The sequence below is a fragment of the Urocampus carinirostris genome, chromosome 2, assembly GCF_059441175.1.
Source record: "Urocampus carinirostris isolate Australia breed hairy pipefish chromosome 2, RoL_Ucar_1.0, whole genome shotgun sequence".
Lineage (NCBI taxonomy): Eukaryota > Metazoa > Chordata > Actinopteri > Syngnathiformes > Syngnathidae > Urocampus > Urocampus carinirostris.
In genome coordinates this window covers 8,102,435-8,245,692 of record NC_142350.1, presented here as the reverse complement: position 1 = coordinate 8,245,692, position 143,258 = coordinate 8,102,435, and the positions used below count along the sequence as shown (strand labels likewise).

The 143,258-nt window shown below is 39.4% G+C and overlaps 10 protein-coding genes across 13 annotated transcripts; 8 read left to right on the top strand and 2 right to left on the bottom strand.

Moving 5' to 3' along the window:
* The first annotated feature begins 4,230 nt into the window (after nt 1–4,230).
* LOC148370909 (protein MTSS 1-like) lies at nt 4,231–26,291 on the top strand. Of its 4 annotated transcripts, XM_088328724.1 has the most exons (15): nt 4,231–4,598; nt 12,060–12,121; nt 12,228–12,301; nt 17,415–17,499; nt 17,769–17,860; nt 17,930–18,004; nt 18,879–18,890; nt 18,961–19,118; nt 20,388–20,495; nt 21,170–21,267; nt 21,343–21,562; nt 21,631–21,828; nt 22,676–22,807; nt 22,883–23,039; nt 24,139–26,291. In XM_088328724.1, exons 1-15 carry the CDS (start codon nt 4,530–4,532, stop codon nt 24,675–24,677), a joined length of 2,079 nt encoding a protein of 692 aa, XP_088184850.1. In that variant the 5' UTR covers nt 4,231–4,529; the 3' UTR covers nt 24,678–26,291. The 4 variants fall into 4 exon arrangements, with proteins under 4 accessions (XP_088184850.1, XP_088184848.1, XP_088184849.1 ...); XM_088328722.1 differs by lacking the exon at nt 21,631–21,828 and having other exon boundaries at nt 22,868–23,039; XM_088328723.1 differs by lacking the exon at nt 21,631–21,828 and having other exon boundaries at nt 21,340–21,562.
* A 6,171-nt stretch (nt 26,292–32,462) lies between these two features.
* Nucleotides 32,463–46,404, top strand: rnf139 (ring finger protein 139). Its single transcript, XM_088328718.1, has 7 exons — nt 32,463–32,532; nt 35,552–36,050; nt 39,363–40,009; nt 40,563–40,710; nt 40,780–40,886; nt 41,997–42,248; nt 42,486–46,404. Exons 2-7 carry the CDS (start codon nt 35,888–35,890, stop codon nt 43,218–43,220), a joined length of 2,052 nt encoding a protein of 683 aa, XP_088184844.1. The 5' UTR covers nt 32,463–32,532; nt 35,552–35,887; the 3' UTR covers nt 43,221–46,404.
* Nucleotides 46,405–49,631: 3,227 nt separating this feature from the next.
* On the top strand, nt 49,632–52,776 carry LOC148370907 (serine/threonine-protein kinase SBK1-like). The gene is made up of 4 exons (XM_088327786.1): nt 49,632–49,770; nt 49,884–50,086; nt 50,183–50,344; nt 52,201–52,776. The coding sequence occupies exons 1-4, from the start codon at nt 49,650–49,652 to the stop codon at nt 52,774–52,776; spliced, it is 1,062 nt and encodes a 353-aa protein (XP_088183912.1). The 5' UTR covers nt 49,632–49,649.
* A 3,237-nt stretch (nt 52,777–56,013) lies between these two features.
* LOC148370906 (uncharacterized) lies at nt 56,014–65,925 on the top strand. The gene is made up of 11 exons (XM_088328717.1): nt 56,014–56,040; nt 57,078–57,154; nt 57,586–57,682; nt 57,934–58,007; nt 58,063–58,218; nt 58,285–58,413; nt 60,083–60,203; nt 60,270–60,445; nt 61,446–62,853; nt 64,048–64,134; nt 64,206–65,925. Exons 4-11 carry the CDS (start codon nt 57,939–57,941, stop codon nt 64,217–64,219), a joined length of 2,160 nt encoding a protein of 719 aa, XP_088184843.1. The 5' UTR covers nt 56,014–56,040; nt 57,078–57,154; nt 57,586–57,682; nt 57,934–57,938; the 3' UTR covers nt 64,220–65,925.
* A 405-nt stretch (nt 65,926–66,330) lies between these two features.
* Nucleotides 66,331–82,226, top strand: LOC148370905 (germ cell-specific gene 1-like protein). The gene is made up of 8 exons (XM_088328719.1): nt 66,331–66,462; nt 67,632–67,842; nt 69,795–70,192; nt 75,183–75,377; nt 76,994–77,053; nt 77,969–78,127; nt 80,101–80,212; nt 81,402–82,226. Exons 3-8 carry the CDS (start codon nt 69,997–69,999, stop codon nt 81,871–81,873), a joined length of 1,194 nt encoding a protein of 397 aa, XP_088184845.1. The 5' UTR covers nt 66,331–66,462; nt 67,632–67,842; nt 69,795–69,996; the 3' UTR covers nt 81,874–82,226.
* Nucleotides 82,227–84,926: 2,700 nt separating this feature from the next.
* LOC148370903 (recoverin-like) lies at nt 84,927–101,557 on the bottom strand. The gene is made up of 4 exons (XM_088328716.1): nt 101,471–101,557; nt 94,359–94,741; nt 89,351–89,462; nt 84,927–89,221 (listed from the first exon to the last, which is right to left on the bottom strand). The coding sequence occupies exons 2-4, from the start codon at nt 94,737–94,739 to the stop codon at nt 89,136–89,138; spliced, it is 579 nt and encodes a 192-aa protein (XP_088184842.1). The 5' UTR covers nt 94,740–94,741; nt 101,471–101,557; the 3' UTR covers nt 84,927–89,135.
* LOC148370904 (uncharacterized) lies at nt 95,196–97,908 on the top strand. The gene is made up of 3 exons (XM_088326499.1): nt 95,196–95,206; nt 95,574–95,657; nt 95,749–97,908. Exons 1-3 carry the CDS (start codon nt 95,196–95,198, stop codon nt 96,593–96,595), a joined length of 942 nt encoding a protein of 313 aa, XP_088182625.1. The 3' UTR covers nt 96,596–97,908.
* A 4,059-nt stretch (nt 101,558–105,616) lies between the features above and the next one.
* On the top strand, nt 105,617–109,420 carry LOC148370902 (coiled-coil domain-containing protein 106-like). The gene is made up of 7 exons (XM_088327785.1): nt 105,617–105,765; nt 107,070–107,210; nt 107,284–107,475; nt 108,140–108,286; nt 108,344–108,538; nt 108,605–108,765; nt 109,029–109,420. Exons 1-7 carry the CDS (start codon nt 105,729–105,731, stop codon nt 109,182–109,184), a joined length of 1,029 nt encoding a protein of 342 aa, XP_088183911.1. The 5' UTR covers nt 105,617–105,728; the 3' UTR covers nt 109,185–109,420.
* A 4,749-nt stretch (nt 109,421–114,169) lies between these two features.
* On the bottom strand, nt 114,170–122,587 carry LOC148370901 (gamma-enolase). Its single transcript, XM_088328715.1, has 13 exons — nt 122,443–122,587; nt 120,143–120,228; nt 119,981–120,076; nt 119,805–119,863; nt 119,676–119,745; nt 119,479–119,612; nt 116,912–117,003; nt 116,710–116,840; nt 116,445–116,642; nt 116,182–116,383; nt 114,810–114,918; nt 114,687–114,745; nt 114,170–114,622 (listed from the first exon to the last, which is right to left on the bottom strand). The coding sequence occupies exons 2-13, from the start codon at nt 120,225–120,227 to the stop codon at nt 114,553–114,555; spliced, it is 1,305 nt and encodes a 434-aa protein (XP_088184841.1). The 5' UTR covers nt 120,228; nt 122,443–122,587; the 3' UTR covers nt 114,170–114,552.
* A 2,759-nt stretch (nt 122,588–125,346) lies between these two features.
* LOC148370900 (cell division control protein 42 homolog) lies at nt 125,347–133,556 on the top strand. The gene is made up of 6 exons (XM_088328709.1): nt 125,347–125,498; nt 128,113–128,217; nt 130,251–130,323; nt 130,389–130,498; nt 130,570–130,767; nt 132,717–133,556. Exons 2-6 carry the CDS (start codon nt 128,113–128,115, stop codon nt 132,804–132,806), a joined length of 576 nt encoding a protein of 191 aa, XP_088184835.1. The 5' UTR covers nt 125,347–125,498; the 3' UTR covers nt 132,807–133,556.
* The last annotated feature ends 9,702 nt before the right edge of the window (nt 133,557–143,258 follow it).

Sequence of the window (143,258 nt, the reverse complement as noted above, 5' to 3'; positions counted from 1 at the left end):
TTATTTTGACAACAGATGTTTGTTCTTTGGGCTGCATTTATTTAATTTAAACTGCATTTGTGAGGCACATTTTGGCATCGTCTCGTTTATAGCGGTCTATACAAGTATATAATGTGAAAGGCGTGTGATCAAAACAGTATTGGCATGAATGTTACTCGAATCTTACCGAGGCAAGTCAGACTCCGTTTTGTTCAATTGTTCGATATGCTCTTTAAATGTTCGTGCGTAACCGAGTTACCGCCATGATACGCAACGTCTGCTTAGTTTTTTTTATTTGCTTTATCCAGGCTAAAATTATCCCAAACTTTAGACGTTTTTTTTTTGTTTGTTTATGTTCGAGACAGAGACGCTATTGCGCATAAGTGACGCTCAGCAGAGATTGTATTTATTAGGTGATGCCTCACTCTGTTGGAAAAACATGTCTGGTGCCAATAGCGAAAATAGAATTCATTGTCAACTATTTCAAGTATCGATTTTTGTCGAAAACATCTCCTTATTGTTAAAGCCTTAGTTAATATTCCATCGGTCTGGTTTAACATAGAATGCATATATTCATCCCTCCATCCATCCATCCATTCATCCATCCATCCATCCATCCATCCATCAGCTTCCACTTATCGGTGGTCGGGTCGCGGGGGCAGCAACCTCAGCAGGGAAGCCCAGACCTCCCTATCCCCAGCCACTTCAACCAGCTCATGCGACGAGATCCCGAGGTGTTCCCAGGCTAGCCTTGACATTAATAACAGCATATTGAATATTGTTTACACGAGAGATTTAATTGGATTAACATGTCCTATATTATACTTAAAAGATAAAGATAAGATAAACAGAATGAATAGGCATATATTTATTTCTGCAAAGTCACAGAAAACACGGTAGCTCAACATGTACCTCACATGAATCATTTTGTCGAGTTGAATGTGGCCATTTTAGTGCAACTGTAACTTTTTAGTGAACAGATATAAAACTCTTGGTTGACTAAAATGTTATGAATCAATCATAACTTCTGCGCACTTCAAACCCCGCGCGCACCCACCACGAGCTACTACAGTACCTTGATAATATGTCCCCTAGAGAGCGCTGTTGGATAACTATGTTGAGTGTACTTTATTTCAATATCCATTTAATATAAGTATAAATAACATACTCACCAACATAGCTCTTTAAAAACCGATTCAAAAATAAACCTACCCTTTTTTTCAAATTCAAACAATCAAATATCATGACTCGAGACTAGTACTTTAGTCTACGGCTGCTTTAGCTTGAAGCGTGACAAGTCTTTACAGTTTAAGAGCTTTAAACTAAAATGGCCATACAATAATAGATACACACATAAATTCATAAATTAACAATAAATGAATAAATAAAAGAGACCCAAAATGTTTATCAGTATTTTATAAATATGAAAATAAAAGCACGATTGTGCAAGGAATATACTATAAATAAAAATGAAACAAAAACACAATAGTAAAAATGAATAAAACATACAAGAAAAAAAATCGAATATTTTTAATTAAATTTTTAGGAAACATTTTTTTGTTTACAGTAAACTAGCAGCCACTGCACTTTGGTAAGGATGACTGAGGACTGATTCCAGCTATTGGCATCAAGCTGATACCAAGCCAATAAACATAATAATGATAAGAGTTGCAAAACAGCATAACACAAATGGCAAAGCTTTTAAATGACATCTTTAGTAAATATTTATTTCTTTAATTCATCAGTCACTGCATTTTGGTAGGGGTGACTACTCACCAATACTACCGCTTTTTCAAATGTAAACAACAACAAAAATATCTTGACTCAAAATCAGTATATTAGTCTACATCTGCCTTTTCTTGAAGCAGGACTGAGTCTTTGTGCGTAAATAACCACTTCAAATTTAAATAAATTTGGCACTTCCGTTTTTTTTGGGGGGGGGGTATTCTGGAGATGGGTTTTGTTTTGTAGAGTGACTTCATGCTCAATCCATCCATCCTTTACCTGCACTGCTTATCCTCAGTAGGGTCGCGGGGGTGCTGGAGCCCATCCCAGCTATCCTCGGGCAGTGGGCAGGGGACACCCTGAACTGGTTGCCAGCCAGTTGCAGGGCACACAGGGACAGACAATTCGCTCACTCATTTACACCTAGGGACAATTTGGACCAGCCAATTAACCTGACATGCATGTTTTTGGAATGTGGGAGGAAGCACGGAAAGAACATGCAAACTCCACACATGAGGTTTGATCTCATGACCTCAGAACTGTGCCGCACACGCGCTGACCACTGCGCCGCTGTGCTGCCCGACTTTATGCTCATTGCCGCAATTTTTGTTTATTGTAGCTCTAGCCTGACAATGGTGATATTAAGAAAAAATGCCAGTTTCAAACACAGTCTAAACACTAACCCTAACTCCTAAAGTACTGAAAAATGGAAATTTGATCTGAGTGCATCTGAGAAATACCCATACTTGACACACAACACAAAGAAAATGACAGAGGCTGCAATGACGACACATGCCAAAAGATAGCGTCAGCGGGTAGAAAAGTTCCAAATTGTGGACAGTACCTTTAACTCTACAATGCAATAACGTATTTCAACGTTTTAAGAAGCATTGACACTGAGTGCCAAAACTTAAAAATGTGTTTTTTGTTTGCTTTCTTTTTTAAAAAGACTATTCTATTCTTTGGTGCTGCTGATCAGTAAGCATCAAGCCACTTGGAATGGTTTAACTATGATGGATTACCACAAGATGGCTTTGATCAGATGTCTGTTTGTCCACATATCGATGGGCCCACACTTCCTTGTGTCTCTTCCTCTATCCAGTGATTGAAAGTATGTCTCCGGCCCCCGATTGTTTGAAATTGTGTGATCACGACACCAAATACATCGGGCACTGAACAGTTAATGCAAATTTCATGCATCGTTCATGCATAATTTCGATGTTCTTGTAATAAAGTATTATTTTACAAGTACCCTTGTGTTTTTGGAAAGTATTGTTTAGATATTGGAAGTATCACAAATGCAAAAACAAACCATTCCTTTCACTTAGAGCTGTTCTCCTGAGAAGTTTTTTGGGAAATGAGTATTTTCAAGAAACTTAGCAATATTCAACTTTTGTTTACTCAACAATGGTAAAAGCTAGAAACATACTTTTTAATGAACGATGAGGATGGAAGCTTTCTTTTGATATGGCCTTTGCCCATATAACTATAGAATTTTCTGTGGGCCTTCAGAAATTAGTCCAAATGGCAAAAATTGGCTGGCAGTGGCTCTCCCCATTTGAGAGAAACGCCTGACATTAAATGAGTTAATTTAAATACAAATCATATCATAATGTAATAATATAGAAACTGAGAATAAAAAATCATAAAAAGTGAAGGAAACTGTGTTCAAACTGTATGATTGCTTGAAATTTTGCAATAAAAAAATGTAAACTCTCAACCTTCTTTCAACCCAGCGGTGTCAAACATGTGGCCCCTGGGTCGAATCAGGCCCGCAAGACAACACTGAGAGAAGTCAAGTCAAGTCACATTTATTCATATAGCCCTTAGTCACAAAAAGGTCTCAAAGGACTGCACAGGATTAAAATTACACCATTACCTGATCTTAAACCAACATGCGGGCAAGGAAAAACTCAAAACCTCAGCGTGAGGAAAAAAGAAACCTTGAGAAGGGGCCTCACAAGTGATCCCCCTTCCAGGATGACGAGAGAAGCGCAAGAGAAAAAAAAGAGCTGCAGTTTGAAATATGTTCACTTGATGTTGCCAAAGCCAGGCGCAACTCCCAAATACACTAGCTGTATTTTTGGCTCTCTCTTATTCTTTCTTTCTCACACTCCTTTTTTTCCCTCTCTCTCTTTTTTGTCTCTTTATGTCTCTCTCTCTGTATTTCACTTCTCTCACTATTTTTCTCTCTTTTGGTCTTTCTAGCTGTCTCCCTCTTTTTTTGCACTCATTCGCTTCTCTTCTCTCCTTCTATCCATCTCTTTTTGTCCCTCAATTTCTTTCTTTCTTTCTTTCTTTCTTTCTTTCTTTCTTTCTTTCTTTCTTTCTTTCTTTCTTTCTTTTTTTTCTTTCTCTTTAATCTACTGGTCTGGCCCCCGTGAGAGAGTTGTTTCTACCATGCGGTTCGCGAGCAAGAATGAGTTTGACACCCCTAACCCAACCGAAATGTTTGTATATTATACTGGTTTAATTTTGGCCCCTTTGGTAGCAAAAAAAAAACACATTGGAGGGCGTGGTCTACGGTATGCGCGCTCCCGCCTTCCTTGACAAGAGCGTTCCCGCGGCACCATAACCTTGTGGAAAAAGATGACCAACAAGACAGCGGCGGTCTTCTCTGCTCGCCCCCCTCCCAGAGTGACCCCACCCCCGCTGGGCGCACACTAGACGCCGCCCTTTGCTTCCCGCCTCCCGAGCACCTTCAACCGGGGAGACAGAAAACCCGCTTATACCGCCCTCCCCATTTCTCCAATCGACACCTTGATTTTACGCAATTTTGTATTATTTATTATTATTTTTGGTGTGTACTGACTGATTGAAAGGCGATGGAGAGCATAGAGCGAGAATGCAGCGCCCTGGGGGGACTCTTCCAGAACGTCATAGCAGATTTGAAGGTAAACCCTACGTCATATTTTCGAATAATTGCCGTAAGATCGCATTGGAGAGACGTCATAAGGTAGTGGTATTTGCCACACCCTCTCTCTGTTGCGGCTACAAGTGGTTCGAGACAGAATCGGAACCTTATTGGTTCAAGTTTTCAATCCCAAACCTTAAATCAAGTTTTATTTTGCAGCAATAATGAAATCGAATTGGTCTTCATGGACTTAAACGTTTATGTTTTCTCTCTGACATATAGAATTTAATTAATAGATTTTTTTTCTTTTTGTCTAGCTTTTATTTTACTGCCCTGACAGTGACAGGCGACCAGTCCATTGTTTGTCTCTTCGTAGTTTGTAACAAAAGGCAACGGGTCTTTTCTTTTTCTGTGTTTGCCTTAACATTGGCAGGCAACCACTTCATTATTTTGCTTGAAGACAATGATTTGATTTATTGTAGTGGAGATTTGGGTGCACTCTGCTTTTACATTATTATTTAAGAACAAAAAAAAAGCAAAGAGTTATTATAGTATTTTTAAATTGAAATGAAAATACCTACAATAAACATAAAACGAGAGACACATAATGTATAAAAAGAAAGAATAAAATAAATGATAAAATGATTGATTTTCCTTTTGCCTGGCATTTCTTGAAAAACTGATCCAATAACGTCTGCTTTTGCTGACTTTTGATGATCCGTCGGAAATGCCCGAGGCAGACATCATATTGAACGATAGCCCTACTTGTTGAGACTTTTTTCCGGTGATTACTTTCCACAAATTACGAGACTGTGGAATTTTGCTAAAATGTCTTTAATCTAGGATAAATCGCTGCGTCCTCCTCCCCGCCATTTTGCCAGAACTGCTCCTTGTCTCTTAACAATGAACTGTGACGATGACACGAAGAGCATGCTGGGATACACAGAGCCAGATTGTTTACGTTTGGGAAACTCCGGGAGCACCTCATACCAGCGCGTACTGTACTGTATTTTTTACTTTGAACCCTGAAAACGCGTTTTGTAACTAGAAGCAATATTTTCCCGTTCAGGTACTTCATAACCTGAATTTTTCTTATGTAGAGACATTTGTAAGTGGAGGTACCACTGAAGCCTCTGGTCCACAAATAAAGTATTGATAAATAAAATCCATTATTTTGTTACTATGGTTGGGTTGATATCAGCTGTCTGTATCAGTGGTGATACAGTACCTTAAAGGTAGTGTCCACAACTTGAAAATTTTCTACTCTCTGCTGCCATCTCCTGGCTTAAGGTTACAGCCTCAGTCAGATGATTCTTAAAGTACTAATAAACCCTTTTTGGGGGGTTTGGGTTGGCTTTTGAACTGCGTTTAAAACTGTTTTTTTCTAACTTTTACCAGTTATAGGCTACACTAAAAAAAGAAAAACCCGGGAAGAGCATGAAATCACTTTCCACCCAACCCCGCCAGCCCCCTTTCCTGCATCCTAATGCGTGCGAGTCCTGGAACAGCAGTGCTAAAATTAAGATAAAAGCAGATAGGTGCCGGGGGAAAATATTATAAAAGCTATTTGAACTCTTTTGGGCCTTGTTAACTCACACTTAATAGAGAAAATATTCTACTCTCATCTTTTTAAAGACGCCTAAAACGACGCACCCTACCTTTAACAACAAACTGGTGTCAGTAAAGATGCAATATGAGTACAGTATTCGCTTTCCCTTAAATAAGATCATAAAAATTGCTTAAATTATTTTACATTTGTATTGTTCATATGGTTGGACTGATATCAGCTCTCTGTATCAGTGTTGACACAGTACCTTGAAAAAAAAAATAGGTATCAGTACAGATATAATATGATATTTGTTGGGCGTTAGATTAAATAAATAAAAACTACTATTGTTCTTTTATTGTTGACAGTATCAATATTTGTTTATCCTCAAGTAATAATTGCTCTTATAAGTATTTTTTAGTATGGTTGGTTGAGTAGCGATATCAGCTGTCCGTATCAGTGTCGATACAGTACCTTAAAAACAAGCTAGTATCAGTACAGATGTAATATCGATATTTGTTTATCCTTAAATTAATTAATAAAAAATGCTATCGATATTATTTACTATTTTAAAATGGTTTGATGATGACTGATATTAATTCGTTTCGGCTGCTCTTTAGTGGCCATTTAACAATGATAAAAATTAACATTTATTCAAAGTAATATTACGGAAAAAATGCCTTGGATTGGAAGTATTTTTTGAGGAAAGTATCAGCTATCCCCCTGATTAGCCACCGCAGTAACAAGACAACTAGTGATATCAGTACTTGGTATTGGTCTAAAAATTAGGCATTGTAAATTATGATCAGGAAGTGCTATATTTTCTATAATTTCTTTAAGATTATTTATCATTGCGGGCAGAGTTTGGTGCTCACTATCAAAAGAGCTGGTGGTATTGGTACTCAGTATCAGGCTGAAAAAGTGGCTGTATAAATTTCTCATTTGCAATAGGAATATTGTGTTAGCTTGAGGCTGCCATTATCGAGGTTAGGCCTCAAACCTCTGTATCCATCCCGTCACTGCTGTGGAAACACATCAGGAAAATGGCTTCTCTCGTTTTCCTCCTCGTCTACCATCGGTACCCAATTTTTTTTCTCAAACATCTTTTCAACCGAGCCACCGCAAAACTAGAAAACAGAGCAGCCACAGATTCCTCAAGGTCCTTCAGGCTGCTTCTGTTGCCACGGCGACAATTTACATCCTGGCTCGCTGATGGATGCGGCTTGGCCCTCCTCCAATCGAATTCGCAACCAAGACAGGCGTGAATATTAAACACATTCGGGAGGAAAGCGGCCTCAATGGCATAAAAGGTGTAACAACAAATAAGAGGGTAGGGGAGGTAAAAAATGCGAGGCAGGAAAAAATAAGCCCCCCGTGCACTTTTCCTCTTGCCTCTCTGCAGTGTTGCCATGGCTACGACCGGCCATGCATCTCCTCACAGCTGGAGTGGGGGAAGAGTGATGCAGGGAATAAAAAAAATGTGAGGTCGATACCATCTGGAGAGGGGGGACAAAATTATTGAGACAGTAATCAAATTGTTTTAAAGACTTTTAATGATATAATTTTTTATCTTGTTTCAAATTGACGTCAGCAAAAAACAAATTTAACAAAAAATAATTATTCTACATCAGGGGTCTCACACTCAATTTTCCTGGGGGCCGTTTGAAACGTTTGAGTCTGGGTGGGGCTGGGTTGCATTAGATTTTTACAAGAACAACTATGATAAAAACACTTGAATGTTCACAAATATATTTATTTTTGACGCAAAATAAGATAAAAAATATTAAATAACCATATTTTAAAAGATATAGGAAATTATTTAATCAGCATTAAATAAATAAAATGCTAATAATACAGGAGCTATGAACAATTGAAGAAACCACATATATTTGCTGACTAGAAAAGATTCAATCTTTTTATTCAGTTCAATTGCTTGTATTAAAAGTTCTTTAACCTTCTAAACTTGAATGGAAGAGTGAACATTAACTGTTCTGAATATGGCTTCTCTTGCCTACGTCTTGCTGCTAGAAAGACCAAGTCAAGTCATGCTTATTTGTATAGCCCTTAATCACAAAGAGTCTCAAAGGCTGCATGGATTTTTACAAACTGCAGACTACACCATCCCCTGATCCAAAACCTACACGAGGGCTAGGAAAAACATAAAACCTCTAAAGTGAGATAAATGAATAAACCTTGAGAAGGGACCGCACATGAGGTAATCCCCCTTCCAGGATGACCAGACTGCAACGGATGTTGCAATAACAAATAACATACAGATATTGTCAATATGCAATATAGGTCATTCATAAGCTAGAGCAGGGGTCGGGAACCTATGGCTCGCGAGCCATATATGGCTCTTTCTATGAGTATCTGTGGCTCAGAGACCAATTTGATTGCATGCAAAATTTCTCCATCTTGTTCAAAACCGGAGTTGTCAATCCTATTCAGGTACACGTAAAGCCAAACAAAGCTAAATGCCAAGGTAACACTTCGCAGTATATATAGGGCACGTTTTTCACTACAATTTACAGTCAAGGTGTCACACAAAAAAGGGGGGAAAAAAAACTCGTTTTGGCTGTACAACGCTAAAGAATCCTTTATTTAAAAGTTCACTATATAATCTGTGTTCAGTGTTCAGATACTTTATGATGAATCCACAGAACTGTAAATACGCCAAAACACCGGAAGATAACTTATTTATTTGATTGGGTGAGTGGGAGGGATGGGTGGAGCTATGCAAAAAGTACAAGCATTCCCTCCCATCTCTCGCCAAAGGTAAGCACATAAGGCTCCCTATTCTCAGAATGTTGTGACGTTTTTACAAAATAAATGCTTGCATCTGGTTTTGAAACCAATATGTATGAAAAAAGGGTCAAAAGGAGTTTAACCGATCTTGAGTAATTGCAAGAAAGAGACAAGTTTAAAGTGGTCTGTTTGTTGAATTTGGGACAGGGGCTCTGGCATTATTCTCTTTTCATAATTTTTATCATATCATCAAAAATAAATGTGCTGAAGACTAAGCTTTTGTCTGGGGCGCCGGTTTAGCAATTTAGTAAATTTGTCTCATAATATATGGTGTGGCTCTTTCCCAAAATAAAATTAATATTTTTTGCTTTTATGGCTCTTTGAGTCAAAAAGGTTCCCGACCCCTGAGCTAGAGAATAGAAATGTAGAAATTTAAGCCTTGATTTCAACAGTTCCATTGAGGTTGCAGATCGAATCTCAAGGGGAAGAGCATTCCACAGCACCGTGGCCCGAATGAAGAACGCTCTCGAACCTAGGGATCTCTTCTTGGCTCTTGGGATCAGTAGTAGACCAGCATTTTCATAGCGAAGGCTCCGGACCAAAACATAGGCTTAAATTAAATCTCAAAGATATGAGGGAGGAAGTACATGCATGAGTTTGTATAATACGAACAGAACCTTAAATCACATCTAAAGATAATAGGGAGCCAATGCAGGTTAGCTAAAATCGGGGTAATGTGATCAAACTTTCTTGTCTTAGTTAAATGCCTCGCTGCAGCATTTTGTACCAGCTGAAGGCTCTTGATTTTGGAGTTCGAGAGACCGGAAAGTAGTGCATTACAGTAATCGAGACGGGAGGTAACAAACGCATGAATTATGATCTCCGCATCCGACTGAGACAGCATAGGGCAAATTTTAGCAATGTTACGAAGATGGAAAAAAGCTTTCCTAGTAATATTCTTAACATGTGTTTGGAAGGACAGATTGGGGTCAAATGTGACACCTAAATTTTTGATTGAGCGGCTTTGGGTAATATTACGTTTGTCAATTTTCAAAACAAGTCATAGCATTTAGATGGACCAATAATTAAGATTTCAATCTTTTCAGAGTTGAGCTGCAAGAAGTTGAGGTGATATCCATCTTTTAATCTCAGTGAGGCAGGCCTCCAAATTTCCACAGTTTAGTGGGGCAGATTCCTCCATCGGAAGATAGAGTTGGTTATATATACCAATTAGGTCACAAAACAACTGTAAAATGACCAAGAAAAATAAACCTTCAAAACAAAAATCTACCAAAAAATGACCAAAAAGCACACGGAAAATGACCCAAAAAAATGAAAAGTACCAAAAACCCTAAACAATAACAATTTGAAAAATGTCCTGTGAGAAATGAAAAATAACTGCAATTGTACTGAAAAGTATGGAAATTGTACAAAAGCAGGTGACTAGTGTGAAACCGAATAGTATGAAAGCGAACCAAAAGGCATGAAAAATTCCTGAAAAGTATCTAGAGTAGAAATAGTAAAAAGTGCTAAAGAACAAAATACTCAAAAGTATGAAAATAAATGAAAAACTCATCAAAAAAGTCATCCAAAAAACTACGCCAAAAAAATCCCGGACAAAAACATCCGACACCAGCCAAATAACGACCGAAAAATATGACCAAAACCACATAAAAAGTTTCAATTGTTTGATATCTTTGAGGCGAGGGCCACAAGCTATCATCCTGCGGGCTCCAGTTGGCCATTGGGACAGCATTTTTTAGACCTCTGTTATACATGTGAGTACTTGAATATCAAGTCCACTCCAGGCCACTGGAGGCACTGTATGTTTTGGTATAGATTACATGAAGCAGACCACACAAGTCCAAACAACTTTTTGAATTAGAAATCCAGTCGAGAACATGACCTAATTAGAATGTCTTTAAAAAAAAAAAAAACCTACTGTAGCACCGACATGTATCGGCATTTGCAATAATCGCCGATACAAGTATCTGCTAGTAAAGAATTTAGAACTTGAAAATAGAACACAAATGTCGTTTAACCCTTACTTTTTGATAGAAAATATTCAAACGCATTTAAAGATACATAAGGAAACTAATTGTATGTACTACTTGTATCAATTCCTGACATTAATTATCATACATTCAATGACTTCATTATCGATTCACAAAATTCTTGGAATGCTTCCACTGGACCAGTAGGGGGCGTTTTATGTTTTGATCCACATTCTATGAAGCAGTTCACATTTTTTAATTAAATTCCAATCCAGGATATTATTCAAGGAAGAAGTATCAACAAGTGTCAGTATTTGTGACAGTGGTCGATACCCGTAACAGCTAGTATAAAACAGATACTACAAAATAAAAACAGTGCCGGATAAGAAAATTAAAGAAAAATGTACGAACTACATGTAATAGTCTTCGGTATCTTATTAATGGCTATTGAGGAGTTGAGTATCAGTATCAGCCTGGGGGGAAAAAAGGTGGCATCAAACATCCTGAGTAACAGGCATTGGCCGATACCAGTATCAAATAGTATAGAGTTAGGAAAGAGAAACTAGAAACAAATTGCCAATAAAACAATATTTGTTCATACTACTTGCCTCAGTTTCTGGTATCAGTGATGATGATTGCAAAGAATTGAGTTTTAGTATCGGTCCATAAAAAAAAGTTGACATCAGACATTTAGAGTAACATTGGCCGATACCTGCATCAACCCTTATAGAATCACGAAATGGAAAATAAAATAAAATTCCCAAAATATATATAATTGTACATTTATTTTTATCAGTTTCTGGTATCGGTACTAATGACTGCTAAAAGGTTGAGTATTGATCTGGAAAGAAAGGTGGCATCAAACATTACGTAACAGGCATTGGCCGATACCAACATATTGAAACATATTGCCAATCCATTCATGCATTAACAAAGAAAAAAAATGTAGAAAGACAGTAAATGTATATGCTACTAGTATCGGTTTCTGGTATCAATACTCATGACCACTCAAAAGACTTGAGTACTGTATCGGTATCAGCCTGGATAAAAAGGTGGCATTAAACATCCAGAGTAACAAGTATCTGTATCAGGCTGTATTTCAATGACATCTCAAGTAACAGGAATCGGAATCAGGCTGTATTTGAATGTATCGAGTACTCGTGAAGTATGACGATAAATGTTTTGATATTTTTTTCATCACTTGTTTTTTGTACAGGGCAGTTATCCCGTTTGGGACGATTTCATCAGCAAGGCCAGCAAACTGCAGTCGCAACTCAGGTATGGGTCACCATTTCGTTTTCCAAGGGGGCAGAGCAATCGGGTCACATGGCTGGTATTGGAGACAAATGAGGTTTTTTTTTTTTTCATTTTTTGTGTATTTTAGGACAACAGTAGTGGCAGTGGCAACCTTCCTAGATGCCTTCCAAAAGGTGGCTGACATGGCAACAAGCAGCCGAGGTAGGAGGCGGGACTAATCTCTGCTGTATCGAGTACTCACGAAACATGCTGATACCTGTTGCTGATACTGGACCCATGATTTATTTATTCCCCCCAAAAATGTTTTGAAATAAAACTGAAGAAAAAGATTTAAACATATTAGTTTAACAAAAAAGAAACACAAACGTAGAAAATAGTATGGTATGGTACTGGTATCAGTCTTTGGTATCAGTATTGATGACTGCTAAAAATTTGAAAATAGGTATTAGTCTTCAGAAAAGAGGTGCCATCAACCATCTGAGAAACAGCTGTAACAATACGCAACAGTTATTTATATTAGGCTGACACTAGCTTTTTTAAATGAAACAAGTACCTGTGAAGCATGCTGCTACGTGCTGATACCAGAGCTTTGATTTATTTATTCCCCAATAAGTCTTTTTTTATTGCTAAAACCGAAGAAAAATGTTTAAACATGGATATTAATTTATTAAAAATGGAAACAAATCGTATGTACTACTGGTATAGTTTCCTTTTTTTGGTATTGGCATTGACGACTGATAGAAAGTTAAGTATCAGTCTGAGTAAAAATGTGGTATCGAACATCACAAGTAACAGGTGTCCCAATACACTGCAGGTATTCATATAAGGCTGCTGCTGGCGTAATCGAATGAAGCGAGTGCCTGTAAAAGATGTCGATACCTGTTGCTGATACCATAGCTTTGATTTTTTAAATTTCCCCTAAAGTATTTTTTTTCACAAAACAGAATAAAAATATTTAAACAAAAAACTGTGTACTACTGTTATCGGTTTGTGGTATTGGTATTGACTACTACAAAAAATTTGAATATCGGTAAATGTGGAAAAAAACGTGGCATCAAACATCTCTAGTAAGGAGTGTCACAATACACAACAGGTATTTGCATCAGGCTGCTACTCGCGTATTTTATTGTATCGAGTACAGTACTTGTGGAGCATGCTGATACCTGTTGCTGATACCAGAACTTTGGTTTATTTAATTCCCCAAACGTCTTTTTTTTAACTCAACAGAAGAAAAATATTTAAACACTTTTATTAATTCATTAAAAAAACAAAAAACTATCTACTACTGTTATCGGTTTCTGGTATCAGTATTGAGGACTACAAAAAATGGGAGTATTGGTTACTGTGGAAAAAAACGTATAATCCAACATCCAGAGTAAGGGGTGTAACAATAACACACTGGTATCCATATCAGGCTGTGACTAGCATATTTGAATGTATTAAGTAGGTGTGAAGCATGCCGATACGTGTTGCTGATACCAGAGTTTTGATGTATAACCCCCCCCAAAATTTTTTGGGGGTTTCCCAACTAAAACGGATTTCATGCACATCCAGTATGCAAAAAAAAAAATCCAACGATGTCATTGAGGACAATCTCTCAAAAGTCCAAGTGGGTCAAACGTTCCCTGGCGCTATTTTCTGCGTCCCGGTTTGGGTTACGCATCGCTTGAAATACCCGCAAGGACCATCAATCTCTCTGCTCGCCCCTCAATCATGGCCAGCTGCCCTCCGCTCGCCCATATTGAACTGGAAATAAACATCAAAGTGAGTGCGTCCCCCGGAGGCTTGTTAGCTTCTCATTAGCAACTGTCGCTTCGGGTTGGTAGGCCACAAACGCACCCACAAAGTCAAGTATGGCACAAATTACCAACGTCTATTCAAGCCGAAAGCTACTTTTTTTTTACTGATTATGCTACCAGTTTGATATGCATTTCTAAAAAAAACAAGGAGTTGAGTTATTGCTATGTTATTAATGTGTTATTACAGTGTTGCAATTATTACAAGATTGGTTGGAATAGACTAAGTCAACCATGACATGGTGAGCTTTTTGTCGATTGGTTACGGCCAAGAAATCTCGCAAAGAACGCGACTTGTGTTCCTTTTTCATGGCTCTTAATAATCGCAAGCTTCATTTCCATGGTCATCGTGATTTTGCTCCTCCCTTTAGCGTCATGAAAGCTTTTGGACACCTAGCTACTGTAAAGCTGGTGTGGAAAATGTGCAAGTACCAACGCCACATTTTTAAAAAATATCATTACTCACGCTGGGAGAGAATACCAGTATCGGCTGCTCCTTAGTGGCCATTTAACAATGAAAAATTCAAATTCATTCAAAGTAATGTCACGGGGAAAAAAACCTTGGACTGGAAATATTTTTTTAAAGAAAGTATCAGTTATTTTTTATTTGCATTTTCTTACCAATGCTATCAGCATTGATGACTATTGAAGAGTTGAGTATCAGTTGATATTGTTTCACGATCCCGGACAAGTAAACAATGGATACACAAAGTAATGACTGTGAATTTTCAAATATTAAAAGAAATGTTATTTTGGAAGCCATTTTTATCCATTCTGATTGTAAAACGGTCTCACATAAAATCACAAATACCTCAAAATAAATCTAGGTATCTAGGTATTTATACCCAAATTTTGAGTTATCGACCTATTACATTGACACCAGTTATTGATATCATACAATGATTAAATTTGAGATGTTGATGTTGGATGGTGATACCAATGGTAGATATCTACAATTGGTATCATGAGCTAGATTAAATTCATGCCATTGATGTTGAGTGTTGATACCAATCGTGGGTACCTGTGATTGGTATCGATACCCAGATTCAATTCAAGGTTTTGATATTGGTGTTGATATCAATCATCAATAACTACGATTAGTATCAATACCAGATTAAATTCAACCGTTGATGTTGGGTTTGATATCAATCGTCGTCACCAGTGACTGGTATCAATACCCAGACTAAATTTAGAATATTGATGTTGGATAGTGATACTAATCATAGATATCTGTCATTGGTGTCATTAGCTAGATTACATTCAAGCCATTGATGTTGGGTGTTAATACCAATCGTGGATACTTGTGATTGGTATCAATACCCAGATTAAATTTAAAATAGATTACATTCAAGCCATTGATGTTGAGTGTTGATACCAATCATAAATATCAACACCCTATACTAAAACCTGGATCGTCTCTATAAAAAACACATTATTGACCAGGAGTTTAATGATATACAGTATCACAAGTTTTTATAACAAACAGTGTACAAAACTTTAAAAACAAACACGTTGTAAAAAAAAATAGGTTTCGAGACTAAAAAACAATATCGAGCAACCACTCCTACGTCGCATCGATCTGCATTGTTAAACTGGCCAGCAGAAGGTGCCAATTCTCCATTAATACAATCACCTTTTTAACAGATATTGCTATGAATTTGGTAACATTTTGAAAACGGAGCTGATTGGTCGCAGCAGAGAGTATCCGACATCCCCACTACACCGATTTAAAAAATGTCAAGCATGCCAACGCCACTGTTGGGTGTGTGCTATTTATTCTCGCGTGAACTCACTGCTCTCTCGTGCTTGTGTGAAATTTACACACCGAGCCTCGCCGATGACGCAAATATTCTTTCACTATCTTCCACCGTCTATTTTTCAATTTTGCAAGCAAAACAAAAAAATGGGAATGAGTCATATATTCTTTATCATCTACAAAGAGTGATCAAGAACCCACAGTCTGTTATCATTTTACGACTAATAACAGTGTTATAAATGATTAATACATGTTTAAAAACAACCTAATCGTTAATATCAGATATTTTTACGTGACATTTCAAATTTGTACAAAAATAAAACTGACAGGGAGTGAAATAGGAATTTCTGGAGCGTTTGACTGAAAACTAAGAAGACGAGAAGGAGGGAGAAAGAAGGGGGCAGTTAGGGGGCAGGGAAGAGGTGTCAGTGGTGCAATGCAGCAGCATCATGGCCCCACCCTGACACCAAAAATAATCATCAAATAGTATCGTTTTTCCAACGCATTGATGGAATGAGCAACCCCCCAGGTGTAAAAATACTTTTTTCGGACCATCACAAGTACTGTACTCACTAATTTGCACTTTTGATACATAAAATACCCTAAAAATGCTTGATACTAAATATTTTCAGATTGATATCATTCCCGATACTTTTGGAGATATTGAAATGTACCCATAACAATGATATACATCTCATAATATTACGGCCAAAAGATAGGTTGGTTTGTAACAGCTTAATACCGATAGCTGGTATTGGTACTCACTCATCCTTACCAAACTTAATTGGCTGATGATTTGAACCAATATTTTTTTTCCGAAATTGTATTTAAACATCTTAGCAACTGTTATAATGTTTCATTTTGCAATTACAAGTATGTTCATGATAAAAAATGAGGCCTGGTATCAGCTTGATACAGATAGTTATGGTATTGGTACTCGCATGTCCTTACCGAAAATACAGTGGCTAATAAATTAAATGAAAACATATTTATTGAAAATATATTTCAAAATCGTTGCCATTTATATTATGTTGTTTTTTTGCAACTCTGATTATGTTTATAAGCCTGGTATCAGCTTGTTATCAATAGTTGGTATCAGTCCTCAGTCGTCCTTACCAGAATGCAGTGGCTGGTAATTTGCTGTAAACAAAGAAAATGTTCCTGAAAATATAATTTAAAGCTTTGCAATTGTTTGTTTAGTTTGTTTTTAGCAATTATCATTATTATTTAAAAAAAAGGATACATTTATATTTCTTTGTCATTCATACCTCTATTCTTTAAACAGCGCACTTGGTCTCTATTTATTCATTTAATCATTTTTCGTTTATTTGTTTATTTATTAATTATACTCTGGTCTTTTTATTTTAAAAGCTCCGAAACTGTTAGAAAGCTTTTGAAAATATCTAATCATATACTCGGGGTTGGGTAGGGTTACTTTAACTGGATTGCTTTCAATTACTTTTGGATTAGTCCAATACCAAATATGCTAATAAAAGACAAAAGAAACGAAATATGAATGAAATTATGACTTACAACACGTGGTAAGCTTTCTCTCCTGGCTTTGATCTCTTTGATCTCCTGCAAAACTAACTAAGCCTGCACAAAATTTAGTAATTTTATTCAAAAGTAATTGAAAGTAATCCAGTTAAAGTAACCCTACCCAACCCTGCATATACTGTATTTTCTGCGTTTCCGGCGAATTGATTCGCGTTGATGCGACTAACGCACCGTTTAAAACTAGTGTTTTTAATGTGGTTGCCAGGGGCGACGAGGGACATTGGCTCCGCCCTCACCAGGATGTGTATGAGACACCGAAGCATCGAGGCCAAACTCCGGCAATTCTCCACGTATGTATGCGGACAATAATTCAAGTTAAATTAACTTTTGTATTTATTTTTTAATTTTGTTTTCAATGCATTTTTACTATTTTTTTCTTCCAATTCCTTATCCTCACAAGGGTAGCTGGTTTATTTCATTTCACACACTACCCATTTCAAACACACATTACCACTAAAATACAACCCAAAAAAACACAAAAAACAGAAGACAATAGTCAACTTGATCGAGACCGAAATATGTGGGCGTGTTTGTGAGCGTTTTTTTTGTGTTTCTGTAGGTTGTTTGTGGATTGCTTGATCAATCCTCTCCAGGAGCAGATGGAGGAGTGGAAGAGAGTTGCCAACACTTTGGACAAGGACCATGCCAAAGGTTCACAAAACACACGCGTGCACACACAAACACGATAACTTCCTTTTCTTTGCGTGTGTTTTGTAACAGAGTACAAAAAAGCCCGCCAAGAGATCAAGAAACGTTCGTCCGACACACTGAAGCTGCAGAAGAAAGCCAAGAAAGGTCTGACGAATAATATACAGTAGACCCCCGGGATACGGCGACCCTGCCTTATTCACTATACGGTGTTGAATGAACTCAGTTTTTTTCAGCAACTTTTTACGCATTTTACCACCATACGACATCAACTACACATTATTTTGCATGGCTAAAAACGAATCAAACGTTCGCTCGTATCAGTTACGTCATATAAAATGGTAGTCGGTAATTGGTTTGTGTCACGACATCGTGAAAATGCCTCAACTACCTCTTTATTCAGTTCAGAATCTCATGTAAAAAGCAAAAACATGATAACCATACAAATGAATCTTACTACGATGAAGAGATACGAAGAAGGCTAACAAATCACTAACTTCGCTACATCCGACCATGCCTTTATCTATCAGTTCAGAATCTTGTGTGCTTTGTAAAAACCTTTTGAGTTAGTGTCGTGCAAAACTGTGGTTTTATACTGTATTCATAAGCAACGGGTCCTTAGACTTGCAATGATGTGAAAGGGGAAGCAAAAACATGATAACCATGGAGACAAAGCTTGCGATTATTAAGCAATAGGAGGGGATACAAATTGCTACCTAGCTAAGTGGCATGGCAATGATGAGGACTGTTTTTAAAAAAGGAGACTACAAATGGGAATTTTTTTATCTGTGGTAATGGGGTTTCTGAGCTAATTAGCATAGGGTTCTATACCCCGCTGTATGGCAATTTCACTATGCAATCCAAACCTCAGAACGGATTCTTGCTGTATTCCGGGGTCCACTTATCATTTAAATACAACGTCATTATTTCTCAGAAAATTAAAATTATTTTTTGCTACCTTGCCCCCATGCCCTGAACCACGACGCCCCCCCCTCATTACATATTCCGACGTTACCTCCAGCCGATGTTTTTGGTAAGAAAACCCGTCATGTAGTTGCCGATGGCAACCACCCCCTCAGCTGGTAATTCCCATCTGGATCTAGGTCGTGGCGACCTCCAACCACAGTTGGATAACGCCAAACAGGAAGTGAGCGACAAGTACTTCCTGTTGGAGGAGGCGGAAAAGCAGGCGGTACGGAGGGCCCTGGTGGAGGAGAGGAGCCGATTCTGCTGCCTGGTCACCATGTTGAGGCCCGTCGTGGTGAGTGTACTTGTGTAAATATGTATGCAATGGTGTGCAGAGATTGACACTAGATGGGGCTGAAGCACTTGCACCTCTGTGATCACCCCGTATTTAACCATTTACCAGAGTCTATGATTTCTGCCTGGATCTTTTATCATTATAAACAATGGGGAAAAAACTTGGCAGCTGAAATTGGAGTAAAAAAGGTTAAGGTAACAGTACTTCTAATGCTGGTATCAATATGGGTATTAGAAATCAAAGGATGGGTAAATTACTATTTATTGTAATAATAGTAAAAATATTATGTTGAGTCTTTTGATATTTCTTTTAAATTATTAATATTTTTTTTAAAAAGAATGGGGTTTTTTTTACTCCGGGTATTGGTAAATTTTGTGTATTGTTTCAGTCTGACAAAAACATGCTATTGCAGAGCCCTAATTATGTTCTAAAATGTGTTTTTTTAATAAGATTTTAAACTGCAAAAAAATCTGTGTTTACTAAAAATATATAAAAAAAATATTTCTATTTTATTTGTCCTTTATTGTATATGTAGCCAATGTGCAGAAAGGTTTGGATGTTTAGACAGTAATGTATAGGAAAGGGATTTTTTTGTCATTATGGTATCTGTAGTGGTATTGATTATGCCTTGATACTTTGGTATCGGTCTGAGAAAATGTGGTATCAGACTACCTTTACTTTAAAGAGACATCGTTTAATATGTGACTACTAAATGGCACTGTATTGTCTAATTCGAAAGAAAACAAGAGCCAAAGAGCAGAGCAGAGCAGCAAGATGCCACACAAACATGGCGGCAACCTCTAGGTATATATTCCGCCATGTAAACGAAATACAAAATTTTCAACCTATAAAAATATATGAAAATTAAGATTAGTATAAGAAATCATGTATTTATGCCTGTTATTTAAATCAATGTTTTTGTACCTCTAGGAGGCACTAAATATTACACACTATCCCTTTGAGTGCATTTGTTTATAGAATATTTGTGTGATAATCACTGGGATGCCCAAATGTAGTTACCTCAGTGACCAAAAGGTGACATCACACCAGTTTAATTTACTCTTATGGGTAACATATAGTAAAACACAATTAACATTCATATCTGAAATGCAACTCCAACTTAGGTGTTTTCATGAGGTTAACAGAAGACATTGTCTAGTGCAAGATTTGGTTACCTGTAGTTATGCCTAAACTTATAGAAATGTTCAACACAGGAAGTAAGCATCAGGTAGTCAGAAATAATGGTGTTGTGTTGTGTGTATGCATCAGGAGGAGGAGATGTCCATGCTCGGGGAGATCGGTCACCTCCAAACTTTGACGGATGACCTGAAGTTGCTGACTATGGACCCCCATAAGCTGCCCCCCTGCAGCGAACAGGCACTTCTTCTTTTCTTCATTCCTCTGTTATTATCACAGCTACTCTAACACAAACTCGACTACATGTACACACACCTAATGTGGAAACCCTAACCAGATCTACTTGAACAAACATGTAAGGGAGGAGATGCTGGTTATTTCGACACACTAACTAGCTTGCATTGTACAAATCTTGAATGGGAGAAAACTCAGCATATGTTGGAATACCAACTCGTTCTAACTGAACAAAACATGAGAGGGAGAGGACGCAGGGAAAATACTAATGCATGCGTAGAACAACTACATAATGTTCCCACACTAACCAGCTCTAACAGAACAAAACATGAAATGACACAAAACATTCCCAAATTTGGGCAGGAGAACAACAAAAGTGTCATGATGTAGAGACCATGAAATATAATACAGGCACACTAACTAGCTATAACTGAACCAAACCGGAAACGCACAAAACATGAAAGGGACCACACAATAAACATTCCCACACAAGAACAAGATAAACTAATGTGACCATGAAATAAAACACAAGCATATGCTTACTAGCTGTAATTGAGCAAAAATGAAAGAATGGCAACACAGGATATGTTGGAACACCAACTACTATAGTTCTAAACTAACAAAACTTTAAAGGAGAAAGTACATAACATGAATTCCTCTTTCTTCAATCTACTTCCCAGGTGATCGTGGATCTGAAGGCTTCCGACTGCTCCTGGTCTTATCAGACTCCGCCCTCATCTCCTAGCACCACCGTTTCCAGGAAGTCAAGCATGTGCAGGTTTGGGTTCTCCTTCACTGCCCCCTAGAGTTAAAACTTGGCAATTGCAGTTTCCCCCCCTTTTTTTCATAGCAGCAGCTTAAACAGTGTGAACAGCAGCGATTCTCGCTCCAGTGGCTCGCATTGCCACTCACCCACCGCGCACTTTCGCTACCGCACCTCCTCGTCCTCCTCGGCCCTCCCCCAGCAGACGCCGGCCCGCCTCTCCTCCGTCTCCTCCCACGACTCTGGTTTTATCTCGCAGGATGCGTCCCAGTCCAAGTCTCCGTCCCCCATGCCTCCGGACTCCTGTCAGGTCAGATTGCTAAGAAACTTAATCATTACATGGATCAAAACATCATCCTCCATTCTTTTCACCTTCAGTTCACCAATGTTTCGGACCGTCACGCTGCCCCCTGGTGGTATGATCCGGTAAAACAAGACCCCCACCTCAGTTCGTCATTCTCCACCTCCTCATTCTACTCCGTCACATCACCCGTGTCCCCGCCATCCCATTCGGCCGACTTCCCACGGTTGTTCTCCTCCTTCATCTCGCCATCGGTCCGAGTTAAATCCTGGAAGGTCCGGACTCATCCGTTTATCAGTCCGGACTTCGACTCGACCTGGACCCCTTGTCATTTGACCTTGGAAAGTCGAAACATGAAATAAAGTCCTGACTCGCCAGTTTTGGAGTTCAGACTAGGACTTGACCTGGACTCCTTAGAATTCAGACTTGGACTTGACCTGGACCCGTTGTCACTCTGGCAAGTCTAGATTCAAACTTCAGTCCGGACTTTCCATTTTTGTAGTTAGGACTTGTACTTATCCTGGACTCCTTGTTATTTGATTTTCGAAAAGTTTTAGACTTACCCGTTTTGGAGTTTTGACTTTGATTTCACCGGAACTCCTTGTCATTTGACTCGAATATCTCTGACTTGTTGTCACTCTGGCAAGTCTAGATTTGAACTTCAGTCTGGACTTACCATTTTTGTAGTTAGTACTTGAACTTGACCTGGACTCTTTATCATTTGACTCTAATAAGTCTTGAATCGAACTACTATCCAGACTCACTTGTTTTAAGTTCAGACAGACTTGACTCTGAAAAGTCTTGACTTTACTTAAACTCAGGACTCTACCGTTTTGGAGTACGAACTTGGACTTTACCTGGACTCCTTGTCATTTCACACTGACTAGTCAGAATTCAAACAAACGTCCAGACTTACCAGTTTTGGATTTCAAACTTGGACTTGACCTAGACTCCTGGTTATTTGACATTGAAAAGTCTAGACGTGAACTCAAGTCTAGACTCACCAGTTTTGGACTCACACTGACTAAACCCCAAAACTTACTTGGACTTGATGTAACTAGACTCCCTTGTTGTATAGGTTAGCGACATGCTAACATCATTCGTTCCGGTTTCCTTCTACAGGACTGGTCCAAACCTGGTCCGTACGACCAGCCCCTATTCAATGCCCTGAGAAGGGTCAAGGAAAAGAGGGAGACTGTGGATCCTCCAGGCGAGGAAGGGGGCAAAGGAAGCTCCCATGTGACATCATCCAAGGTTTGTAATTTCAAGGACACATTCTGTGAATTCAACAACAATGGAATTCATTCTTTTCAGTCCTGTTGTTCACAGGAGGACAGAGAAGCCCACATGGAGTTGGCCAAGGCTCTGGCCCGCAGTCTCCACTTGGACTTTCACGGCTCCTGCAGGGACTCGCTGCAGGGATCCAGCGGCTATAGCAGTCAAACAAACACACCTTGCTGCTCTGAAGACGCTGGCCCCACTCAAGGTGAGGTTAAGGATACTTTGTCATTGGACCAGAAGTTGCCCGTTTCGAACCGGAAGTGACCTGTTTTCAACAGGAAGTGACGGATAGTGACCTATTTTTATCTGAAGTTGGCTGTTTTCTGTAATGTTTCATACTTCAGTCTTTTTTAGATATTTTTAATATTTTTCAGTACTTTTTTCATTTTTTTAACTATATTTCACTTGTATACGTTTTTATACTTTTTCAAACACTGTAGTACCTTTTTACTATTTTTCACTATTTTTCAGTATTTTTTGTTATACTTTTCTGTACCTCTCAATACCTTTTCCGTACTTTCCAGTACTTATTTTAAACCTTTCAGTACTTATCAGTATTTTTTCCATACTTTTCACTTTTTCATTACTTTTCAATACCTCTAGGGCCTTTTTCCATACTTCACAATATTTTTCACAACTTTTCAGCACTACTTTGTCCATACATTGCACTATTTTTCACTACTTATTAGTTTTTTTACTCTACTTTTTCCATACTTTTCACTAGTTTACTTTTCAGTACTTTGCCATACTTTCAGTTCTTTTCAGTATTTTCTCAATACTTTTCACTACTTTTGAGGACTAATCAGTACTTTTTTCATTCTTTTCTTTTGACTTTGCACTATTTTTCATTACTCTTCAGTTTTTTTCAGTACTTCTTAATACGTTTCATCAGTACTTTTTCCATACGTTTTACTACTTTTCAGTACAAATCAGTACTTTTTTCATACTTTTCACTATTTTTCAGTACTTTTCTATATTTGGAATTTTCAATACTTTACCTTAGTTTTTCAATACTTTTCACTAATTTCAATACTACACAGTGCTTTTAATATTTTGGACCACTTTTCAGAACTTTCCAGTACTTTTTCCATACTTTTTCACTATTGATGATACATTTCAATACTTTTTACTACTTTTTCATGACTGTTTAAGGTTTTTCACTAATTTTCAGTACTTTTCAGGACCTTTTAATAGCTTTTCTATAATTCTACCTATTTTTCAGTACTTTACAGTACGGTACTTTTCAGTATTTTTCCTGTATATTTTCAGTACTTTTTTAACCATCATATGTTTGTCTTCTCCAGACTGTGACTACTTCTCCATGGGAGCAGACAATGAATCGGACCTCCAGAACCCTGACGTGGACAAATCGCCAGGCGTCCCTCGTCCCAGCGATGTCTCCCAGTCCTGCCGCCGGATGTTCCATTCTAAGCGATCTTCGTCATCCTCTGTGTCCCCGAATCTGTCCCCTGTGGTCCCCCAGGGTGTGGCCACCATCCGCCGGACACCGTCCTCTAAGCCGAGTCTTCGCCGCCCGTCTGGAGGACTCTCTTTGGGTCCCATCCCTATCAAGCCGCCAATGGTCCCGGTCAAGACCCCCACTGTGCCAGAGCAGCTCGGAGGGAGAATTCCCGGGACCCCGACAAGCCCCCTCTCACCCGGAACCTTTTCCTCTCACCAGGAATGGGGTCGAGGGTCTGAATCGGAGCGGCGTCCTCTACCAGAGCTCCTGGAGGAGACGGAACACGGGGACGGGGTGGATGACTTTCTGGTGGCTATTCGGCGTGGCGTCAAGCTGAAAAGGACCAGCACCAACGACCGCTCGGCGCCCAGGATCCACTGAACCGGACTTGAAGGAACCACTTGCCCGTTTTTGCGTGTAGTGAAAGAGGAGTTTCGGTTTCCTGAGTTTGGTGACCACCATTCATGGACGTCTGTAAAAATTTGCTGAAATATTCTGGAGAAGCATTTTCAGAAATTACCAAGTACGGGTAGATTGTATTTCTTCAGTATTTTTACTTTTGTCTTCAACAGGGTTCATTCAAGGTCGCAAAGTGTTGAAATTGGAAAACTGTTTACTGCTGATTAATATTTTCATTTAGCTTTATCCGTCAATGGTAGAGAACAATTCATCTATCTATCTATCATCTAGCTAGCTAGCTAGCTATAATGCTATCCGACTATTTGTCTGTCTGTCTCTGTCGGTCTGTCTTTGTGTGCCTCTTTCTCTGTCTTTCTGGTTATTTTTCTCTGTGTATTTCTATCTTTCTCTTTTTGTCTCTTTCTGTCCCTGTCTCTCTTTCTCTGTGTGTGTGTGTGTCTTTCTGTCTGTCTGTCTCTTTCTTTCACTGTCTATGTGTATTTCTGTCTCTCTATTTCACTGCCTATGTGTATCTGTCACTTTCTTTCTCTGTGTCTCTGTCTTTATTACTATATGTCTCTGTGTTACTGTTTTCTTTTTGTATGTTTCTTTTTCACTGATTCTGTCTCCCTCTCTGTCTCTCTCCCTCTGTGCATTTCTGTATCTTTCTTTCTCTGTCCCTCTCCCTTTCTGTGTCTGTCGCTCTTTGCCTATGTGTCTCTTTGTCTCTCATTTTTCCCCCTCTTTCTCTGTCCCATTCTATATCTGTCTGTCTGTCTCTTTGTCTCTCCATTTTTTCCTACTTGACATCTTTATCCATCAAATGAAATTTTGGGATGAGAATTGTTCTTATTTTTTCCATGCTTAACATTTTACGCCATTTTACATCAATGAAAAAACATTTTTAGGATGGCAATGTAGGGTAAATAAATCAGAACATAAAAAAGAAACGTTACTTGCAATCATGAGTATTTCATACTCATAACTTTCTTCTGATATTTTGAGGTCGTCCCGCCCCTTTTGCCATGTCACAAAACACAATATTGTATAGAGGCCCACAAACTATAAATATATATATATATATATATATATATATATATATATATATATATATATATATACATTTTTTTGCACGCCCGCTGCTTCAAGTGCCAAAACCTGCTCCAGTATCGGTTTTATTATGGTTGAAATGGACCATATATAAGAAAACGGGACGCTGGAGTTTGCCTTCGGACTGAGCAGTATTTGTTCGCATGTTGTGGCTTTTTACCTTCTGATTGTTTCTTCATGTTTTTGCTGTGCTATGCTCTTGATACATTATTCAAGTTAGGTTAATAGTTCGCATTTTTTAAGTTTAATTGTGCATTAATGTGTATCAGACTATTTGGCCAGAATGAATGACGTAACAATTTTAAATGCGAGTCACAAGCTAGCTTAGCCGCGCTAACGATACAAACAATCATCGTCGGAACGAATCCGTCGTGTGGCCGATGCGCATAGCAGATGACGCTGAATGTGACCAGCCTCGGAAAGTGTTCGTTGCCGATCATCGTGGCCTTGGAAAGTCCGATACTAAAATAAAAAGTTTAAAAAATGGTCTTGTTTTTTCTTTTTACTCTTAAAGGTACATTGTTTAATACTTGACCACTAGATGGTGAAACAAAACCAGTGCCAAATGAGCACAGCTTAGCAGCAAGATGCCTGACAAACATGGCAGCAATGACTAGGTAGGGATTGCGCTTTATAAAATAAATCAAATTTCTTGACCTGTGAATATTTATGAAACCTAAAATTGGTATCATAGTTCATGTATTTTTTCCTATGAATAATATCAATGTTTTTTTTACTGAAATAGTTCTTTGTACCGCTAGGGGGCTCTAAATATTACAGAGTCCCATAAAGTAGAAATCAGCATCATAGCTTTTTTAAAGTTATCTATACTTGCAATGGGAGCCAACAGCAGTATCAGCTGCTCTCTAGTGGTCTTTAACAAACCGAAACCTTTAGCTAATACTAATATTAAGAAATATGTAATAAAAAGTATTATCCAACCATCCATCCATTAACTGCACCGCTTATCCTCAGTAGGGTCGTGGAGGTGTTGAAGCCCATCGCAGCTAACTTCGTGCAGTGAGCAGGGGACACCATGAACCGGTTGCCAGCCAGTCGCAGGGCACACAGAGACAGACTACTCACTCGCTCATTCACACTTAGGGACAATTTGGAGCGGCCAATAAACCTGACGTGCATGTTTTTGGTTTTGTGGGAGGAAACCAGAATGCCCGGAGGAAACCCACGCAAGCACGGGGAGAAGATGCAAACTCCACATAGTAAGGTTTGATTTCACGACCTCAGAACTGTGCCGCACACGCGCTAACCACTGCGCTGCCATGCTGCCCAATAAAAATACTAATTAACTAATTGTGTATTAATACAAACAAAAATGTATTATCAAGAAAAAAATTAGGAATGGTGAACTAATATTTTGCGTGTTATTTAGTAAATAAATCTAGTTAGTATATTTAGTAAATAAATCTAGTTAGTGTCAGTGCTGATACCAGTTCTGATACGAGCTATTTAACAATCACCAATATAATTGCAAGATGAGAAAACGTATTGTGGGCAATTCGAAGAGATTCATTCAAATAATCAGTCACTTTTAGCAGCGGAAAGTAATTTACGTTTTAATGGAATCAGTATGCAGGGTTTGGTAGGGTTACTTTAACTGTATTACTTTCAATTACTTTTGAAATACTCCAATACCAAATATGCTAATAAAAGACAAAATAAACTAAATATGAATAAAATTACTAAATTTTGTGCAGGCTTGGGGAGCAACGGAATACATGGAACGGCAAAAATGATGTTGGCAAACTTTTTGGATTATTTTCATTTTGTTTCTGTCGCATTTTGTTAGTTTTGCCGGAGATCAAAGAGATCAAAGCCTGGAGAGAAAGCTTACCACGTGTTGTGAGTTATAATTTTATTCATATTTAGTTTCTTTTGTCTTTCATTAGCATATTTGGTATTGGAGTAATCCAAAAGTAATTGAAAGTAATCCAGTTAAAGTAACCCTACCCAACCCTGTCGGTATGCATGGTAGGCAATTTTCCCGCTAATTAATCCACGGGTCTGAGCGGTCACACAAAGTCGGTGAGCAACGCTTGAAACAACAGTGAGCAACCGCAATCCCAAGTGTGGCAAGATAATTAATTATCAAACATGTCCAAAACTTGACATCAAGTTACATTTTGCTGAGTTTCCGGCAATGCAAAATTATTTTTCTCTTTTGAATGAATTGACTCATGTACTATTGCAAAGGTTGTACGGCCTACAAACGTCGTTTCTTCTTACAATTCTTTCACAAGATATCCATTTCTTTTTATTTCCTGATATATTTTGTCGCATAATATTAACATTTTTGGGGGATTATTTTGTTGGTTGTAAGATACAGAACTGTACTTAATCACCAGCAACAAGATTCACTTGATATAATTGGAAATTATTTGTATGCAACACAAACTTTTTCTTCTTTTTTCCATGTTTTGTTTCTACTTTTTTTTTAATTCCTTTTAAAAAAATCTCATTGTGTTTATTTTTTCCGAGCTGTTACTTTTTTCTTTTTGTTCTCTAATTACTTTTTTCCTACCTTTATTTCTTTTTTTTTCTCGCTTTTTTCTAAAATGTTCCTTCTTTTTTCTCTTCCTTTTGTTTCTTTTTTTCTCAGCTTTTCACTACTTTTTCATTTTGGTATTTTTTCTTTTTTGTTCTATTCCCCCCTTCCTTTAAATCATTTTGTGCATAATTTTACATAATATTTGGTCATGTTGGGATTAAAGAAGCAAAAACAACCCGAAGAGCCATTTAGGACCCGAGAGAGCCGGTTCCTTTTAGTGAGCCGAACCGAAGAAGCCGGTTCCCCGACAAACTCTACTAACTTTACTCAACTTCGTTCACCATCGACTCGACTTCAAAATACCGCATTTAGAACACAACGTCAGAGGAACCTTGTATTTTTACCTTCATGCACTGTAACTTTGACTTAAGTCGCTTCTTAATTAGTAATTTTGAGCCCTCATTTTTGTGCGCTGGCTAGATTTTCTTGTGCGCTGAGAATGTGCGAGCAGTGCGCAATTGCGCACGCGCGCAGCTTAGAGGGAACACTGATGGTAGGTATTGATGACTAACCAAAATGTGGTCCAAAGAATATATTTTTATGAATTTATTCATATATGATATAGTTAGTATATTCGTTTATTTTTTCATTTTCTGGTGGAACGACGGCTGGGTGTTTAGCATGCAGCGGAGGTCCAAGGTTCAAATTCAGCTAACGCAGCCTCTCCTGTGCAGAGTTTGCATGTTCTCCCCATTCTTCCGAGCACTCTTTTCCTCCCGCATTCCAAAAACATGCAAGTCAGGTTAATTGGCAGGTCTAAATTGTCCCTTTAGGTGTGATCGAGCGAGTGAGTTGTCTGTCTCGGTGTGTCCTGCGACTTGCTGGCACCCAGTTCGAGGTGTCCTGTGCCCACTGCCCGAAGTCGGCTGGGATGGGTTCTAGAGAGGATAAGCGACGCAGAAAATGGATGGAACTCGTTTTCTCTAAAGAGAAAGAGATTTTGTGATATTATTATCAGTATGCTACGCAGTACTGATGACTAACCAAGATTTGGTCAAAAAAAAAGTATTATGTATTCATATATATATACTGAACTGTCTCAGAAAATTAGAATATTGTGATAAAGTTCTTTATTTTCTGTAATGCAATAAAAAAAACAAAAATGTCATACATTCTGGATTCATTACACATCAACTGAACTATTTCAAGCCTTTTATTATTTGAATATTGCTGAATTTGGCTTACAGCTTAAGAAAACTCAAAAATCCTATCTCAAAATATTGGAATATCATGAAAAAGTATACAAGTAGGCTATTCAACTAATCACCTGAATCATCTAATTAACTCGAAACACCTTGCGAGGGTTTCCTGAGCCTTAAAAACACTCAGCTTGGTTCAGTAAACTAAATTACAAGTATGGGGAAGACTGCTGATCTGTCTGCTGTCCAGAGGACCATCATTGATACCCTCCATCAGGAGGGTAAGACACAAAAAGAAATTTCTCAAAGAGCAGGCTGTTCACAGAGTGCAGTTTCAAAGCATATCCACAAAAAGTCTGTTGGAAGGGAAAAATGTGGCCGGAAACGCTGCACAACCAAGAGAGATGACCGCAGCCTTAACAAAATTGTGAAGAAGAGCCGCTTCCAGAATTTGAGGGAGCTTCAAAGACAGTGGGCTGAAGCTGGAGTCCAGGTATCAAAAGCCACAGTTCACAGACGTGTCCGGGAAATGGGCTACAATAGCCGTATTCCCATGGTCAAGCCACTTCTGAACTCAAGACAACGGAAGAAGCGTCTGACTTGGGCTATGGAGAAGAAGCACTGGACAGTTGCAGAGTGGTCCAAAGTCCTCTTTTCAGACGAAAGCAAGTTTTGCATTTCATTTGGAAGTCAAGGCGCCAGAGTCTGGAGAAAGGCTGGAGAGGAGCAAAATCCAAGTTGCTTGAAATCCAGTGTGAAGTTCCCACAGTCAGCAATGGTTTGGGGAGCCATGTCAGCTGCTGGTGTTGGTCCACTGTGTTTATATATATATATATATATATATATATATATATATATATATATATATATATATATATATTGTGGGTTCAAATCCAGCTCCAGACATCCTGTGCGGAGTTTGTATTTTCTCCCCGTGCTTGCGTGGTTTCCTCCGGGCACTCCGGTTTCCTCCCAAATTCCAAAAACATGCATTTCAGGTGAATTGGCCGGTCCAAATTGTCCCTAGGTGTGAATAAGCGAGTGAGTTGTCAGTCCCCGTGTGCCCTGCGATTGGCTGGCAACCAGTTCAGGGTGTCCCCTGCCCACTGATTGCTGGGATGGGCTCCAGCACCCCCGCGACCCTACTGAGGATAAGCGGTGTAGCAAATGAGATGAGATGAGATATACATTGTATGTGCATTTTTTTTGTAATGCGTACTTTATAAAAATATCAGCCCTTTTTTTTTACATAAAACAGGTTCGTTAGTCATTTTTATTGTCCTGTTGTGGCATTTTGTGCAAAAATGTACATTTTCCAGTGAGATGAGGTGCCCAATTGCAAAATTTGTCGGATTAAATGTAATCTGCAAACCCTTTTCTTTCCTTCTTCAGACTGGTTTGTGTATCAACGTTTGAGTAGGTAGAGGAGCTTTATTTTCACATTTTGGCATTTTTGTGCTAAAAAAGAACATTTCAAGTGATAAGAGGCGCAAACAAAATCCTGATGCTAAAATATGTCATTTTGGTTTCTATTGAGCACCCTTTTTATCTTTTTTTGGAACAACTTTAAAGTAAGTTGAGGAGCTTAATGTTGACTAAAGTGCTTCATTTTCACAAAGAACACATTTGAATGAGAAAAGGTGCATACAAATTTTTTTTTTTTCCTTTTCTTTTTTAACATACCAAAGTTTATTTCCACGTTGTAGCTTTTTATGCTTAAAAAAACAACTTAAAGCGAAAGGAGGAGTTGTGAGTTTAGCATTGGTGGCATTTGGTAAACACTTTTGTGTAAGTGTAAAAGTGGTGTAGTCTTTCGAGTAGGTCCAACAAGAGCAGGTCAAACATACTGCTCGTGGCTCGGCCATAAATATTTGAGCTTGTCAAAAAAAGAAACGAGTCTCTGGATCATTTCTATCAAGTTATGATTTTTTTTTAAATAAATTGCAAACTAAATGCTTTCTCCCGCTGCTAGCGGTCGGTGTTGAGTTTGTATGGCGTGCTGAGTTGGTTCAGGTGTAAAATTCCATTTACTCAACTGTTCAACTAGTTCACGCATCCAATGCCAGACACGAAAAACATTTTTTCCCATTGTTTGTGAACAAAACATGTCTTGCTTAGAAAAAATATCTTGTCATCCATGATTATATTATGTAGGCCAGGCTGCTACTAAAGTAGGCTGAATGTTAAGGCAACATACCGAAAAACAAGGTTAAAAATTTGGAGTTAAGATTCTTTTACTGATCTGCCCTGCCTGAGAACAGAAAGTCTAGATCAGGCCCCAGAGCAAAACTGAGCTGACATTCCTGGTTGTAACGTCTTTTGAGTAGGTCCCCTCTGTCTGTTTTTTCCCCTAAAAGAAGTCCTTCAAGAGAAGTTCAATAAGTGAGAGATAATCCCACCGACTCATTTAGCAGACAAAAAAGAAGAACCCGCAGACCACCACCAGGCCGACTGCCAGAACGACAATGGGTTCATTGATCCCGTTGCAAGCCAGACAGACTCTGGTCCAAACAGGCGAGGGCTCCGCCATCCGGTCCACTTTCTCAGAAATGGCACGCATGCGCGCGCAGATATCCTTGAGGTCCTGGCGCATGCTGTCCAGGTCCATTTGGGTCTGGCGCTTGATCTCCAGCAGCATCTGGTAGAGCGTTATGTTGACCTGCTGCCCGTTCCTGGTGAACTCGAACATCTCGCGGCGGAAAGGCCTCAATCTCAGATGACTTGCAGACTTCCATCTGGAGGAGAAGGTGGGAGGGCTAGGTGTGTTAATGAATGAGGGTGGGGTGAGATAAGGGGAGTGGGCGGGGTAAAAGGGTGAGGAACAACCGGAGAACCAAGCTGTGGAGCTCCTCATCTTAAGAGCGTGACAAAGGAGGCCACGCCTCTCATTTGTCATGGCACCAAATACCAATCAGGGGATGAGAAGCTGTGTGATGTCATATCAAAGGCGGATGGTGAATAACTTCCTGGTTTTCCTCCGTAAACAAATTTGTAAAGGAAGGATGATTATGAATTAAAAAAGGTAGGACAATAACGAAATAAAAATAAAATAAAAATTAGATATTTACATACTGCTGCCGGATCCAGACTTTCTGTCCTCAGATGGCCTGGATCAGTAAAAGAATGTCAACCTCCCGTAGTTATTCAGTATTATGTTTTTTCATTCAGCCTACTTGGATGACAAGGGATCTTTTCTGAGAATAACACATTTATTCACAATGGGAAAAATATATTTTCATGTTTGGAATGTGTTAACTGGTTTATTTTAACAGTTGAGTGAGTGCAGTTTTACAACTGAACCAACTCACCACCAGACTCAAGTGGAAGCCATGTAAAGAAATATAATTATTTTTTCAATTGTCGCACTGATTTGAAATGGATAAAAAAAAAGAGTTACATTACTTCTAAAAATCATAACTTTAAATAGAAATGTTTAAGAGACACGCTTCCTTTTTTGACATAGTTGGGAGTTTATGGCGGGTCGGTTTTAATCCAACAGGCTGGTTCTGGTCCACGAGCCATATGTCTGACATGCCTGATTTTCCGTACATGTGTATAACGCGCATTTTTTTTTAGCTTACAGTCAAACTCAAAGTTTGTTTGCCGGCTATACATTGTTGAAACGGTTGATTTGTATTTTATTTTGTGTTTTTGAAACATTTTCTTAATTTTTGTTTATTATTTTTTACTTTAAAAAAATAGTATTATACGTTTTTTTCTCAGATGTGTACAGGTTTTTCATCTTATTTTTTCAAGATTTCAGGGTTACTCTTTTTGGGAAAAAACAAAAAAAGGTGTTTTATTTTGGCACATTGTTAGCCTATTCGCATAGATGACACCCTCCATAGCTACCAAAAAAACAGTAGTATATTACCGTATTTGCACAATGATTGCTCATTCGAAAAATAATGATCAAAAATAATATTCAAAACTGGAATAATAATAAAATTAACACTACATTATTGAATAGGTTATAATTTAGTTAAATCTGGAAATTTGTTGAAAACTGAGGGTGTCATCTATGCGAATAGGCTAACAATGTCCCAAAATAAAACACGTTTTTTTGTGTTTTTTTCCCCAAAAAAGTAACCCTGAAATCTTCAAAAAATAGGATGAAAAACCTGTACAAATCTCAGAAAAAAACGTATGATACTATTTTTTTAAGTAAAAAATAATAAACAAAAATTGAGAAAATGTTTCAAAAACACAAATTAAAATACAAATCAACCGTTTCAACAATCAACATTTCATTCTGGTCCGATGGATTTTTAGGCCGCGTTTTTTTTTGCATATCTTGCCGCAGATTGGAGAGTTTTTATATAAACAGCAGAGCATGTGTAGGGAGTAGGGAGTGAGACAAGTGAGTGGTTCCCTGGGTTGACTGGTGTGAGACAGGGGTGTGTGATGTCACCATGGCTGTTTAATGTGTACATGGATGGTGTGGTGCGAGAGGTGAATGCAAGAGTATTTGGCAGAGGTGTAGACATGATGGACAACAGTGGAACAGTGTGGCAGGTAAGTCAGTTGTTGTTTGCAGATGACACAACGCTTGTGGCTGATTCTGAGGAAACATTGAGAAGGTTGGTAACAAAGTTTAGAAGAGTATGTGATAGGCGTAAGTTATGTGTTAATGTTGGGAAGAGTAAGGTGATGAAGTGTTCACGTGACGGAGTGGGCATGACGTTAGAAATCAGGTTGCATGGACAGGTGCTGGAAGAAGTTGAAAGTTTTAGGTACTTGGGTTTGTGATGTGGCTGCAGTTGGTGGAATGGAGTGCGAGGTATTGCACAGAGTGAATCAAGGAAGCAAGGTTTTGGGTGCTCTGAGGAGAGTGATGAACAACAAGAGTATGAGTATGTATGTTAAGAGGGGACTGTATGAGAGTGTGATTGTGCCGACTGTGTTGTATGGTGCATAGACTTGGAGCCTGAACGCAGATTTAAGAAGGAAGTTGAATGTTTTTGAGATGAAGTGTTTGAGGACTATGTTAGGAGTGACAAGATTGGATAGACTGAGAAATTAAATTGTGAGAGACAGAACTGGAGTAGTCGTGGAACTGAGCAAGCGTGTTGATAAGAGAGTACTCGGTTGGTTTGGACACATGGAGATGAGATGAGGAGCGAATGTTGAAGAGGATCTACAGAGCAGAAGTCAATGGAAGGCCGCGATTGACGTGGATGGATGGTGTTATGAGTGGGCTGCAGGAAAGTGGTCTAAATATAATGGAAGCTAGAGCTCTTGTTGGTAATAGAAAGGAGTGGAGAGGTGTTGTAAAAGGATAGTGGGATTGTGGACGTGTTCTTAAGGATGGGCTGGGCACCCGTATGATGCGGCAGGGGTAAACCAGTGAAAGCTGTCGGGCCCTGCTGTTGAACAAAAGAGTGTGTCATGTCACCCTGACCCGAGTGACATGGCCGCTTTCTGGTGTCCCATTTCATCTGGAGGGACGAAAGCATGACCAACTTGGGTGCCGAGGTGCCTAACTTGTTTGGGTGTTTGGGCAATTGGGTTGGCCATGGTCCAAAAATTTTTGTGTTTTTTTTTTGCTATTTATTCCCCTTTTATTTTCTTTGTTATTGTATGTGTGTGTCTTGCTGTCGGTCACCCCTCTTGAGGGATATGACCAAGGTAGATATATAGATAGATAGATCTTGCAGCAGATACATGTCATAATCGGCGTCTTAACAATAAAATATAATATATACCATAAATACACTTTCTCACCAAATTCCTGGTAAAAACTAAAAAAAAAGACTTAAGGGAGCTAAATTATTTGGGATGGAGGATTCTGATTATTTTACTAATTTTCTAAATTAAATATATCAACCAATTGAACGCAAAAAATGTGATTTTTTTTTTACTTGTTTTGCAGCAGTTTCTTGTCAGTTTTCTGATTCGACTTTATGCAATTTTCGCTCAAATTATTTTTGATTGTTTTTGTACTAATGGTACAAAAATGTAGTATCGGTGAGTTCTGATTTTCTGCAATATGACCCAAAAACTATTACTCATACTCTTCAATAACATTGTCTTTATTTCAGGTACTCCGACGAAAAAAAAGGCTTAAACTTGATTGCAAACCCCCACAGAAATAATTTCATAGGAATAGGAAGTTGATGCTGTAGTACTGTGCACAGCCGCCAGTAAACAGTAACATCTCCTGGCGGACTACAATAGCGTACCTTTCACCAACGAAGAAGATGCACCAGTAACGTTAAAGCAACCCAACATGGCGACTGTGACCCTTACCCATCAAAACAAGTCCGGTTCGCCCTAAGCAGAAGAACACAGCCTGCCAACGAGCGACTTCCATGCCTCACCACGGCCCACGAACTTTCCGGTCCCGGTTCCGCTGGGGACTGTGATTCGTGTGCCGAATGGCGTCCCCTCAAGTTCGGCTGGGCCAACAGGCCCTGACCGTCCTCGATGTGGCTCTGCGGGTTCCCTGCATCTTCATTATCGACGCTATTTTCAACTCAAATTCCGAACCGGGGCCGAGTTCGCTCGGTACCGTCGGGGGCGGATTGTTTCGAGTCGTGGGTAAGTTAAAGACAAAGTGACACCTGCGTAGGGTGGTGGCTAACTGCTAAGCCAATGTTAGCATCGTCGTCACCTGAGATTCGAGCTGCGAAGTTGACGGCAGAAAAATGTCTTAAAATCTCTCACAATAACTATTAAAAAGGAAACAAAACGTCCTTAAAGTTTCTTTTTTATCCGAGTCAATGTCATATTCGTTATGTATTTACCCAACGATGACAAGTAGAACTAATAATCCATATAAGACACTTGTATACCTGTCAACATCCACGGCTCCATGCCCGTACAAAATGCAACATTAATTGTACACCATATTTTTTTTTCGTAATGATGCATGATGGGAAAAACCCAGGTGGCAGATGCATGCGCACCGTAGCATCAAACCGCTCACTTCGTTTGCAACGAAAAAAAAAACGATACAGAGATAGAGGCTTCCGCGGCGAACTCCTTTGACTTGACTTGCTGTTTCGTGATAGTCGGTGTATACCGGATGGTACCCATCATTGACAAGTTTGCGTTCTTCTGTACAGATTTCCTTGTACGTCGTACTCGTCTTAAAATGCATAAAAACCATAATTTGTATGGCAAAACCGTACAGGTTGACAGGTATGCACTTGACTCTCTCCAGCCGATAAGAAACTATAATAAATAGACAAAATATTTACCAAAAATAGTCAAAAACGTATTTTCTTGTTATGATTCTTGTACTGGATGTAAGTAACAGACTGCTAACTAATACAGCTCTAATATTAAGCATATATGTCAGTTTATAGTATTTGAGGGCAAAATAGCTACCAAAAAATATACAAAACAAAAACGATTTTGGTTCTGATGGCTCCAGTAGTAGGCAATGACAGAGTACCAAGTACTTTATATCAAATATGTATGCCGTATCATCTGTCAATCAGAACTATTTTAAAGCATCCTGGGGCATAAGCAATACAACAAATTGTCAAACACATTCACCAATAATCAGGAAAAATATTCTTAATTCTAGTTCATGTAGGCGGTGTCAATCACAGACCAAAAATTAATACAGCTCCAATATTTAATATATCTTTTGATCTTAAGAATTTGGTAGCAAAATAACTTTAATAAAATGACAATTCTTAACAAAAAAAATAATCAAAAATGCACTATTTGGTTCTGATGGCTTTAGTCGTTTGCAATGAGAGAGACTACTGAATAGTACAGCTCAAATGTTTATCATGTGGGTCATTGAAACCGATTCAAATGATTTAAGAGCCAAAAAACTACAATACATTGACAAAAACATTTCAAATGAATCAAAACATATTTTCTTATTCTTATAACTGTAATAGTTTTAATTAACAGACCACTCATTGACATAGCTTCAATATTAACAAGTCTACAATAAATTGACTAAACTATTTGAAAAAAGTCATCTAAAACATTATTTAATCTAATCCGTGGAGTAAGTAGCAATGAGAGACCACTCACAGGTACAGCGCCAATATTTATCATAGCTTTCAATCTTAAACATTTAGGGGCAAAAACTACAGTAAATGTGAAAATGATTACAAACAAAAAATATCCTACGCTTAAATCTAAGCTTAAAACACACTTCTATTCTAAAGCATATGAATAACCTATATTTTTTGTTGACAATATCTGTGTATTATTTGTTATTGCAACATCCATTGCAGCCTGGTCATCCTGAAAGGAGGGTTACCTCATGTGCGGTCTCGTCTCAAGGTTTCTTCATTTTCCTCATGTTGAGGTTTTTGAGTTTTTCCTTGCCCTCGTGTAGGTTTTAGACCAGGGGATGGTGTAATCATATTAATAATAATAATAGTAATAATAGAGTGTGGTTTGCAATGACCTGTGCAGCCCTTTGAGACCCTTTGTGATTAAGGACTATACAAACAAAATTGACTTGACTTTACGTAAAATGTACTTTTTAGTTCAAAAGGCTTCACTGGTTTGCAATGATAGACTGCTGGATACTACAAGTCCAATATTTATTATATATGTCAATCGAAACAAGCTTGAAGCATTTAGAGGCCCTTAAAATCTACAATCAATTGACTAATGTTTTCACCAAAAATGATAACACATTTTTTGTTTCTGATTACTTTAGTTATTAGTTTGCCATTCTCAACTACTAATCATATTTTTAAATTAGTTTTAAAACGGTTATAAAGTCATTGCTTAATGAAGGGCTGCAACTAATGATTATTTCAATAATCGATTAATTTGGTGATCATTTTTTGCGATTAGTCTATGAATCTGGTAAAGAAACACATTAGTTTCCTCTTCTTTACTCAAATACTGAATTTTGTGGACAAGAAAGAAAATAGTGCACAAAACAGAATTATCTACAATATAGAACCATTATTTAAAGAATGTTATTGTCAAATGACAAACAAAATGCATACAAATGTCTGCTATACACCTGCATCTATATACTTTTTTTTTTAATACAGCTAAAAAGTAAACAGTTAGGTACCAGAGACGAAGGTTACGTTTCCACACTTAAAAACACAAATAAAGAAATCAAAACTAATAAAGTTGAGGCTTACCCAACAACTTAGCTCCCTTCATCCTCATCGGTGACTTCATGTTTTTGGTCTGAGTGCTGCCTTGCCTTCGTGGTGCTCCCGTGCCATATAACCTATTTTGTTTTGTGAAGTGTGGAGTGCTCCCACACTTTTCCAGACTTTGGTTGAACTTTTTTCTCCGTGTCAGTCATGTTTCATAAGATGGATTTACCGTAGCATTTCAAAATAGTGCCTTAGTTTGCAATCCACCTCGCTCTGTAATGGTCGCAGACTACTGCTGCATGTTACGTCACTGGCTCCACGACTTGCTGAGTGACTCATAAATCACGCGACGCAACGAGTAGATGAACTAATTTTTTGCTAAAGCTTTTAATTATCCATTTAAATCCATTTTATCGATTGTTGTTGCTGCTCTACGTCTCACTACTCCCCTAAAAGGTTCGGACCAAAAACATTTGGGTCCAGGGAATTTGTTAAAAAATGGTGTCGTTAAATATAAACTTGTATTGAATAAAATGCTCATTTTATTACAAACAACCCATCATTTTTTTTTCATCCAAGAAAGTTTGATAAAATCAATTTAATGAGTGATTGGTCATTTTTTTTAAACTTAATTTGGTTAAAAAACAAAATTTATTGACCCATGCGCTAGACCAAGTAAATCCGGGCCCACCACCAGGCAAATGAATGCCGTGGGAATCACAGCCGTTTACAACCAATGAAATAATGCTACAGGTGTTGTTGTCACAAGTTTTTTTGAGAGATGTCCTGACAGGTTTCCCCAATTTCCTAGGTGTGCTGGTCTCCAGCGTGGTGCTGCTCCTTTCCCAGAAGGCCTTGTTCAAATTCTATACCCTATTCCTTGCCGTGTTGCTGGGCGCGGCAGCCGTCCTGGTCAACTACCACGCCACCTCTCACATGGACTTCTACAGCGCTTACTACAAAGTGGCGCTCGGCTTCCGTCCTCTGGCCCGAAACGGGGCAACTTTGTGGCTGGGCCTGGCCACCGTGCAGCTGGCCTTCGGCGTGGGCTACGTCTTCCTTTTGGGTTTGCGTTCCCCGTTGGCTGCTCTGGTGCTCTTAGACATCATGGTGCCCGTTTCTGGGCTCATAATCGAACTGCCGCTGGACGTGCGGCGGACGCTTGCCGTGTTCTCCGGCGCTGTCCTGGCACTCAATACAGCCGTCTGCTTAGCAGCACGGCTCAAATGGTTTTACTACTCGTGCCGATACGTCTACCTGCTTGTGCGACACATGTACCGCATGTACGGACTACAGTTGCTCCTGAAGGACACGTGGAAGAGGATCCGCTTCCCGGACGTGCTGAGGGTCTTCTGGTTGACCCGCGTGCTGGCCCAGGCACTTATACTGGTGTACGTTGTGCAGGCGGTGCGAAGGGAGAGCGGCCATGCCACTGGCGGCTGGAGCTCAGATTCGCAGGTAAAATCTGCTCATAAAATCAGTTTTATCAATAAGTCGGAAAATGAATTTTATTTGTGAGAACTCAGGAGGACAGTTGATTTGTGATAACAAATTAAAGTCTGACCTTTGTAACAAAATCTAAGTCAAGAAAGACTGTATAAAGTATTTCATGTTATATTTCTGTCTGCACAGAGGTTACATTAACTGACAATTTTTAATCAGTTTTTTTTTGTGTCGATAGTAAAATTTTAAAACCGCCAGTCAGGCAGAGAACGAGGTAATATTTCATCAACATTTTATCAGCTATTCTGGCCAATTGTATCTCCTCGTAAACAAAGAAAAAAAAAATATTTTTTTATCCATTGTGAAGAAAATAGTTGAATTAGTACTTTCACCTTTCATACGGTATCGATGGGATCTTGGATGTCTATAGCCATCTATGGCGGCCTGGCTAAAATTGATTTTGAATGTGAATGGCAGTTTAGCTAAAATAGATCTTAAAAAGAGTATTTTGACGTCAAAAGCATCGAAAGAGTTGATATTTCAATATTTCCTCGGTGTCACCTATCAGGGTTACCTACTCAGCTGGGACGTGCTGTGGGATGTGACAAGCAACCTTATCATCTCCGGATGCGACTCAACGCTCACTGTCTTGGGCATGAGTGCTGTTATCTCCTCAGTGGCGCACTACCTGGGCCTCAGCATCCTCATCTTCATTGGTGCACACTCCGATTCCTCGCTAGAAAATCCTACCAGGTCATCTAACACAACTGTGGTGTCCCGTTCAGGTTCCACGGAGGAAGATGATAAACGTTTGGGCTTCGTGGCCCCTGTGCTGTTTTTCATTCTGGCTCTGCAGACTGGACTTAGTAGTTTGGACCCTGAGGAACGCCTGGTAAGGAACGAGAACTTTTTTTTTTTTTTACGTTAAATGTAGGGATATAAGAAAACTGTTTTTTAAAATCCCTAATTACTGCATCAGACTGTCAGTAATAACTATTTGTCCGAGCACCAAAACACTGACATGAATATTGCAAAAAGTACATATAACTTTGTGTGTTCATTGTGTAAAAATATGTTACATTATTATTATAATGTCACTGATGTCTTGGCTTGGAAAAATATAAAATTTGCATTCATAGAAATAGAAACACGCTGGAGAACGAAAAAATTAAGTGAAAAATAATATCTTATTCAATGTACTCGCTTAAAGTTCAGAAGCCTAAACAATCACAACAGCCTGAGTCATGCAACTGATTATGGCCAAGCTCTCAAGTGCCTCACACACATTAAGAGATAAAGAGGAAACACAACTAAGTTGTGCTACTACTTCCAAAGGAAAAATGATCATAACAGCCTTCACGCAGCCAAGCCAATCAACCGATTATATCAAAGTTCTCTGATGTCACACATAATGAAAAGGTGGAGAGGAGACACAACCGAGTTGTGCTACTACTTCTAGAGGAATAAAAAATCACAACAACCTGTACATGGCCTGAGCCAATCGACCGATTATAGCCAATTTGCCTGATGCTTTGTGAACATTAAGAAGAAGTAGAGAGGAGACAAGATCAAGTAAAAAAACAAAATACAACAGCATGTACTCATTCTGAGCCATGCACTGATTATGGGCAAGCTCTTCATTGCCCCACAAGTTTTATTTCTATAGGAGCTCAAAATATGTTCCAGTGAGGAACATAAATGCTCAATATTTCAACAAAAACTATTGGTTGATTGAATATAAAATAGGTTTTTTTTTTAAGTGTATTTATCAGGTCTTTTTTTGCTGTTTTGTCTATCCTTGTGACATCATGTTGGGCCGTTGTCTATTTCCTAATTATTAGGCCAATTATCATGTATCCTTAAGAGACCAATTTATGAAAACTCTTTTCCCTGCCAATATAATATGTTCTGTTTTTAGTTCTTAGCAGACGGTCTGGAGTAAGTAGTCTTAAAAATCTCCTAAATGGACTCAAAGAACTACAGTTATTTTGTGTTCTCTTAGGTCCGCCTGAGCCGCAACATGTGCCTCCTCCTGACGGCCATCCTGCACTTCATTCAGGGAATGACGGACCCGGTGCTAATGTCGCTCAGCGCCTCCCATGTGCCGTCCTTCCGCCGACACTTCCCCGTTCTGCTGGTCTCGATAGCGCTTTTCCTGCTCCCGTTGGTGCTCAGCTACATCTTGTGGCACCATTATGCCATCAACACCTGGCTCTTTGCTGTCACTGCCTTCTGTGTGGAGCTCTGTCTCAAGGTAGCTTGAAAAACCAGGATTTTTATTGCCTGATCAAGTTTTCTAATAATGCCGAGTTAATATTATTCTTGTTTTTTTGGGGGGTGAAAGTCACAGACTAGAACCACAAAAGGTTTTCATATCAGAGGTCACTCATGTGATGCCCGGTGTGAAGTGGTTGATTGGGTCTATTTCAACACTACCTGTAATACTTGCAGCTTTTGTTTGAACCTAGCCTCAACCTGTTCTCTCCCCCAGGTGTTGGTGTCGCTGACGGTCTACATCCTCTTCATGGCCGACGGCCTTTCGGACGTTCTGTGGGAGAAGCTGGACGACTACGTGTACTACGTGCGCTCAGCGGGCAATGTGATGGAGTTCTTGTTCGGCGTGGTGATGTTCGGCAACGGCACCTACACCATGATGTTCGAGTCGGGCGGCAAGATCCGCGCCTGCATGATGTGCCTGCACGCCTACTTCAACATCTACCTGCAAGCACGCAACGGCTGGAAAACCTTTATCAACCGCCGCACGGCCGTCAAGAAAATCAACTCTCTACCCGAGCTGCGCGGCGAGCGCTTGCGCCGCATCGAGGACGTTTGCGCCATCTGCTACCAGGACTTTGCCACCTCAGCCCGCATCACGCCTTGCCACCACTACTTCCATGCACTCTGCCTAAGAAAGTGGCTTTACATCCAGGACAGCTGCCCCATGTGCCACCAGAAAGTCAACGTCGATGAGGAGGGGGCGGAAGGGGAAGCCTTTTCCAATAATAACTACGCTCCTCCCGAGGCGCCAGCCCCGCCTCCCAGGGGGGAGGAGCCTCCGGCCAGAGGACCGCCTGTTAACAGGGCGGCACCCGGACGCTCGGAGCACGAGCTACTGGAGGACAACGATAGCATCGAGTACGATGATGACGATTGGGGGGTACAGAACGGGGGTACGCCCGTGGAGGAGGAGTATTTGAACGATGATACAGACTCCACGGACGACTGAAGAGGGCGGGGACGTTTTTAAGTTATTTTTTTAAATGCAGATAGAACCAAAATGTCAGGGATGTGAGAGAAAGATAGCTTGCCACTTGGGATTCATTTGCGGTTTACCACAAAGTGTGTGACAGGTAGGGGTGGGCCATATAACAATATTAAATCATGATAAAGCACTTTGAAGTAATCCCAAACATTTTTTTATTAACTTAGACACAGAACGTGTTGTTTTTCTCCCCACAATTATGCAAATATGTTGCAAAATAAACCACACACGGGAGGACTCGAGAAATTAAGTTTCAAATTGACCCATAATTGAAGAAACACAACACTTGTATGAAAATAGCAAATTCCGTTAAGTCAACATGTGAGGCCAGCTCCAAAAGTGTGTAATTAATAGTGATTGATTTTCTACAGGAGAGTAGGCTATAATGGTTGTTTTTTTCCCCATGCATCGTGGTTGTATAATTTTGTCCAGCTAGGTCCCTGTAAGCGTCAGTGCCGCTGAGTGTTTTCCTGTTTTATTTGCTCCCTGTTGGCACTTGTTGGCTTCCCATTGTGTGCTGCTAGTCTGGTGTTAGCACCGGTTTTGCTGTGTCTCCTTGGTTTATTAACGTTTTTCATCGTAGACATTGCCTATTTTCAGACTTTTTTAACTACGATAAATGAGGTATTAACGTATTTGTGCCCAAATGTTTCTATTCTACTTACACTGTAGGGACATTGTGTATTAGTGCCAAGTAGTGGCAAAAAACACTTCATTTACTGAAAAATATAACAATGATTTGAACAAACAAAAATACATTGCCTACCATATAAATGTCCATTTTTTAAAATGGTCGTAGGTTGAGAAACATTTACATATTTTACACAACATGAGGCTCATCTAGAGGGATTGTGTGCCATTCTGCTGCTACAAGTACCGTAAAATAGCCAAAAAGCCTCCCAAAAGGCATAAACAGGGAATTACACTTGTAGTTAAATTATTTTGCTTTCTACCGCTTGTTTTAGGTTGCCCTACACAATACAGTAACAACTATCCATGCATCCATCCATTATCTGTACCGCTTATCATCAGTAGGGTTGCGGGGATGCTGGAGACCATTCCAGCAGTACTCGGACAGTCGCAGGGCACACAGAGACAACTCACTCACTCGTTCACATCTAGGCACAATTTGGAACGGCCAATTAACCTGACATGCATGTTTTCGGAATGTGGGAGGAAACCGGAGTGCCCAGAGGAAACTCACGCAGGCATGGGGAGAACATGCAAACTCCACACGGGGAGGCTGCGGTCTGGACTTGTAACCTGCTCCGTGGGGCTGCGCGCTAGCCACCCAGCCGCCGTGCTGCCACAGTAACAACTAGTGGTCAAATATTGCACAGTGTCGCTCTCAAAAAGATTGCCAGCTCAAAAAAAATATTTGATAATCCCACAGGTCTATTTCGTTTCAGAAGTCCAAAGCCTGGATTTAGCACATAATTCGGCTAGCTGCATTAGCGAATAGCATTGCTAATGCCAGCTTCACGGACGTCAACCACTAATGCCAATGTTTGTTACATTTGACGCTAATGCTACTTTCTTTAGAATAATGCCTAATGTGAAATTTTAGTCAGAAATGTGATAAGAAGAAAATACAATCAAGAAAGAACCATAATCCTTTGTTACTTTGCAGCTTCAATGCATTTGCAGTATCGAAAACCATTCCGCCATCATTATCCCCAATTGCATACGGGCCAGCAGAGCACATTTTTGTTGGGCCGGAATCCTTGTTTTTTTTTTTTTTTTTTTTTCTCTCTCTGTTCAGTCCAAGATGTGAACAGCCGCGATACATTATCCCAATTTACATATCGCTACAAGAGCGGACCGGCAGAGCACACTTTGACGTTTACACAATCCATTATCTACAATCACCTATTGTTGCGAGAGGCGACTGATGGAATGTACATTTTTGGGAAGGCGTGCTGTTCTGTCCCCAAGATGGCCGCAATCCATTATCCCTGGTCGACTGAGAGCATGGGCCAACAGAGCGCATTAGCTTTCAGATTGGGTCGCTGAAGTGCACCATTGTGGCATGCTTAAAATTGACTGTTCTGTTTTGGCCACAATCCATTATCCCGGTTGACTGTTGCTGTGAGCGGGGGCTGGCAGAATGTGAGGAGCTACTTTGTGGGTTTTTGCATCTTGCAGGTGATTCTGGTCTCTAACCCGCAATAAAAGAGGGATAACAGTTTATCAATTATTTTTTTTCTCTATATCGCCCACCTCTAGTGAGAGCATTTGATTTTTAGATTTTTTTTTCTTCCAGAGCGACAAGCTTCTCGAATCAAGAAGTACTCATTGATGCGTCGTCACACTCTTGTCCAATCAGTGTCAAGCCTGATGAGCCGCTACTGGTCTCTTGTGCGACCGTGCCTACGTTTATGTACGTTCTGGTACATGGTGAATCAGCGTTTTGGGTTGTGCTTGGGAAAAGTAAGAAAAAAAACACTCTGTTATAGATGTTGCGAGTGGATTAATTCCGGTAACTGGACTTATCTTGGTATATGTATCAATGACTACTCAACAGTATGAGATTCTTCTGGTTTGGTGCTGAGAGGTTATGAATTGTATTTAGTATCGGTGTCTGTATCAATGACTGCTCCAAAGTTGGGAATTGGTGTGAAACTAATCAAGTATTAAACAAACAAACTCGTTAATCGCTTTTGGTTTTAGGTGGTGATGAAGCACCTGCCCCTTTGCCCCCTTACTCTATTTTTGACTGTCGTTTACTGAAGTCCATTAGAAAAATTGCACCACTAAACTGATGTTCGTATTGCACCGATACTTAAATAGTATACAAATACAAAATTTTAAAAACTTATATATACACTTTTTATCCAGTCTTATTTATTTTTCCCCTCAATTTATCTTCCTTCTTTTAAGTTTAGGAACTGAGATGAGTCTAATTGCCACTTTAGGGCTAATTTATTATTTGAGCAGGAAGCACTTTTTTTGCAGACTAATACCTAAACTAACCAAGAGGTGATTTTGGGCAAATATGGAGCGTTTGAAGGCTTTAACAAAGCACAAGTATGTCGTTTTGCTGTACCAGATGAGCTTTTGAGTGTTTGGAAAGATTTTTTGCTTTCTGTTTTGCATTTGGCTGGAAAAAGTCAGATTTTTTGTGAATAAAAATATATTTGATACTTTGCTTTTTCATCTCCGCGCTTGTTATTTGAAATTAAAGACACACATAGAAGTTGTGCTCGTACGCAGCTTCCCGGAAGTGTAGACTTACAATGTCTATAAATGGATACAATTGTGGAGTTTTGGTAGTGTGAACAGAAAATAAAATGGAAATGTGTCAAAGAAATAAACTAATACAGATGAAGCTTTCTTTTTAGTGGGTAAGTTTCCGTGTATCATTCGTCTTCACTGCGATTTTCTATAAAATTTTGAACTGGGGTAAGAAATCGACATGATCAGTATTTGTGAATACATGATCAATTCTTCCAAATTTTATTTTGAAGCCCATAAATTATGAATGTAACTCGCTCAGGGTCCAAATACAATGCAGATGTATTAATGGTATGATGATCCTATTTTAACCCTACTTATAATCATTACAACCAGGTATCACTAACAACATAGTAATTACATGATAAGTATAGCTATCACCAAGGATGGTTCTGTAGCTCATTTGTGCCCAGAATATTCTATAAATACAAACTAAGAAGTACCTGCCTATCTCTCAGCTTTTGTTTTTAGCAACCTACCGTGTTACAACTCAGATATAAACAAACACCCAGAGGAAGAAAAAATGTTTAATTCAGTCCTTGGGCGGGACTATGCAAATATTGTGCTAGCGTACCCCCACTTGTCAGTGATTCCCTGATATTCTATTACACACTAAGCTGTGAGTGTGTGTAAGCGAGGACAGATTGTGCTTACAAGAGTCGCAGTTTGCATCCAGTTGCTCGCTCAACTAACTTGGACGTCCTGGTTCCGATGGGGGAAAATTCGGATTCCAGCAGAAAAATGATGGTGAGGGGAAAAACGCTCGTAATGTTTTTTTTTCTATCTTGTTATTTAAAGAAGAATAAATGTAGTATTTTCTTGAAAAATGCACAAAAAAAATTCACGTTTCTGTCAAACCACATGCCTTAATATAATTTCAGTACTCAAAAGCAGTATTGATACTGGTATCAGCAGGTTGAGGTCAAATGATCATGAACTGAAAGAATGAATATTAGACACTTATAAGGTTTATGTTTTTTTGTATTTCATATTCTTTACAAAAATAAAATGAAAAATAAAGATGTGGAACTTTTCCATTTATTTCTATAGTTGAAGAAAAAATGTTTGATTTAAATATGTAAGTTTGTCTTGAGAAAATCTTCAATTTATGAATTTGTGTAAAATGCCACGCTGTAAAAACAAAACAAATGCTCGATATCCCCCAAAAATTGACTTTTTAAACATCATTTTTCTTGTTTCACTAAATTTTAAATTCTTTAAAAATAAGACAATATTTTTATATACGTATTTAACCATATTTTAGCGTATTACTTAACATAAAATGAGACAATCCCTAAAATAAGCAATATTATCTAATTTAATTCTTGTATTACTTAGATAAGGAAAAAATATATAGATTTAAATTTTGTATTTTATTACAGTTTACAACCAGATTATTTTGTTATTTTAAGTATTTACGTCTTGATAAATGTTGAAAAACAAGTTTGAAATGTAGTAACAAAAAAATAGTGAAACCATTTTCTTTTCTAGCAATTTAAAAGAATGGAGACATATCTTTTTTTAAATCAGTCAAAATAGCAGTATAACAAAGCAGTATCTTATTACAAAATGTAAAAAAACAAACATTTTAAGTATATGAGAAAGACAGAAATTTCATAAGCTATCAATCATTAGATTTATGCAAGGGATCTTGCTAGCGAGCTAGCTTGTGCTAGCTCAAGAATTAAAGATGATCTTTCATTGTAAATAATTTTTCAAGAAAGAGTGTGTAATCTATACCCACTGGATGTCGTTGTATTGTGCAGTTCATATAAAAACTAGTGCTAAAAAGCACAAGGAAGAGTAAAAACTACAGAGACGCAAAGTGGCCTAAAAGCACCATTTTGCTTTTCATTTTCTTGCTCAGCCTTTGAGCATACTTTTAGAATCAATGTAGTTGTTTTTTAATGAATGAAGTTCTTCATCACTTAAAGGAACTAAATAATACACACTGTCCTTGTGAAGATCTCAGGTATGAATTCTTGCTAATATAAGATATCCAGTATTGGAAATCCAATGCCGCTAAGAGTCAAAGTTGAAAGGGGTTTGCATTTTGTTCCGTTTGGGTCCTCACTTTCCGTTTAGCTCGCCGTCGTCCTCGAAAGACAAACATCGTAAATCAAAACCGAGTAACCCGATGTTGGCACGGGCGATACATTGCCGGCACGTCGCGAGTTCTTGGCATCGTTGCCGCCTCGCAAATATGAGCACCGGCGCTGAAACGGCGGGACGTCCGCTTTATTTTTACTTTTGAGGATTAAGTGTAAATGTTACGCGAGTTGCATCACGTTATATAACCGGAATGGCTTGTCATAAACATTTTTGGGGGGAATTGTTATGGTAAATAACACAAAAAACACACACTTTTTATATTCAATTCCTTTTTTTATTATATTTTATTTATATATGTATTCATTTAATTTATTTCTGTACATATGTTTTACTTTATTGTTATTGATTATAAACTTATTTATATATTTATTCAAATGTTATAAATTTTGTTTTTGTTTATTCTTTTCATTTTAGTTAATCTGTATGTAAATGAACTACATGTGTTGTATTTATTTTGTAATTTATTGATATGTTTATTGATTTAATTGTATTAGTATTGATATAATTGTTTAGGTTTATATATAAATCTATCTATCTATCTACCTTGGTCATATCCCTCAAGAAGGGTGACCGACAGCAAGACACACACATACAATAACAAAGAAAATAAGGGCGCCCGCTCCGAGACTGGGAGGTCGCTGGTTCAAGCCTCGGCCGAGTCATACCTAAGACTTACAACATTGGTACTCATTGCCTCCCTGCTTGGTGCTCGGCATTAAGGGTTGGAATTGGGGGCTTTGGTCACCTAATAACTCCTAACACATATTATATATATATATATATATATATATATATATATATATAAATATGTCATTTAATATATATTTCTGTTTTTAAATTTGATAAATGATATTGTTTTATTTGTTTTGGATGAGATGAGCACGCCGTCCCATTAACTCTTTCCCTTCCATCGACGTCTCTAACTGTCAAAGGTAGAACAAAAGCCATCACTGGAAGTTTCTGAGTTAAATTAGGAAAAAGAACTAAATGTTTGATGCCCGATTTTTCTTTTTGTGCTCATAGGCAGCCACCCGACTCCTGGACGACATGTGCCACCTAACGGCGCAGTCCATGGTGCGGTTGGAGACCTCGGACCACTTCCAGATGGTTAAGCTGCTTGGCGAGGGCTCGTACGGGAAAGTCATGCTAGCTGTGCACAAAAAAAGCGGTGAGGCAAAACTGTTAACTGTTCGCACATTGGCATTTACAGGCATTTATCGGTGTGTTGTATCGCTACTGAGGCCTACTGAAGACTCAGGCATTGGTCTTGGCGTGTTCCAGGAAGTCCGATGGCGCTGAAGATCTTCCCTCGTGTGACCACTCACTTGAGTTCGTTCCTGCGCGAGTACAACGTGTCTTTGAGATTTTGCACCCACCCGTCGCTCAGCAGGGCCCTCGGCATCGCCTACTCGACACCATCGCACTACGTCTTTGCCCAGCAGGCCGGGCTCTTCGGCGACCTCTTCGATCTGATCTTACCTGGGGTATTCTTTATTCATCTTAAAATAAATAAATATTAGTATGCTAATAGAAAGAATCAAAAACATTATAAAATTAATAATCCTAAAGTTTGGTTAAAGGTTGGTCTGGAGGAGGACCGGTGTCAGCGGGTGGTATCGCAGCTGTGCGGTGCACTGTCCCACCTCCACTCGCTGGGATTCGTTCACAGGGACGTCAAACCCGAGAACGTCTTCCTGTGCGACGCAGCCTGCCGATGGGTCAAGCTGGGAGACTTTGGGATGGTGCGTAGTATACGAGAACATCAACTAAGGCTAATGCTAGGCTAGTGTTTGGGCTAAAGCTTAAACTAAGGCTAAAGCTACGTTTAAGGCTCGGAGTAGGGCTTGGGCTAAGGCAGGGGTCGGCAACCTTAAATGCTGAAAGACTAATGAGGGAGTGAGTGAGTGAGTGAGTGGATACCTTAACCATTAGGGGCACCATTTCCTGTGGTTTGTCTTGGGCAGGTACAGCCTGGCGGCGCCCATCTCTCTCTGGGCCAACAGGCATAGTGGACCAAAAAAAAAAAAAAAAAAGTACTTGCCCTTTATCCGGGCAACAAAAAGAGTGTGATAAAACCTAGCAGGAATTTATATATTAAATGATCTGCATTTATATAGCGCTTTTCAAGTCAATGACTTCCCAAAGCGCTTTACAATGTGCTCCACATTTCCCAATAGCGGCCTTGCAGCCATGTAAGGCGCTAACCTGCTTATTGGGGGTATTAGGGGTTCGGCGTCTTACCCAAGGACACTTCGACATGTAACACGGACGAGCCGGGATTTGAACAGGGATCCCTTGATCCCAAGACGAGCGCTCTACCTCCTGAGTTACTGCCGCCCCATATATGATTTTTTTAGTATATATTTTCTTGGTGCCTTCCTTTTGGTACTGTGTTGTGTCATCAATGTGATTTTCAGGTAAGTCTCCCTACAATATGAGATCTGTTTGAGTTTTTCCTTGCCCTCATGTAGTTTTCATGTCAGGGGATGGTGTAATAGTCTGTTGTCTGTGCCGCCCTTTTAGACTTACTGCGATTAAGGGCTATCCAAATAAACATGACATGACTTGAATTAGATGACATGGGGAATATTATTTATATTTTCCTGCACAAGCCCGGGGATCAGCACGGCGGCGCAGTGGTTAGCGTGTGTGCGGCACAGTTCTGAGGTCATGAGATCGAACCTCCTGTGTGGAGTTTGCATGTTCTCCCCGTGCTTGCGTTGGTTTCCTCCGGGCACTCCGGTTTCCTCCCACATTCCAAAAACATGCATGTTAGGTTAATTGGCTGGTCCAAATTGTCCCTAAGTGTGAATAAACGAGCGAATTGTCTGTCCCTGTGTGCCCTGTGATTGGCTGGCAACCAGTTCAGGGTGTCCCCTGCTCACTGCCCGGAGTTAGCTGGGATGGGCTCCAGCACCCCCGCGACCATACTGAGGATAAGCGGTGCAGATAATGGATGGATGGATGGAAGCCTGGGAATGGCGTCTTATAGTATATAAAGAGAGAGAGACGGGATGCTGCTGTGTTTTACCCAACTGCATTAATGTGATTGTATTACTTTACCATATAAAAAGGGTGCTGTTCTATTTTTACAAATGCATTCTCCGTTTTTTGCACTCTTTTTGTTGCCCATAAAAACACATTCCATTTTGTTTTTTTCAAATTCTCCAATGAAAATGACATCAAAAATTGCATTTCTGTATTGCATTTCTTTAATTTTTTCAAAGAAATGAAACATACTGTAATTCAATAATATTGTAATGACGTCGAACTTGAGGAACTATCCTACAATAGAGTTGTCATGGGGTGTATCAATCTCCACAGGATGCGCTGCATTAAACGTAGTAATTTTGATTGTAAGCTATTATAGCTAATATAAATTATAAGGCTTATATATGGCTTTAATTATTAGCATCCCGAGACAAATTAGTTTTTGCTCTTTTGGTCCAATATGGCTCTTTTGACATTTTGGGTTGCCGACCACTGGGATAGGGTCACGGCTAAGGTAGAGGCTTAAGCCAAGGCTAAGACTAAAACTAATAGTTAAGGGCTGAGTCTCAGGCAAAGAATAATGTCTTTTTTTCCACAACCCACGCAGGTAAAAGCCCAAGGAACCAAAGTTCCAGAGGTGTGGTACCATTCACCGTACTGCACGCCTGAAGCCGAAGTGGCCCGATGGACTGCCGGTCAAAATGACAACACCATAACAAACGAGGACAATAAGCAGAAGCGTCGAGTCTTGGTCTCTGTGGACCCCAGCGTGGACAGCTGGGCCTTAGGGGTTCTTACTTTCGCCATGCTCACCGGCACCCACCCGTGGCCGTGCACGTCCTCCGACTGCGTCGCCTACCTCAAGTATCTGCGCTGGATCGGCGCCACCAAAGATTTGGAGGAACGTTTGGACGTGTGGGCCGAGCAGCAGGACCAGAGCGATTTTGAGGACACTGTGGCTCCCCAGTTTGCCCGCTTGACCCCCCTGGCTCGGGCTTTTTTCAAACTTCTGCTGGACCCTTCCCCGCCAGAACGGGGGCGGCCTGAAGATGCACTAGGATACCTTGGGGGCGCCTGGTTGGACAATGTGGAAAGGGAACGTCTGGAGGGGCAAAGGAAGAAGAGCAGGAGCCGAGGAGCAGTCAACAAAGTCAAGGAGAAGGAGGGCCGAGGGCAGAGGTAAACCAGGGACTTTTTGTTTTAGCTTTAGCATTAGCTTGAGTGCTGCGATAATGAAATGAAGAACAGTGGAAGAAGATGCAAAGAAAGAAGAACAAAGGACATAGATGATATGCAAATGAGTTTATGTCACTGGATGAAGACTCTGAATGCTAGTATTAGCACTAATAGTATGCTAACAAGAGAGAAAGAAGATGTGACATAGCAAATGACTTGTGGTGTTTATTTTCCGTTAGCATTATCTATGCTAACAAGACAACGAAGCACCAATGACAAAAATACTTTGGCTCATGTAGGCTTTGTCATTGTCTTGAGCGCTGCACAGCAGAAGAAGGTGCAAAGACAGAGGATCTGTGCTGTTAGCATTAGTGATATGCTAACATGTTTAATTCAGTGGATGAAGACTGTTTCTGCTAGCGTTAGCATCAGCACAATGCTAATAACAGTGAAAGAGGGTGTGACATAACAAAGGACTTGTGCTGTTTAATTTTGCACTATCTATGCCATTAAGACAAAAAAATAGCATTTCAACAGTTATGACAAAAAGTACTTCTGCTTATGTAAGCTTTGTCATTAACTTGGCGCTAACAAGGTAAAGAATAGTGGAAGAAGAACAATGGATTTGTGTTAGCATTAGTGATATGTTAACAAGTGGCTGAAAATGGAAAAAAAGGATTGTTAATGCTCTGGTTAGCATTAGCGCTATGGCAATAACAGTGAGAGTGATGTATGGTCAACAAAATACTTCTAATCTCATCTCATCTCATTAAGTGCACCGCTTATCCTCAGTAGGGTCGCGGGGGTGCTGGAGCCCATCCCAGCAATCAGCGGGCAGTGGACACCCTGAACTGGTTGCCAGCCAATCGCAGGGCACACAGGGACAGACAACTCGCTCGCTCATTCACACCCAGGGACAATTTGGACCGGCCAATCCACCTGAAATGCATGTCTTTGAAATGCCTGGAGGAAACCCACGCAAGCATGGGGAGAACATACAAACTCCGCACAGTAAGTCTGGTAGCTGGATTTGAACCCACACAGGAGGTCCCCAAGACCTTAGAACTGTGCCGCACACGCGCTAACCACTGCGCCGCCGTGCTGCCCAACAAAATACTTGTGCTGTTTAATTTTGAATTAGCTATGCTTAAAAGACAACGAAACAGCTTTTCAACAGCAACGGCGAAAAATACTTCTGTTTATTTCAACTATGGTATTATCTTGAGTGCTGCGCTAGCAAGATAAAGAATAGCTGAAGCAGCAACAACAAAAAACTCCCGTTGCTTATGGCGTTAGCTTGAACGCTGCACTAATAAGCTAAAGAACACCAGAAGAAGAGGTGATGTATGTGGGACAACAGAGAAACAAAGAACTGCTGTTGCCTTATTATGAGAAGCAGAGTTTTGCTAAAAAGTTAGTCACTGGAAAAAGATTTTACATATCACCATCAAGGGAATTGTGCTTTTTAAGTTAGCATTAGTACAAGCCCTATGCTAACAAAATGATTAACATTAAACGAGGGTTTTATATATCGGCAACAGACTGTGCTGTTTACACTAGTCGTGGCAATGACATAGAAATGTCTGCTGCTTATGTTAGCTTTATCAATAGAAATAGTACCATTCTAACCAGGAAAGGAACTGCAGAAATAGGAAATGCAATAAAGACTGGCGCTGTTTATGTTAGCATGAGCAATATGTTAACAGCAAAAAAGACGTGACATGGTGGCAAGGACGAAAAGAACAAGGGACTTGCTGTTTAGTGTTAGCATAAGTGCTAACAAAAAATTAGAGTTAACAATATCATAGGTGAGCAGGTAAGTCACAAGTTTTCTAGCCTAAGTATTTGCACTCACCCACATTTAGGAGAGATGGCTAGTCTCGCTGTTAGCTTAAACTTGAACTGCTAACATAAGTTAACATTAGCGTTAGCTATAAGACACTAGAAAATGTTGGTATTCACTTCCGAGACCCAGTTGTATATATTTCATTAAAAACACAAGACAGTGACAGTATGTTGATCATTTCATTGTGAAAAGTTGGAATATTAAATAAAATCTCATCATTAAATAGAAAAGTGATTTCTCTTGTTTTTCCACATGATACTGTTGCATACTGGGAAGTAGTGATGTCACAGTAGGAGGCACCAAGACTCAGTTTATCTTAAAGGTGCATGATGTAATATTTGACCGCTACGTGTCAATTTATCTTATAGTGCGACCGGAAACGAGTCCTATAAAGCAGAAAGAAGAACTAACTACGGAAAGTCTGGTGACCAAGCAGTAGCCTTTTCCTCCATCTACCAGGCTAGCCTTGTTAGCCTAGTCTTGTCAGGATGTGTGAACCGGCTCTTTCGGGTCCTAAACGGCTCTTCAGGTTGTTTTTGCTTCTTTAATCCCAACATGACCAAATATTATGTAAAACTATGCACAAAATGACTTAAAGGAAGGAAGGAATAGAACAAAAAAGAAAAAAATACCAAAATGAAAAAGTAGTGAAAAGCTGAGAAAAAAAGAAAGAAACATTTAGAAAAAAAGCCATAAAAAAGAAAAGAAAGAAACATAGGGAAAAAAGTAAATAGAGAAAAAAAGAAAAAAGTAACAGCTAGGAAAAAATAAACACAATGAGATTTTTTTAAAGGAATTTTTTAGAAAGTAGAAAAAAACACGGAAAAAGAAGAAAAAGTTTGTGTTGCATTCAGATAATTTCCAATTATATCAAGTGAATCTTGTTGCCAACATTGTACTTTCACTAAAAAATTGGATTACGTACAGTTCTGTATCTTGCAACCGACTAAATATGCCCCCCTAAATGTTAATATTATGCGACAAAATATATCAGGAAATAAAAAGAAATGGATATCTTGTGAAAGAATTGTAAGAAGAAACGTTTGTAGGCCATACAACCTTTGCAATAGTACATGAGTCAATTCATTCAAAAGAGAAAAATAATTTTGCATTGCCGGAAACTCAGCAAAATGTAACTTGATGTCAAGTTTTGGACATGTTTGATAATGACTTAGTTGCCACACTTGGGATTGCTGTTGCTCACTGTTGTTTCGAGCGTTGCTCACCGACTTTGTGTGAACGCTCAGACCCGTGGAGAATTAGAGGGAACATTGGTCTCGACTTATTTTAGAGTGTTTGTATATGGCTATTAAATGAATTGTTTTCCCCCTTGTTATAGGTTTGTTTGCAAAATCTTTGTACCATTATCGTCTGGCAGACTCCGTGAAATGACATTGAACAGAAGTCCAGCTGGTCAGGGAACCTGTGAGTTTTTGCAAGCTTTACGTAGAAGAAATAAAGACTTAGCCAGTTTCCGGTTGACCTGGGATCTAATTTTAAAGCAAAGAGTAAATATCTAGTGTATTCATGTTTTTATGCATTTAAAAAAAAAACAACACGATTTTCCGATCATCCTAACACAAATTTAATTGACCAGAAATAAAACATTGCAACAGTGTGTCGCAACAAACACTAGGACAAATGCGAACGATTGTCATACGAAGTTAAAAATGACTACATTACCTTATCCAAGGTAATGTGGTCATGTAACACAAAAGCAATATCAAGATCAAACGCCAAGGGTAAAGCTAGCAATTAGCTCAAATAGTTTTTAGGCTCGCGAACAACTACTACAGAGAAAAAAAAATCAATTTAGAGTAAAGTTGTATAATCTTTTTTTCCCAAACGAATATAATTTATTTCTACCAGCCAAGTAAAAATAAATTAAAAGTGGCTGTGAGTCGCATTTATCGGGAAGTACGAAGCAGATAACATGGCTAGCGGGAGCAGTCAGAAACTAATACTAAAAACACTAGTTGAATAAAACAAAGTGGCATAATCTTACCGGTGCTGCGACTCAATACTTCGAGCGAGGAGCCTAAATATTTCTTTGTGGTAGTGTCTTCATGTTGCAGAAGAATCGGGAGCTTCGCCAATAACAGCGAGTCACTTTGGGTGCCCGTAGCAGCGAGATCCGAGACGAACATGGTGTTGACTTCTTGATTCCACGAACTAAAAGAATGACTAATTTCTTGACCTTTGATTTTTCATGAAAATTAACATTAGCAGGATAATTAACGCGTTTTTTCTTAGTTTTCAAATCAATGTTTTTTTGCTATATACAAGTTTTTTTTTGTACCACTAGGAGGCACTAAATCCTACATACTGCCCCTTTAACAAAAAATACAAAAATATATCTTATTTGGAATCTAAATAAAAGCGCTTTGGCAGGTCTTTATTGCCTTGAAAAGTGCTATATAAATACTGTACAGACCATTTTAAATTATTGATTCTTACTTCAGCCGGTAGGAGGCGGTGGAGTGTTGAATTTCATTCAAAGCCACGAGTGAAAACAAGAAGATCCTCGGATGTTTTCACGGTGAGTAGCTCTAATTTCCTGATATTTTGCACGCTTCAAAGACATTCCGTCGACACACGATAGCTGGGACATGACCTCCTTTATTAAAGGGTACATTTAAATATGTTCGTTTTTCCCGTTATTGTTGTTCGAGTTTCTGTGTTGAGCGTTATTTCGCCGCCATGATGCTTTCTGTCGCTCTCCTTGGTCCTGAAAATAGAATAAAAACGTAATATGTCTATATTTCTATTTGTCTTGAATGTTTGTTAACTTCAAAATGTTTAGGAAACGTACCCCGTGGTGCGAAGGGTCTATGTTCAAATTTCAGTGGAGTGCAACAAACAGGCTAGAACGTTAGCTTCTATGAAGTCATTAAAATATCCTTCGGCGAGGATGTATTTTTTGTTCAGCTTCAACCTTGACAACAATGTTTTTTTTACTTCCTTCTTCAGCATTGAGGCGCAGAAGAACTCAACGTGATGAGCCATTAGCTGCAGAAGCTACGTTAGCATCGATAGCCACTGAGAACAGTGTAGGACTTGACTACAGGTTTGCATTCTAGGATTTTTGGGGATCTCTTCTATTACATGACAAATTCATATTATAATGATTAACGAGTTTCCAAATAAACGAGTTCCAACCTTTGCATGGTAGCATGTGACTCATTTCACTAACATGGTATGGAAGATATACTGTAATTATCAAGGTTCGTGTAAAAAACATAATTTGTGCCACAATCAGTTAAAGGTTACAGCCAATCTAAACATAAAACAACCTCTAAACCCGTTAACCTCCCTTAGGCACCATGACATCCTCCATGCTTCGTAGACAACTGAAAAACCTGGTACAGAATTACTCTGAGGCCGAGGTCAAGGTGGGTCCTGCCTGTAAAGACTGAGGAGCGCGAGCTGATGCTGTTTGCCCCGCAGGTCCGAGAAGCAACATCCAATGACCCATGGGGGCCATCCAGCTCGCAGATGGCCGACATCTCTGACCTGACTTACAACGTGGTGGCCTGCAACGAGATCATGACCATGCTGTGGAAAAGGCTCAAGGATGATCGGAACTGGCGGCACATCCACAAGGTTCCGAAAATATCTGCTAGTGTATGTGTCATGGCCTGAAAACTAAGCGATTCTGTCCTCTGTCAGTCCCTGACGTTGCTGGAGTACCTGCTGAAGACAGGCGACGACCGCGTCCTCCTAAAGATGAAAGACAACATTTACATTGTCAAAGCCCTCACTGAATACCGCTTTGTGGAGAAAGACGGCAAAGATCAGGTACCTTTCTCTGGGGAAATATATACAAGGTAACAATATTAACCACAAGAGTTTGTAGTAGCTTAAAAACAGAGCTGAATCGTGTACTTTTGACGAAGACATAATAAGGAAGTATAAAATTCTAAAGGCTTATTGCATATTTTCTTGTGTGAGCAAACATGAATTTCAGCCAGCGACGCAAAATGAAAGCTGCCGCTAATCCTTACTAGTGACAACAAAATACCAATCCAGCCAGAAACACCAGGGATGGCTATAAAAGGCATATCACAATTGGTGTTCGTGACTGACTGAAGCGGCCTCTAAAAAGGCCATTAATAGATTGCCATATCAAACCAGAGGCAGCTAACAATAAAAAAAGTGGCTAATGGCAATCTATAGGCTGCAGCCAAGTAAAAACTGAAAACAAAGTGGAAGATGCCTGAATGATGATGCTTTGCGATCATCACATTAAATCAAATACTGCCAGTCTCTACAATTGGCACCATCAATTCTTACATATGAGATAGGTCACCTTCACATAAAATAGCCCAAAAAAAACACAAACTTCCACAAGAAATACACAACAAAAAAAATCTCAAATGTTCACTTACTCACCACCCAAAATCATCAATTACCTAAATTTGTCTGCTTTTTTTTACGAAATTAGTTGTCATTTTTTTTATTTCACCTTAGTTTTCTAGGAGTGTGCGTTCCTGGAGCTTTTTTTTTCTTTGTAAATTTGATTTATATAATCGCACAGCCTGCCTGTGCGGTACAGTTCTGAGGTCATGAGATCGAACCTTCCTGTGTGGAGTTTTCTTGTTCTCCCTGTGCTTGCATGCGTTTACTCCGGGCACTCTGGTTTCTTCGCGCATTCTAAAAACATGCATGTCAGATTAATTGGCCGGTCCAAATTGTCCCTAGGTGTGAATGAGCGAGTGAGTTGTCTGTCTCTGTGTGCCCTGTGACTGGCTGGCAACCAGTTCATGGTGTCCCCTGCCCATTTCCCAAAAATGGATGGAATGGACTCCAGTACCCCAGTGACCCTACTGAGGATAAGCGTTGAAGATAATGAATGAAAGATAATGAATGAATAATTGCACAGTCACAAGAGTAAATGTCAGCAGGATTCACATCTATCCTTTTCTATCAAATGTATTTACTTGGAATATTGTCCATTAAGTCAAGTCAAGTCACATTTATTTGTATAGCCCTTAATCATAAAATGTCTCAAAGGACTGCACAGGTTACAATGAAACCATCCCCTGATCTTAAACCAACAAGTGGGCAAGGAAAAACTCAAAACCTCAGCCAGAGGAAAGTAAGAAACCTCGAGAAGGAGCCTCACAAGAGGTAATCCCCCTTTCAGGATGATCAGGGTGCAATGGATTTAGCATTGGGTAACAGTACACAAAACATAGTGAACATCAATAAAATAATACAATAGGAAATAGTTTTTTTTTTAAGACAAAACAATGTTATTTTTTTTTTTTTTTTTTGCTAATTGGATTCATATTTTTTTCTTTGTATTGTCAAAACAGACACCATCTAATGCAGAAGACAATCTGTACTAATTTCATAGACAATAAATATGCAGATAACAAACAAGATGTATGGTGTCCAATGCCAAATATGTGTTGTTGTTTTTTTATTCTTATCTGGTCATATCAAAACATTGACATGTTCCCAGGGTACAAATGTGCGAGAGAAGGCCAAAGTTGTCCTAGTCCTGATGGAGGATGACGACAAACTCAAGGAGGAGCGAGACTTTGCCGTCAAGACCCGAGAGAAAACGTCTAAAGGTTCCGCCGGTAATCGCCAAAACCGTCCGGCTCATTGGCAATTAACTCCGGTCTAACTCAACGTGTTTGCTGCAGCCTCGTCCGCCGACGCCATCAAGGACCCCAACTACAAGCCGTGCTACGTTGCTGGCTCCTCGGGGCTCCCGTCCCTGGACAACATTCCCTCAGTGGCCGACCTCACCGCATCTTTCGCCGCCCGCAAAGAGGAACGCATCAAGCAGGAGCATGAAAAGAAAGAGGCGGAAAGGAGGGTGGGGTTGCTTTTGTTACTCTGACAACAATTGCTTGAGTATGTACTGTATAGCGACCCCTAGTTGTGTAAAAATACTAAATGATATTCTACTTGCTGACGCCATCTTCTGGCTTAAATCATCATTGCAGCCTCTGTCAAGCAGCTCATTTGCGCATGCAAGTTCGTGGCTGTTTTAGATGTGCTTGAATAAACTCTTCTTTTTTTTCATCTTTTTAGGGTTTAGGTTGGCATTCAGACTGTATTAGAAATTGTCCTTTTCTTACTTTCACATTTCTCATCCTAGAATAAAAGACAACCGCAATGTTGCTACTACGGAAGCCCAGCTGCCTATTTAAGAAAACAAACTTGTTCCGTTGGTGCTTAAAGCCACTTGGCTTCCATGGCAGCATGTGATTGTCGCTGAGTCCTATCGTTCTCGCATCTTCCACTTTATTCCCACTGCTTCCTTCTCTAGTCACTCGTGTTACCTTGGCTTGAGCCTATGGCTCGTCAAGAGCCATCATTTTTATGGTTAACTGCTCACGTTACTCTTCAAATTGTTGACTGGCCTACTTTAGTAGCTTCTTTGCTAGCTGCTAAAGTTAGCTGCTTACACCTGCTCTGACCAACTCCAGCTATTTGATCTTTTCAGATGCTTCGGGGATATCCAGCTCCCTAGGTCTTTTGTTGTCACCCGTGGGAAAAAAATCCATACAAGAATAGTTAAATATTTTAAATCCGTTACCGGGGTAGTCTTGAAAATGTATATTTCTAGCAACAAATGCGGTAAGTTTGCATTTTATTATTACTATTTTGAAAAGGGCCCAAACAATTGTACCTGAAAAACAACACGTCTTAAATAGTAATTTAAACAAACCAAGGAAGCGTTTTTCAACAAGGAAAACGTGTTTGAAATGAAATTGGTGGCTAACTGGGGGATTTGAATGAACAGACTTTTCTGTGGTGTCAAAATTAAATGGAGTCTATTCATGCTTTTTTTTTTCCTTTGGGGTGTCCAGGCCAAACTGTCCGAGGACGAGTTAAAATGGGAAGATGCAGGAAAAGGAGGCGGCGGCGCCAATCAGGCCTGGTCAAGCGACAAGACCACTGAGGATGTGGAAGAAGATGCCACACCGGACCCATGGGGGGCCCCCAAGGCGGCTCCAGATCCTTGGGGCACAACCTCCAAAAGCAATGCAGATTCTGATGCCCCGCCTAAAACTAAGCAGAATTCTTTAGAGTCTGCCACCGAGGAGCCTTTTAAAGCACAAACGGACGCAGAAGACCCTTTTGTGGCCCACAACGACACCCCGAAAAATGCGGGATCCTTTGAGGACAAAAATGAAGAGTGTCCCCTTGCTTCTTTGGAAAATGAACCGTTCAATACCCCAAAGGATGACCCCTTTAATACCCCAAAAGATGACCCCTTCAATACCCCAAAAGATGACCCCTTCAATACCCCAAAAGATGACCCATTTAATGCCCCCAAAGATGACCCCTTCAACGCCCCAAAAGACGACCCCTTCAACGCCCCAAAAGACGACCCCTTCAACGCCCCAAAAGACGACCCCTTCAACGCCCCAAAAGACGACCCCTTCAACGCCCCAAAAGACGACCCCTTCAACGCCCCAAAACATGACCCCTTCAACGCCACAAAACATGACCCCTTCAACGCCCCAAAAGACGACCCCTTCAACACTCCAAAAGGCGACCTCTTCGACGCCCCAAAAGGTGACCCCTTCAACGCCATGGAAGGCGACCCCTTCAATACCCCGAAAGACGACCCCATTAATACTCCGAAAAATGACTCATCGAGTACCACGAAAGATGACCCGTTTAACAAACCAAAAGATGACCCCTTCAATCCTCCCAAGGATGACCACTTTAATACTCTGAAAAATTATCCATCAAACACCCCAAAAGATGACCCATTCAATGCCCCAAAAGATGACCACTTCAGTACCCCAAAAGATGACCCATTCATTACCCCAGTGATATCAACTTCCAATAAAGAAGACCCCCAACCCATTGTCACCACCCCCTCAAAAGAAGACCCCTTCGTTACCCTCAAAGATGACCCCTTCAACACCTCAAAAGATGACCCATTTACTACCCCTGTCATATCAACTTCCAGTAAAGAAATCTCCGTCACAAGCACCCCAAATGAAGACCCTTTTGGCACCCCAAAAGACGACCCATTTTCGGCCCCGCCTGAAAAAGACCTAACCCATGTAACCCCTCTTGATTCCTTTTCCGCGCCCCCGTTGAGCTCCTCTCAAAGCGGCGGAGAAGCTTGGGGGGCCCCTTCTGACTCAGGGGCCCCCATCGACTCAGATCCATGGGGGGACATGGCGTCTACGCCTGTTGACAATTGTGACCCGTTCGGAGACTCCTCCAAAGCACAAAATGACCCCTGGGGGGCTCCTGGTACGTCTAATATATACATGTATATAGAATATATATATATATATATATATATATATATATATATTATATATACATTACAAAAATGACATGTTATAATATACCATTAATTTGCAAAGATTTTTTTTTAATTTCATATGTTTTATAAAATACGTTTTTTAATGTTATTTTTTTTTCAATTGATTAATTAATTTATATATTTTTAAATATTTTATTTTAAAAAATAAACAACCAACTATTGTTTTATAATTTGATGTGTTTTTAGAATTTGCGTTTATTAAGTTAAACTTGAATAATTCATGTATTCTTTCAATTAATTAATAAGATCTTAAAAATTAATTTTAATAAAAAGAAATCCATAATATGAACTACTTATATCTTTTTTATTTAGCGATTGTTTTATTTTTAAATGATTAGTTGAAGTAAAGTTGATGTAGTCTTCCCATTAGTTGATGAATCTTTTAATCAATTTTAAATTAAAAAATACACCCAAAACATGCACTTTTTTGTACTTCATTTAATAAATTAAAGTTACTGCATGTACTTTTCAAAATTGATTAATACTTTTTTCATCAATTTGTATTTAAATAACATAATTTCCCAATTATTTTTGATTTCGTTATTTGAATTTATTGTATTTTTTATTTAAGAAGATAAATATAAGTTAATTCATGTATTCTTCTCATAAATGAATATTTTAAATACTTTTTGGTTATAATTTCAATAAATAAATACTATTTACAAACTACTATTATTTTTTAAATTCATTTATTGCATTTATTTTTTCCTCTTGCGTTAAATATTCTAACATAACATGTTGGCTGCGGCTGCATCGGCTCGCTACAACGGGTCAGGTGCAATCGACATTTCGTTCTGTGTACATTGTTACACAGAATGACAATACAAGGAAAATTATTATTATTATTATTATCATTCTCAAAGCTTCAAGGGATAAATTCTTTTGTTATCCATTTAATTGATGGATTAATTTAATCGTTAATCGGGTTGATTAAAAAGGAAACACATATTGCAATCTACGACTTCTTCAAAACAATTATATATAACTTGATTCGAAATAAAACTATCACTAAATAAGCTCGTACTTGAGATTGATAACCCTAATCCCCTTACCCTAACAAAAATAACACTTTTCATCACTAAATAAACTCGAACTTGAGATGCGTTGTTTTTCTAAAGGTGGGGCCGACGCAGAAGATGCCTGGGGGGCCCCTGGGGCCTCGTCCCCCACCGATGACCCCTTCGGAGACTCTAAAAGGAAATCGGGTAACGCATTCATATTTTCAATCATTATCTTACATCACTGTCAATATATTAATGGCGCATTTCTTTTGAAGAAAATTCCTTTTAGATTTTAACTCAGACAGAAGAGGAAGTGGACGCCGCCCAGCAGGTGCATGAACCCCACCCTCAAATGATGAAAGGTTGTCCCATCATACGGATGCTTGATTATCGGAATAATTCCGCTGATTGTGACTGCAGGGAGTGGTGAAATCGGTGCACCTCATGAATATTAATCAGCAGGTCATTTGCTTGGTTCCGCCCCCTCTGCCCTTGTGATGTGTGTGTGTGAGTGTGCTGTGTAGTGTACAGTAGTCATAAAAGAATTAGCATGAGGATGGCAATAACTTTTCACTCCTCCCTGACAAAGACAAAAAAATAGAAACTTGATGCCCCCCCCATGCTGTACAAGTGAGTAACGGTGTAAAATACAATCAGAAGTATTTCATATGTATTGCTGCAAAAAAAATAATCGAGTAAGGTGGAAGTTTTTGTTGATTTATGGAATGAGGATGACCAAGATTATAAGAAATCATCCCGGTAACCAGCAGTGTCTTTTTTAAATTTAGTTTTAGTTTGAAAGATGTTAAATGAAGAATGCTGGTTGAAAACAATCCCATAAAAAAAAAACTAAGATTTTCACAATAAAAGCATACAGGAAATCTATTTCACAAATCCCCAAAACCAAGTCAAACCCGTTTTTGCTTTCTATTTTCCTCTTTCTGTTTTTTCTTTATCTCTTTCTCTATATTCATGTCTCTATATATCTATCGCTTCTCTTTATTTCTCCCTTTCTCTCAATCTATAGCCCTTTAAATGTATTTCTCTTATTCTAGATTTCTATCTTTTTATCTCAATTTCTACCTATCCCTCTATTTCCATCTCTATTTATACCTCTATCTATATATATCTATCTCTATTACTATTTTATCCATCTCTATTTGTATCTATCTGTATCTCTCTCCCTACCTATCTGTATCTTTCTATCTGGCTCTCATTTTCTCTCTATCACTGTTTTTTTTTTTTCGTTTTCTCTAGCGTTTGTTTTCTTCTCATTTTCTCTCTATCGCTCTCGTTTTCTCTATCTTGTTATCTTCTCGCTTTCACGCCACAGCTCTTGTTTTCTCCCCCTTTCCCAATTGCTCTCCTTTTTTCCCCATTCCCTTCCCTAACGCTCTTGTTTTCTCCGCTCTTCTTTTTCTTTCTCATTTTCTCCCCATTTCTTTCACATCGCTCTCGTTTTCTCGCCATTTCTTACTCCCTCTCAATCTACCTCCTTCTTTGTTTCCCTCTGATTCTACCCATCTGGCCATCTCACCATCTATCATCAGTCCATCCACCCATCCTGCCAATTTTTCCTCTTCTGAGGTGTCATTTCATTTTGTGGCCACAAGAGGACGACAATGAAAGGAATGATCGTATACGTTTCTATGCTGTGATGTCATCAACGAGAATGTTTGTTTTAATGTATTTACTCATTTATTTATCTATTTATTTTTCTATGACTATGATTGGTGAACCAGCGTTTGGTAGTGTTACTTATTTTTGAATTAATTGTGGTGTAAATAGTGATCTGATGACATTGTATATTCATGTATATTATTATTTATTGATTGGATATTCATCAGTTTAGCAAACGTCAGCTTTTTGTGGACCTATAAGATGTGATGATTCATTTATAATGACTGGATTTATGTTAAATCAAGTATGATGCAATTATTCTGAAAAAAAGTACGATAAATGTGTTGCACCCAATAAAAGCCATCAATAAATTGACGTGGTTTCGTTGCCGAGTTGATTGACACTTTAAATGAATAGAATGGTCTTTATTGTCATTGATAGCCACGTAGTAAAGATTGTATGCAACGAGATTAGACGTGGCGCTCCAGGATAAACATGTAAGATTTGAAAGAGCGAAAAAAGGGAAAAGACTGTCAGGATAAACGGAAGCAACGTATTTACAAGGAGGCTGGCCTAAGTTATAGTAATAGAGCAACGTTTGTGAATGAAAAATAATAGTGCAACTGTAAAAATAGTGCAATGAAAAGTAGTGAATAACATTTTAGCAGCAACAAAATCCCCGAAATTAAGTCACAAGGTTTCGTGAAATGATAATTAGCAGAATCCCGAAGAAAAAAATATATAAATATAATATGGAGGTCAGAGTAAAAGCCAAAGCGGGCGTGGTCGTTGTGGGAGGCGACAGATGGACTTGAAATGATGAGGACTTGCGAGGATTAGGTCAAGAAAAGTGGGCCGGTTTGGACATTCAGTGCCGAGACTTTGCTTGGCCAAAGAAGACTTTTCGTCCTGGTGAGTCAAATAAGCATTTTTGAGGTTAAATTGTCACGTTTCAGTTTCTCTCCATGTCTTTTCCATGTTTCCATTTATTTTTGGCATGTCATTTTATTGTAATGGGGTTTTTATTAAATATTTTTAAATTTCATTCATATTTATATAGTTTTACTTGTATTTATTAAAAAAGTGATATTTTTTTCTCACGTTTTTTTTATTATTATTATTATTATTCATTTAAAATGAGATGAGCCTTTTTTCCAGGATTGGATCCAAAGTTTCAGTTTTATATTAATTTAAACGCTTTTCATTTTCTAAATACACAGATGTTGATTTTTTTTTATTTACGTTTTATATTGTTGAATTTCTTTTCTATATTACATGTATTTAATTATTGTTATTGTTTTAACATCCCTACTACTTTTTTTAATTAATTTTGATCCGATTTTATTTAATTTATTTTCATGTATTTGTTTTAACTTTACCTAGTTAAAATTTTCTGAATATTTTTAATTTGATTATTTTCTCATATTTGTGTATTGACATGTCTTTTTTGTTATTTCTCATTTATTTTATCCATTTTTTATTTGATCAAATTATTATTATATTTTTTAAGTTTTGTGTTTTTTTTTGTATTTTCTCACATTTCTGTGTCCCTTGAAGTCGTTTCAACATCACACCCTATAATATATTAAAAAATGTAATAATTTTAGTTGTAATTTTCAACTTTTTTGAAGAAAAGACATCCCAAATATGAGCTCCTTTTTTAGCTTGAAGGGTTTAGATAATTTTGCCCATTTTAAGAACTATTTTCTACCAAAAATAGAAAAATACTGTACATGATAATGCTTCTTGTCTTATATTATGAAAAAGTGAAGATGTCAAAAAACGAACACTTTTATTATTATTATTTTGTAAAACATGTGTTTTCTGATTTTATTTTAAATTCTTTTTATTTTTTCTCTATACTTGAAATTTATCAAATCAATGATAACACTAAAATAAGCAACATTTCTGACAATCAGGTAAAATGTTATTTTTTGCAATATATTTGCGGAAAAATAATCTCCATTTTGTCGTTCTTAAACATGTGCTAACGTGCAAACTGATAAATTGGTTTCTGTTTTAGCATTGCAAATATTCCACATATCATCCCACGCTAGTTTTGCTAATCGTGTTTGTTTCAGGTTAAGATCGAAGTGGTGGTCCGGCACAAGACAAAGACATTAATCCCATCCATCTCAGCCAGTCAGATTAAACCGGATTGGGATCCCCGTGGCAAACTTTGACCTCAAGGAGAACGCTCAGGAGCATCTGGATTTGTCTCAAAGAGATCAATTTTAAGACCTTTGTTTTTTACGGCGGGATGGGATAGAGCGGCCGGCTCCGACAACCAAGGTTTGCTTTTCGATTTTTGCAAAAAAAATCATAGTAATAATTCAGTTAAGTGCATCAGAAGTTGTTTTGTGTCTGAGGCCAAAACATGAATTTATAAAAAGCAGATACAACATTTGTTTGTTTAATTATTATAAGTAATGGATCTTTTTTTCTAAAGTTTATTACAAAAAAATAATTCAGGCTGTACTTGACCAAGACACACCACAGGAAATAGTGCCCCTACGACCCGTGTGGTTAAAGGATCCAACCAACAGACATAGATATAATTATTATTATTATTGTAATATGAGAGTGGTTTTATTTTTAACAAAAAATATTTTTTTGTTTTGTCCCAGGCAGCACGGCGCCGCATTGGTTCATGCGTCTGAGGCACGGTTCTGAGGTCATGAGATCGAACCCTCCTTTGTGGAGTTTTTATGTTCTCCCCGTGCCTGCGGGGGTTTCCTCCGGGCACTCCGGTTTTGCCCCCACATTCCAAAAACATGCATGTCAGGTTTATTGGCCGGTCCAAATTGTCTCTAGGTGTGAATGAGCGAATGAATCGTTGTCTATCTCTGTGTGCCCTGCGACTGGCTGGCAACCAGTTCATGGTGTCCCCTGCCCACTGCCCGAAGATGGCTGGGATCGGCTCCAGTACCCCCGCGACCCTACTGAGGATAAGTGGTGCAGATAATGGATAGATGGATGTTCTATCCCAAAATACAAAACATTGGCCTATAAAAAATGTAAAACGCTGTTTATCTGTTTGTTTTCTAATTTGATACATTGACTTACAGCTTCTTATGAAAAAAAAAAATTCACGGTTTGTTAAATATAATATTTTCATCAAAATAAACCAAATTTTAGGAAAAATAATTAAATTGAGGTTGGTGTATTTTAAACAAAATTTTTAATTTTTTGTAATTTTTCTTTTCAGCCTCTGACCATTTTTGTCCCCCAAAAAACAAAACATTAGCTTATCCAAACCATTGCACAATATTTTCTCCAATCATTTTTCCCTTCATTACATGACAAATTGACACTTTTTCCGACTTATTTTCTAAAAAAATCATAACATTTCAATAAAATATATTTCAATAAAAATAAACCAACTTAATAACTTAATAAATTGAAAACAGTGATAATTTAAATTGATATAATATTTTTTTCAATTTGAAATAAAATGTCCTTTGTCCCAATTGTTTGAGGTGTCTTTAAACAAAAATAAAAAAATGTAAATTATGTAAAACAACTTTGGTATCTTGTGCACGACTCTTGGCAATAGTCGAGCTGGGATAATGGATTGTAGCCAAAATAATGCAGTTCATATTTTAGGCGTGCCACGACAGCACGCTTTAGCTGCCAGAACCAAAAAAAGTGTTGTGCCAGGCATTGCTCTCAGCAATAGTCGACCGGGGATTATGGATCGTGGCCACAATCGCACATTTCATGTCAGGCGGGCCCTGAACGGCACACCTCCTGACAAAAGTGCCTTTTGATGGTCCCTGCTCTCAGAAATATGGGATGGGGGATAAAGGATCACGGCTGCGCGAGTGCAGTTCAATTTTGGGTTAAAAAAAAAAAAACAGCAAAAAAAGGCGTCGGGCTCGCCAAAAGTTCCCTCTGCCAGTCCCTGCTTGGAGCAATATGCAATCGTGGCCGCACTAGTGCAGTTCATCCTGGGCAAAAAAAAAACAGTAACAGAGAAAAAAGAAGCGGCCGGGCCTTACAAACTGGTTTTGTCAGTCCCCACTCACAGTAATATGCGATTGGAAATAATGAATCGCGGCTGCACGAGTGCAGTTCACTTTTTGGTGAACAGAACTGCCAAAAAGAGTCGTCAGGCCTGACAAAATGCGCTCTGATTGAGGATAACGGATCACTGAATAATTTTTAACCTGCCGAGGGTACGAATTATTACAGTATTTTGGAGGATGATATATTTTTGTAACGTTTATTGTGTCACTATTCAGGTGAGAAAATGTAGCAAAGGACCTCCCCCAAGGAAGTGTCGGAATGTGACGGGAAAAGCCGCGTCAGCGCATCCGGATCCTCCATCGCCTCAACCTCAATTCCGTTAATCTTCTTCCCTGGATATTGTCGGATTCCCGTCGCCATGCCGCCGAGTTCCTGATCCCGGTTCCGGAGCGGGAACAGGAAACGGCGCTGTCGGCCATGTTGGAAAATATGTCTCGCCGGCAGCGCTCTCTGCTGTCGTTAGCGCTAACGTCGCTAGCGCTCAGTTTGTCTGTTTCGGCCTTTTGCACGTCGTACTGGTGCGAGGGGACCCACAAGGTGGTCAAGCCGCTATGCCTCTCGCCCGTCAAGATGAAGAATTGCGGACAGAACAACAGTCAGCCCTACACTACAGGTCAGAGCGCCCTCTAAAGGACAGTTCCAAAAATGCAGTTGAAAAGGGGGAATTCAGTATTCATCTTTTCAAGTGAATTTTTCTTAGTAAAATTAGTAACATTCGAAACAATTTGTTCGTTTTGATGATTATTTTTCTTGTTTTACAATTTTTTTTAAATTGTAGGTGAAATACTTCAAATGAGCAAAATAATAAAAGTTATGCTCGTTGTAATTATGATTTATTTTACAAAACATTGTAAAATAACAAATGAAAATATATTTAGGATGAGCAAAATACAAATAAATTTGCTTGTTTTATTACTTTATTCCCGATTTTTCAGAAATATGTTCAATTGGGAGAAAATGAGAAAAATAATTTAAAAATAAATACGAATACAAGAAACAACACAATAATAATAATTAAAACCTGAAAAAATAAAATAAAGTAAAAGAAATATCACAAAAGATGTAACTTACAAATTAACAGTACACTTTTAACTCCATTCCATATATGCAAAAAACAAAAATGGAGACTTGCGTTTTTCTTTAGACAGTGTTCATATTTAACAACCTTGGGGTTTTTTTCTGCCAAAATGAGGATAAAAAATATTATGCTGTTTTTACTGATTATTTTTCTTATTTTAAAAAAATGAGTAAATATGGTAGTAAATAAAACACGAGTATAAATCATAGTAAAATATACCAAAGAAAAAAAAAACATTTTAAAATGAAATTATTTTTTTTATTTAGAATAATATTACTGGAGAATAACAAATTTTAAAAAAGTATTAAATTCTGAGTTAAATCCAAACCTACGTAAAATAGAGAAATAAATAATTATTTAAAAAGAAAACAACTGTGTTCATGATAAAATTATTGTTTTGTCAATTAAATCTACACTTTAATGAGGAGGAAAAAAAAAATTAAAAATCCCTGTTTTGTCCTGACAAATGAAATACAGTATTTTTTGTAAATAAGAAATTGAAAATAGTTTGAAAAAGAAAAATAATTTGATTGTTTTCTCCTTTTTAAATATTACTTTCTTATTTGACCAGGGGAAAAAGACATTTGGGTAAAAAAATCAAAATTAGTTCGAAAAGAGAAAAATATTTTTGTTATTGCCCCTTTGGAATATTTTCCTCTTTTTAAATATCATTTTCTTGGGAAAAATAAGACATTTCGGTCGAAACATTTTTTTAAAAAAATCATAGTTTTGGTGTTACTTTTCTAATGTCTCAAATATTGTCAATTTAGGTTTCCCACTTTAAAATTCAACTGGAGCCACTATGGAATAGATGTAGTATTTTTTTCTCCTCTGCGTTTTCAATGCGTTAACTTCATACGTGGGGTGGACATTCGTCGTGTTGTTTTGACATCTTGAAGTCGATTTATCGAACAGCACAGATTTTCCCATAATCCCTCAAAGCTTTGTTGATAATCTCCCAACTCTTGTGGATTGTGGCAGGCTTATCTTTTTTCAAGCATGTGCTATACAATGTTCCACATGTCAAGCTTTTGCATACGAATCATCCGCTTAAGAATTCCTAGAGGACCTCCATGCAAGGTGGCGCTGCGTCAAAACGTCGGTCACATCGAGATCAGGAAAGCAATCATTCATTTCAATACCTATTGCTATCAGGGTTGCAACAAATAATCGATAAAATGGACTAAAATTGATCATTCAGGGTGTTCACAACTCAGCAGATCAGGGGTGTCTCGAACTTAATTCCTCAGAGGGCCGAAAGTCAAACCATATTATTGGTCGTGGGCCGAACTGGATAAATATTTGTTGAATACACAAAAATTGGATTTAAAAAAAACAAAGATAAAAACGAATTAAAAACACAAAGGAATATTATTCCAGAAGAAACAAACGTAAATAACTTTGCTCTCCATAAAAAATATCTCCCGTGAAATCTAAAAAAAAAAAATCAAAACTAACATAAAAAATTATGGAAACATCTATGCAATTTTTGCTTTACACCAAAAATATGTGCTTTTAACATAGTTATGATTTTAAAACAGAAAGGAATATTTTTCCAGAATAAACAAGCTCAAACATTAACAAACTCAATCTTTGCTCTCCATAAACATATCTCTTGTCAAAACTATACAAAAATATAAATAAAATTTGATGTTTTGTCTCGTGGAGCCATTTTAAATTAAATTCCTTAATTCTGACCACATTAACCCCACAAAGAAGACACACAGGTTTACCGGCAAAGTCAGTTAACCAAAATTCAGCATATCCTCAAATTTGAAAGGCCCTGTTTTCCGAATCATCTTTTTACGGGGCCATTGTAAATGGTTTAGCATCCGCCTAATCCACGGCAACAGAAACGTCACCCTGCTTTTCTCCGTTTAGCCTTCTAATGCATCGTGATAGATAAACATTCCTCCCTGGGTTTTACGTCTCTGCTTCCTTTCACTAAAGACTCACTATCAATGCAACTCTCAGGCTGACGTGTTGTTTGGCGGTAGATAGTTTTGAGGGGGCTGCGCTCGTGAGACTACAGCTAACTCGCTTGATGCGGGAAGATTTTCGAGAAATCTTGTGATGGCAGCTGAAGCGCTGCATTGTGGGTTCTGTAGTTTGAGAGTTATCAGCGTTTCATAGAAACGGTCCATTATAGTAAATGTGTATAAAATGATTTCACAGGCCGGATATAATCGTACGACGGGCTGGATGTGGCCTGCGGGCCGTGAGTTTGACACCTATGAATAAGATAATCGATTAGATCATCGTATCGCGTGATTTGATTTGTTAAATCAATGCGAATGAGAGTGCAGCCAATTCTGTTGTGACGCTGAGGGTTGTAGTGCCACTTTGGTCCGGCAAGAGGCATCAATACCCTTTTTATGAAAAATATCTTTAATTTAATCTTTTTTTTTTTATTGAACATCAAACAAAATTGGAATGAAAGTTTCATTTTTGTAGTGTTTGATTGTTTCATTGTGAAACAAAGTTAACAATTTTCAAGGGAAGAGAAAGGGCTGCAGAAGTAGAGAGAAAAAATCTGAAAAAAAAAGGAAAAAGAAAAATAATAATGACAATTTAACTCTACAAAGGGGGCAGATTCTTAAGCATATAATATATCATTTTTGAAATTGGCAGCGTTTATTTAACCACCCAAAAATGTGTTGACAATATTTTGAAAAGTGGGTTTACATCTTTGTAAACCAGGGGTGTCAAACTCATGTCAAATCGATAGAACAAACATTCTCTCGCGGGCCGGACTAGTCGATTACATAGAAAGAAAAGAAGAGAGAAAGGAATAAGAAAGAGAGGGAGAGAAAAGTAGAGAGCGTGGGACAAAGAAAGAGAGAAAGGGAGGAAAGAGAGAGAGTAAGAAACAAAAGAGAAAAAGAAAAATAGTGAGAGAGAGAGGGAAAAAGAGAGATAAAGAAAGAAATCCAAAGAGGAATAGAAAGAGTGAAAGAGAGAAAGAGAGAAAGGGAAAGCAAGAGAGAAAGAGAGAAAAGGAAAAATGTAAGAGCGATAGCAAAAGAAGGTAAAAAGGCACAGAGGGAAAGAGACAAAGAGGAACAAAGAAAGAGAAAAAGGCAGAAAGAGTGAAAGAGAGAGAGATGGAGAGTGAGAGAAAAAGGGAGGAAGAGAGCGAGAGAAATACAAGTACAGCGTTTGTGAGAGACACCTGGCTTTAGCAATATCAAGTGGATATATTACAACCTGCAGCTCGTTTTTCTCTTGCGCTTCTCTGAGCGGGCCAGAATCAATCCCTTAGCGGGCCTGATCTGGCCGCGGGCCACCTGTTTGACACCCCTGTTGTAAACACTTGTATTTTTGTTAAATTGTTTATTATTATAGATTATTCTGTTCTTTTGTGCACTATTTCAGTCCAAAACTTTAATATTTGAATAAAGAGGAGGAAATTAAAAAATGTCTTTAAGTAATCCGATTCATCGATCATTGGAAAACGTGTCTGAGCGATTCATCGATTATCCAAAAATAGTCGTTGATTGCAGCCCTAATTTGAATGCCCCAAAAATTGGTCAATAGTGATGGATAGAGTCTTTTAGAAAAGTTGAACCATAAATGACTCCACTAGGAACAAAGGTGTGCACGGATGGAAACAATGTGGTGCAAAGGCTCTGCACCTGTTCCAGTTCTCCCCAAATTTAATTTCCAATATTTTTTGTATTATCTTTGTTTATATGAAAGAGAAAAACGGTGGAGAAAAAAACCCAGCAGTGAGCTAAAATATACCGTCGTTGTAAAATTGCTAATTTAGATCATTGACTCCATTTTAATTTCATACTTTTGATTTCTTACCTCAAAAATTCGTAAATATTGGAACATTTGTTTTCTTATATATGTTGTAAATATGGGCAGCACGGCGGCGCAGTGGTTAGCGCTTGTGCGGCACAGTTCATGTCATGGGAACCTGTCATGGGTTCAAATCCAGCTCCAGACTTCCTGTGCGGAGTTTGTATGTTCTCCCCGTGCCTGCGTGGGTTTCCTCCGGGCACTCCGGTTTCCTCCCACGTTCCAAAAACATGCATTTCAGGTGAATTGGCCGGTCCAAATTGTCCCTAGGTGTGAATGAGCGAATGAGTTGTCTGTCCCTGTGTACCCTGCGATTGGCTGGCAACCAGTTCAGGGTGTCCCCTGCCCACTGCCCGGAGATGGCTGGGATGGGCTCCAGCCCCCCCGCGACCCTAATGAGGATAAGCGGTACGGCTAATGAGATGAGATGTTATAAATATTATAAATAAACATAATGACTTTGTTAGTGTGCTCATAGAGTGCATATCATACATGATTTTTTAAAGCATGTTTGTTTGTGTGAAGAGTGTTTGGCTGCTAGCCTGCTAGCTTAAATGTTAGCAATATTTTACTGTTTTTTGGGGCTCCCCAGTCAATTTTTTCTTGCATCTTGCATTGTTATCATCATGCCCGCCAAGTACGGTACATATTTCAATACAATTAAAAATCCAATTTTCGAATGTTTTATTATCCGAGCGAAAACCTTGCCCTTGTCCCACAGAGGCCCCGACGCCGGACCCCAGGAACCCACCGTCCAACGTGACGCTAACGCCGCTACAAAGGGAGCAGCTAGCCATTCTCAGGCGCAAACAGCTAGCCAATGCCGTCCACTACATTTGGGAGACGGGAGAGGACAAGTACATGTTGCGATACTTCCACACCGGATTCTGGCTCTCCTGCGAGAAGCACAACGAAGGTGAGGCGAGCGCCATATGTGTCTCAAACTGGTTATAATGGATCGCAACCAAAACCATGTAGTTAATTTTAGGCATGCCACAAAGGCACACTTCAGGGGGCCAAACAGAAGAAATGGGTCAATGGGGATAATGGATCACGGCCAGGACTGTACATTTTATCTTTGGTGGGCCAGAATGCCACCCTACCAGGTCGCCTGCTGGTACCCGCACGCAGTAATGGATCGTGGCCACACAAGTGCAGTTCATCCTTGGCTGTAATAGGATACTGTATGAGTAATAACGGATCGTAATGGATTGCAAAAGTGTGTTTTTTTGGTAAACAGAACAGCAAAAAAGAGACGACAGGCTGGACAAAAATTCACTCTGCCAACCCCTGATCATAGTAATATTTGATTGGGGATAGTGGAATGCAGCCACACAATTGCTGTTAACTTTTTAGAGAACAGGCTCACAAAAATGCACTATGCCAGTCCCTGCTCGCAGTATTATGCGATTGGGGACAATGGATCGTAGCTGCAAAAGTGCAGTTTTTCCTAGGCAGGAATAGAGGATTGGTAATAGTGTATTGTAAAATAGATCTCAAAAGTGAAGTTTACTTTTTGGGTAACAGAACAGCCAAAAAGAGACGTAGGGCCTGAGAAAAAAGCACTTTCCTGGTTCCTGCTCGCCACAATTTGTGATTGGCGGTAACGGATCGTGGCCGCACGAATGCAGTTCCTCCTAGGCAGAAGTAGAGTATTGGTAATATTGGATTTTAAAATTGATCGCAAAAGTGCAGTTCACTTTTTGTTGAACAGATCAGCTAAAAAGAGCCTTCAGGCCTGACAAAAAAATACACTCTGCCAGCCCCGGATCACAGCAATATTAAAATGGGCATAATGGATTGCAAGCACACAATTGCTGTTCACTTTTTTGGTAAACACAACAGCAAAAAAAGAAGTTAGGCTTGAGAAAAATGCTGGTCCCTGCTTGTAGCATTATGTATTTGAGGACGATGGATTGTTGCCGCAAGAGTGTAGTTCATCTTAGGCAGAAAGAGTATTGGTAATAATGGATTTTGAAATGGATTACAAAAGTGCTTTTCACTTTTTGGTGAGTAGAACAGCAAAAAAGAGCCCTCAGTCCTGACATAAATGCACTCTGCCAGCCCTAGATCGCAGCAATATTTGATTGGGGATAATGGATTGCAGCCACACTATTGCTGTTCCCTTTTTTGGTAAGCAGAATAGAAAAAAGCAGTCAGGCCTGGCAAAATGCGCTGTGCATGTCTTCGCACGCAGCGATATGTAATCAGGGATAATGGATCACTGAATCTTTTTCAACCTGCTGAGGGTGCGAAGAGGCTAAGTGGTCTGTTAGTCCCTGCTCACAGCTATTGATAATAATGGATCGCAGCCGCACAAGTGCATTTCATTTTATGTGGAAATATAATAAGAGCAAAAATTGCCACTGGGCCTGACAAAATTGCACTCTTCCCCCTTCGTTCGTAGCAATATGTGGGGATAATTGATCATGGAATATTGTTCAACCCACAACGCATTGGGGCCCCATAAGGAACGCTGTATTCCTTATTATTTCTTTTTTTTCCTTTTTGTATTTCCGATGGTTATTACAGGTGAGGACCAGGAGGAAAAGTGTCGCAGCTTCATCGAGTTGACCCCAGGCGAAACTCAAGGTCAGAGGCGGCCATCTTTCTTAACCTAAAGCCCCAGTGTGTATAACATAGTGACCCCAAATGGTGTAAAACCACTTTTTGTTTAAATAATAGACTATTTATTTAAATGATGAGCAAAACACATGTACTCTTTCATATACATTATATTTGAAACACTCTAGCTCAGGGGTGTCAAACATGCGGCTTGCGAGCCAGATCAGGAGCGCCAACGTCCGCACAACGTCACTGAGAGAAGCACGGGGAAAATTAAGTTGCAGTTTTAACTATGTCCGCTTGATGTCGCCAAAGCAATACTGACTGTCATTCTTTCTCCCTTTTTTTACCTCTATTTTTCTTCTCTGTTTTTCTCTCCTTTCTTTCTCTCTATCACTCTCACTCCCTCTCTCTCTCTCTCTCTCTCTCTCTCTCAGTCTCCTTTTCTCTCCTTTTTTATCTCTCTCTCTTTTACCCTCTTTTTTCTCTTTCTCTCTCTCTTTTTTTCTTTCTTTCTTGCTTTCTCCCTCTCTCTCCATCTTTCTGCCTCTCTCTCTTTCATTCTTGATTCCTTTCTCTTTCTCTATTTTTCCCTCTCTCTTTTTTCCTAACAGTCTCTCTTTCTTTCCTCCTAATCTACGAGTCTAGACCCCGCAGGAATGCTTTATCTCCCATGTGGCTCCAGTCTATAATAAGTTTGACAACCCTGCGCTGGCATTTTCAACCTTTTTCCACTGTTTCCTTTTCTGGCCACTCATGTTTGCCACTAGGCTTCAGCATCTTGGATATTATCTCCACCGTTTCCTTCTCTTGCCACTAGTTTCGGGCTTTTATGGTGCCTCTTTTTCAAATGCTCACGCTTCAGCTACAGTAAGATACTGTGAGTGGGACTTCAGGTGGTGAATGATTACACACTGTCCCTTTAATCCACCACCCCACCAGGTGTGCTTTGGCTGTCGGTGGTCAGCGAGTTCATGTACATCGGGCTCCTCGCGATGGGCTTCCTGCTCATGTGGGTGGAAGCCATCTGTTTATGCGCCAAGAGGGAGATGAACGCCCTCAAAATCAACGCCTTCGCCGCCATGTGCACCGTGCTTTCAGGTCGCCACAACAAAAGAACAGCAAAAATGATGTACCTAACTCTTTTATGTTAATTTAATCCTTCACTCGTTATTTATAGTTTAAAAAAAACAACAAAACCACAAATTTAGACCCTAAAATATCGTTATCTTATTTTTTATATGCTAATATTAGCATTAGCAGAAGTTAACCTCTGCTTCGATACTGGAGCTTTTTATACATCAAAATGTGACTCAAAGTGCTGTAGAAAATTACTAATTACTGAAAGTACAGAATAAGTATTAGCTATGCTTTTATGCTAGCTGCGATGCTCATGCGTGTAGCCATAAAGTTAGCTGCTTGCGGCCATCTTCATGACACCACCTTTAAGCTTTGAGACTGATAGCCTTTACATAATAACTAGAGCGCTAATAGTAGAGCCTTCGTAAATGTGCTAGTTGTAGCATTATCAGAATTGTGCTTTTAAGACACCAAAATACAACTCAAAGTGTGGTATAAAATCCATAATTATTTAAATTATAGCACAAGAATCAGCCACACTTAAGCTAGCAGCCATGCCTATGCTAGTGACATAAGTTAGTCACTAGCAGTCATGTTCACAATGGTAACTGTGAGCTTCGAGACTACAGTACTAATGCTAGCAGCTCCCCCTGCTGCTAGCCTTTGAAAAATACTTATAGAGCCTACATAAATATGCTAATTGTGTTACTTTTTGCAGAACTTCACCAAAATGTAACTCAAACTGCTGTATAAAACTTATAATTACATAACGCTGGCATAATGGCAAACTTTGCGACTAGAACACTAACACAAGCATTTTTATTCCCGCTGTCAGCCGCTAGCTTAAGAACTAGAGCGCTAAAATTATAGCCTATGTGAATATGCTGAACAGCATCATCAGACCTTCACCTGTCCGTTTATACATTATATTAAGTAGTTATTTGTTTACATTCTATTTTATTCTTTTTTATCTTATTTTTTATCTGACCTGCTTATATTTAGTATTACTGGCCTTAGCTGCGCTTGCGCTAGCATGGCTATATGTTTATAAAGTTAACCACTCGTGGCCATGTTCATAACTCTAACTGCTAGCTTTGAAGTACAGCACGGACAGTGCGGTAGCTGCATTCTTAGGCTAATAATAATATTATAAGGCGTATGTAAATATTCCAATTTTAGCATTAGCAGAACTGTGCTTCAATACTGGCAGCAGTCGTGTTAAGTGGGTTTTTTTTTTCACTCTAAATTTTCGACTTTATTTTGATTATTGACTGACCTGCTTCAGTTTAGTGCACTAGTGGGCAAACAGTTAAGCACTAGTGGCCATTTTCATGATGCTAACTCATACCTTCACGACTACAGCGCTAATACTATTGGCTCCCTAACTGCTGCTAGCATGATAACCAGAGCGCCAATATTAGGGCCTAAGGAAATGTGCTAATTGTAGCATTATATTTAGCAAAACTTCACCTATGCTTCAATATTGGCAAGAGTTGTATTAAGTAGTTATTACTTCATCCTGTTTTACTCTACTTTATTTACCTATTGACTGAGCTGCTTCTATTTAGTGTTAAAGATGCTAGCCAAGCTTGCGCTAGCGGCTATAAAGTTGGCCACCAATGCACATATTCATGACACTACTAGCTTTGTGACTTCAGAGTGAATACTAGCGTCTCTCTTTTACTGAAAGTGTTTACTGAATGTTAGGCTATACGTGAATATGATAAATGTAGCATTAGCAGAATTTCCCTAGTGCCAGTTCCCCGATCGTTAACTAGCCATAAAAAGGTAGCCGATATTAGTATCAAGGATTCCTGATACCTTTGAAAAGGTTGGTATCAGCACAAATATCGATACCTGGCTATCAGTTCTCGGCCATCCTTCTTTCTTTTAGCCATAGCAGGACAGCAAATGTTAATATTTCAGTTATTTTTATCAACAAACCAACCGATTAATCGTCAAATTGACTTTTGGCACCTCCTACCCCCTTCTAGGCATGATGGGCATGGTGGCTCATATGATGTACACCACCGTCTTCCAGATGACCGTCAGCATCGGTCCCAAAGACTGGAGGCCTCAAACTTGGGACTATGGCTGGTCCTTTGCGTAAGTCTTTGCACCCACAATCACTGTTGGGCCTGAAAAAAAAGTAATTCGTTACAGTTACTAGTTACCTCATTTAAAAAGTAATTCCGTTACCCCTCCCCAGATTACTGACACACAAAAGCACTGCGTTACTCTGAAATAGTTAGTTACAAATTATCGTATATAATCACATTGAAGCCAACCCCAATATACAATTGCTATATCATAAAAGAAATAGAAGAAAACACCAACCTGTAGAAGCAGTGTAGCATTCAGATAACTTGGCTTGTGCAATTATAAGAGGTTGCGAACTAACAGTTGAGAGACTCCATATCCATTTTTTATTTTTGTCTTCAAACCACTCGAAAATTACCTTCTCGATTTCTGGGTAATGTCTAAGACAATTTCTTTTTCTCTGCAGTCGTAGTGTATTGAGAAAATTGATTTACCAATAAAAAGACAAATAATCGGCACTTTGTTACTGTAAATTATGTGCATGCATTTGCCCCGTTGGTATTGTTGTTCCTGTATAAGCCACGCCCCCCTCCCCACACGCTGCCTACTTTTCGCTACTGGTGACACACAACAAATACGTATGTGGCCATAAACTGACCCGCTGATTTCAGTATTTTATTTCATAGTAGTAAATACAGCTCATATGTGATCATATATGTTAGGAAGAATATCAGAATATAACTAGGGGAAAAATACGGGCCCTACGTGCTTGAGACAACGCAACCGTGAATGTACTTATTTGTATTTTGTAGGTACCTATAGATCTAAACATCCCTGCCTTGTGGACTTGAGGTGTTTAGCATTGTGTTTCTGGTGTGAAGGACTGTGTGTGACTTAATGAGCAAAGGAGCAAATGCTTAACTGCAGTAGACTTTGTGATTCACAATCTGCTTTTAAAAAGTAGCGCAATGTTGTAACGGCAGTTGAGTTACAAACTGTCATCAATAAGGCGTTACAGTACTCGTTACTGAGAAAAGTAATTGCTTTCCAGGAACGCGTTCTCATAAAACACTATACTCCCAACAATAGATAGATAGATAGATAGATAGATAGATAGATAGATAGATAGATAGATAGATAGATACTTTATTCATCCCCGAAGGGAAATTCACACCATTGTAACTTACTTGATGTTAAACCCCGCCCCTAACTCCACTCCTTGATCTGAACTCTGCCCCTAACTCCACCCCCTCAGCCTGGCGTGGTTGTCCTTCAGCTGCTGCATGGCGGCTGCCGTGGCAACACTCAACTCTTACACCAAAACCATCATCGAGATGAAACATCGGGCCCGACTTCGTCTTGAAGAGGCTCGGGCCGCCGCCCAGGCCCCCTCCTATGAGGAGGTGCTCCGGGCAGGGGGCGGGGTCTACTCCGTCAGCCAGTTAATTCAACTTGGCCAGCACCGGGCGCTCATGGACCCCTTGTGGCCGCGAGGGGCGGGGCCAGCAGTGGGTCCACTTGCTTGCAGAGCGGGTGGGGCCCTGGTGGGGATGGGGGTGGCGGGGATGGGTGCGATGGGCGTGGTAGGTGCCGGGGCCCACTCGGCGGGCCCCCGGGGGAGTGTGCTGGTGCTGGAGGGGTGCGGTGTGGACGGCTGTGAAGACTGCGAAAGGGAACTGGATCAAATGGACTACCTGCACGAGGACGGGGACGAAACGCTACGCTAGTGATGCTCCTGGCCTGGAAGGGAACTGTATGGGATTTGTTTCTTCATAACTTAATCAACTTTGAGATAAGAAAAGGGTATTCAAACTGTTTATTATCATCTAAAATGAGAACTGTCTTGTTTTTAAACAGACACCCAAATACGTTTGTTTGCGATCAGATGATTGATTTAATTCAAAAAAGAATACTCAAATACAGGGTTCGTACAGGTGCTTGAAATCTTTGAAATTTATTGTTGTGTTTAAAGATTGGAAAAAAGCTTGAATTTTGGGTGAAGTTCTTGTAAATGCTTAAAAATGTTGCAATGCTTCTCAACAAGTCTGCATAAAAATGACTCCGACATTGATCTCTGGTAGTATCGCTTTTCCATTGCATTTCTTCCTTCATCGTTAACGGCTGCTGTTATTAGTTTGTATGGCATTGTCCTATGAAGGGTCATCAGTTATGAGTGTTGGTAGATGAACCCATGTGAAGGGAGGCAGGAATTCGAAATAGAGGGGTTTTTCAAAAACAACAATTGTATTAATAAAACTAGTGCCAAAGCAACTAAAATTTCCAAACAAGAATTGAGAAACAAAAACCAAACCTGCAAACTAGAAAAGCCAAAACTGGACCTGAAACCACGCGGGAAACAAAGAAACTTGAAACAAACAAGCTAACCTGATATGAAAACTCGGATGTCAATGGAAGGCAATATGAAAAAATGACAATGATCCAACACACCTGTAGAGATCAAAATGTCTTTTTAAAGGGTGCAGGATCATTGAGCAAAGGTGTGTGGTGATTGGACACATCTGTGCCTGGTTCAAATCCCTGTTGGGACCCTTTAGTTGTAGGTGTGTCAGATCCTACTAAGCCTGCACGATTAACCGTAATATAATCGACATTGCAATGTGACGTAGTGCGATAGTGTATCCGTAAAACAGTGCGGTATTTTTTTCAAGGATCTATAGTTTCATGTTTATGAGTGATGGAGCGCTTGGCCAACCCGAATTGAGAGGCAGAATTTAACGATACTTGTCAATAAAAGCCGGGCAGTGTGTGCCCGACTGTGATAAACTCGTGTATGCTGTCAGTCAAACAGCGGGCGTTTCGCTCAATTGGCCACTAAAACAAACGATGACGCGATAGCTAGTAGCCCTACCGGCTCGTCACATTGAAAATAAATGAATAAGTCGGATTCTCAGGGAAGTCAAAAGAGCGCAAGGAAATGGTGATTACCAGCGGATGCTCCTTTGATTGGTATCACATCCGGAAATCGACTGAGGCGGCGTCGGGAGAGAAGGTCGCAGGTCCTGCCTACTGCTACGGATAAGCTACGTAGCAACCCTCACAAGCTACGCATTTCGCCAACGCCAGATCCATTACCCTTGAAACGGATGACCTGGAGCTACAACTTGTGGGAAAACGCGACATTTATGACTCTTGTATTTTAATCATCGCGGTGACCTTGCTGATGTCGCTGTAACCCGATGCTAGCATGCAGCTAGCTAGCCTCTCTCTGAATCGCTTTCTTACTCTGAAAGGAGAAGCCCTCCAATATCCTTGTACTTTTGTATTATGACAACATTTACAACATTTATTTAACTGCAATTATTTTTGTATTTGTAGATTTATAGTTGTTATTTTATTTTTGCTGTATACTCTCAGTCAGTAATGAGGTAATCACTAGGTACGTTGGCATGTCATCATGATTTGAATCTCAGAAAAGAAACAAAACAGGCACAGAATATGTACTTTTCTTTTAAAAAAATCGCATCGAAATTGCGATACAGGTCTGAAAAATCGCAATCAGGTTTTTACCAAAATCGTGCAGTCCTAGATCCTAACATCATCTACAGGTCTTGGCCAAAAGACAGGTGCATGCTACACCTAAGCAGGGAACTATGAGATGTGTGTTATTGCAAGGATTACACCTCAATTATGGACTGTTATTATGGGCAGTGTAAAAAAATGAAGGTAGCGTTTCCCAGTAGTACATTATAATGGGAGCAACTTCCTGCAACTGAATTTTTACGCAACATGTTACCGCCATTTTTGCTGGACACCTATGTGGTGAGAGATTTTTCGCAAAAATATTTACTCATGTATTGCTAAGAGCCACAAATTTATTTTCCGTTTACTCAAAATCTAACAAAAAATGTCTTAATTTAATTCGAAGATACATTTGTGGATCTCAGGTTTCTTCTTTTAATGGTACTGGAGAAATTTAAAATATGGCTTTGAAAGTCCTTTAAAAGTGCTTGAATTCAGCCATGAAAAAGGTGTATGATCCCTGAATTAAAAGGTTTCAAATGTAATGTCTGCAATCATTTAGCAGTTTTTAAGTCACTGAAGACTCCCCAAAGCACTTTACAATGTGCTTCACACTTAACCATTCACACACACAGATAAAGGTGCCTACCTGCTTATTGGGTTTATTAGGGGTTCAGTGTCTTGCCCAAGGACACATTGATATTTAATTTGGAAGAGTTTAAAAACTTTGTTAATTTGGGATTCAATTTTTCTTATTTCTATGTTCACAGCGACACATTTCCCAAAATAACACCTCACATGGAAAAAAAGCAAGCTAGCAAGTCTTAGTCCCCATTTTCTAGTCAGAATTACGCCCACATACAAATAAGGCCTCTAAAGATGCTTCATGGCTCAAAATTCTTTATACCGTGACGAACAATCCCCCCCAAACTCCCCATTGAAAATGAACAAAGAGTTGAGAAGCAGCTCAGCACAACCATACTTTTCTTTAAAGGGACCTCGTTCGGAAAAAAAAGAAATATCTCGTGTAAAGTTGAGGATTTATTGAGTGTGTTTAATGAGCGCAGCGGCAAAGAACGAGAGCTTTGGACCTGAGACAGATGTCCCCGGCGCAAGATTACACCAATAATCTGCACAAAGCGAGTGGGTGATTGACAGGTCAATGAGGTCGATATGCGCTCTTTAATTGGAAAAAGGGAAAAAGAGGAATGTTGACGTAACAACAGATGTGCGTGGAAAACAGGTCGGAATTTATCTTTTCTTGAGACGAGGGACATCAAATAGGGAAGCAGACTCAACCGGGGGTTGGCGGGGGACTTTATTGACAAAAACACAACAAACAACTCATTTTCTTCTTTTTCTTACATCACGGTGAGTATTTATCCCCAAAAGGAGCATCACAATTTCAATGAAACATTTTTTTACCGATACCAGGTATCTATATCAGTATTGTATCGTGACAACCTGCTTTCTCATGGCCATTTGATAATTAGAGACTAGAAATGAAATGAAGAGTCAATTACCATTTAAAAAGAGTTGAGCATCAGTATCAGTCTGAAAAAGATGGTATCGAAATTTCCCCTTTTACAGTATCAAGAGTTGCAACAGTGACTATCGGCTACACTTTAGTGGCAATTTCACAAACAAAATTTGTCAACAGTTATGTCCTTTTGAAGGCTAGGGGGTACTTTTATGTATCATTGTTATTGATGTTGGAACGGTACAGATGAGTACACAAGGGTATCGGTTATTTTCTAAAATTTGATTTTTAATCATAACGAAGCATGGATAAATATTAAATAGTCGATACTTTAGTTCAAATTTAAGGAAAAACATGTGATTTGATAAATGGTGTCAATATCTACATTGGTATCAGACACATTATACCCTCTAATGGCCATGAGGGATTCAAAATCTCATCTCATCTCATTAGCTGCACCGCTTATCCACAGTAGGGTTGCGGGGGCACTGGAGCCCATCCCAGCAATCATTGGGCAGTGGGCAGGGGACACCCTGAACTGGTTGCCAGCCAATAGGGACAGACAACTCGCTCGCTAATTCACACCTAGGGATAATTTGAACCGGCCAATCCACCTGATATGCATGTCTTCGGAATGTGGGAGGAAACCGGAGTGCCCGGAGGAAACCCACGCAAGCACGGGGAGAACATACAAACTCCGCACAGGAAGTCCGGTAGCTGGATTCGAACCCACACAGGAGGTTCCCAAGACCTTAGAACTGTGCCACACACGCGCTAACCACTGCGTCGCCGTGCTGCCCGGATTCAAAATGAAATGGATAATTAATGTTCAACAAGAGTTGAGTATCAGTATCAGTCTGGAAAAAAATTGTATCAAACATTTCTATTTACAGTATCAGTACTCACTACAGTGACATCGTATCAGCTCATTTCAGTGGAAATTTCGCAATCAAAACCTCAAATAAATTGTCAACGATAAGTTTATTTTGGGGACGGGGGGAGATTTTTATGTATTGGTTTATGTATTTGTACAGTTGAGTACACAAGAGCATTGATTATTTACTGAAATGTTATTATAGATTATTTATGATAGCAATTACAGTGTGGATAGTTTAATTCAAATTCAACTTATGTTTCAGAATTTTTTTTATTCTGATTCTCTTTCGTTTTTTTGGTACAAGTCGTATTGTATCGGTATCGATTTCAGCATTGGTATTGGTGACAAACTGCTTTCTTATGGTCATTTGATAATAAGGGACTAAAATTGAAATGGATAATCGATGTTCAACAAGAAATGAGCATCTGTATCAGTCTGAAAACAATAGAATCTAACATTTCTGTTTTAGGATATCAGTATTCGCAACAAGGACAGCTTATCAGTTGCAGTTAAGTGAACATTTTCAATCAAAAGATAAATCCTGAACTATTATACTGGACTGTCTCAGAAAATTAGAATATTGTGATAAAGTTCTTTATTTTCTGTAATGCAATTAAAAAAACAAAAATGTCATACATTCTGGATTCATTACACATCAACTGAACTATTTCAAGCCTTTTATTATTTGAATATTGCTGATTTTGGCTTACAGCTGAAAAAAACTCAAAAATCCTATCTCAAAATATTAGAATACTTCCTCAGACCAAGTAAAAAAAATAATTTTATAACAGCAAAACTAAATCAAACATTTGAAAATGTCCATTGATGCACTCAGTACTTGGTTGGGAATCCTTTTGCACGGATTACTGCATCAATCCGGCGTGGCATGGAAGCAATCAGCCTGTGGCATTGCTGAGGTGTTATTGATGCCCAGGATGCTTCGATAGCGGCCTTCAGCTCATTTGCATTTGTAGGTCTGGTGTCTTTCATCTTCTTCTTAACTATACCCCACAAATTCTCGATGGGGTTCAGGTCAGGGGAATTAGCGGGCCAATCAAGGACAGTGATGCCATGGTCAGTGCACCAGTTACTGGTGGTTTTGGCACTGTGGGCAGGTGCCAGATCATGCTGGAAAATGAAATACTCATCTCCATAGAGCTTTTCAGCAGATGGAAGCATGTAGTGCTCTAAAATCTCTTGCTACGCAGTTGCATTTACTCTGGACTTGATGAAACACAGTGGACCAACACCAGCAGCTGACATGGCTCCCCAAACCATTGCTGACTGTGGGAACTTCACACTGGATTTCAAGCAACTTGGATTTTGCTCTTCTCCAGCCTTTCTCCAGACTCTGGCGTCTTGACTTCCAAATGAAATGCAAAACTTGCTTTCGTCTGAAAAGAGGACTTTGGACCACTCTGCAACTGTCCAGTGCTTCTTCTCCATAGCCCAAGTCAGACGCTTCTTCCGTTGTCTTGAGTTCAGAAGTGGCTTGACCATGGGAATACGGCTATTGTAGCCCATTTCCCGGACACGTCTGTGAACTGTGGCTTTTGATACCTGGACTCCAGCTTCAGCCCACTGTCTTTGAAGCTCCCTCAAATTCTGGAAGCGGCTCTTCTTCACAATTTTGTTAAGGCTGCGGTCATCTCTCTTGGTTGTGCAGCGTTTCCGGCCACATTTTTCCCTTCCAACAGACTTTTTGTGGATATGCTTTGAAACTGCACTCTGGGAACAGCCTGCTCTTTGAGAAATTTCTTTTTGTGTCTTACCCTCCTGATGGAGGGTATCAATGATGGTCCTCTGGACAGCAGTCAGATCAGCAGTGATTTAGTTTACTGAACCAAGCTGAGTGTTTTTAAGGCTCAGGAAACCCCGCAAGGTGTTTCGAGTTAATTAGATGATTCAGGTGATTAGTTGAATAGCCTACTTGTATACTTTTTCATGATATTCTAATATTTTGAGATAGGATTTTTGAGTTTTCTTAAGCTGTAAGCCAAATTCAGCAATATTAAAATAATAAAAGGCTTGAAATAGTTCAGTTGATGTGTAATGAATCCAGAATGTATGACATTTTTGTTTTTTTAATTGCATTACAGAAAATAAAGAACTTTATCACAATATTCTAATTTTCTGAGACAGTCCAGTATTGACAACAATATTTTTGTTTACGGATGATGGAACCTTAATGTAATATAGGTATCAACATTCGTATCCGTACGGATGGAGTACAAAAGGGTATCAGCAGTTTTCAAAACTTATTTTAAGTTATATATTGTAAACCATGGATGAATATTACATGGTCGATAATTTTGTTTAATTTAAGTTAAATATTGTTCGGGTATTTATCTATTAGTGGTATCGGTATCTACATTGGGTTTTGTGCCAATATAAACATATAATAATCGGTTACAAGAAATACACAAAATAAAATAAATTACCGTTCAATGAGAGTTGAGCATCAGTCTAAAAAAGTTGTATCAACCATTCCTGTTCTGAAGTATCGGTACTAACAACGGCGACAGATTATCAACTGCAATTTCACAATCGAAACATAAACGTTAAATTATTATATTGGCAAATATGACTTAATTTAGGTAGGGTGGGTGAAGACCATTATGTATCAGTGGTGTCAATATCTGTATCGGTGTAAGTCTGGAAAAAAAATTGTGCTCCCCTAACTAAAAAAATAAACTGATTTTCATTTATTTTGTAAAATTCAGAAATCTTAGAAGTGGTATCGATATTGTTATCAGAATTTAAAGTGTATCGCAATGTTTTTTATCAACTGATGTAAGAAAAATGTAATCAACCAATTCTGCTTTTAAATATGTACAAAACATGATTTTCTTAGAAGATAATCTGTATTTACTGTACATTAAATTTTAAATAGAAATTATGCAACCTGTAATATATTTTCTCTAGGATAAAGAAATGTTTTAAGAATTTCTGCTAAAAGAAACCACAAAAATAGTTTGTCTCATTGATATGATGGTGACGATATCCGAGCCATTTCATTTGTCGAAATTTAAGCTAGGGTAGGAGCTTCTCCTTAAAATACATGATACGACATTTATTGCAATTCTTTCCAAGAGGCGGCGACAACCTCCCTATTTCGAGATCCCCCATTTCATGCCAGGGTTCTGAGTTTATTACTGAGAATGCTGATACTGGATCAGACGGAGTGCCTCCTCGTTGTCCAGAACCCCTTGGATGAACTCGCCCTCGGCCACACGCTCTGGACACATAGAATTGAATAGAATTTATTGCCATTGTAACATGTGGAAGGAAGAACAAAATTAAAAAGAATCGTGGGGCGCCACTATGGGACAGGGGCACCTTTATCGGTAATCGTTGATTTTCTTACCATTTTCTCCTTTTTCGAAAAATTTCCACAGCTTCTCTGCCCTTTTTTCCGCAGTGTTTTCATCGGAGGGGAGTTTGGACACCTCGTCTTTGGGGATTAATTTAAAAATGGCCTAAAAACAGAAAACATCATCGTTATTATCAGTGTTCCCTCTAAACTGTGCGCGTGCGCAATTGCGCACTGCTCGCACATTCTCAGCGCACAAGAAAATCTAGCCAGCGCACAAAAATGAGAGCTCAAAATTACTAATTAAGAAGCGACTCAAGTCAAAGTTACAGTGCATGAAGGTAAAAATACACGGGTTCCCCTGACGTTGTGTCCTAAATGCGGTATTTTGAAGTCGAGTCGAAGGTGAACGAAGTTGAGTAAAGTTAGTAGAGTTTGTCGGGGAACCGGCTTCTTCGGTTCGGCTCACTAAAAGGAACCGGCTCTTTCGGGTCCTAAACGGCTCTTCGGGTTGTTTTTGCTTCTTTAATCCCAACAGGACCAAATATTATGTAAAATTATGCACAAAATGACTTAAAGGAAGGGGGGAATAGAACAAAAATGAAAAAAATATCAAAATGAAAAAGTAGTGAAAAGCTGAGAAAAAAAAACTAAAGGAAGAGAAAAAAGAAAAGAAAGAAATGTAGGGAAAAAGTAAATAGAGAACAAAAAGAAAAAAGTAACAGCTCGGAAAAAATAAACACAATTAGATTTTTTTAAAAGGAATTTAAAAAAAAGTAGAAACAAAACATGGAAAAAAGAAGAAAAAGTTTGTGTTGCATTCAAATAATTTCCAATTATATCAAGTGAATCTTGTTGCCAACATTGTACTTCCACTAAAAAAATGTGATTAAGTACGGTTCTGTATCTTACAACCGACTAAATAATCCCCCCAAAATGTTAATATTATGCGACAAAATATATCAGGAAATAAAATATCTTGTGAAAGAATTGTAAGAAGAAACGACGTTTGTAGGCCGTACAACCTTTGCAATAGTACATGAGTCAATTCATTCAAAAGAGAAAAATAATTTTGCATTGCCGGAAACTCAGCAAAATGTAACTTGATGTCAAGTTTTGGACATGTTTGATACATAATTATCTTGCCACACTTGGGATTATGGTTGCTCACTGTTGTTTCCAGAGTTGCTCACCACCTTTGTGTGAACGCTCAGACCCGAGGAAAATTAGAGGGAACATTGGTTATCATCATCAGTGGAGTGAGTGTTTGTTGACAATTTGTTGATGAAAAAGCCTCCGAAATGACAACACCGTATTATTATTATTATTATTATTATTATTATTATTATTGTAACTCCCATAATCCGCCAGCAGAAGCCACCGAGCGGGTTAGTAGATGATTACCAAATGAGCTCTTCAGGCTTCCGGACGAGTTTGTTCTCCCATTAGATCAACTTTTATCCACTAAAATACATTAAATAATGACTCTGAAATAAACTACAACTACTAGACAGCACTTTAAGTATAGATATGAAAATGTAAATAAATGTATGAGTAAAAATGGCCCAAATACTTAATGTCACACTTGCCTTGGTCAAGAAAAGACGACATCTCGGGCCGTGCAACTGATTCTGACCAAGCTCTCTGGTGCCTTACGCACATTATGAAGAGGTCGAGAGGAAACTCGACCAAGTTGTGTTACTATTTCTATATAAAATCAAAAGATATATAATAATGAGTCATATACTGACCTCCGCATATTACAAAGAGGTAGAGAGTAGACACGTTTTGCTACTACTGTACTACTATAAGAAATAGAAATATCATCTAATGAGGAACATCCTGAGGCATGCCAGTTCAGACTAACCAAGTAATACTGCTACTTGCCTAAAAGAGTGACCTAAAAAAGCCCTGCGGGCTTAATGTGTTTATCTGCACCAATTAAAGTCTTAATCACGCTTCTTCTGCATGAGGACTTTGCATCACTTCAATCACGCTCAGATTCGAGCTTTGGAATAAAATTCTAGTTTTTGTAAAAAAAATGGGGAATATTTCCCCCTTTGAAGAATGAATCTTTTACTTACCCTCTTATTCTGATATATTTTATGATTTGTTTTTATCTAAACTTTTTGTAGTCTGGATGTGAAAATATTGAGGGAAAAGGGTAAAGTAAAATAAGAATAGATTTTTTATAAACACAAGTAGAAAAGAAACAAATGAGAAAATATTTCTCAAACAATAATACAATTATTTTTGGAATCTGTCATGGTTGCCCATTGCCCTCACTAGCAGTTGCTCGTTGCCTGATTTGTACCCCTCCTATTTAAACTCAGTGCTCTTATTCACTCCTTGTCAGTCTGTCAACAAATCTCTGCACTTGCAAGACGTGTATTTTGACTGGATCCTGCTTGTGTATCCAGTATCCAATATCAATCCCGTCTGTCTTGCCCTGTCCAGTATCTTGCTCGTGTATCCGGTCCTGTCCGGTATTGATCCCTTCCTGTCTGGTATCGTGCTCTATTATCCAGTATCGATTCCGTCTGTCTTGCCCTGTCCGGTATCCGGTATAGATCCTGTCGGTCCCGTCCTGCCCAGTATCTTGATCCGGTATCGATCACGTCTGTCCTGTCCGGTATCGATCCCGTCTGTCCCGTCCTGTCCGGTATCTTACTGTTGTATCCGGTATAGATCCTGTCTGTCTTGTCCGGTATCTCGCCCGTGTATCAGGTATCGATCCCGTCTGTTCCATCCTGTCCGATATCTGGTATCGATCCCATCTTTCTTGTCCGGTTTTGATCTCGTCTGCCTCTGGCTTCCTGTTTCCCATGCCTGACTTCTCTGTCTCACTTCTTCCGCCCAGCAATCGCAGAATCACTGGGATTTGTGTTCTCGTCCCGTAAAATAAAGCTTGTGTGAAAACGTTACGCGTCAGGGTCCACCGTCTGTTCAGGTTCTGACAGGAATCATTATTAGTTTACTTGAGATACATTTTTCTTATTTTACTAAAACAATTTTAAAAGTTAAACTACACTTTTTAAAGTGTGGAAATTGAATAATTGAAGGGACATATATAGTACAAGAAAAATAAAACGTTTAAAAAGAATTACTGGGATTTTTTTAAATAGAACCTAAAATAAAAAAGAGACGTGACAGTTTCACTAAATTGTAAAGATTCCTATTTAACCTGATTTTTAAATCATTTTTTTCTTGTTTTGCTATTTTATAGACTTTTGGAGTATAGAAATATAAGAATTGGCTTGAGAGGGATGGGCACCACCAGGCTGTACTTGCCCAAGATACACCACAGGAAATGGTGCCCCTACAACCCTAGTGGTTGAGGCATCCAACCAACCTACCAAAAATAAAACACGAACAAAAGATTCTTAATTTCATAAATATGTTTTTGCAGTTTGAATCTGTAAAAATCGAGAAACGAATAATAAGAAAAATAATACAAAAATATCAAGTGAAAAGTAAAAATTTCAACAATGAAAACGATAAAACAACTGTGATAAAAATTCTTAAAAATGAAATACATTCGTTTAGTTTCTATATTTGATTTTTCACCATATTGTACTTTGTCACTCTTATTTTGAAGTTACTTGAGAGGAAGTAGTTGGGTAGAAAGGAATGTCACTTGATGGAGAGAAATCCCTACCAAGTGTAGTACAGGTTATAAATGTATGATCCTTTTTTATAGTACTAGACTCTAAAGCATTCACTGGTGCCAATAACAAGTACCGATACCATCAGAATTTTTATCTAATTTAGCAAGATGTAATTATCTCAATTCAAAAGTTTCCTGAAAATGACCTGAAATGATGATAGGAATAGGAAAAAAGCAGCCTGTTATCAAAGCTGGTATCGCTGACAGACAATTATTAATGGAGATTATTAGCGATACATGTACATTTGTTGCTTGTAACTTTGTTTCGTGCTAACACAAACAGGGTTGGGTAGGGTTACTTTAACTTGATTACTTTCAATTACTTTTGGATTACTCCAATACCAAATACGCTAATAAAAGACAAAAAAAACTAAATATAAATAAAATTATGACTCACAACACGTGGTAAGCTTTCTCTCCTGGCTTTGATCTCTTTGATCTCCGGCAAAACTAACATAAAATGCGACAGAAACAAAATGAAAATAAATCCAAACAGCTTGCCAACATCATTTTGGCCGTTCCATGTATTCCATTACTCTACCAAGCCTGCACAAAATTTAGTAATTTTATTCATATTTAGTTTCATATTTAAATATGATAGTGTTTTTTTTTTTATCTGGCATCTGAAGGTTGAATATAGGCCTTACATCAAACCTGGTATCGCCGGTCGCACATCACTAAGGGTTTAAAAATGACTGTTGTGCATTTTTCGCTCCTGCACAATATAATATTACAAATCTGGCGCTATAAGGTTGGGTATCTGTCTAAAATCAAACCTGGTATCGCTACCCGCTCATCACTAATAGAGATGACATGTTATTCATGTATATTTTTTGCTTGTAAAGTGAATACGTGTCACGGTTGCCCATTGCCCTCAATTGGCCCCGCCCGTTTGGCGCCAGCTGTGGCTGGTTGCCTGATTGGCTTCCCTCCTATTTAAGCTCAGTGCTCCCACTCGCCCTTTGTCAGTCTGTCAACGAACCTCTGCACCCGCAAGACGTGTGTTTTGACTCTGTCCCGTATCCTGCTGGTGTATCCTGTCCGGTATCGATCCCGTCTTTCTCGTCCTGGCGCCGAATCACTGGCGTTTTGTGTTAACGTGCATGACTGCCCCCATTTCCGTGAAATAAAGCTTGTGTGAACACGTTACGCATCTAGGTCCTCCTCCTGTTCTGGTTCTGACATTACAATTATGTGACTAAGCGAACACTAAAAGGTTGGGTATTGGGGTGATATCAAACCTGATATCATTCCTCACCTATCACTAATAAAGATTTTTTTTTGTCATTTATGAACATTTTTTGCTCGCAACTTTGTATTAATGTGAATCTGATAATTCCTGATCATGTGGCACTTTCAGGCAGCGGCCATATATGTTTCCCACCAAAAACGTACCGTGCAAATTTCCTTGACCTCGCACTTAGTGATATATCCATTCTTGTCGACGTCAAAAAGCGAAAAAGCCCACTCCAGCTTCCTGGTGGTCGTGCCAGTGGAGGTCATATGAAGGGCAATGATGTACTCCTTGAAGTCCAGCGTGCCATCATCATTAGTATCGAAAGATCGGAAGACGTGCTGCGCGTAGGTATCACCGTCGCTGTCCGGGAAGAATTTGCTGTAGATGGACTGGAACTCCTCCTTGGTGAGGCGTCCGCTTGGGCATTGGCGCTTGAAGTTCTCGTACCATTGCATGATCTCCGTCTCCGAGAACTTGGTGTGGAGCTTCAGGTCCTCAAGGATCTCCTTGGAAACTGCACCGCTTTTGGAGTTGCCCATGGCTGGAAAATATACCGATATTAATAACAGTGTTATCCTTCTTCTCTAGATTGATACAGATAACCAATATCATATACCTTTTACTTGACACTATATTTTTTAGCTTAATACGAAAAGTTAAAACGTTCTGACGGCACACCGGACTTTAGATGAACATACACATTTCTTTACAATGTCTCCAGTCACTGAAATACGTCTCGCCAGGTATCATTGGAAAGCTTAAACTATTCAAGTTCAAGATAATGGGGATTAAAAATATGTTTTTTCACAGAAACACTCGTTCAGGCTGAGAAGGGATACTTGAAAACTCAAGCCGGCGTAACTCACCAAAACATCCCCTGGTCGTCATCAAAAATGGCTTTGTTACATCCTGGACAATCTAGAGAATCCAACTGTCAAAAATATTTACTCCTAAACACACAATATTGCCAAGAGGAAAAAAATCTGCCTAAAAGCATGTCTGCTTTGTTCGGTGTTCCTTCTTATGATTTGTTCTTTTCACTCCAAAACTCGCCTTCATGAATAAACAGACTCATAAAATTATTCCCAATATGGTAGTTGGCCTCTGACATTTTGATTGACACCACTTTCGGGCCTGTTTGATAATAGGGAAATTGTCTTCAGTCGGTCCGAATATCTTCAGCCAGTAGTAACTAATTTCAATGATGATTGACAAATTGGTTAACCAATAAAATTTCCAACATAAATGTATACAATTTTTCAATGTGTATTCAAATCAGAGCCAAAATTAAACATGCACAAAGCAATTCATTATTCTTTTTACGCACATTATTACGCGCAAGTGCGCCAGTCATTTATTTGACTTTTCGAAAGGGAGGTCATACATTTACAACTCTTTCACAGGCTCTCAGGGAGGCCTAGCGGAGAAGCTAAGAAGGCGACCACACCGATAAGCGAGTATTTTCCTGACCAATGCCAGATCCATCATTCACAAAATCAGTGAACTTGTGTTGCGGATAGCTGCCAACAGCTTTGTACGGAATTGCAGTATTTTTGTGATCACGGAGTCGTGGCTTGACCTGCGGATCCCCGACGCTGCAGTCCAGCTAGCAGGCCGCACGCTACACCGACACGACCGCAACGAAGACTCCGGTAAAAAAAGAGGTAGGGGACTATGCGCTTACGTGCATAACAGCAGAATCATTGATACACACTGGTCGCCCGATATAGAGTTTCTAGCAGTATCGTGTAAACCATTCTATCTACCGAGAGAGCTAACTGTGGTCATTGTGATAGCTGTTTACATCCCACCGGATGCTAACGTTAGCACAGCGCTAAACCTCCTGCTCGCTGCTATTAACAAACAACAGCTTGCACACCCCGACGGAGCTTTCATTATCGCTGGCGACTTTAATAAGGCATGTTTAAGGACTGTACTTCCAAAATTCTTTCAACATGTGAACTGTGCAACAAGGGGAGAAAAAACTTTGGACCGCGTATACAGCAACATCCAAAACGCATATAAGGCTTCCCCCCTGCCCCACCTAGTCACTTCCGATCACCTATGTCTGTCCCTCACCCCCTCATACACCCCCATCCGGAGAAAAACAAAGCCTGTAACAAGGACAACACAAACATGGCCTGAGGGAGCCCTCTCTCCACTGCAGGACTGTTTTCATCAAACTTGCTGGGAGGTATTTGAACACCGTGACCTCCAGGAATTCACTGACACTGTTTTATCCTACATTCAATACTCCACGGATAAAGTCACAGTAAATAAAAAAATCAAGGTCTACAAACCAAAAACCCTGGATGTCCAGCGAGGTGCGCACCCTCCTCAAACACCGCAACACCGCCTTCAGGTCTGGAGACAAGGCTCTTTACAGTATGGCTAGGGCTGACCTGAAGAGAGGCATTAAGAAAGCAAAGGCAGCCTACACAAGGAGGATCGAGCACCTTTTCGCTGGAAATGACCCGAGGGGGATGTGGCAGGGTCTTTAACACATCACTAACTTCAGAAGCCACAACCTAGCAACTGTTGAGGCTGATGCTTGACTAGCTGCGGACCTTAATCAGTTCTTTGCTCGCTTTGAAGCTGGAAGGCCACAAACAGCCACATCACACCCACCAACAACCAGCAGCGACACACTCACATTTCAGCAGCATGAAGTTAGGCGTGTGCTGAAAACTATAAACCCCAGGAAGGCAGCTGGCCCGGAAGGAGTACCAGGCAGGGTACTCAGGGACTGTTCCGATCCACTGGCTGGGGTCTTCACCACCATCTTCAACCAGATCTGTCACAAGCGACCGTCCCACCCTGCCTCAAAACCTCCACCATCATTCCCATCCCCAAAAAGTCAGCAGTGGAAAGCCTCAACGACTACAGGCCTGTCACTCGTACGCCTGTGGTCATGAAGTGCTTCGAGAGTTTAGTGTCCCAGTACATCAAAAACTCCCTGCCACTCACACTGGACCCCCACCAGTTTGCCTACAGGGCACACCGCTCCACTGACGACGCCATAAACACAGCACTTCACACCGTGCTGAAACACCTGGACCACTGGGGGAGCTACGTCAGAATGCTCTTTCTGGACTTCAGCTAAGTCTTCAACACCATTATTCCGGAGATCCTGGTGGAGAAACTCTCACACCTAGGACTCTCTCCCTCCATCTGCCACTGGATAATGGGCTTCCTCTCAAACCGCCCACAGTCCGTGAAACTCGGTAACCACGTCTCTCCCACCCTAACACTGAGCACTGGCTCCCCACAAGGTTGTGCACTGAGCCCCCTGCTTTTCACCCTATACACCTACGACTGCTCACCGACCCACCTCACAAACACAATCATTAAGTTCGCCGACAATACCACCTTGATCGGCCTCATCTCTGAAGGGGACGAGGCAGCGTACAGGGATGAGGCGGAGTCACTGTCAACGTGGTGTTCGGAAAACCACCTCATACTGAACACCACAAAAACAAAAGAACTGATACTGGACTTCAGAAGGAATGGCAGGAATCCAGCAGCACTCATCATAAAAGGAGACTGTGTAGAGAGAGTCCACCTTTTAAAATTTCTGGGTGTGCACATCTCCGACGTTCTCTCCTGGTCTGCAAACACCAGAGCGGTGGTAGGGAAGGCCCAGCGACTACATTTCCTGAGAGTGCTCAGGAAAAATCATCTAAAACAGCAGCTGCAGTTGTCCTTTTACAAAGCCACAGTGGAGAGCATTCTAACATACTGCATTACGGTGTGGTATGATGGGTGCACAGGAGCAGATAGGAAAACGCTCCAGAGAGTCATCAAAACAGCCTAGAAGATCGTCGGTTGCTCTCTGCCCAGTCTGGAGGACATTGCCTGCTCTCGCTACCTCAGCAGAGCAGAAAACATCATCAAGGACTTTTCTCACCGCGGCCACCACCTCTTTGACCTGCTGCCTTCCGGCAAGCGCTACAGGTCACACAAAACAAAAACAAACAGACTCAAAGACAGTCTCTTCCCCAGAGCCATTACCACCCTAAACACACACCGCAAAAAAAAACGAAAACTCTTGCAAAAACACTACCTCATACGAACGTAAAATGGTACTCATGTCTATGTTTCTTGCACAATGTTGACTGCACTATGTTTACTGCCCACCTTGCACAATGTTGACTATTTTTTTGCACTATGTTGACTATTTTTGCACCAAATGCATATTGCACAAACCCTTACGATACCAACTGTATGTAACATCCTACATGCCGTAATTTCTTTGTGTAAATATTGTGTAAATTATAACTATAACCTTATCCTCCTTGTTTTACAACCTTATCTTCTCTGTTCCTTATCTTCTTGGTTTCTTTACCTCACTGTGAATGTGTGAAACTGGAGTGTCATGACCAATCTTGTTGTCACAATATGTTAACCCATTTTGTAACAATGACAATAAAGGTATATTCTATTCTATTATATTCTATATCTAAAGTAAAATACAAATGTGCAATGGTTTGAGTGTTGTATACTGGTCGTCTCCAAATGGCCACATTTGGAAACGCCAAAACCTACCCTTAAGAACGTGCTACTTCTGGGTGCTCCAACTCAGATTACTCAATGTTAGTAGCATTTGGAGTGATTATTTCAGTTTGGTATAAATCTTCAGAGTGTTACCTTTCAAAAGGGACCAAAACCGTCCATATTCTGCAAATTGTTTAAGCAATACCTTTACTTTGGGTATGTCTTGGATTGGGAATTTTGATGTATTGGGATTTGCGATGGCTATTGACACTGTTATCAAAACGATACAGACAACAGATATATACTCAGGGGGTGTCTGAGTTGGAACCCCCCTTTTTTCCAGCTCAATACCGATAACCAAGTCTTAAAGAGTTAACTATATCGATGCAACAAATGATACCATTACATGCAGGGAAGGGAAAGTACCTTTATATTGCAGGGATATTTCGATGTACTGGCTAACGATACCAATATCAAAACGCTACAGATAACCACTATAATATACTCATTTATAGTTCAGGTTTTAAGGTTCACGGATATCTTAACCGCATGGGTTGTCGGGGCACCAATGAGGTCGCAACTCTGGACAGCTTTCTCCACTGATGACGGTTCCTGGCCTGTTTTGGGGTTGGAACAAAGTTGGTACCAGTCCATTCCTTAATGTTGTCGGCCAAGTTCTTTTTCGGTCTTCCTCTCCTTCTGCCAACTTGGAATCCAGAGTACCAATACCTTAAAAAAGGTTGGTAATGACACTGATACATTGGTATTGGTACTCGACTTATTGGTATATATAAAGGGTTTGTACTGATGCGACTTAATGGTAACTTATAGAAATATGGATTACCAATATTTGGGCGTAGTTGTACTTCCCGTGGCTATCAATACCTGTACCAGAAGAATCGAGAATCGATATAATGTACTCCGTGTGATCAATACCACATCTTCCAGCTAAATGCAAATAACCAAATTTTAATTAGTCATATATATCAATACCACAACTGATACCATTATATGCAGAGATGGAGGGGACACCCTGAACTGGTTGCCAGCCAGTCGCAGGGCACACAGGGACAGACAATTCGCTCGCTCATTCACACCTAGGGACAATTTGGACCTGCCAATTAACCAGAAATGCATGTCTTTGGAATGTGGGAGGAAACCGGAGTGCCCGGAGAAAACCCATGCAAGCACGGGGAGAACATGCAAACTCCACACAGGACGTTCGATCTCATGACTGTGCCGCCCATGCTCTAACCACTGCGCTGCCGTGCTGCCCACACACACACACATATATATATATATATATATATATATATATATATATATATATATATATATATATATATATATATATATATATATATATATATATATACATATATATATATATATATATATATATATATATATATGTATATATATATATATATATATATATATATATATATATATATATATATATATATATATATATATGAGCAGCACGGCGGCGCAGTGGTTAGCGCTTGTGCGGCACAGTTCATGTCATGGGAACCTGTCGTGGGTTCAAATCCAGCTCCAGACTTCCTGTGCGGAGTTTGTATGTTCTCCCCGTGCTTGCGTGGGTTTCCTCCGGGCACTCCGGTTTCCTCCCACGTTCCAAAAACATGTTTCAGGTGAATTGGTCGGTCCAAATTGTCCCTAGGTGTGAATGAGCGAATGCGTTGTCTGTCCCTGTGTTCCCTGCGATTGGCTGGCAACCAGTTCAGGGTGTCCCCTGCCCACTGCCCGGAGATGGCTGGGATGGGCTCCAGCCCCCCCGCGACCCTAATGAGGATAAGCGGTACGGCTGATGAGATGAGATGAGATATATATATATATATATATATATATATATATATATATATATATAAAACCGCATGGGTTGTCGGGGCACCAATGAGGTTTGATAAAATTTGATATTATATGCCCATATATATTTATATATATATATATATATATATATATATATATATATATATATATATATATATATATATATATATATATATATATATATATATATATATATATATATATATATATATATATACGCATATAATTTTTGGCAAACATGTGGCTCTAGAGCCGCATGCGGCTCTTGGCCAGTAAGAATAAGGCTCTTTGCCTCATCATATTTTTTATATATTGTGGCTCTAAACCTTGTTTCATGTTTAGTTTTTGTGTGTGTGTATTGAGGGTAGACACTTTTCTTGAAAGCAACACAAGAACAATACTGTATTGTAAGGAGAGGAGTGTGTTATGGGAAATAATATATTTTTAATTGTGTGTGTTTGTGTGTGTCTGTCGGTCATGGCAGGTCAGTGCGTGGTGTGGCTCTTTGACTCTCAGAGTTAAAAATGTCCTCTCTTTGTGTCAAACTTGTTCGCCACCCCAGATCTATACCGATAACACATCTGATACAATTGTTTACAGAAGGTAAAGTACGGATATGATTCAGGGATTTTTCGATGTATTGGTTCTTGAGATGGCTATCGATATTGGTATCAGAGCAATACTGATAACCCACATTGTATACCTTGACAGAGTACTGATACAATGAAAAGGATGGAATTGGTATCAGTTCCGTATATTGATAGCTATTAATACCAGTATGACCCACGGCACACAAATTTTTTTTTTTACACAGCCTGTGAACAATCACGATTATATCGACTGAATTTGATGAAATCATTGAATCGATTTTGGTGTCAGATTATCTGAAAAATGTTTTTCATCTTTGTGTTTGATCACTTACCTGTGTGTGTGGAAGCAAAGGATCCGTGCAGGACCGTTGGGAATTTTTAGTCTGGCATCGACTGAGAAAATCCGCCTTCACCTGCCTGGATTAGTCAATTAAACACCATTGCAAAGAGGTTGAGCTACTGGACAGCCCATGTGCGTCCTGGCACACACACATGTATTCATTTGATGTAAACAGACAAAAAATACTTCAAAATGTACACAATTTGCACATGGTTTGATTGTAGTCGCATCCTGAACCAATATTGATATTAGATATCAGTCCCATATCAGTCACGCAAAAATTAAATCGGATTTGATCAATTGTTATCTTTATTGTTTTTAATTTTTTTATTTCATGTGAGGGTGTTGATAATGCTTTTATTATGGATCTAAGTATGAATATATATATATATATATATATATATATATATATATATATATATATATATATATATATATATATATATATATATATAAATATATATATATATATATATATATATATATATATATATAGATAGATAGATAGATAGAGAGAGAGAGAGAGAGAGAGAGAGAGAGAGAGAGAGAGAGAGAGAGAGAGAGAGAGTGAGAGAGAGAGTGAGAGAGTGTTATGTTTGTTTGTTTGTTTTTGTGTCTGACCACCCAAGGCGGAAAGAGTTGCAATATGATCACCATCTTTAAGAGGCAGTCAGGTAGGTTACTTCAGATGAGAAAACTGCGGACTTGGCATTCTTGGTTTTGCTGACACTGTCACGGTTGCCATGGCGCCCAATTGGCCCCGCCGTGTGGCGCCAGCTTATGTCACGGTTGCCATGGCGCCCAATTGGCCCCGCCGTGTGGCGCCAGCTTATGTCACGGTTGCCATGGCGCCCAATTGGCCCCGCCCGTGGGTGCCAGCTGAAACCTTCTGCACAAGGTTCAATAGTATTAGTATCCTGATCTGGCATTGATTGGATATCGGTTTAATAACCATATCGGATTTGATCAGATCTCATCCCCAGTGTCTTTTCCCCCCCGCATGTTTTTCTTTGATCTAATTGTATTAGTATCCTGATCTAATATTGATATGGGTCTGATATCGCTCCTAAAAAAACAGTATTCAATTTTTTTCAGATTTTGTCACAAGTGTTTTTCCTGTTTTCCCTCTGATTGAAAAAAATAGATACAAAATGAATATACAAAAATGTTCACACATTGGACAAGGTTTAACTCTTGGGGCTCTTTGATCCCATATATTTTTCATCGCAGTTCCATATCAGTGCTCCAAAAAATTGCATCGTATTGTACCGGATTTCATCCGCTAGTTATCCTAGTGATCCTTATTGACTTAGAGAAGGGGTTGGGAACCTTTTTGACCCAAAGAACAATAAAAGCAAAAATATTTTAAAAACCTTTTTGAACGAGCCACACCATATTCTTCAGAACATTTCACTGTATGTCATTTGATGATCTGATCAAATATAAGAAATGATAATAATACCAGGACCCGTGTCCCATTTCAATATAATTATACCACTTAAAATTTGTCTCCCTCCCTCAGTTACTGAAAAGTGTTGGGGCTCATTTTGTTCTGGATAATAGTTTCAAAACAAGGTGCAAAGAAAGTTCTTTTGTAAAAATGTCACAAAAGCGTGTTTGCGGACTGCACTGAGTTATGGAGAAGGGGGCGCCTTGCACCGTGTGCAGAGATCCGCCCACCTCTACCGCTCACTCGATTAATTGCTCTGAGTAATTTTCCGGCATATTTGGGTATTTTCAGTTTGTTTTGTGATTCCTCATCGTAAAGTATATCAACTGTGACACGTACATAGTTTGATGAGCTTCCATTTAAAGGATTTCTTTGCAACCTCCTGCTAAAACGGAGTATGTTGGTGTGACACCCTGACGGTAAACTATTGTTGAAAATGTGCTGTTATATACTGGACTGAAAGATACAGACAAGCTGTTCACTTTTCGGCTAGCATGTATCAACATTGGGTCCAAACTTTTCTAATAGGAGCATTTGCCAATTTTACCACCTTTTGTCTAATTGTGCATTCACTCGACTGGAATTATTATAAATTCTCATTTTGGTTTTGAAATGCTATATCTTAAATAAACTTTTCCGGGGGGGGTTTGTGTCCCGGCCCTTTTGAGTTTTCACACACCTTATGACCCTCCTGAGTGGTTTGTTTTATTTATGGGATGTCAAAGAAGAGTCAAATAAACATGAGCTCAAGCGATTATTCAATTGTTTGTTTGTTTGTACATGATTCAAATTGAATCGTTTCTCCGGCGCCGTCACGAATGGCAGCCACTCCAGCAGCTCCCGTGTTATTTTTCGATTGTTCTCAGTTATTTTCGATTGTTCTCAGCTTAGGGATGCTGCTGGAAAAGTGAATTTCCCTTCGGGGATGAATAAAGTATCTATCTATCTATCTATCTATCTATCTATCTAAACGAAAGTGAGACGTCGGCCCTGCAACATTTGACCTCAGACTTAGCTTTTAAATCCAGAAGGTGAGGTACGCCATCTGCTCCACCTCAAATCTTCCTGCCCTTGAAGGTGATCGCTCAAGTAGAGAAGAAACACGACCAAAGTGTGCTACTACTTCTATGAAAAATCCAAATATATTCTAATGTAAGCTAGTTTGCAGAGGGAAAGGCAGTTGCAAGTGCCCATTATACAGTATACAAATAGAGTATAAAGAAATCCTCAGAGCATTAAAGCATTTTAATGGTTCAAAGAAAACACGATGAAATATGTTTTATTGATGTGCCCAAGCAAAAATATGTGAAAAGGAAAATCTTAACGCATTTGCAGATAGTTCTTCAAAAAATTTCTCATTTTTCTATATTTAGATATTGTTTTTATAGTAAAATATGAGAAACAATGCGTAAACATTAGCATAATTGTCTATTATTTTGTTGATTTGCATGACTATTTTTTATTTTTTAATAAATCTGATCTTTTTATGTAACAAATATTTTTTCCGAAATGAGCATTATCCGGCATATCAGATTATTTTACTTATTTTATTTTTGTTTTTTTTTAAACAAGAAAGGCATGTTATAAAATGTGGTCAATTCCAAATAATCCTTTAAAATTATCATGTGATTTCACGTGTTTTTGAGGAATTTCACTTTTCTTTGATAAACAACTTAGTAATAAAATTATGAAAAACCATATTCAAAAATATTATCAGATGTCAAATAAAGTAAGATTAAAAAAACGACCCACCAAAACATGAGGTATGAAGTATTTTTGTAATTGTATTTAATGAATGAAAATGTTTTAAAAAAAAGCTGTTTATTACTTCAAAACAACATTTAGAGCAAATAAACAACAACCTTCTCATTTATTGACAACCCCCCTCCCCATTACTTGTTTCTGTTCACTTTTTAAATGGGAGAAAAACATAAAACATCTACACAATTGAGAAAAGAATAATGAGGATTGTTTTTCTGATTTAATAAGTTCGAGCAGCACGGCGGCGCAGTGGTTAGCGCTTGTGCGGCACAGTTCATGTCATGAGAACCTGTGGTGGGTTCAAATCCAGCTCCAGACTTCCTGTGCGGAGTTTGTATGTTCTCCCCGTGCTTGCGTGGGTTACCTCCGGGCACTCCGGTTTCCTCCCACGTTCCAAAAACATGCATTTCAGGTGGATTGGCCGGTCCAAATTGTCCCTAGGTGTGAATGAGCGAATGAGTTGTCTGTCCCTGTGTGCCCTGGGATTGGCTGGCAACCAGTTCAGGGTGTCCCCTGCCCATTGCCCGGAGATGGCTGGGATGGGCTCCAGCCCCCCGCGACCCTAATGAGGATAAGCGGTACGGATAATGAGATGAGATGAGAAAATGAACCCCAAAAATGAACAAAAGTTTTTTTTTGAGTGATTTGATTTTCTATTGATGCTACTTTTAAAAATACATTTTAAAATATCAAGTAGGATTAGGAGCTGTGTTTTAAATAATCCGTTTCTCAGATTCCCTCGTTCTAGTTATCTTTGAATAAGAAAAAACACGACATGTCATTTTTTGCAGCTGGTTTTGTGTGGGGTTTTTTCTCACCTGTGCCCCGCCCACTCGTGGCGTATTTCCCACTCTGTGTGACATCCGGGTACTTCACCAAATCCGTTTTAGTGCGCATGTGCGTAGTCTGACCACCTGTTCGCCCCTCTTCAACAGTAATCAGGTAATTGCAATCGTGCCCGGTCGTATTACAGAAGTATAAACCTGAAACTTTTACTCAACTTTCTTATGTTTTCATCTTTTTTATTTTCAAAAGTAGGATGAATTCATCAAACAGCCCAGATGGGGTAATGCCAGGTAAACGGATACTTAATATTTAATAAGGAAAAAAAACGTTAAAAATGGTTCGTTAACAAAATGGCGGATTAATACGAAGACACAATCCAGGTTATAAACGTTAGCAAAATGGAATGTTTTTTTTTCTTTACCATTTTATTATATTTTGAGTATCTAAGTTTTTATATTACCACTATTTATGTCTCAAGTAATAGACAGTACCTGGTGGACTAGTTTGGGTGACTTACACAGTCCTCTGTTGAAGACCTTGTTTCGTTTCAGGGTGGGGCTCTGAATTTGTTTTTCTCATAACAATAATTATAATCTCAATAATCCGTTCTGGGTCAAATGAAAATTCCACTTTTTTTTCAATAAAACGTGTATTTTACCAAAAAATTATTATTAAACATGAATATGTATATAATACTGATATACGTATACATTTATTGGCTATAACAACAATAATCACACATTTTTGTACGATTTACATATTTTGAGTGACAAGTGACGTCATTTTTCCGACTTCGTAAGGCAAGCATTTTTTTTTCCAAAAGGACCGTTGTCATTTCCATTACAGTACACACTTGCTGAAAAACGACTCCTTCTGCCCTTATGTACTGGGTGAACTTGATCACGTATTTAAATGATTACAATAAACATGTCGTTTACTTCTAAGTAAAGGTGTAGTTTTGGCGTGGACGGAGGGGACATGTCCTCACCAATATCAAACAGTCTTTGTTTTGCCCCCACAAATATAATGTGATCACTTCAAATCGTGTGCGATGTCCCCACCAATGCCAAGACAGAACCTACACCTATGCTTTTAAGCTATTTATTACCAGCTGTCAGTTCTCTGATCACTTCCCACCCTGGCCTTGTGTGAACGTCTTCTTAACTCTTCCAGACAGCAATAATGAAAGAGTGAAACAATCTTTCTATTATTACGGATCTCTGCTCTCTGCTTAAACATTTTAAACCGGCTGTGACTGGCTTTAAAGTCTTTTTATTACTCTTGACATTCCCTTCGCTGCTCACACCTGCACTTTACAAGTACAGAAATATGCACATTCAAATATCCAATTTAAATTTACATTATTCGAATGTGCGCAATGGTTTATAAAAAAAACATTCTATAGGGGGACAACATATTGTTTTAAAATGTATTTATGGTCCTTTTTTCAGATGGTCAGATTAAGAAGCCTGTATATGGGCTGCGGGCTGTAGTCCGCTTAACCCTATTCTAAAAGATAACTTAAATGTCTATTAAGAAAAACGAGATTATCCACCACTTTTGATTAATTTAAGAATGTTTTGTCTGCCTTAAGCTCATGATATGGCGACCACATCAGGAGGAGACAGCAATGGAGGAAGAACTTTGTACCCGGAGTCTTACGAGGTGTCCTACCACATGGGGGAGGGCACAGAAAGGCCAACCTTCTGCCACCATGACCAGCAAATCATTGACGGTAATGACCGTAGAATGGAAGGACAAAGCCGGAAGAATATGTTGCCATGCGTGATTTAATTTGGATTTCACAGACGCTGCCATGCAGGAAGTGCCCCCCTCCCAGTACAGCTACTTCATCCTGGTGTCCAACCTGAGGGCTCAGCTTTATGTAGCGCTAGAGAAGAACACCTGGCTGCAAAAACGCATCGAGGAGTTGGAGGAAGAGCGCAACTTCCTGCGCTGCCAGCTGGACCGCCTCATTGTCGGGAACCGAGGGATGGAAGGTAGGGCTGCACAATTAACCAAAATCTAATCAACATTGTGATGTGACATAGTGTGATTGCATAACACTGCTGTTTTTTCAAGGTTTTATAGACAGCAACCCGAACAAAACTCTCCATAAGAGGGCACTGTTTACTTAAGTGTAACCCCTAACAACCCTGTAAAATTACCCTAAAATCTAAATCCAAAACATAGCTAAAGTAAATTGAATGCTGTTGTTGAACCGTTATTAGAATTCGGACGGTTTCACTGCAAGTGCTACCAACATTGAGTAATATAAGTTGGAACACGCAAAAAAGTAGGTTTTTATTGTTTCCTTTTTTTTTTTTTTGTGCAATCAAATGTCTGCAGGAGTGTAGCATGTCATATTCCAGGTATTATCAATAAAACATGTTTATGACATGATGCAATTAGTATTTTTTTCCCACTAATTATCGGCCCCACTTATAGTATAGTGTATGTAAAGGTAGGTCATGCATCCAAGGGTTAAGTACTCACAAAAATAAATTATGCACCTTTCTTTTAAAATCGAAAATTGCATCAGAATTGCAATACTGGTTTGAAAATTCACAATTATTTTTTTTCCCAGAACCGTGCTGCCCTAATAGAAGGTGAGGATTGGAAAACTGGGTTCTTTTTAAAAATGAGAATTTTTGTTCTATTCAGAATGGTGCGGGGGTTCCCAGCGCGCCATGACAAACCAGCCCGCCAACCTTGCGGGTCCCCCCTCACCCATGACCACCCGCTCCGGAATGACCCTGAAACGCCTTCCAGGACCTGCACCGCGTGCCCATCATGGTGCTGCTATCCCTGGTGAGGATAACCCATTTTGAGGTCCGCCTGACATATAAAGCCCCCTCTTCACTTCAGTCAAGCAGGAATTTCACTTAGAAGAGGACAAGTTCTACACCGATGACGAGTTTTTGGAGGATGAAGAGGAGGATGGCGCAGAAGAGGAGGACTCTTCGCTGGATGGGGGCACCAAGAAGGGCCGGAGGCCTGGGGAGCTCAGGATGAAGATGAGGAGGATATTCCGTATCACCCATGGCAGGGAGAGGCAGAGAGGTCAGCATTCACATCAACAACTAAAAAAGAAATGTCAAAGTTAATACTAAATAATCCATATAATAGTCAAAGACCCGGATGGTGTTTTGATCCGCTACAAAAAGATCCTTTCCACGTATCAGCGGGTGAGGAGCATGTCCAGAGCTTTCCAGATCCACGGAGTGGACCGCAACACCATGGCCTCCACCTCACCCATTGCCGAGCTCCTGCTGGTGGCACCAGAGAAGGTCTATGCTTTTTTCATTTTGTAATGAACTTATTAATAACCGCAACACTGGAGTGTTAGAATTCACCAATAACTCGTGTCAAATAAATACCTTACGCTTCCACCAGAATGCACCAAAACCCTTTTCTTTAAAGACTAAAAAACTATTAATGTGCTCGTGTAACATCAACACAGTATTTCACCTAAAATGGCAAAGAAGGTCAGATAGTCAACAGCAGGTTGTTCCATAAATTTTTTGGAAATAATTGCTTTTCTACTGCCCAGATGGAAGAATTGGGCGACTTTGAGGCACCCAAGGAAAAACTCTTGGACTACGCCAGACGCTGCTACAAAATTATGGACGAGCCAACGCATGTCAAAGTTCAGAACATGAAGAAAAGTCACAAGCTGCTTCCCATCTCTTACCGCTTCAGAAACTGAGGGGGAAAAGCTGTGCACTTTTGGTTTCCTTCCATGTTACAGGAAGATCCTTTTTTGTTTATTTATTGTTTGCACATATCTTCGTCCAGGATAAATATGGATGAATGTTTACAAGTGTTCCGTTTGTTTACATCACGAGATTTTGCACACCTTGGTGTTTTTGAACATCAAATGTCTTCTGCTCTTTAAGTTCCTCTTGTTTAAATAATAAAAAAAAAGTTTTTGTTGCATGTTAAGACTTTGTTTCTATTCTAGAATTGACTGGATGTGTGTTTGATTGAGAATACTGGCTTTCATTCTGTACATATAGCAAACTTAAATTTTATATATACAATCGTGTGTGTGTGTTTGTCTGGTTGTGTGTATGTATTAGTGGTGGACCGATCATTGGCACTGATATTGGGGAATTTGAGGGGTATCTGTATCACGATATAATGAATTCAATTATGACAATTGGATAAGATGCAGGGGAGGGGGGGAGCCTATGAAGTGGGAAGTCCGTTGTGCTTAATCGCGACTCCCCTGCAGAATCGGACTCACGTGAATGGGAACTCTGATTTCCCTATGCTTCTCAGCGCTGCGCTTGCGATAGAACGAGTGTCGCGATCGTAGTCTGTTTAATGTGTTTATTAGGAATTATTGATTGGCGCGATTAAGACAAAAAGTCGATTGTTGCCTATATGATGAGTTCATTAAGACATTCACGCGAACCTCACTAACACTGGAGGCGACCCAATCTAGCTAAGTCAAGTCAAGTCATTTTTATTTGTATAGCCCTTAATCACAAATAGTCTCAAAGGGCTTCACAAGTTATTACATATAAGAAGTTTAGGTTATTCATATGCTATAGAGTCGAAGTGAGTTTTAAGCTTAGACTTAAACATGTCCACTGAGGCAGCGGATTTGATCTCAGGGGGAAGAGCATTCCACAACACCGGTGCCCGGATGGAGAACGCTCTCGAACCAGCAGAACACTTCTTGGCTCTTGGGATCACGAGGAGACCGGCGCTCTCAGAACAAAGGCTTCAGGCCGGGACATAGGGGGAGATCAGATCTGAAAGATATGAATAGAATAGAATATACCTTTATTGTCATTGTTACAAAATGGGTTAACATATTGTGACAACGAAATTGGGCAAATATGAGGGGGAAAGTCGATGTATGATTTTGTATAGTAATAGGAGAACCTTAAAATCGCATCTTAGGCTAACAGGGAGCCAATGCAGGTTGGCCAAAATTGGGGTGATGTGATCGTACTTTTTTGTCCTAGTTAAAAGCCTCGCTGCAGCATTTTGTACCAGCTGAAGACTCTTGAGTCCGGTCATCGGAAGACCGGAAAGTAGTGCATTACAGTAATCGAGACGGGAGGTAACAAACGCGTATGATTTCCGCATCCGACTGAGAAAGTATAGGACGAATTTTAGCAATGTTACGAAGATGGAAGAAAGCGGTTCTAGTAATTTTCTTCACATGTGTTTGAAAGGACAGATCGGGGTCAAATATGACACCTAAATTTTCAAGTGAGTCGCTCTGTGTGATGTGGCAATTGTCGATGTTCACAGCAGTTTTAGAGAATAAGTCACGGGACTTAGAAGGACCAATAACTAACATTTCAGTCTTTTCAGAGTTAAGACGCAGGAAATTGAGTGACATCCACTCTTTTATCTCGGTGAGGCAGGCCTCCAAATTTCCATAGTTTAGTGTGGCAGATTCCTCCATCGGGAGATAGAGTTGAGTGTCATCTGCGTAGCAATGGAAACTGATATTATACCTGCGAATAATATCACCTAGTGGAAGCATATAAATGCTGAAGAGAAGGGGGCCAAGCACTGAACCCTGCGGAACACCACAGGTAACACTAAAGGGCTCAGATGTCAATTCGCCATATTTAACGCAGTGTGTCCTATCTGAGAGGTAGGATCTGAACCATAAGAGGACGTTTCTTGAGAGACCAATCCATTTTTTTCAACCGTTCTAGCAAGATATTATGGTCCACTGTGTCAAATGCAGCACTAAGGTCCAGCAGCAAGGTTGGGTCGTTTCAGTGTGGGTTTAATGACGGCGGACTTAAAAGCCGCTGGAACTACACCTGAGGAAAGTGATATTTTTAAAATATTTAGAACTGAAGATGCAAGAACGCCAAAGAGACATTTAATAAGTGAACCTGGAAGCGGGTCGAACTGGCAAGTCGTCGGTTTGGCCGTATTCACCATCTGTTTAAGATTATCGAGTGACAGTTCACTAAAACGGGACAAAATCCCTGGACAGCCACCATGTCGTGCATCTATAGATTTCAGTGCTTTGGTATGTGTTGAATTAAGTGTCTTTAGCGATTTTCGTATGCTTTGGATCTTCTTCGTAAAGAAGACCATTATGTCGTGGGCAGAATGAGTGGAGCTATCTGGGATAGTTGGTTGCCTTGTAAGCGATGCTACAGCTAAACGTTCCAATATTCACAACAGTGGGCGATTTTCGGTTTAGAGCTTATGGAGTGTTTTATCCCTCCATTTTCACCAACAACAACAGCAGGACAAGGAACGAAACCTCCACGTGGTGTCCTGTGGACGGCCACATGGCCGACGAATGCGTCTCCCACCCGCTACACGAACGCTTCGGTACAAGTTACCCAAAGCTGACCTCATCCGCTTTCGGAGCGGCCAATTCGCGGAACTCGTAACACAACCGAAGCGTTCCATGTCGTTCCTAAAGATCATCTTTAGACGACTTGAAGCGATCTAACAACAACAACATACGAACATCTTTCAGTGATTCAACATATTCATCCAGTCATTTAAATATGTAATGAATAATCAAATGATTACATTGACCTGTGTTCAAACACAAGTTGTTTTATTACCAAGAAGATAAGAATTCAAAATCATAAAAATCAGAATCAATTCAGACATATATTTTTAATAGTAAATGGTTTATCGATAGTCCATCAAAATGTGATGAGGAAAAAATACAAAATAATCAGAAAACATCTTAACGCGGTGCCAGGAATCAAATGGACTGAACCATTTCAAAGCAGTGGAGTGTTTCCGACACTGCATTGTTTACATTTTTGTTTTGTTTTTCTTTTTTTCATCATATTTAAACTAAAATTTTGAAAATGCTATAACTTTTGGGGTTGCTTGGGTTGAATTTGGGGGCGCTCAAGCTCCCCAAAAACTGCTTGGTTACGCCCATGTGCACGACCACGATTAATAGTAAACAAATAATAATAATAATAATAATAATAATTTCCTTTGTATTGTCATTCTTTGTAACAATGTACACAGAACGAAATGTCGATACACCTGACCCATTGTAGCGAGTCGATGCAGCCGCAGCCAACAGAGTGCGCCGCCATTATACCAATTAGGTATGTCTCGGCCGAGGCGCGAACCAGCGACCTCCCAGTCTCAAAGCGGGCACACTACCATCTAGGCTACTGAGCTGGTAAATAAGCTTTATATAGTGTGCTATAATAGTTTTACTTTAATGCATATTTATTGTATGCAGTTGTTCACTGATTGCTGTAACCAGGGTATCATTCTGAGGAAGACCCTGATTTTATTGTATTTCCCCGTGCAAACCACCACATTTGTTGGTCATGTTAAAGTGAAAGATAAGTCATGTTAGTTGCGTTGAAATTAGAATTTATTTTCTGTAAAAAGTTTTCAGTGCCCTATTAAAGTTTTATTTGAACTTATAACAAATATTCTTCATTCTCAGTGGACAGGGGACACTCTGAACTGGTTCCCAGCCAGTCGCAGGGTATATAATATATATTGAAGGATTTTATACATTTGACAATAAAAGATTTTATACGATTGAATACAAATTACATTTAATGCAAAAGATATTCATTGACTGGGCTGTGGTGCGAGGTCAGGGCACCCTGGTGGGAAATGTTGTTTACAGGAATGGCGGGAATGGAACGTACGGCTGATAAAATAATCAGTACGTCCAGACGCTGTTGACGCAGAAAGGCCCTGATGACGTAGAAACACTCCGGGTTGTTTTGAGTACCCCAGACATCAAGACGCTCTTCTACAAGATGGTGAAGCCCAGGGGGGCTTCCTCGGCACGCCCATGGGAGGAGTCGGCACACCATTATGCGGGGAGAGGATGGTCAGTAGGAGAAAGCTAAAGGACTTGAGAAAAAGGCTTCCCAGAGACTCCAACGTCACTAATTCGGCCGTTTTCGATGGAGTACACTTAGGTTGAATTGTAAATGAAATTAAATCTGCCCTTGTGTGCAAATGTCGGCTTTCCTATTCATTTTTCCCTCAAGAAACGAGCGCGCATAAATTGTTGGGTGAATGTAAGTTGAGTTTGGTTAATGGAGTCAGATAACTAATTCGAACAATTTGGTAAACGGTACATTTCTATATTTAATTCCAACAATATACTGAAAATACAACTTTAAATCTAGTATATTGTGTAAAAACAACAAGAATAGCTGTAGCGCCCCCAATGAACAAGACAGCAGTAAAGGCTGAATCACGTTAAGAAAAATACGTAAGTTTAGGAAGTAAATATTGACCTCTAACAGTCAGGGGTCAACACTGTGGGGACTGTGATTACCCGGTATCTTTCGAAAAACACCTTAAAATCGCTCACCACTGATGGGTCATTGTGATTTTCTAGGAAATTATATTTTTAACTGGGACGATGTTTTAGTGGCTGACTGAGGCTATTAAAACTCTATTTTCAATAACTAAAACCTGGTAATAATGTAGTACATTAATATCACAGTAGTAACATGATACGTTGTTTTAGATATCATAGTGGTTGGTAGCCCTTCGCAGTAATTGTTTACCAAAAAATAGCTCTTACCTTTAAAAAAATTTAGATTTTGTAAGTATGGAATAAGAAAATAAAAAAGTGTTTCATATTTTTTTGGGGAGTGTCTGTTTCAATCACAGAAAAACAAATCGGCCTATGAGGGCGCCAAAGTAAAACTTTCCGTTCCTTGTCACGGATGAAAAACACAGCACTTAAACTGTAAATAGTTTTTATTTCACACATTTGCCATCAAGCGATGGTTCTTCCTTTAACAGCAAGTCCGCAGACATTCAAGCGCATAGCAAATTGGTTGGTTTGGTGACGACGTCAAGAATGACGAGGGAGAAAAGGGTCTGACAAAGTGAGAGAGTGCGTCCAAGTGTCCACATTTTCTTTTTAAAACTACATTAACAGTGCATGTCTGGCTTTTAAACTTCCACCTGTGAGCGCACGCGTGCGTGCATACCGCATCACCTAACATTAAGAGTCCAGTGCATATTTGTTTTTGTTTTTTCTTGTCTTTTTCTTGCTTGTGTGAGTTTCCCATTTGTGAATGGCTCAGTGTGTGTATGTGTTTGCACGCTTGTGCAATTCTTCAGAGGACGCTCGGGTTCCTAAAATTGTGTCCTGCAAAGCGGGCCTGGTCTCCCAACTCTTCTTCGATCCTGCAGACAAGAAGAAAACTCAGAGAATTGCTTTATGGGATTTGAAGTAACTGTGGCAACTGACCTCATGAGCTGGTTGTATTTAGCCAACCTTTCAGACCTACAGGGGGCGCCGGTTTTTATCTGTAATGCACACAAATCAAATTATGGGTGAGGTGTGTTGTTTTACTTGCGTGTGCGTACGTACCTGTCCAGTGCACAGGCCGACCACTAGATCCGCGATGAAGGTGTCCTCGGTCTCCCCCGAGCGATGGCTAACCATGACGCCCCAGCCGTTGGCCTGTGCCAGTTTGCACCTGCAGGACGCGACACTTGCATGAGTTGAGAAACCGAAATTTGAAGTTTTGTCATGGAGACTGTCAAACTCTGAGTTTGTGACATTTGAACTTAAATTTTAATAAGAATGATTAAACGTAATAGATATTTTAATTAGGAATACTTGAAGGTGGGGTGCGTCGTTTGAGTTGTCCTTAAAAAAAAATTTAATTCCTCTATTCGGTATGTGTTAACAATGCTCAGCTGAGGCCTTCTGCTTTATTTCCTATTGTGCCTAGCTGCTTTTTGTTGCTTTTAGCAAAGCTGGTTGAGGTGGAACACATAAGAAGGGAGGAGCGAGTGTGGGTGGAGTGCTGCAGAGTGACATTATGTTTATCCCTGCTGGTTTTTTTTGTGTGTTTCTATTTGCAAGTGTAGCATGAAAATACAGAATCTAAGGCCTGCCTTAAGTAAAGTCTAAACCCCCAAGAAAAATGAAAAAAAGAAGACTTTATTCAAGCAAGTCTAAGAAATGCACGTTGATGCACCCGCATAAAGAACGAGCTGATTGAGGCTGCAATGATTACACAAACCAGGAGACGGCGGCAGCGAGTGTAAAAGTTCCAAATTACGTACAGCTCCTTTAAAAAGAAGCATTTTTTTTAAACAGATATTCAAATTGGATATATTTTTTTATGTTATTTAGCAGGTAATTTTGCTAATGTTAAACATGTTGTATTCTTATTAGACTTCAAAAAAATCTATAAAAACATATAACTTTTTTACTCCATTTAGTGATCAAAAATATATGCCAATCGAACAACAATATTCTTGATTGCATTTTCTCTGACAGACGTTTTTTCTTACATTCTTATGTCATAATTTTTGCAATGTTGGTAAAAGATAAAAAAGTTCAAAAATTCCAAATCTCTCTTGATGAAAATGTATTAATTCATGTCATATGTTGCTTTTGTTGTTGACTGAGCCTATTTTTGTCCCACTTCTAATAATAATGTAGTAACATAAAATAAACACGACATTGAAACTCTAATCCTGGACTGAAATCATAATTTGAACTCTTAATACTGGCTTGAAAATATAATTATTGTCTGTGCGGTTCCGCTTGTATGTATTTTTGCCCCGCTCCTAACAGACCATAAAAAAACATGACAACAGTTAAAAATCCTACCCCTGACTTGAAACCTTACCACAAATTCAAATTCCTACTTTGAAACCATGGTTTTGGATCAATTTGAACTCTTAGGATGGGCTTTGATTGTCGTTGAAGAGGTTACACTGCATACGCTTGTATGGCCTCGGTGACTGAGCCGATCTGGTTGACTTTGAGCAGCAGGCAGTTGCAGGCACGTTCCTCTGCCGCCTTCTCGATCCGCTTGGGGTTGGTCACCGTCAGATCATCGCCTACGACCTGAATGCCCACCCGGGCTGTGAGACGGGACCAGGCCTCCCAGTCGTCCTGGTCAAACGGGTCCTCGATGGACACCACTGGGAGGAGAGAGATGTTCACAAAATGGCAAGGAGTCACGAAAAATGAGTTCCAAGTTACCTGGATAGTTGTTGACAAAGCCTTGGTAGATGTCAGCCAGCTCCTCCCCGCTGATGTGGCGCTCAGGGTCGGGGGGCGATTTGAAGTCCAGGTCGTACTTGCCCTCCCGGTAAAACTCTGAAGCGGCGACGTCCATGCCCACGACCACCTTGTCCGTGAAGCCCGCCTTCTCGATTGCCGTCTGGAGGAGGTCCAAAGCTGTTGGCGCCACAATAATAAACAACGTTATCATGGAGGACATCATTGCGGTCGTCCTCCTCCTCACCTTCGCTGTTTTCAAGGATGTTGGGGGCGAACCCCCCCTCGTCACCTACGTTGGTGGCGTCCTGGCCGTATTTCTGCTGGATGACGCCCTTCAGTGTGTGGTAAAGCTCGCAGCCTATCCTTAGCGCCTCCCTTTTGGGATGGGGTGAGTTGGTTTGATTAGCAAAAATGAAACCATTCAATAAAACAAAACAAATCCTTACTTGAAAGACTCCGCCCCCACAGGAAGCACCATAAACTCTTGCATGGCCAGTTTGTTTCCAGCGTGAGAACCTCCGTTGATCACGTTGAAGGCCTGAGGAGATTGGGAAGAAATTGTACATAATTAAAAATAAAGGTGGCTGGGTACTTTTTTATTATTGTCATAATTGCCCTATATTGGAACACCTGTGGCAGCTTGATTGCAAGTGTAGCATGAACAGCCCGGACAAGCTGATTAGTGGCCACACCCTTCTTAAGACCCCGACTTCAGTTCGAACTTTGTCAGATCGTTGTGAGCTGTTGTGTTTCACTCAGTGAGCGTTCCCATCCAACTTCGTCCCTGTTAAAACCTGTTTCCTGCCTGATTCCCGTTTTTCGACCCGTTTCCGAACCTGACTACGCCTGTTTTGCCTGCCGCCTGCCTAAGACTACTATTACGAACTCAACATCGCCTCTGATCTCCAGCCCTAGTCAAACGATGTGCCATTCCCGTCTGCCTTCTTCCGACACGGAAGTGTCACCCCCGCCTTGCTCGATCCCGCTTTCCGCCAGTCTTTGGATCAAGCAATCAAGCAAGCCTTACTCTCACTCTCTTTCAATAAAATCTGAGAAACGCATGCAATTGAGTCCTGTGTCCCTTCTGGTCTGTGACAATTATTTATTTATTACAAACACATTACTTAAGATATTTGACATTGCACAATGCAAATCAATTTTTAAAAACTCGTCCTAAAATATTCTTCATTTATGTTTGTTAGTTATAGCCTAAATATTATAATTATTTTCATATGTATAGATACTTTAAGTTTTATCATATACTTTCTTACTTTGCTCTGTATTAACACTTTTAAGGTAATAAAAAAATGTTCATTTTATGCTTTTATTTTTAACATTGTACACTCCCCCAAAAAATCTTGATCCAAAATATTCAGATATTCTTTATTTATTTACTTCATCCGACTTAAGTATTATTTTCTTACTTCGCTATGTTTTTACATAGAAATCTTTATTTTAAGAATGCTTGTGCTTGTGTTGAAAAAAAATCATTAAATATTTATAATTGAAAGGAATGTTTTATTGTAGCAATCATTCAAACAGGTAGGGTTATCAGATAACTGCTAGTTACTGATTTTTTAAAAATCAAAAGCATCATAAAATTATCGTTTTTCCTTTTTAAGATTTGTTATATTTCTTCAGTTAATTAAGGGGGAAAAGTTTTTAAAATTATACAAAAGTACATTTTTTAAAAATCTGGAAAATATCCACAAAAAGTACTAAATGTTCACAATTATCAGACCAATTTGCTTAATTTTGATAATGATCTTCCCCAGTAAAATAGGTTTAAAAAAGAAGAAAACACTTAAAGGAGCAAATGCATTTACCAGTGGGACAATCTAGTCTTTTTAGAATGATGTAGAAGAAGTAAGGATTAGGAACAGTGACGCACAGAGACTGATACTACGTGGTGCTTCTGTACTGTCTACAAATGGTACCCTTTTCCTTTTTTAATATACTGAGGTACCACTGAATTTATATATATATATATATATATATATATATATATATATATATATATATATATATATACATATATATACATATATACAGTGGAACCTCGGTTTTCGAACGCCTCTCAGTTCGAACAAATCGGTTCTTGCTTTGCTTTTCGTTCAAAAAATCGGAGTTCGAACGCCGGTACGCTAGGGGCGATGCTGAGCGGCGTACGGGTGTAGATTGCCCCAATCCCTCGTGAAGAACTGTTGTCACGTGAGCGCGCACTTCTTTTTGCTTACGTTTTTAATATCGGTGAACAGAGTGTTTTAACCGCTAATTATGCCTCGGAAGAAGGTCGGTGCAAGCGGCAAAGTTGCTACAGGTGAAAAAAGAAGAGTAGTGCGTACAACTATTGCATTTAAGAAAGAAATAAAAGCAAAATATGAAGAAGATGTGCGAGTTTCCCTTCTTTCGAGGGAATAGAGCATGGCTTCTGCAGACCATCACAAAGGTAAGAAATCCTATTCATAAATATTTTCTTTATCTTTTAACCGCTCACTACTTGTTGTGGAGACCCGGGTGCTAAGTGACGTGTAAACGACCTGATTTTTTTATTTTTACATGTTCACCTTAGCGTAATATTTTGTACAGAAGATAACGCTAACGTGAACGTACGATTAGCCTGGGTTAGCCTCATGTTTACGTTTGTGGTAAACATTCAGGGTGTTGGAATGGATTAAAACGATTTTACATTACTTTTAATGGGAAAAAACGATTTCGGTGATTGAACAAAGCGGTTTTCGAACAGGGTTCTGGAACGGATTATGGTCGAGAACCGAGGTTCCACTGTGTGTGTGTGTGTGTATATATATATATATATATATATATATATATATATATATATATATATATATATATATATATATATATATATATATATATCAATTCATTTATTTTTAATGGTTGTCCGGTGTAAAAACATAAAAAGCAATATGGCCTGATAAAGACTTCATAGCAACGTAGAGGGGATGACAAAAAAAAACTAGCCCTATTTTTTTCTCCACTTCAAACTTACCGGCACCGGCAAAACCATTTCCGTGTTGCCAGCCAGGTCTGCAATATGTCTGTAGAGAGGGACCTCCTTGTGGGCAGCGCCCGCCTTGCAGACGGCCAATGACACGCCCAGGATAGCGTTGGCCCCGAATTGAGCTGTCGGAAAACCAAATTTATTACCACAAAAAAGAAAACAGGTCCTTAAATCTCCCTTCTCACATTTGTTTTCCGTGCCGTCCATTTCGATCATCATGTTATCCAGCTGCTCTTGTTCCACCACGCTGATGCCCTTCATACACACAATAATAAAAAGCAGGCTTATAAATGTGTAATATGTAATTAACTCACTGAGGCGATGAGTGCGGGACCCAGCGTGTCATTGATGTGTCCCACAGCCTTGAGGACGCCTGAAAAGCACATTGAAAAGGGGACAGGGATAGGAACATATGCATAAGAAAAGCAGTAGGTCGATTGTTTGGCTCTTGGTCCTCCTCGAGGAAACCCCCAGAAGTGCAGCTCCTTACCTTTCCCCTTGTATCTGCTTTTGTCTCCATCTCTGAGCTCCAAGGCCTCGTAGATACCCGTCGAGGCGCCGCTCGGGACAGCTGCACGAAAAACTCCTGCAATGGCATTAAAACACGTTTTTATTGATTTTTTTACAAGTTCGGGCGGTGTTCAGTGTTCACCTTTATCTGTGCGGAGGTCCACCTCCACTGTGGGATTCCCTCGGGAGTCCAGGATCTCCCTGGCGACGATGCTGACAATCGACATCCTGAGCCAAGATGGAAAAAAATGGTTAGCAAGCGATAAAAAAAGAGATGAATACATTCAATATATAAAATTAGATTCTTATACAATTCATATTACTATTGCATGTTTTTTGAAAATCCTGCCCCCGATTGGGGAGTATTTTTTTAGTTTCAAGATTTGTTTTTAATTGATTTTATCATTTTAACCGGTTTCTTTTTTTTAAATGAGAAAATACAATACATTTTTTTAAAAAATATTTATTTTGCTCATTTTACGGATACTGTTTTTTTAAAATGTTGGTAACAGAAATATATGGTAAAAATAACATTTTTGGGGAAAATATTTGTGTAATCTATTACACCAAGCTCACAAAAACAATGTGTTTGATTTTGGTTTTGTTAGCTCTTGTCTTGTTTCTTGTTGGGTCGTTACATGTTTCTAGTCTTGTTTTTGCCCTGTTTCTGGTCTTGTCTCTTTTCTGGTCTTGTCTACTTTCTATTTGTGTTCATTTCTTGTCTTGTTAGTTGTCTTGTTTTGGTATTGTCTTTTATTTTGTTTTGGTTTTGTCTTACCTCCTGTCTTACTTCTAGTTTTGTCTTAATTCTAGTTTTGTTCATTTCTTGTATTGTCTTGTTTCTTGTCTCGTTGCTTATCTTGTCTTGTTAAGTGTCTTATTTTATTTTCTTGTTTCTGTTCTTGTCTTGTTTTTTCCCACGGTTCGTGTGTCATTTTATCTCGTTTCACGTTTGTTGTTCCTTGTCTTATTTTCTGGTCTTGTCTTCTTGTTGTTGTCGTGTTTGTCTTTCTTTATGTGTCTATTATTATTGTTTCGTGTCTTGGTTTGGGGATTTTCATGTCAAGTTAAGTCATGTTAATTTGTATAGCCCCCAATCACAAGGAGTCTGAAAGGGCTGCACAGTCTCATCTCATCTTGTCCGATTTCTTGGGAAGACAACACTCGTATTTAAAAGAAAAGACCGAAACAAAAACAATTCACACAGACTTGCGTGTGCTTTGTAAAGTACACGTTTAAAAAAAATTAAAAACCTAGAAAAGACAATAATTGTTTTTAGCGAATATAGATATGTATCCTTTTAAATGCACCTTCAAATGCAATTCTTCACTAAATTTTACAAAGTCTAACCCTACGAAGCAATCACATGATTGTGCCAATCTACAACTTTAATTTTGATAGCTGTTTTAAGAGTAAAGCTGCATTTATCTGGCTCCTACACTATCACGCTCTCTAATGAAGTGTCTCTAAAAGAAGCGACGCTTTCATCTCCGAATCCCTTCCAAAATCTCTCCCCTTTTCTTCCTCTTGTGTTGCCGTGCACGTCGCTTATTACGTAAGCAGGCTTGGAGATAGGGAGTGAGTGACGAAGGGAGAGAGAGAGAGAGAGAGAGAGAGAGAGAGAGAGAGAGAGAGAGAGAGAGAGAGAGAGAGAGAGAGAGAGAGAGAGAGAGAGAGAGAGAGAGAGAGAGAGAGAGAGAGAGAGAGAGAGAGAGAGAGGAGGTCCTTTAACGCATCACGCCACACCTTCATCCTTCCAGAGACTGCAGTGTTCTCTGGGAAGCAGACACTGTGCCGCAATGCTTACCGGGTCATTAAATTGAAGACAGACCCCCTGCAAACTTGACCCCTTACTCCCCAAAAGAAAAAATGAAAAATAGAGCGATGGAGGAGGAAATGGAGCCAGAGATAAACAATTAAACGAGCTAGTTTGGATGCGGAAAGTGTGCAGAGCGCACACACATACACACGCACGCACATACACACACGCACGTCATTGACTCTATTGTATTTTTTCAGGTGGACAATCCTATTTTAAGACCAGCTGATCAATTTATTGACTGCACACGACAACACACTTAAAGCAAGTCAAGCAGACACACAAACACACGCACACACGCGCACAAACACACACTCACACACTCACACACACACATACACACACATCTACCTGCTAGCCATTTCACATGAATGCACGCACACACACGCGTTTGTGCATGCCTGCCAAAATAATATCAGCTTACTTACACAATGTACATTAGTAACATACATTTTTTACCACCATATAAACACACAAACACAATACTCTTGACGCCAAAATGCATAATAGCACACACACTCACACACACACACACACACACAAACACATTTAATGATATTCTTTAGAGCATAACACACAATATTACTGTACACAGATATCATAAAAAAGATGAAGAAGGTTACCTGTCGTGCGCGTCGTGCTCGACCTGGCAAGAGGCTGAGATGCTTCTGGAGCACACAGAGCATCTAGAGAGGAAAACAGGACGGGTGGGGGAGGATGGAAGGGGGGGGGTGACTCAGAGGAAGAGGGTTGTAGGGGGGGGTGCCATAATGGAGGGATACGGCTGAGGTGCAGGGGAGGTAAAAATAGAGAAGGGGGAGAGTGAGGGTGGATGGTTGGTTATGGATGTACTCTGCAGTGGGGTCCGTTTGTGTTACATAATCTGTCCTCCAGCTGATATGGGGCTCCTTCTATGAAAAATGGCCAATGCTACAGCTAGCTACATAGGAAAACCAGGCATATTTTTCTATATATGGATTTAAAAACATGCCACACGTGAGCTATCTTCAAATTGCAATGAATGAATGGTTTAAAAGGGTAAAAATGTGCAAAAGGGTTGAACATGTCAAAAAAACAATGTTATTAATATATGAGGCGGCTGACTGGTAAGCGTGTCGGCAGCACAGATCTGAGGTCATGGGATTGAATCCTCCTGTGAGGAGTTTGCATGTCTTACCCATGCTTGCGTGGGTTTCCTCCGGGCACTCCGGTTTCCTCCCACGTTGCAAAAACATGCATTTCAGGTTAATTGGCTGGTCCAAATTGTCCCTAGGTGTGAATGAGCGAGTGAGTTGTCTGTCTCTTTGTGCCCTGCGACTGGCTGGAAACCAGCTGAGGGTGTCCCCGGCAACCTGCCCGAAAATGGCTGGGATGGGTTCCAGCACCCCCGCGAGCCATAATGGATGGATGGATTAATATGTGATAAATGTGCAAATCCACAATGGCTGTTGTACTAAAGAATATGCTCAGAAACACTGTAGATGAGAGTTCAAGATGATAATGTATTTCAGGAAGAAGCTGTTCCTCATTCTGTTGCTTCTTGAAGCCCCTTCAAGTGGAGTAGAAATAATGCATAAGAACACAAATGCTGCAAAAACACATGTACAAAGAAATAACTCAATAAAGTGTATTCTTTCTCTTCTATGTAGATTCCCTGCTGTTTTAAAAACTGGTTAAGAGCGATGTTACTGACAGGGGTGCGGGCATTCTGCAATGGGATCTATTGATCAATCCAATAGAGGATCATTCCATTAAAAATAGCTCATGCTAATGGTACAGCTTGGCCCAATGCATTATGTAAAAAACAGGCGTATTTTTCTATATATTGATAAAAAAAGTATTCATCTAATAGAGCAGGGGTCTCCAACCTTTTTCAAGCTGAGCTACTTTTTGCTACTAATTAGCACAACGGGCACCCTGTTTGATATCCAACTCATCCATTATCTGCTGGAGCCCATCCCAGCCATCTTCGGGCAGTAGGCAAGAGACACCCTGAACTGGTTGCCAGCCAGTCGCAGGGCACACAGAGACAGACAACTCATTCGCTCTTTCACACCTAGGGACAACTTGGACTGGCCAATAAACCTGACATGCATGTTTTTGGAACGTGGGAGGAAACCGGAGTGCCCGGAGGAAACCCACATGAGCACGGGTAGATCATGCAAACTCCGCACAGGAAGGCTGGTAGCTAGATTTGATTCTATGACCTCAGAACTGTGCCGCGGACACACTAACCACTCATCGACCATGCCGCCCTCCAGTTTGATATGAATTTCTAAAATAGGAACTTAGCTAGATGTCCTGCTAAATAGCTAAAAAGGTAGCTTGATAGTTAGCTAGAAAGGTAAACAGGTAAAAACTAAAAGGGTAGCTAAAAGCCAAGTCATGTTTATTGGTATAGCCCTTTATCACAAGGAGTGTCAAAGGCCTGCACAGACTACAGACCTGCTAAAAAGGTAGCCAGATAGCAAGATAAAAAACTGCACTTTTTGCTCATTCGCTTTATAAAACCCATAAATTTGAATTTAGTTTTTTGAATTTCCTCTAAAATAAATCAATTCAAATATGAGGAAATACATTTGTTTAATACAGGATTATATTCTCATTTGCTCTTTTATTCCATTGCTTAAAAACAATTATCAATACTTGAACTGTTTTTGTCCATCAAACCAATTAACTGGACTTTATTTGTATATTTAAAATAACAACTTATCATGTTATTACTATGTTGTTACTATAACCAAGAAAAAAAAATACTAGAAAATCATATTGACCCAGCACCAGTGAGCCATTTTCAGAACAGGTCTGCGGGCACCTCAAATTTTCCTAGGCGGCACCACATTGGAGACCCCTGCAATAGAGGACCCTTCCATGTAAAATAGCTAATGCTAATCATACAGCTAGCCCAGATGCTTTGTGAAAAGAACAAACATGTGATTTTTCTATAAATGGGTAAAAAAATACTGTACATTGGATAAAAAGTGAGCTTCAAATTGTGATATATAAATATTGGAACACAAATGCTGCAGCAACACTCGTTGAAAGAAAAATCTCAAAGGATGGACAAAGATTAGCTGCTGATTTTAAAACAGAAGATGAGTGACAAGGGGATGTGTGAGGGCGTTTATGTGCTGTTACACATTTTGGCTGCGATAATGTTATGTTTATTTGTGTGCCGTTCTGCATTTTAGCAATAATTAGATGGTGTGATTTTGTGTGTTAGAGTGTGTGAGATGTTTGTAATTCCATCCAAGCATGTAAGATTATCGATTAGGAGACGAAGAGAGCGCTCTGTGATATTGGTTATCTCCCAAAATTGGGTTTGAGGTGCAACATTAACCCCCGTGATAAAACATCTCACGTTGTATCGTTTTTGGTGTGGAATAAGATGATTTTCAGCCCCTGCTTAAAAATTACAATGCGGTACAAATATAAAAGATACACCTGAAAGTTGTTTCATTGGTGTTTGTATAATTATTACAATTATTTTCTCAGATTACACGTTTTTAAACATCCGGTCTTTTAAAAAAATACCTAAATCATACTCCATCTGACGGTACCTAAACGCAACACTTTCCAGGTTTCCTGATTACTACACAAGCTTCGGAAGTTGTACACCGAGAGCACTCGAACGCAGCACGAACTGTTTTGGGCGTTCGAAGGCATAACGACGTCGAAGGTAGGACATGTTGCTCACAAATTTGACTTTTGTCACACAAACGGCATTTTTTTTCCTAAGACATCTAGAAGTGTAAAACTGTCAGCGACAAGAATACTGAACTGATCCCAACTTAGCCGAACTACTAGTTTGAATGCTAAAGCTAACAACGCTAATTTACTAAAACGTTGGAAAAGTTGCTCGTCTAAATATAAAAAGATATGTATTCAAGTGTCCAAATTGTCCCAATTTTCCGACGTTTTGGTTTGTCATGGGTGTGGAACAGGGCGGACGTGACTCACCTAACTCGGCATACCTTACTTTAACATGTCATTATTTTACGTTACTTTTTGGCCCCAGTTACATTATATCGTTTACGTTACTCCGTGTAAACGTTTCTATCGAGCAGGTAATCGATACTTGAGACTGTTAGCGAATGAAATTATTTCTCAAAAAAGTACATTTAAAGAAGTATTTTTTTTTTTTTTTTTTTTTTGGTTTGAACAAATTTATTGACACTGAAAACAATCATGACAATCTCAACAGCAATTAAGCACATTCACAAAATTATATTCCAATATTACGTTTTTAACAGCAAACACAAAGTGAGGTTTGAACAAACCTTCTCGAAAATCAAACATGTTTTCAAATTGTTTTAGACCCGTGTAAAATAGCTAATGCTAATCATACAGTCAAACTCATTTTAACTCGGGGGGCTGCACGATAGAACAAACATTCTCTCGGGGGCTGGACTAGTAGATTAGAGAGAAAGAAATAAGAGAAAAAGAGAGAGAGAGAGAGAGAGAGAATAGAGAAATAGTCAGAGAGTGAGGAAGTAAGAGAGGGAGAGATAAAAATCCAAAGAGAAATGGAAGGAGAGAAATAGAGAAGAAGAGAAATAGTAAAGAGAGAGAGAGAGAGAGAGAGAGAGAGAAGGGAGAAAGGAAGGAGAAAGCAAGAGAGAGAAAAGAGAGAGAAGGAAAACAGAGAGAGAGAGCAAAATAAGGTAAAAAGACAATAAAGGAGAAAGAGACAAAAAGGAACAAAGAAAGAGAAAAAGCGAAACAGAGTGTGTGAAAGACAAAGAGATGGAGAGTGAGGGTAAAGGGAGGAAGAGAGTGAGAGAGGGTGAGGGAGAGAAAGTACAGCGTTTGTGAGCGGCATCTGGCTTTGGCAACATCAAGTGGTCATATTTCAACCTGCAACTCATTTTTCTCTTGTGCTTCCCTCAGCGTTGTCTCGCGGGTCAGATTCAATCCCTTTAGCAGGCCTGATCCGGCCCGCGGGCCGCCTGTTTGACGCCCCTGGTTTTGACCAAATATTAAAATTGTGTAGTCCTCTATTCTGAAACCTAAACCACACGTACATAAAATATTTTCCTGCTGTAAAAAATGCTTCATATAACCTGATGGGATGTACATTACTCCCTATTCTAGCTCTAATGTTATTAAAATCACACACAGCTACAATTAAGTAACCAAATTCTTTTCCCACTGCAAAATAAACTATTGGTTCAAATACGTACTATGAAAATGTCAAATATGAATTCAAGATCAAAGATATTGGCAGTGTCAGATGGATCATCAGGCAGATATTTAATTCTTGTAGGCTTGGAGAGGGATATGCGCAGCCAGGCTGTACTTGCCCAAGACACACCATAGGAAATGGTGCCCCTACAACCCTGTTAGTTAAGGTATGTAAATGTTCAACCTGAGGATCGTGGTTTACTGACCATTACGGGCACTGGAAAAGCTGCAGTCAATCATGGACAATCCATCGCATCCACTACACAGCATTATCTCCAGACAGAAGAGCAGTTTCAGCGACAGACTGCTGTCACTGTCTTGTACTACGGACAGACTGAAGAGATCTTTTCTTCCTCATGCCATGAGGCTCTTTAACTCTACCCGGCAGAGTAAAAGCCCACAGTAAACCACACCACCTACATTGCATATTACCGAATCTTTTTGCAATATGTATTCTGTGTAGCACTATTTAGTTATTCTATATAACACGCTACAGTGGGCATTTGCACGTCACACTGGGTATTTGTATATTGTATTCTTTTTGCTTTATTATTGTATTGTTCTCAGCTCAGGGATGCTGCTGGAAATGTGAATTTCCCTTCGGGGATGAATAAAGTATCTATCTATCTATCTATCTATCTATCTATCTATCTATCTATCTATCTATCTATCTCTATCTTAATCTACATTTCAGCTTTTCCACTTAAATGAACTCATTAGAATAAACGTTGGATAGGACACATTTTTGCGTTAAGTTTTCAGGTTTTGTGAACGTCCGACTGCTGTTGTTGTTGACACAAATGCTGAGCTTGTAATAAACAATGGTTGGTTGGTTGGTTGGATCCCTTACCACTATAGTCCTGTGGTGTGTCTTGGGCAAGTACAGCCTAATGGAGCCCATCCCTCTCCAGGCTAACATATACAATAATGATAACAACTAATCATGACAGAACATCGACAAGTTGCATTCCATGGCTACTAATGCAGCGAAGGATGTTTTTAAAGTGTTTTAGAATTGAAAGTTGAGTCAAAGTCCAGTAAACTAAAATTTGCGATCAGTATTTCAGAAGACTAGTGTATTTATTGTGAGTTTTTATGTACCTGTTCAGATGCAGACCATCAAATGTGTGGTGGTGGGCGACGGAGCCGTGGGCAAGACCTGCTTGCTCATCTCCTACACAACCAACAAGTTCCCATCAGAATACGTCCCAACGGTCGGGCGCATGCTTTGTTTTTTTTTTTTTGTTTTTTTTGTTTTTAATTGCTTTATGAAATACTGTTTCTTATAAAAATCTTCTATACCACTTTTTCCAGACCTTGATCGATCTTTTGAGTAGTCATTAACATCGATACCAGATACGGATACCCATGAATACAGAAATTCACATTCCCTATGCCTCACTCCAAAAATACTAATATGTTTTTATATTAACTACCCAATAGTTTACGACAGAATTCATTAAACAACACCCAATCATTAATTTGTTACTCATGTAATTTTAATATATCTAATTCCCTGATTGTAAACCACCCACCAGAGGGCACCTGATTCATTTGAAAAATGGAATACTTGATGTAGTAACAGAATCGAAAAATTGAAAATGAGTACTTTTCAAATGCTTGTCAAAACATTTTTTCAAATGCAAAAAAAAAAGAAGCCACAGGGATTGTTTTTTTTCTTGGAAAACAAATTGTAATATTTCCTTTATTAGATTTAAGATTCTGACATTATATATATATATATATATATATTATTCCCAGTCATGATAAATATCTCATCTTTAATATGAATATATTACTCCGAGGAGTACCGTATTTTCCGCACTATAGGGCGCATCGGGTTATAGGGCGCACCCCCAAAAAATAGTTTTTGGTCCTATATCTTCCATACATAAGGCGCTACAATGGGAACGTCGACAAAACAGTCAGATAGTTCAGTCAAACTTATTACCCCCTTAACATTCCGAAAGCTTGCAAAGAAGCAAATACATGTCGTAGACACGTGCGGATGCGGTGTCCGTACGATGTCACTCAAATGCATCGTATAGCGTCAAATATCATTCGGAAGGTTAAAGTCTTGGGATTCAAGAAATGCCAACCATTCCTTAGTTTCTATTTTCTTTTTCGCTCGCAACTTTACTGTGCATATGACAATAAACACTTGGAATTGAGTTTAATTTAAGAAATGACCCATCACCCATCAACATCTAGATCACTCTGAAACAAGATACTGGGAAAATATATAGCCGGAGTAGCTCATCGAAGTCATTGCGTTGAATAATAATGTGCAAGCATGGTCCTCTTATATCTGTGAGTGTAGTAAATCCAGGAGAGTAAAACATTTACAAATACAGAATGGTAAAACATGTTTCCTCTATGCCGTAGACAACCAAAAAGCTAATCACATTCATCTTTTTCGGCCAATTGCAGGCTTTGTTTTGCCCCTTTAGCCTATGCGAGCCTGTAAATGATTAAAAAGGATCCGCCCCCTTTACCCATGAATAACTTTAGCCAATAGTGATCGATTCAAAAGATGTTTGACACATTGGCTGGGAAATGAAACGCCGGCTTATGTATCCCAGCATACATTGCGGACCACATCGCCTACGAGGAAAAATCTAGTCGGCGCCTGCTTGCCTTTGTTGCGAGACCTTGCGACTTAATATTGATCCATATATAAGGCGCACTGTATTATAAGGCACATGGTCAGTTTTTGAAAAAAATAAAGGCTTTTAGGTGCGCCTTATAGTGCGGAAAATACGGTAATCATTTGTCCTATCCAACGTTTATTCTCATGACTTCATCGAAGTGGAAAAGCTGAAATGTAAATAAATGAAGACCTTGCCCCTAAGATTAAGTATGAAAACCTGAATTTGTTAAAAATAAAATTCTGATTTAAATGAGAAGCAAATATACATTATCTATTTTTTTTTTAAAACCGTAGGTTGACAAATCTGTATTTATTTTATGTAACATGAGCTAAAGGAAGCTGACATAATTGTCAGCTATCTTGCTGCTATGTGTACCCGGAAAAAAAAAAACTTAAAACCTCACAAAAGCCAGGGGAAAGAAAAAATTAACTTTGAGGTTGGATCATATTGTGTCTCCGTAGTTTTGTATTCTTTCCCTGTGCTTTTCAACACTCATTTTTGGTTGCATTACACAATACGGCAACATTTAGAAGTCAGATCATACACACTCTCCCTTAAAATACTGTCTAATCCCAATTCTTCTCATCTCCACGCAGGTTTTTGACAACTATGCCGTGACGGTGATGATCGGCGGAGAGCCCTACACTTTGGGACTCTTTGACACGGCCGGTAAGACGGACGAAGCATTTAAGGGTCATTGATCTCCACGTTTTGTTAACATATTGCCTCCACAGGCCAAGAGGACTATGACAGGCTGCGACCACTCAGCTATCCTCAGACAGATGTTTTCCTGGTCTGCTTTTCCGTGGTGTCACCTTCATCTTTTGAGAACGTTCGCGAGAAGGTCGATGGTAGAAAGGAGAGTTTAAGTTTTTTTATTTTAACGCTCATCTTCTGCATACATTTTTTTCACAGTGGGTCCCAGAGATCTCCCACCATTGCCCGCGGACGCCATTCCTTCTGGTGGGAACGCAAGTGGACCTTAGGGACGACGTGAACACTTTGGAGAAGCTAGCCAAGAACAAGCATCGAGCGCTGACTATCGAGATGGGCGAGAAGCTGGCGCGGGAGCTACGCGCTGTCAAATACGTCGAGTGTTCGGCGCTCACGCAGGTGCATTTTCGGTCCATGTTTTAACCTCTTAAATGATTTATTAGATATCTAAACAAACAAACTTTTATTGTCAGTTATGGCTGTGCAACACTAGCAAGGCAAGCATAATGCTAATTCTAATACTGCTAGCATCATAAACTAGCAACTCTCTTCTTTAGGTTGACGGGTGATAAAAGGTTGCAGCTTAAGTACCGCTATCACGGTTAGATCGTTGATGTGGTTGCTAGCATTAGTGAGCATTTATACTGCTAATATAAATGGTGTCCTTGACACAGCCACTAACATTCGCTAATAGCTACTCTCTCAGGTTCACTGGCCGTTGAACGTTGCAGCTCAAACACCACTATTGTATTGTATTGTATTTATTTATTCAGCCAGTATAAACCATAAACATGATATATACAAGAAATCATTTGACATTCTAACACTCAATGATAAAATAATAGATTTAAAAGAATAAAAAGAATAGAGTAAAAAAGATATTGTAGTGTATAATATAAGGTAATTATATAGAATAGTTTAAAAAGAAAGAATATGTAAATAACAAGACTAGAGTAGAATAGGTCGGAGGAACGCTGTTGGCATAATAATACTAACCTAAATCAAATCCCGTTGAACATACGGATAGCGGAGGGGTAAAAACTCTCTTTAAGACGTGAAGTCTTGCTCGCGATGGAGCGAAGACGGTGACCTGACGGCAGGTAATCAAAGTACCTGCAAGCAGGGTGACTGGGATCGTCTATAATTTTTAGTGTCCGTTTTCTAGTTCGATCGATGTAGATACTCTGCAGGGACAGGAGGCCAGTACCTATTATTTCCGCTGCCGTCCTCACTACTGATTCCATCTTTGACAATTCTTTCTGATTGACGCGACCAAACCAAACTGTGATTGACCTAGGTAAAACGGATTCAATGATAGCACGATAAAGATTGACTAGAATGGATTGACGGACTGAATGATTTGAGTTGACGAAGGAAGTAGTGCCTTTGTCTGACTGACTTTAGAATATCAGTAGCATTGACAGTCCATGTGAGGTCAGCTGACAAGTAAGTACCCAGAAACTTGAATGAATGGACCAGTTCCACCTCACTACCATTAATTGACAGTGGCACATGCGGGGGAGGCTTAGTACGGAAATCTATTATCATCTCCTTAGTTTTACCTACATTCAATAACAGATTACAGCTAGCGCCATTGATGTGGCTGCTAGAATTAGCCAGTATACTAATGCAGATGGCGCCCTTGACACAGCCACTAGCATTACCAAATCGCTCCTTGTTTTAGGTGCGAGGGTTGTACAATGTTGCAACTCAAGTACCGCTAAAACAGCTAGCGAAGTTGATGTAGCTGCAACCTTTAGCAAGTATATGTATGCTGCTAATGCAGCTAGCGTCCCTGGCACAGCCACTAGCATTAGCCCACACCTACTCTCTTCTTTAGGCGCAATGGTCGTAAATAGTTGCAGCTCAAGCTCTTCTAAGGCAGTTAGCCTCTTTGATATTTTTTTATGCGCAAGGGTCGTTTAATATTGCAGAGCAAGCTCTGCTAATGCGGCTTCGTTGCTAACAGCTTGGTAATCGGTGCTAGCTTTAACAACAAGTAATGCTAACAGCATTTGCAGTTGTATTATCAAACCTGGCTTACTCTGTTTTAATTTCAAGAAAAAAAATGCTGTTGTTTGTGCTCATTTGCACTAAATAAGGAATCTAGTTAACCATTTGTCATCAAACTAGTTTGTCTGACATCGTATGATACAGCAAAAATTTTTGCCGTTAGCAACCTTTCGCTAACAGGAGCTTAAACAATCACAACGTTCGTCGGGGGGCATTCAAACACTGAATGACATTCCAAAGTCGGACCACCTGCTCAAATTTTCTGGTCTTGTTATTCGTTTGTCAAAGTAAATGGTAAACCATGTTTTTGTTTATGCGTGTGTGTTGTCACTCAGAGGGGCCTGAAGAACGTGTTTGACGAGGCCATCTTGGCGGCGCTGGAGCCTCCCGAGAACAAACCCAAGAAACGTTGCGTCATGCTGTGAAACGCCACTCAGCCCGAACCAACCTTTGTGGGCGGGGCTCGTGGGGCGGGCGGGGTCTTGACACTTATTGTCGGAAAATATTTGAAGGAAAAAACATAAACCTCAATAGGTCATTCACTACTTATGACGTCTTCAACAGTCACTAGCGATGAATTGTCTCATGCCAATTGCGTCTCTTAACAGTCATTAGCTTAAAAGTGACACGGCGTCTGGGTTTTTTAAATCAATCAATTTCATTTTGCTTGACCAAAAAGCTTTAAATTAGCATGACGGAATCTCCGCGAGGTAAAAATATATTAAAAGGCATCCTGGCAGCCAGTTAAGGGAAATTAACTTCCAAAATACATCAGATGACTTAGCGGCTTTTTTCCAAGGCTAAAATCGGCTTAGGCACTTACTTTTGCTAAAGTCAACTAAACTCTATTTTCTCTACCTTTTCTTGCCTTTTAATTACTTGAGCACGGGATACCAAAGTGCCATTTCTTGGGGTTTAGCTGCAATACGTCGTGCAATACCACTTGATACCTCTAGATGAGATAGTGAGTTGTAACTAAACTTAAATGCATCCTTTTGTTCTTAAATTATAGACGAGGTTTTATCGGTTTACGATTTCAGAATCGATAGCAAGGTTTTGTAAACCCGGGTAAATGTCTTGTAAATCAGAATATATCTTTTAATGTTTCTTCTTCTATGAAAAAGTTCCTCTGGCAGTGTGTTGCTGCTGAGAAATAAACAAACCAAAGAAAACGACTTTTGTTCTTTAGCTTCAAACAGTGTCTTTTTCGCTTTTTTTCCCCTTTTAAAAATTATGTCATGGTCGCTATTGGTGTGTGTGTGGGGGGGGGTGAGAGAGAGAATGGGTAAGTGTGAAGCGCTTTGGGAGGTCTTCTTTGACTTGAAAACGCTATATAAATGCAGACCTTCTAAAGGTTGAGATGAACAGTGATGAATGCAGTAACTTACAGTGGGCGCCAGGGGACGTGCCTGTTCTCCTTTGCGAATGTACAGTATGCAAATGAGGCGGCCTTTTTTTGATTGGCAGGCAAAGTGGAGTCACGCGTGCCTTTACTGTGCAGCACCCCCCCTCCACTTCTGCATCACTTCCGCCTTGCAGCCCCTCCCCCACCCAAACTTTTTTGAGCACAAAAACAACTGGGGGAACGACATAGAGTATTGAAATGTATCATTCTCTTTATTGATTTAAACAATTATCCGGCCACTTTTAAATCTTTTTTTTTACAATTTTGACGGTACAGTACAACTCGAATGAGAAAATGAGGTTGCAGAAATGTGTTCATCCAATCACAATCAAAGAGGAGTTTGCCACCTTAACACAGAGTTTTAAATTTCTAGTAGACTTTCTCTAAAAGTGAGCATTTCTGATTCAGTCCCTGACACTTCCACTTTGGCGCCTTATCCCTCGTCCCTGAACATTATGGGATGTCTGTCTGACCTCATTAAAAGCCTGTTGCCATGAGAGACCATTTTAAAAGAGGGAGGGGCTGTGAGTGTTGCATCATTGGACAGAAACATGACCTAGCTAATCTTTTTTGTGTGTTCAAGGCCAATACATAAAGAATTAAATTAAAACAAGATGTCTGCAAATGCATTTTTTGTTCAAGTTACTGTGTTACCTTACTTTCACGTTTTGTTCAGTTAGAGAAAGTGTTCCAACATGTCTTGTGTTGTCGTCTCTAAACTTGTTTTTTTCTGTTTAAGCTAGTTGGTGTTCCAATATATCCCACCATATCTGTCTTTCATGTTTTGTCCAGTTAGAGATGGTGTTCCAACATATCCAATCTTGTCTTTCTTTTTTCTTTTTCTCCCAAAGTTTTTCTTTTACTTGGTTATAAATAGTTGGTGTGCCCTCACTATAGTTCCCAGTTTCGTTGTTGTAGAACCCTCCTTCGGATCACCAGTAGGAATGTTTCTTGTGTAATCTTTCAGGGTTATTTTTTTGTTAAAGCTGGTTGGTTACGGCAAATGATTAAGTTGTTCTATTGCAACATGAATTGCAGCCTGGTCAACCTAGAAGGGGGATCACCTTATATGTGGACCATTCTCAAGGTTTATTCACTTTCCTCATGCTGAGGTTTTTGAGTTTTTCCTTGCCCTCATGTAGCTTTTAGATCAGGGGATGGAGTAATAATAGTCTGTATTAGTCTGTGATCTGTGCAGCCTTTCGAGACTCCTTGTGATTAAGGGCTATACAAATAAAAATGACTTGACTGTACTTCTATCCATGTGCGAGTATGCACTTATTAGATCACAGAACAAATTTTCAGTAGTGTCTCCTAAACGGTTAATATCTTTTGACTCATTGATCTGTCTTTTTCTATGCAATGCTGCATAAGAGATCAAAGGTCACTCAAAGGAACTTGTTGGTGCCAAAGACCCTGCTCTCTTGACATCAGTTTTTGTATAAAAACGATACGCCTGCACTTTTGTTTTTATAACGGATTTATACAATATACTGAACTTGATTTGCGAATCATTGCATTCTTTTATTTTTGTCTGGCTCAAGTTTGGGTTCGTCGTAATCCTCCCGTTGTTTTGCAGTAGTTTTCTCAACAGTTTATGCGTGCGTACCTTGTGTTTGTGTACTTGTGTTTCTGCTCTCTTATTTTTATCATTGGTCATGTTGTGTGTGTCTTCACAAAGGGGCACCTGTATATTAGAAGTACTACGCACAATTGTGTTATTTTTCTTCAATTTTGTGCACGTTCATTATTATAGCTGTGTGGATTTCTGGATGTTCATTCACGGCTGCGTTACCACTCTAATATATATACCATGTGTGTACGACTCATCCATGACATAAGTGGTTACCATGCATACTGTGTGACTCTGACTATTATGGGCTGTTCTTTGTTTTGTCACGACGTGCCTTGGTATGAAACGGGCGGGGGGAAGGGAATTGGGTGTGTGCGTGCATGTGTTTAAAGGTGTAGGGATGTGTTTGTGCGGGGTGTTGGTTTACTTGTGTTTTTTGTGTGTATTTGTGTGATCAGTAAGGGGTTGGGTCCTTTGGCGTGTTGCGTGTGCATGAGGAAGTGAGCAGGAGGTATGAAATGGCGGCGTGCACGTTTTGTGCAATCACGTGATCTCAGAGACGCCAGCAACTTTTTGGGAAAGGATTTTAGTTTCTCTTTTTCACCACGACTGCTTTCATTTCAATTGCTCACTTTATCAGAATCACAGGAACATGCTAAAGTTTATCCTTTCAAATAGGGTGTCATAATCCGATATTTATTTAGAATGTCAGCCCCCAAAAACGAATTTTATCCCAAATCTTCAATATTTGCTCTGAAATACAGTAGACCCCCAGGATACGGCTACCCCGTCTTATAATTTTGTTTCGCTTCACGGTACATGAGTCAAACTCATGGCATGCAGGCATTTTGTATGTGAGAATGCTGAAATAAGCGCAAGAGAAAAATATGCGTAAGTGAAACAATGACCTGCAGTCCAAATATGTCCGGTGGATGTCGCCAGGCGCCGCTTTCAAAGCACCCACTGTAGATGTATTTGCTGACTATCATTAATCAAACCAGAACATTGAAAATACCCATCCTGATGTTATTTTACTAAAAATAAATGTCATGCATGCGCTGTTTATGGCAATACGAAAATACTTTTTTTTTTTTAATAGCTCTTTGCAGACGTTTAAAGAAGGATTAGCTTCTTTTGCCATTTCAGCTCAAGATTTTCATAAAATAGTAAAAAGCAGAAAAACTTTGAAATCGTTAAATCAATCATTTAAATTGGTGTGTTTGTGTGCTGTTTTCGCCCATTTCCAGTCTGCATGACTTTCCCCTAGTTAAAGTAACTCAACTCAGTTCAAAATGCTGCTACAAAAACATTTAGTGTACAGTTGGACAACAAAATCCCCTCCTTTATCCCCGCCCAACAACCCGAAGCACGTAATACAGAGACAAACAATGGTTAAAATACGATTTTGAAAAATAGTAATAGAAAAAAAGTATGATTATGACAAGACACAGACTAACCATGTTCAGGCGATGGTGTAATTGTAATCCTGTGCAATCCTTTGTGACAGTTTTGTGATTAAGGGCTATACAAATAAATGTGACTTGAATTGTTCCGAAAGGGACCTACCTGAGGGAGGGATATCCACACTCACGAGGATGGCCGCAAATGCCATCAGGATCACAGCCATTGAAACACTTTAACAGTAAGGGCCCACAAAAATGAGGAAACATCCATCCATCCATTATCTGTACCGCTTATCCTCAGTAGGGTCGCCGGGGCGCTGGAGCCCATGCCAGCTATCTTCGGGCAGTGGGCAGGGGACACCCTGAACTGGTTGCCAGCCAGTCGCAGGGCACACAGGGACAGACAATTCGCTCGGTCATTCACACCTAGGGACAATTTGGACCGCCAATTAACCTGAAATGCATGTTTTTGGAATGTGGGAGAAAACCGGAGTGCCCGGAGGAAACCCACGCAAGCACGGGGAGAACATGCAAACTCCAATCAGGGGCGTTCGATCTCATGACCTCAGAACTGTGCCGCACACGCGCTAACCACTGCGCCGCCGTGCTACCCACGATGAAAGACTAAAATATAAATAAAAACATCTGCAGAACAAAACATAAAAATGTGAAGTAAAAATAAAGTATGATACAGTAAAAGATTAGAAGTTAAAGAACTCAAATATAAATACGTATTTTTAAAAAAGTGGGTCTTAAGCCTCCTCTTAAAAATATCAGGGGTCCCTGCAGACTTGAGGTCCTTCGGCAGACTGTTCCATAGGTGGGGACCAAAGTGGCTTGAAAGCTGCCTTACCATAGGTTTTGGTCCTCATCCTGGAACAGTCAACAAACTACTGCCAGAGGATCAAATCTTAAATCCCTGAATCATGATTTAATTGTGAGCATCTGAAAAGACCACCAGCCCTCCAGATAATGCACTTTTTCTGCCATTAATTTACTCGTCTGGCCCCCATGAGAATGTTTCGTTGTACCATGTGGCCCCCGAGCTAAAAGGGGTTTAACACGCCTGCTTTCAGGTGTGGAATATGATGTATTGTCAGCCCTTCTTTAGGGCAGTTTTTGTACTTGATTTATTTGCTATGGGTCCAAGGCTTGGTGTGATGCTAAAGGTTGAGGCAAAAACATGATGACCATGGAAACAAAGCTTGTGATTATCAAGAAATACGAAGAGAGCACATGGCAAAATATTGTGCTTAGTAAACATTTTGCGAGTCAGTGATACAAGACTGTATTTTTTGTACTGCATTGATAAGCGAGGGGGCAAAGGCTTTCAGTGATGTTAAAGGGGGAAGCAAAATCAAGATAACCACGAAAAACAAAGCTTGAAATTATTAAGAAATATGCTAAATTGCCGTTTACTTCTGACAAATTTTCAATATCTACATCACTGTTTTACTATCATATTGCAAACTATTTCCTTTTCTGGTTGCACTATATGTTTAATGCACGGCTATAATTATCATTTTTGGGGTTGTCAACTTTGGGGCAATTTCTCATGTGGTCAAATCGTTGGGTTAGCGTTCCAGAAAGGCCGTGTGGGTATTTTCAGCTTTTGAGTGTCTCCGTAGTTGCAGACGAGCTGCACTTGAGGAACCTTTAAGACAGGAAATGATGACGGTGGGGGCGGGCAGCAGGAGAATTAGCACTTATTACGGAATGGCGGGCCAAGCACTGAAGCAGTTTTGGAGGGGGTGCATATTATGGGATGTCCGCATTCTCAGGATAGGGGGAGGGGCAGATGCTTTTTTGTGTGCCAATGACTACCCCACTACCCCCCCACTCCCTCGCCACTCACAACGGTTGTGACATCAGAGAGAAATATGAACAATTGAGAGTGCTGCGAGGAACGAGCCAAGCTTGCGGTGAAAAATGACTTAACGGGGAAATAAATAAATTGGGGGTGTACCTGGATCATGACAGACTTCAAATGTGTCAAAGACCATTCTGGTAACACAATTCTAATTATTTCATTCAGATTAATCGCTAGAGAATTTATTTTGATTAGTCTCCATGAAATATTTAATCAATTGATTAGATTGAATGTTTAGTCACTATAACAATTCTATATAGATGAATTAATGTCTTAAGAATTTATTCACACTCATAGATTTATTTAATTAATCTGATTAAAAAATAATAAATAATTCTGATAAATTTATTCGGATTGTTATCTTTAGAATTTAACAAGGTAATTTAATCTGATGATTGTGTAGATTAATCAGAATAATCCTTTATTAATTATTGTCAATCTATACAATTAATCCAACTAATCCATTCTGAATAAACGACAGAAGTAATCAAATAAATTCATTATGATTAATCACGATCGTTCTAGACAGAATATTTAAATTGAATGAATCAAATTATTTCATTTATTCATTCTGATGAATCGCTATGGAATTAATTCTGATTATTCCTTATAGAATGACAATAGCAATTATTCAGAATTAATTAATGATCAAACCGTTGATTATTGATTCTGATGAATCTCTTTAGAATTATTACAGTAACGCATCTGAATGAATTAATATGATTAATTATTCTGATTAATGTTTATAGAATTCCTTCAGATTAGTGTATATAATACTAATTAATATTGAATAATCCATAGAATTCATTCCCTAACAATCAGAATAAATTTATTCATATGATTTTGAATAATCAAAGGGAATTATTATAATTGATTTGTTCTGAAGACTCAATATGGTCAGTTTAGTCTGAATAATCAGAATATATTGATCATATTGATTTATTCTAAAATATCAGAATGAATATGATAAATTTATTCTGAATAATCTGAATGAATTAATCTTATCAATTGCTAAAATATTTCTAGAGATTTATACTGAGTAATCTACAGAATTCTTTAAATGAATTAAGTCTGATTAATCGCTATAATTGTAGAGATTAATTAGATTTGAATAATTCATTCTGAATAATCAATGAATTAATTAATATGATAAATTTATCAAAAATAATCAGGAGGAATGATTAAGATTGATTCATTCTGAGTGTTATATTAATTCTACTGAATAATCTCCACAGAATAATCAAGTGAATTCCTTCTGGTTAATCGCTATAATACTTATAGCGATTAATCCGAATTATTAAGAATAATCAGAATGAATCAATCAAAATAATTATTAATCTTGATTAAGCAAATTAAAAAAAAAATAATCCTGAAAAATTACAAAGAATAATACAGAGATGAATCAAAATGAATTAGTCAATTTTTTCTAGATTAATCTTCAAAATCTAAATAATTCCTTTAAAAATTCTATATTTAATTAATGAATTTGATTGATTCTGACGTCTATAGAATTAATCAGGATTTGATGACCGAGTGCATACAAATACAGTAACAAAGTGAATGAGATTGATTCAGTTTGGGAGATATATTTTTATATGTTGCCGACCAATCAGCTTTCACAGTGTATAATTTTAGTTAAGAACGTTTAATTGTGAACCAAAGTAGTGACCGATTCATCCATCATCTGCACTGTTTATCTTCAGTAGGATCGCGTGGGTGCTGGAGCCCGTGCCAACTGTCTTCAGGCAGGGGACACCCTGAACTGGTTGCCAGCCAGTTGCAGGGCACACAGAGACAGACAACTCATTCATTCACACCTAAGGACACTTTGGACGAGCCAACTAACCTGACATGCATGTGTCTTGGAATGTGGGAGTGTCTGGAAGAAACCCACACAAGCATGGGGAGAACATGCAAACTCCGCACAGGAAGGCTGGTAGCTGATTTGAACCGAGGACCTCATGACTGCTAACTACTCTGACCACTCTGCCGTCCCGTCCGTGATTAATTGAATGCTCTGATTATTGTTCAATTTCAGTAGATCGAGTTTGGATATCTGGAGCCCAATCCGATCTTGATTTGGAGTGACAGGGGGGTACACCCTCGACTAGTCACCACAAAAAGACGCCCCCCTTTGCCCACAGTTTTTAGCAACTTGAATATCGCGGGGTAATTTACAATGAAATCTGACACTGTCTATATCCCCCCTCCCCATCTCCTTGGTAACCATCTGCATAGAGGGACTATTACGGTCTGCAACCCCCCACCCCCCCAGCCATTCCTCCTCAGAAATATTATCATTATGCAACACACACTTCTGCACAAGGTGCTGTTGGTGGAGGGGGGGGTACTGAAGACTTGCAGCGGGTTTCTATGACAACTGCCCCTACTATCCTTCTGATTGGAGATTATATGCTGTTTTAACCCCCCCATACCCGATACCCCCCCCCCCCCCCCCCAAAAAAAAAAAAAAAAAAAAAAAAACGTGAACACTGTGTCCAGGGGAAAGAGAGCAATGGGGGGAGGGGCATCCATGCCAACCGGGAAAGAAGGAAGACAAGTTGGGTTCAGATTTTATAACATCATAAAGATGATTGACATGCTAAAATATGTTAGCATGTCCATGTTATTTCGCATGATTTTGTTACCATTAAGCTAACATACTTTTGTCCTTAATCAGTGCGATTTCTAGATTTCATGTTTGCTTGTATTTGTTACCTACCCATTTTCAAGATTTTTTGTTCTGTGCTGACATAAAGCTTACGATCTTGATCAATAGTGTTCGTTCCATCGTCTTTGTTTGTGGCATTTTACTTAGACACAGCACAAAAAACATGAATCACTAAAGAGGAAACAAACTTCATCTCATCTCATCATCCGTACCGCTTATCCTTGCACCAAAAAACATCTGTACAATAGTCATATACAATACATAAACACGTGCCCAAGGGGAGTAGGCTGAAGCCAAATCTTTAAAGTGCCTACCCCTATTTTTTTTTCCCTTGCAGGAAGACCTAATCAAAATCCAAACAACAGCACCACACACCAAAAGGGAAAATTAGAAAACAAAGAAATAATGTTTCAAACCTATAATAGTATCACTTATGCTCATGTCATTTAGATTTTGTGTATTCACATTTGCTCTTAGGCCCAGTTTCAGGATTTGATTGTTTTAAATGTTAACATTAAGCTATCAGACTTTGATCTTTTATTAATGTCATTCATCTTCTTGCCCTTGATGTGATTTTTCGGTTTTGTATATGCTCAGAGGCGGCACGGCAGCTGAGCGGTTAGCGGAGTTTGCATGTTCTCCCTGTGCTTGCGTGGTTTTCCCCCGGGCACTCCGCTTTCCTCCCACATTCCAAAAACATGCATGCAAGGTTAATTGGCCAGTTCAAATTGTCCTTAGGTGTGAGTTGTCTGTCTCTGTGTGGTCTCCGACTGGCTGGCAACCAGTTCAGGGGGGGGGGGGGGGGGGGGTGTCCCCTGCCCACTGCTTGAAGATAGCCAGGATGGGCTTCAGCACCCCTGCGACCCTACTGAGGATAAGCGGTGCAGATAATTGGTTGGATATGCCCATATGTAGCCTAGATGGTAGTGTGCCCGCTTTGAGACTGGGAGGTCGCTGGTTCGCGCCTCGGCCGAGACATACCTAATTGGTATAATGGCGGCGCCCTCTGTTGGCTGCGGCTGCATCGACTCGCTACAACGGGTCAGGTGTATCGACATTTCGTTCTGTGTACATTGTTACAAAGAATGACAATACAAAGGAAATTATTATTATATTATTATTATGTTAACTATTTGGGAATTTTTCAGCATTTCTTTGGTTGTCTATACTAGCATTAGGCTAACAGACTTTTGTCTTTGATCAATCGGATCAATCAAATTGCTTTGGTTGCATTTTTAGATTTTTTTGTGCTTGTATGGTTTGACTCCCTATTGGTGTGTGAGTGTGTGAATGGGTAACTGTGAAGCACATTGTAAAGCGCTTTGGGAGGTCTTCATTGACTTGAAAAGCGCTATAAAAATGCAGACCATTTGTATTTGTTCTTCGGCCCGTTTCTAGGATCATTGTGGGGATAAGAATTTTAATTAGATTAGTCTTTGATGTCAACATCATGAACATTTTTCATAAACATGTAAAAAAAGCTAACTTAAAGTAAATTTAAAGAGAATATAATAATAAAATTCAAAGCGCCTTTCAGGACACCCAAGGTCGGTGTACATAAAATAACATGCAAAAAGTCCCCGGGTGGACACATATGTTGGCCTGGAGAGGGATGGGCTCCCCCAGGCTGTACCTGCCCAAAACATACCACAGGAAATGGTTCCCCTATGACCCTAGCGGTAAAGGGATCCAACCAACCAAGTGTTTGTAGACTGGCCTAAATTGTAAATGCATCCGAATAATAGTACATGGACAGTACCAACACGTTGCAAAATATAAGAGTTCAGAGTCCGCTAAGGTCGTAGGGGCACAACTTCCTGCGGTGTTTCTTGGGCAGATACATCCTAGCGGCACCCATTACTCTCCAGGCCGGTTTTTGGGTAGTTTGCTCCCCCACATGAAATAGATGGTACTGGTTTCCATGGATACCACTAGCAGCCTCCTTAACTGACTCA

Bases quoted from the DNA above. Each gene is read 5' to 3' on its own strand.
- LOC148370909 (XM_088328724.1), top strand. From the start codon at position 4,530: ATGGAGAGCATAGAGCGAGAATGCAGCGCCCTGGGGGGACTCTTCCAG. The intron at 17,500-17,768 runs GTATGTATGCGG...GTGTTTCTGTAG, and splicing joins AAACTCCGGCAATTCTCCAC to GTTGTTTGTGGATTGCTTGA. The intron at 21,268-21,342 runs GTTTGGGTTCTC...TTTTCATAGCAG, and splicing joins AGGAAGTCAAGCATGTGCAG to CAGCTTAAACAGTGTGAACA.
- rnf139 (XM_088328718.1), top strand. From the start codon at position 35,888: ATGGCGTCCCCTCAAGTTCGGCTGGGCCAACAGGCCCTGACCGTCCTC. The intron at 36,051-39,362 runs GTAAGTTAAAGA...CCAATTTCCTAG, and splicing joins CGGATTGTTTCGAGTCGTGG to GTGTGCTGGTCTCCAGCGTG. The intron at 40,711-40,779 runs GTGCACACTCCG...TGTCCCGTTCAG, and splicing joins CAGCATCCTCATCTTCATTG to GTTCCACGGAGGAAGATGAT.
- LOC148370907 (XM_088327786.1), top strand. From the start codon at position 49,650: ATGTGCCACCTAACGGCGCAGTCCATGGTGCGGTTGGAGACCTCGGAC. The intron at 50,087-50,182 runs GTATTCTTTATT...GTTTGGTTAAAG, and splicing joins TCGATCTGATCTTACCTGGG to GTTGGTCTGGAGGAGGACCG. The intron at 50,345-52,200 runs GTGCGTAGTATA...CAACCCACGCAG, and splicing joins AGCTGGGAGACTTTGGGATG to GTAAAAGCCCAAGGAACCAA.
- LOC148370906 (XM_088328717.1), top strand. From the start codon at position 57,939: ATGACATCCTCCATGCTTCGTAGACAACTGAAAAACCTGGTACAGAAT. The intron at 58,008-58,062 runs GTGGGTCCTGCC...TTTGCCCCGCAG, and splicing joins ACTCTGAGGCCGAGGTCAAG to GTCCGAGAAGCAACATCCAA. The intron at 60,446-61,445 runs GTGGGGTTGCTT...TGGGGTGTCCAG, and splicing joins AGAAAGAGGCGGAAAGGAGG to GCCAAACTGTCCGAGGACGA.
- LOC148370905 (XM_088328719.1), top strand. From the start codon at position 69,997: ATGTTGGAAAATATGTCTCGCCGGCAGCGCTCTCTGCTGTCGTTAGCG. The intron at 75,378-76,993 runs GTGAGGCGAGCG...TGGTTATTACAG, and splicing joins CTGCGAGAAGCACAACGAAG to GTGAGGACCAGGAGGAAAAG. The intron at 77,054-77,968 runs GTCAGAGGCGGC...CCACCCCACCAG, and splicing joins GACCCCAGGCGAAACTCAAG to GTGTGCTTTGGCTGTCGGTG.
- LOC148370903 (XM_088328716.1), bottom strand. From the start codon at position 94,739: ATGGGCAACTCCAAAAGCGGTGCAGTTTCCAAGGAGATCCTTGAGGAC. The intron at 89,463-94,358 runs GTACGTTTTTGG...TTCTGTTTTTAG, and splicing joins AGGTCAAGGAAATTTGCACG to GCCATTTTTAAATTAATCCC. The intron at 89,222-89,350 runs GTAAGAAAATCA...CTATGTGTCCAG, and splicing joins TTTCGAAAAAGGAGAAAATG to AGCGTGTGGCCGAGGGCGAG.
- LOC148370904 (XM_088326499.1), top strand. The intron at 95,658-95,748 runs GTATTTTCCTGA...ACGGAATTGCAG, and splicing joins GCGACCACACCGATAAGCGA to TATTTTTGTGATCACGGAGT.
- LOC148370902 (XM_088327785.1), top strand. From the start codon at position 105,729: ATGAATTCATCAAACAGCCCAGATGGGGTAATGCCAG. The intron at 105,766-107,069 runs GTAAACGGATAC...GTCTGCCTTAAG, and splicing joins CCCAGATGGGGTAATGCCAG to CTCATGATATGGCGACCACA. The intron at 108,766-109,028 runs GTCTATGCTTTT...TCTACTGCCCAG, and splicing joins TGCTGGTGGCACCAGAGAAG to ATGGAAGAATTGGGCGACTT.
- LOC148370901 (XM_088328715.1), bottom strand. From the start codon at position 120,227: ATGTCGATTGTCAGCATCGTCGCCAGGGAGATCCTGGACTCCCGAGGG. The intron at 119,864-119,980 runs GTAAGGAGCTGC...TGTGCTTTTCAG, and splicing joins AAGCAGATACAAGGGGAAAG to GCGTCCTCAAGGCTGTGGGA. The intron at 116,384-116,444 runs GTAACTTGGAAC...CTCTCCTCCCAG, and splicing joins CTTTGTCAACAACTATCCAG to TGGTGTCCATCGAGGACCCG.
- LOC148370900 (XM_088328709.1), top strand. From the start codon at position 128,113: ATGCAGACCATCAAATGTGTGGTGGTGGGCGACGGAGCCGTGGGCAAG. The intron at 130,499-130,569 runs GTCGATGGTAGA...TTTTTTTCACAG, and splicing joins TTGAGAACGTTCGCGAGAAG to TGGGTCCCAGAGATCTCCCA. The intron at 130,768-132,716 runs GTGCATTTTCGG...GTTGTCACTCAG, and splicing joins AGTGTTCGGCGCTCACGCAG to AGGGGCCTGAAGAACGTGTT.